At 38.6% G+C, this 141,549-nt stretch overlaps 2 protein-coding genes across 8 annotated transcripts; both read left to right on the top strand.

Moving 5' to 3' along the window:
- The first annotated feature begins 24,052 nt into the window (after positions 1-24,052).
- LOC121521291 lies at positions 24,053-61,500 on the top strand. 6 transcript variants are annotated; one of them, XM_041805152.1, is made up of 20 exons: positions 24,053-24,150; positions 24,234-24,317; positions 40,551-40,613; positions 40,970-41,038; positions 41,719-41,765; positions 41,933-42,049; positions 48,210-48,347; positions 48,560-48,643; positions 48,830-48,951; positions 49,088-49,145; positions 49,232-49,384; positions 57,628-57,690; positions 57,878-57,999; positions 58,150-58,207; positions 58,289-58,438; positions 59,015-59,068; positions 59,210-59,278; positions 60,053-60,100; positions 60,333-60,512; positions 60,676-61,499. In XM_041805152.1, the coding sequence occupies exons 8-20, from the start codon at positions 48,583-48,585 to the stop codon at positions 60,948-60,950; spliced, it is 1,413 nt and encodes a 470-aa protein (XP_041661086.1). In that variant the 5' UTR covers positions 24,053-24,150; positions 24,234-24,317; positions 40,551-40,613; positions 40,970-41,038; positions 41,719-41,765; positions 41,933-42,049; positions 48,210-48,347; positions 48,560-48,582; the 3' UTR covers positions 60,951-61,499. The 6 variants fall into 6 exon arrangements, with proteins under 6 accessions (XP_041661086.1, XP_041661085.1, XP_041661088.1 ...); XM_041805151.1 differs by having other exon boundaries at positions 40,970-41,765; XM_041805154.1 differs by lacking the exons at positions 24,053-24,150; positions 24,234-24,317; positions 40,551-40,613; ... (1 more) ...; positions 41,719-41,765; positions 41,933-42,049 and having other exon boundaries at positions 48,126-48,347.
- Positions 61,501-63,245: 1,745 nt separating this feature from the next.
- LOC121521353 (A-kinase anchor protein 7-like) lies at positions 63,246-140,754 on the top strand. Of its 2 annotated transcripts, XM_041805296.1 has the most exons (11): positions 63,246-63,838; positions 63,926-64,109; positions 65,127-65,282; positions 65,583-65,737; positions 66,735-66,871; positions 70,495-70,655; positions 76,979-77,091; positions 78,710-78,756; positions 79,127-79,227; positions 127,797-127,832; positions 138,828-140,754. In XM_041805296.1, exons 1-11 carry the CDS (start codon positions 63,665-63,667, stop codon positions 139,046-139,048), a joined length of 1,485 nt encoding a protein of 494 aa, XP_041661230.1. In that variant the 5' UTR covers positions 63,246-63,664; the 3' UTR covers positions 139,049-140,754. The 2 variants fall into 2 exon arrangements, with proteins under 2 accessions (XP_041661230.1, XP_041661231.1); XM_041805297.1 differs by lacking the exon at positions 127,797-127,832.
- The last annotated feature ends 795 nt before the right edge of the window (positions 140,755-141,549 follow it).

Raw genomic sequence — 141,549 nt, 5'->3', positions numbered from 1 at the left:
TCTTTTACACTCCAGTTTGCAACACTCATTTGCATGCCTACAATTCAGGTTACACACAGATTTTAAAATACGTTGTAAAAACCTGTTCCCCGGGTTAGCCTGTCCTGGTCAAACATGTATCTCCACACTTAAACCCCCCTTGGCCATAAACCCTCAGATCAAAGATCCTTTTGTTATATCTCACTTGACTGCCCTTGAAACTTCCCCAAGAGGGAACACCTGGTCAGACATTGTTTTCATTACTCTCAAGATAAGACAAAGGTTTAGGTTGGGTAAATACAAGGTTACAAGGTTAACACACAATATTCCATTGCGCACAATATGTCAGTGTCCATCACTGGGACATTGTAGCTCGAGTTCAGTACAACAGACAACAATGGAGACATCCAGTCTATTTTAGTATATAGCCATTGGTCATTAGAGACCAACAGAACGCAAAGTGAAAGGTACAGCTTGTATCAAACAGCAATATTTCTGTAATCTTGTTATCTGCTAAAGTGGAGAGCTAATCAAACAAATAAAGAAAAATGCATCCTTTTGCAGACACTTTGATGTCTGCAATCAGGAAGGGATAATAACAGCAGAGAAAGGTTAAGTTATCAAATCTCTCATTTAAATAATTTCTTAGACAAATACATCTGCATCTGCTGTTTCATATTTGATGATCTTTTCAGTCTGCAGCTATAAAAGTGAAACACCAGAATAGTTTACTAAATGTAAATTGGAAGCATTAATGTTTGATTAGAATGAGTCGACTTGCAATCAGTGTTGTGGGAGCACGTTTCTGGCATAATAAAGTTGTCATGAAATGAAAATGGCATTATGATGAAATCATAACTTTATTACAGCTCTAATGGGTTTTAACCACATTGTAGTGATGGTTGTTCAGGGAGTTGATTCAGTACATCCGATAACTTTGTACATCTACATCTATTCTGACTCTGCTTAGCAGAATATCTTAATGGAACATGCTTCATGATGTCACAATGGAAAAAACAACCACACGCGTTTCTATTTCCTTGTCAGACAAAAGGACTGAAAATCATCATAAAAGTAGACATAGCTTTCAGTAACTTGACTGGCATAAAGGCCCGGAGGGCAAAAAGACATTAAGGAAGTGGTGTACTGTTGACCACTATGTGGAGCTGCACCATAGAGCTTTTTAACTTTCAATTTCTTCAAGACAACACTTACATCCCATGCCAACTGCATAAGAACTGACATATTATTTCAACTGTAAGTTTAATTTGCTTGTGACCCTTGAACAGCACTCTTAACACTTTTTCAAAATACCTCACCAGAACTTCAACAAAGTAATTCTAACATATCAGACTACCTCAGGGAGAATCTTTCCCCTCATGCCACCAACAGGATGAAAGTCTACTAAAGTACAGACAGCTTTGTGTCTTTTTGATATAGCAGGGATATTCATTCTGTCTTTTTGAAAGTCCAGAAAGGATTCATCATGAAAGCATGGATGAGTGCTATTTAGCTGGCAGTTTTGAACAGGGCCGTGGCTGATATAACTTAAAGTTAATCTCAATGCCATCTCTCTGTCTGTTAATACTTTCATCTAAAGTTAGTTTGAGACAATGTTTTCAATGTGGCATCCACTGTGGATTTGACTCAACAGCTCCTTTCAGTAACCAAATGGCTGACATCACTCAAGCTTTGTCCAATATTTCCTTTAGTCTATGCTGTGAGCACACATATATTATATAGACAAAAGTATTTAGCTGCCTAACCAATACACCAACAGGGACTGTAATGACATTGTATTCAAATACATGTACTTTATTACAGAGTTGGCCCCCCTTTAGCAGCTTTCATTAACGCCAGCGGAAGTTCAGAACTCTTCAGCTACGGAATCTGCAGAGCGTTGGCAACTTTTATGCACCGTGCGCCTTTGCAGTCATTGGCACTGCTCTGTGGTTTTACATGGTCTTCTGCTTTGTGGTTGACTTGCTGTTGTTCCTAAACTCTTCCACTTTCTAATATCTCTAACAGTTGAATGTGGAGTATCCTGCAGGGCTGAAGTTTCATGAGCTGTCCTATTGCATTCATCACAGCACCTCGCTTGAGGTCACTAAGCTCTTCAGAACAACCCATTTTGTATCATGTATGTTTGCAAACAGAGACTGCATGGCTACTTCAAGCCCTGCATAAACCACTGCTACAGCTGATATCTATATATATTTTTTTTTACCCAAATATTAAATGAGCAGAAGATGTGGTGAAAAGGGCCCAGTAAGTGCTAAAAATGGTTTAAACAGGCAAAAATTGGTGAAATTGACAAAAATGTTAAAGTGGCAACAAAGGAAAAAATGTTCAGCAAATGTGCAGGGTCAGAAAGTGTCAAAAAATGGTTAAAAGAGGCTAAATTGGCAAAAGGCAAAAACGGACAACAAAAACAGGTGAATCTGGTGAAGAATGGATAATTAAAGGTAGTCAGGGTCGGAAAAGGCAATGAAAAGCCGTTAAAAATAACAAAGGGGGTTAAAAGAGGCAAAAGCTATGGTTGAATGCAAAAAATTGTTATAAGATGCCGAAACTGTAAATGAAAAAAAATAAAGAGTGAAAAGCAAAAAGCAATGGGCCAAAGATTGGCCAACATTTGTTGAAAAGGTGTTAAAAAGTGGTGAAAAGAGGTTTACCATATTTCTGAGCAATGAAATTGATATTTTTAACATTAGGACTCAAAAAAACCTTGACAGTCTTTGCAGCTCCAAAATTAGTAAACTGTTAAAGAGGATGCCAGCATCAATGCTACTGATCAGACACATATATTTATACATCAATAAATCACAACTTGGGAGGGCCTATTTACTTTTTCAGTGGCCTAGCAAGTTCTGTGTGCAGGCCTTTGTCTGTCTACTGCACTCATGCTTGGTACACTTCCTTGGCCATGGCACAATTGTAAGAGGTGGGCTTCAGCACAGCATGGTTGCACAAGCAATTTACAATCAACGTAAACCAATGCACTGCCTTGCATATCAGGCATATTAGAGAAACCCAGGACAATTAGAGGGCCATACCTTACCTAAACAACAATAACAATACGCCTTAAAGTTAATTAAGTTGCAATCATGTTCTCTTTATTATTTCTTTTTTTGATGACTCTAAACTGTACTTCTTAGCCTGGTTTGGCTTGCTGTAAAGTGAGTGCATGCTGGCAAGGGCCTGGAAAGGGGGAACAATCAATATTCGGCACGTTACAGAGCACCTGGTCTTAATGTGAGTGTGCCCTTACTACTCACAACAGCAGTTAGCACTGTTTTGAACCGGTATTGATTTTTTTTCATTTAATTCTGTTCAAAAGGCAGCTAAGCACATTTCCCCAAAAGTAGAGGCATTTCTTTAAAATGAATAAGAACTACAAAAGAAAAAACTCCCCATTTTTTCAATCATAATTAAGAAAAATTTCAACTCCCATCAATTTTTTTCCAGAAATACATCAGCTTTCAGTGTGTCCTTGGTATAAGCAAGCAGAAATTTACACATCAGCAAAAAAATAAGGTAAAATACACTCACCGATCATTTCATTAAGCACATCTGTTCAACTGCTCATTAAAGAAAATATCTAACCAGCCAATATCATGGCAGCAAGAAATGCATTTAGGTGTTTAGTGTTTTGAAAAATTGGTTTGAAGAAGAGAAAATATCCATTATCAGTTCTCTGGGCCAAAATGCCAGTGGTTCAGAGAAAACCAGACAGCTTCCAGCAGGTAGAAAGGCAACAAAACTCAAATAACTACTCGTTAGAACAGAGGTATTTAAAAGAACACAAAATATGTTGCACCGTGAAGACCATATTTGGTGCCACTACTGTAAGCCTAGAACAGGAAAATGAGGCTGCAGTTCACATGGGCTCACCAAAATTGAACAATGGAAGACTGTAACAATGTTTCCTGGCATGAGGAGTCTTGATTTCTGATGCCACATTCGAATGGCATTGTCAGACTTCTGCATAAACAACATAAAGCCTGCAAGACCACCAACCATGGCACATTCAAAGTCATTTACATCACCTCTCTTCCCTGTTCTGATGCTCAGTTAGAACTCCAGCTGATCTTCTGGGCCATGTCGACATGTCTAAATGCATTGACTATTATGTGATCAACTGATTAGATATTTGCATTAACAGGTGTACCTAATAAAGTGATCGCTGTGTGTATGTGTTGTAGTTTGTTTTGCCATTTAGAAAATGTAAATAGTATTCAATTTCATCAACATGATAATGTGATGGCGTACGAGTGGTTGAATAATTGACAAAAAGAATACCAACACACAAAACCATAGAAACACACCCCCTCACACATACACCTACCTTTAGATTCCCGGCAGTAAAACCCATGAATAATGGATCTTAGTTTTCCCTGGCCTGAGGGAGAAGCTTTTAAACATAATTTGTTGCTTTAATTTATTTACACAACCTGGAAACCCTGGCCCTCGGGTTAGGTGCATTATACAGGACTCTGCCACATTAGTAGGGGGTTATATAGCATCATTCTTCTACAGCTACATGCATATACCAGGTATGGCACATTTATTTTTATGTGTCTTCCATAATAATTCAGTCCACAGTATAATGTGTCTCTTACAAATAACCTCTTTAACATTTTAGTGGTAAAAAGTTTAAAAATGGTGTTGTGCAACTTTACAAAAGCCTTCCAAAATGTTTTATTGGCCTATCTCACCAGTCCAGCCCCATCTCACCAGTTTGAATGGATACTGGTGACTATAGATATTAAGACAGACTCATGTTAACCCTATAAAATCAGTATGTCTTAATATACTGGGATCCTTTTAAACCATCTAAATAACATGCATGAAGAGCATTAATTCAACTTTTCTAAACCATCAAATGATTTACTGTTGATAAAGGAAATATACATTTTCGTTAGCTTTGTGCACCTGATGATTTCTCAGCAAATCACACAGCAGTTGAGCCTGAAGAGACTTTACGCTTCAGTAGGTGTGTACAAGTACGACTGCAGCTTTAGTTGATACTGTAATCTGGCAAAAGGCACTTTAAAAGAATTTAGTTTGATTTTTTCCCCCTAAGAAATCCTTCTGTTTCATGAGATTATTGTATCAGGAACAGCAGCTGCTCTTGTCTTTAAAGTTAAAATACCGCTATTGTTAAATGTTGTGTAACATTTTCAGTAATGACTGTATGAAAAAAGAAGATTAAAAATGAAGACAGCCTGCCTGGAAACCCAGTCAGGGAATAATGTGAGAGATCATTTTTACTTGTTTGGAATATGTCACAAAACTGTGATGGGTGCTGGCTTATGACTGGAAAATGAACATATACTTCCTCTTCTACTTCTTATGGGTTGCCAGATTTAGCTCCTAATCCCTCCAGATCAGAAATCTGCAGCTGATGAGGGTTCATCCTATGCTAAGATATACCATGAATGTGTTTCCAATCCTTACATGTGAATACAAGAAGTGAACAATTCAACATTCCAGACCTGTCATCAAATCTCTGTCTATATCTTTTATCTGTGTTCCCTCTTTCCTCTTTTCCAACTGCAGCACAACGATTTCCCTCTGGATAAATAAAATTATATCATGTATCCTCTTATCTTATCTTCTGAAATCTACTATCCTGACCTCTCTAAAAATCCGAAACAGATTTTGAGATCAGCAGTGATCACCAACCTTTGATCAAACTCCCCACATGATGAGTTTCGGATGCCAAAAGCCCTGAGTGTTTACAGACGGTGTTTACAGAGCTTTGGTTAGTCTCCCATGGTCCTGCTGAGAAATAATCACAAAAAGCTGTTTATGGTACATGCATCTTTTTCCCATTATTAATCATTTGTAAACAGGACTAAGCTCCTTGCAAGTTATAGCACAACAAAATTAAACCTCTAGCTATCTGGGGGGGGGGGGGGGGGGTTCTGATCATATTTTAATTTTGATGAAAATGTGAATACAACTTGGGATCTTTGTGCTGTTGCTGTGAAGACTTGATCAAGACCCTTATTTCTGTTTAAATTTTAAGGCGTTGATTAAAAGTGTATCTGCAGCTGAAATGACTGATAAACCTACTGAATACATCTGTGATCAGTCTACAAAACAAAATCAAACCCAAAAGATACAGAAAAAAGTCTAATGTGCTTCTTCAAAGACCCCAAAGAGTCAGGTGTCAAATATGAGTAATTCAAGCTGTGTAGTAAACGAAGTAAAACACTACAACAACACCGATCTCCATCAGCACACAACACCAGGCTAAATGAGCAGTTAGCAACAACAGCTAGGCTCACCAGGCTAGTCTGTCATCCCAACAGGCGCTGAATGATGCTGTCAAGTAAAACTTTCCTTTGATTTCTAAACAGAATCAGAAGATCAAAAGTAGTACTTTCTGATTTATTTTTAAAGACTTGAGCCGAACAGCAGCACTGATAACAAAGACCTTAATCAACTGTGGTCAAAAATAGTTATAGTAAAGTGAAACCAGAATATTATATGAAAAGTATGATAAACAAAAGTAAGAGAGACAACAGAGAAGGCCATCATAAGCTTTAAAAAGTTCAATATTACTGTGTTTGCATTAATGGATAGCTAAATGCTTATAAACAGGCATGTCTAATTGACATGATCTGAATTTTAGGCTATGTTCACTGCAGGCCTTAATGCTCAATTCTGATCTTTTCTCAGATCTGATTTTTTTGTTTACCTGTTCACACTGCAGTCAACTTCCAAAAGATCAGATATGTATCTGATTTAGAACCACATACACAAGTGGCCTGAATCTGATTCAAAAAGGTAAAAATGTATCGTATCATGGCCTCTGTATTGTAACACTTTTCATATCGTGAGGCTGTGGAAAATACCTAGCCCTATTAAATACGTGCATCACAGAAATAGGTTGTTTATGAGGCATGGTCTTCGTTACAAACCTGTGACAACATCTAACCACACTATAGAGCAGGGGCTCTAAAACTTTTTATCCCACGACTCCCAAAATAAAGGTGCCAGAGTCCAGGGAGCCCCACTGAACCTGAGGGTGGTTGAAGCATAATAGAACTCAGCAGTGTACATTCAAGAAAAGTCATGCGCAGACTTACATTTTAAAGTGTAAGTGAACCCCCCAGCTCAGAGCTAACCCCGCCCACTTTCAAGGTTTCAAAAAATGCAAAGAAAGTGAGCAGTTTGGTACTGAGTGGAGGGCGAGGAAAATGGGAAAAATGAGGAAAATTGTTTGTTTAAAGAATGGGGTTTTCCAGATGAAGTGGGGGTGACATTGACTCCCCTAGCCAGAAAGTGACAGAGTCGGCTGCCAAACCTCATAAATTTACTGTTGTTCAGAAAGCACCAACCATGGAAGTCACAAGCGTAGAACATCCGGTTCTTTCAAAATAAAACACAATGTACAGACTCCCGATCGTAAATCATTACTATATCAACATAAAGTCTCATCCTGCAGCGAGAGCAAAGGGTCACTGAGAGGTCAGTGGGTCACAGAGCTACAACGGCACCATTGACAAGGAAAAGTTAACTTTTGGGGATATTCAGCCAAAGAATTTTGCATAAAACCACAGATCCTTAAAACAAACACTAACCTTTTAACTTCCTAATGTACTCGTTCGTTCTGTTGTGGCAGAAACAGTAATATCATGAACTTATACCGGTAAGGATGATAAATTAACCCCAAAACGTAAAATAGTCCGCTGCAGACATACTATTCCTGCGTGAACTCACAGTTCTCCTGTGATCTCTTCTGTGGGCGAGGTCGCTCTCTTTTGGTTGGAGCAAGCCCGCAGCGTTTCGGTGCACAGCGCACACACTGTATATGGAAATCAGAGGTTAGAGGTGGAGAATTTTCCCCTCCAGAGCTCCTGAAGCAGGCCTTTTGGTCATATACAGTAGTGTGTGCAGAAGTGGATATACTTTTAATTCATACGTATACTCTTTAGAAGTCGGTAAACTCTTCATTTTAAAGTGGCTACACTCTGTATACCCGTGTATAATCTGCACTACACCACTGGTTGTATGGTGTGATGTCCCCTTCTGTGCCGTTGATCATTCTGGTTCTACTGTCTCCCACAAAAACATCTCTTCAGAAACCAACAGGTGATGTCATTGAGATTATGTACATATTTGGGTCTATGTTTAACTGCTTCCGCACCTGATGCTAAACTAACCAGCTGCCTGCTTTAACACTTCTTCTTCTTTGAGGTGGCTGAAGATGCATTTTAGGTGAGGGAGGCGTGGCATGAGGACGTCATTATCAGGATGTACAAAGCATCTAACAATGAGCATATTCATTTTCTTGTATATGTGTTAGAAAGGGCCTATAAATCACCACAAGAAAGAACCTTCTAAACAAACACAGCATAGTGAATAAACAGCTATTTATCAAGGCACAAAGTAAAACAGATACTGCAGTCATGCTGCAAGAAGAGTAGAGAAAATATGCTTTTACATTTAGTAAAACTTCAGTTCTGTGGTGTACCGTATAAACCTGAACATCTTTTTGATGTTATAGCAAATGTTTCTACTTTTGTATCAGATTAATTTTTGCTCTGGTCTCATATTTTAAAAGTCACATCAGTGCTGCGTAGCTTTGTATTTCTCTGAAACAGAATGATGAGACAGATATTGTCAAGCTATTAAGCCTTATATTAACAAACAAATTCCATTCAGCTCCTCTTACAACCTGTTGTTGTGGGCCGTTTGTCGCTGAAATGAGAAGGATATTAAATTTGCTGGTGAGGTTTGTCAACCTGAGAGAGCTCCTCTGTCACCGCAGCTCTGAAAGGTAATCTGTTTCTCCATGCTGCTGTTGTGATCAAAGGAACCACACTCCCCTGACTAACAACACACACACACACACACACATGCAAGGACAAGGCGAAGCTCAAGGAAACACCTTGACACACGTGTGCAAACGTTAACGCGCAAAAGTAGAAGCCGCTCTCTCACAAACACTGCGACTTACACTCACACACAAAGCCAATCTCAGTGCCGCTTGATGTTGTGTTTTCTTTAAGAAGCTTGCCTCCTGCTGCTAAGATGGCAGTGGGGGGACAGGCTCACGCGCTCGCACACGCACAGTCAAACACACAAACACGCTAACACTCAAAGCAGCTGCACAGCAGAATCCAACAAGAGAGTAAATGATCAGTCGAAGCTCCCACGCCATTTGAGACTGCAGCGAGAGAGAGAAACATTATTTTCTTGTCTAACATTTTAGATGCTTCTGTAACAGTCTCACATTTATTACACCAGCACAAGGCTTTGAAATTCAGGAGTACCATGATTGCAACTCTAATGCTGCTTTTAATTTCCTCTTGAAATAAATGAAGCTCATGCTGAGGCTCTATCACTGTTTCAAACTGTACACAGCTGAAAGATTTAACAAGATGTTTGAAGGCAGAGGGACTTTAGTCTTCTGATCACAGCTAAGCTACAGAGATCATTCCAGATAAAGTAGAATGTGGTCAGATTTGGTGTGGCAGGAGAAAAGTAAGGTTGGAAGTGTTGCTGCAGGTTTGCAGCCTCCACCATCCACTGTATCAGACCCACACCCCCACCCCTCCCTCCTTCACAAGGGACTCTACCCAACCCTCCTTTCATGCTGTAGTCATCTCGCCTGGGCTGCTGCAACATCCCTCCTGGCTCGACTCCCAAAGCACTCTTTAGCCCTTACATCCAACACACACGAGCGTGCTGCAGTCCCTGCACTGGCTCCACGAGGCTGTTTGTATCGAATACAAACCTCCACCGCTCAAACCTGCAGGGCCACAGTCTAGTTGCACACGTCAGCCTGTGATCTGCATTCTGTCGTTAGCTGCCACTTAGCAATACTCTCCCTGCAGCAAGCTGGTTATCGCTCTCTCCCTCTCCCCCTTTCTTCCATCCCTCTCCCTCCTCTGTAAAGTTGGAATGACTTCACTCTAGTCAGATCAGCAAAGTCACTCCCTATTTTCAATCACAACCCAAATATGTCTCTTCTATATACACTTCTCCTCTGATTTACATCTTCCCACAGCCACCTCCCCTCTTAGCTTTTTCACATTTGCATCAGATTGTGTTGGTCTGCAATCATTCAAATGACTATTTAACATTTATTCCTCTTAAAATCTCCTTCGACATCCTTTCCTGGTGACTTTAATCAAGAGTAAGTGGGGGTTTTATTGTGAGAGAATGCGTGCTGCATGGTGAGTGAGCACCAAAGTGAACAGGAATCAGCATTAGAGACAGAAAGTTATTCTGAACACAGAAATGGAAGTAAGTATGATAAATGCTGGACTACAGACTACAGTCTCATACAATTCCTGCCTCATCATCATGAAGTTAATACTGAAGATAGTTCTGTAGATGATTTGTTAGTGTAAGCAAGCTTTAACTTTGCAAATCTGGTCTAAACTCGTTTCACATTACACACCAAGGTCACTGTCCACGGGCCATACATCCCAGTTTAACTAGGACATTCCCATTCTCACGCTGTACATCCCAACAAGAACATTTAAAACCCTAAAATTTCCTGAATTTGGAGCAGCCCTGTCCCAATTTTTAACAGTTGAAACACCAAAGCTAACGCCTGTACCATTTTGTAACTGTCTGTATATAGAGGTTGGTGATGTCACACTCCAGTCCATCTTGACTTGTGGAGCACGCTGCCATAATGTGTGGCCACAGCTTTAGCCCCGCTAAGCAGTATTATCATCCTACTGGTGTACATACTCTTTTAAATAACTAAAAAAGGTATGTGCTGGATCAGCAGCATTAGTGCATCCTGGCTAACAGTTACCTATGTTGGAGCCAAAGCATTATTGGATTCTGGAACTGTTTATTCCTGCTGGTTTGTAACCCTTTTCAACACCCTTTCTGACCATTTTTACCACTTTCAGCCTATTTTGCAACTTTTTTAGCCGTATTTAACCAATTTTTTGCCTGCCTTCACCAATTTTTGCCACTCTGAACCCAATTTTTGTCCATTTTTGCCCAGCTTTGACACAATTATCCATTTTTTGCTGCTTTATGACATTGACAGAACAAAATAACTTTCTCCACTTTCACCCATTTTGGCCACTTTTTACCTCTGCATTTTTTGCCCATATCTTGCTTCATCTTTTTTTCAGCTTTGCCCTTTTTTCCACCTTTAACCCATTTTTTTGCCACCTGTTTTTGCCATTATTTGCCATTTTTGGCCATTTTTCCCTCTTTTAACCCTTTTTGCTTATTTTCTCTTATTCTTGTAATTTTCTTCAGCCACTTTTAACCAATTTTTGCCACATTTCCCACCTATCATTTACTTCATCATTTTTCCTCTTTTACATTTTTGTAGCTGGTTGCCATTTTCCATTTTCAGCCATTTTTTTGCCACTTCCTTTTGCCTTCATTTGCAAATTTTTGCTACTTTTTGCACATTTGACCACTTTTAACTTTTTTCTCCCATTTTTGCAATTATTTGCCATTTTTAACCCATTTTTGTCGTGCTTTGCCAATTTTCACGCATTTCTTGCTACATCTTTTTGCCTCTTTTAAAACGTGTTTGCTTTTGCCCTTTTTCAGCTTTTAACCTTTTGCCGCTTCTTTTTGCCTCCCTCACCTTTAATTAATGTTTTCTTCTTTTCCCCATTTTTTCCATTTTTGCCACTATTCCTCTGTTTTTCTTTTTCACAGTTGTTCAGTCTTTTCATTGAAGTTGTCTCAATTTCTTCTTCTTTATTTTTTGACATCCTGAAATTTGTACTTTTTATTGGCCTTGCCATCAAGCCTGACTTTACTTTGCTAATGGTTGAGTTTAATATGAGTGGTAATCAGGGTCAAAAATAAAATATGGTCATCACAGTTAATCTTCACAATGGACCATGGTTTTGCTGATCTGCAAGTGCCCCCCTATTTGACTGGGCCAGACATAAGCTCTCTCCTTTGTTCCCTTATGTCCTCACCCTATCTCAGAGACTTAGCCCAGACACTCCACTGAGGAATCTAATTTTGACTGCTTGTAAGTGTGATCTTATTCTTCTTGTCTTAGCCATAAGTAAGGGTTGGAATGAAGATCGATAGGTAAATTGAAAGTTTTGCCTCCCAGTTCAGCTCCCTCTTCACCACAACATGCCCATGTTCGAATTTTTTATTTTATTTTTTATTTTTTATTATTATTTTCCCACTGAAAGTATTTTAAATATTTCTTTCAATATTTATTTATTGTTGCATTTCCTCTCCTGACCACAAATTAACATTGTGTTGCATTGTGGGTAGGGTGGCTCTATTGATTCATTTTTGGCCCTTCACTGAAAAAAATTTGGGCATCCCTGGTCTAGTACAATGTCTGCAAGAACGTCAATGCTGCCTCAATCTGCCTGTCAATCTTACGGTCCGTTCTACCCTCACTCATGAACAAGACCTCAAGATACTTGAACTCCTTCACTTGGGGCAAAGACTCACTCCCCACCAGAAGACAGCAATCCACCTTTATGCGGCATAGAACCATAGCCTCGGCCTTGGAGGTGCTGACCCTCATCCTGAGTCCAGACTATTTTTTTACTCAGCTTAAAACTGTCCCAATGCCTGCTGGAGGTCTCCAGCTGAAAAAAAGCAGAGATGAAATTTGAGGTCAGCAAACCACGACTGTGCCTAGAGATCCTGTCAGTGAAAATCACTAAAAGAATCAGAGATAAGGTGTAACCTTTGCCTGCCACAGTATAGCTAATGAAATTTTTTCAAACAAAATAATTGTTTTGAATAAGACTAATGATTAAATGTAAGAACTTTTTATTTACTAAAACTGGACTGTTTTTAATGTCGAATAAAACTAGACGTATTTTCAAGACTGAAAATGACTAAAATGTGATAAAAACTGATGAAAATTTTAATCTAAAGACTAAGACTAGATTTTAAATAGCTCCCAAAATTAACACTGAAATTACTCCTGTAGTGTTTTCTTTTGTTATTCATTCATTACATGCAATTTACATTCCTCTAGCATTAAAAAGTCTTTTTAGCTGTGCCATTTTTAGGCTTCCATGTGGTCTCTCTCTTTTTCAAAATTCTCTCATTTTATGAGCAGATAGGAAACCAACTTTTTATGCCACAGCAACCTTCTGATACATTGGTATATTGCTCATGGTTGCTGCTGGTTTCTGATTCTGCTGGAGTAGTGTGCATTTTATTAAAGATGGGCACAGAAAATTAATGCATAGATATGTGGAAATAGACAGCATCTAAAATTGTTGCAAATAGTGTTATTGGTTGATCTGATTTTTGGTTCATACTCCCCCCCTTTCCTTGAGGTTTCTGGGACCCCCCTTGAGTCCCATGGGGGTCAGGACCCCCACTTTGGGAAACACTGCATTAGACAACTCGCTTCACACTGTCAAAGGGAGCCCTTAGTCTTTTATTTAAATAAGAACCCATGTAAGGAGTCAGTAGTCCCTTACAGTGCCATCATCATGCTCACTAAAGTCGCATGAATGAACATGTTAGCATGTTGCTTCTAGCTAAAGTATAATTTTCTCAATTAGTTTGGATGACAGTATATGGATTGAGTTTTTGCAGAATGAATCCGTGTTTAACATAATTAAAAAGTATTACTGTATGTGCATAACCATGGCAACAAGAGAAAAAAAGTCAGAAAGAACAGCTCCTTGTTTTTTGTGCTGATGCCGATTTCCACTCCTCCCTTCAGCCCCACTAAAGAAAGCACGGGTGGGAGCAGGGCTGAGGGTGGTGGCTGCTGTTTAATCAAAAAAAGTGTCACATTAATTCAGACAAATTCAAGCAATCTAGTTTTCTAATAAAGCTGTCATATTTGCATCCGGTGACTTACACTCACCATCGTTTTAGATTAATTCCCGTCACAACCTTTTGATTTATGAATGCATAATAACTGAGGGTAATGCCTGTGACTGTGAGCCGAGCCAGTGTGTGTGCTTATGTGAGTGTTTGAATTTGAAGCTCTGACTTTTAATCTAACATGTTGCTTTTGCCCAGATGACAGAAAATCACATTTTGCAATAATTGAGCGTGTTAAGAGGGAGGGATCAGACTCCTGGTGTGAAGGAGCGTGAGTTGCATCATTGGCATCTCTGTTCTCATCTTCTCTTATCTCATTGCCATTCACTTCAAAGGGCCAAATATATGAGAAACATCTCTTCTCCCTCTCCTGTTATCCTTTCTTTGTGGAAAAAAACATCCAAAGGTCAACATCTGCTTTTTCCAGCGTGTTTAAAGAGGAAGTGTTGCTCATAATAACTGTAGCACAGTTCTATTTGTTGTTTTGGATGATCTGCTGCAAATTTGCAAGCGTAATATCTGCACAATGTCTGTTGTTTAAAAGGCCTACTTTTGGTGTTCTTTTGCATTTTATTGAGGGTTACTGTGAAGGCTGCCAAAAGGCCGGGGTAAATGGGAAAGCTAGGTACCAGAAATGGGAGCCCATGAAAGTTAATCGGTGATAAACATCTTTTTTATTTACCTGAAATATAACCACTGTAATCAAAGCAACAAAAAACTAATTTTATTTGTCCATGCCATAGTACAATAAGACCCTTTTCAAAATGGAAAAAAAGGATTAAAAGAGGCAAAAAGTGGCAGAAATGGGCGAAAAAATGTTGGACAGCAGTTCATAGTGGCAAAAAATGGGCCGCTGAAATGAGATGTGGTTGAAAAAAATGGAATGAAGTAGTTAAAAGTGGCAAAAATGGGGAAGCAGAGGCAAAGGGTAAACAGGGCAAAATTTTTTCAAAAATGGGTTAGGAAAGGAGAAAAAGAGGGAAAAAGTGATATAAATGTAAAAAAAAAAGGTGAAAACTGGTTAAAAGGGGGGAAAATGGTTTAGAAGAAGCAAAGATGGTCAAATAGTTACAAAACAGTTTTAAGCTAGCGTACAAAGCGATAAATGGGAGACTAAAATAATGAAAAGGTATTTTTAAAAGTAGAAAAAGAAGTTAAAAGCAGCAAAAATGGGAAATAAGTGGCAAAAATAGGTTAAAAAAGCAAAAATGGGATAAGATACACAAAATGGTTAAGAAAGGCAATAAAGAAGCAGATGCAGAAAATTGTAAAAAGTGATAAAAAGTGCAAAAATTGGGTTCTAAGTAGTTAAAAAGGGCAAATACTGACAAAAAAAGGTTCAAAGTAGCAAAAATGGGCAGCTGAAATAAGGAAATGTGGTTATGGTTGGAAAAGGAGGTAAAAAGTGGCAAAAATGGGCAAGCTGCAACAAAAATTTGGTTACAAAGGGCAAATGGTTTGAAGGTTGCAAAGATGGGTTCAGAAAGGAAAAAAAAGAGGAAAAAAGGGCAAAAAAGGAGTAACTGGTTAGAAGTGTCAAAAATAAGATAAGTGGCAAAAATGAGCACTCGGTTGCAAAAATAGTTTTAAAAAAGTAAAAATAGGATGAAAGGCACAAAAATGGTTAAGAAAGGCAAAAAATATGCAAATAGCAGCAGAAATGGGTGAAAATGGTGGAAAGCAGTTAGATTTGTACAAAGTGTTTTTTGTAGTGGTTAAAAAAGGGCAAATAGAAGTTAAAAAAATAGGCTCAAAGTGTTGAAAATTGGCAAAAAATGGCTAAAATACTAAAAAGGGGTAAGCGTGTGTGTGTGGGGGGGTATATAGTGAAAAGTGGAAAAATGGGCAAGAAGTAGCAAAAATAGGTTACAAAAGGCTTAAACTGGTTAAAAGAACAAAAAGTGTGGAAATGGACAGAAAGAGTGGTTACAATGAGTTTAAATGGCATGAAGGAATAGTTTGAACATCAGAACCAGGTAATAGCTTGGTAAAAGCTTTAGCTCCAAAATAAAGTAACTGTTAGCCAGAATGTGAGCAATAATTCCACTTATTCAACACACCTGCACTGACATCATCAATAAATTACAACTGGGAAGGGTCCGTTCACTTTGTTGTTTAGGGGCCCAACGAATCCTTTAGGCAGGCCTGGTTACTGTAGAATCACAGAGTTTTAATACAGTAAAATGTGTTTTTTTTTCCAGAAATGTCTTCATCTCCTGTTTCTTTTACTGCCTTGTAACTCAGTTTAACTTCCCTGCAGAAACTTAATCAGGTAAACATTTGTCTTCTCCACTTTGTCGTCTCTATTGTGTTGCCAAAAGACTGGAGGTGCTGCTTGTAGAAAGATCTGTCTAAAAAAACCCATCCACACCTGTTACTTTATTTGCTCTGATGTTACTGTATTCACCGCACTGCTGCTGTTACTGAAGAGCAAACAGCTGGCTTCACATTTATCCAGTTATCATTACTCCATCCAAAACAAACAAGAGCCTGATATTTCTGATAATACTGTTCAATTCTATAAGCTCTTATACAAACATTTCTGCCAGTGTCAATTTGCTTTGTTTTCACCTTGGATGGATGGAGCAGGCAGAGGATAAATGGTGTCTGACTGGCTGTTTGCAGAGCTCAGCTTTAAATGCAGGGAGATTGTACATTTGATGTCTTTAACCCCTCAGGAAATGTTTTGTGCCATAGTGATTTGTTTTGAGGATTATGCCATGGAGCTTGTGTAAATGGGAATGTATTTGTTGGAGGCAAAAAGTTTGAATCAAACATCTATAATTGAACAGACTCAACACAGAAATCAGCTGCTTATCTTTAAACCACAAATAAGGACTTGTGACAACATCTCATCTGTTTTAAACTCTGACTGCAGGCCTCCAGGATGGTTTCAAAGTCATTCTAAGAACCCATTAAATGTTTTGTTCACTCCAAGGTGTCACATTTATTATTGACCTTTGAGTTCCATTCATTTTGTTTACGTGGGTTGACATTATTAGGCCGAAGGTTTTATTGAAGTTTTTATTATGCAGCACTAGCTTTGTTCAAGCAGAGGGCAACGGGTTCACAGAGACCTTTCAAAGAGGCAGGTGCTCCAAGTTATTAAAGGGGTTCATGGATGCAACTACAACACTGTATCAGTTAATCAATAAGTCAAAGCAATAATTCCACACTACACTGATGTATTAGTAGTTCAGGTTATATAAAACTGATTAATAACAGTCATTTTAAACCAAAAAAAAAAAAAATCGGATTGTTTTGCAGTCAGTTTGCTTTGCATAAAAAAGTGGTAAATATAATATTTTTCCCCAAAATAGCTGGGTTTAACCTAGGATGTGTGCGGTTTGCCAGCTAAACAGTTAAATTCAGGTATCAAATTAGCCGGTACACAATTTTTTTAATGAAACTGATTAATGGTTCTACATTTTTTGAAATAAAATTCAGATGTTTCTACTGTCAGTTTGCTTTAGGTAAACAAAAAGTTACCAATATCTTTTTCTCCCCAAAAGTGCTGGGTTTGATCTAGGGATGTGCGCGGTTAGACAGCTAAATTCAGATATAAAATTATTTCGTACAAAATTTAAAGAAAACAGTTCAGCCATTAAAAAAGAAAAAGATCACATTTTTCTACCATCTCTTTGCTTACATTAAAAGTAAAAATAATTTTTAAATAGCTGGGTTTGATCTAGGCATGAGCGTAGTAAGCTGGCTAAATTCAGATATCAAATTAGCTGCCGCAATTTTAATATTTGACTAGACTAATTACATCTTGCTTTTTATAAACATGGGCCTGAAATCCCAGTCAAATGCTCTAAACCTGTAATGAAGCCTCCTGCCACTAGCAGCCGCTAGCTTTCCCCTGGCACTGGGCTGGATGTAAATATGAGAAGCTTAGCAGTTAGCATGTCATAGAAACAGCAAGGTATGGTAGTTTTTATTTAATCTAGAAAATGAATATAAAGTGCTATGTAGGCTGTTGAGGGTTATATTCACATTTAACTACTCAACTGAAGTGATGCGTTACCACAGTAAGCATAGTATTAATCTGCAAAGAGGAATGAAGGCTGGTGGAGCTAACAGCTAACTTTAGCCATGTTTTACTCAGCATACCGGTCTCACATCATGTATGTACTGACAAAATGACCCTGTGATGAAACTGACTGTTCTGTAGTATTGTCTCCTCATAAGTATAGTCAGTTAAACACCATTTGAACGGGCGTTTACGTATCCAAACAGGAAATAGTTTGAACATGACTGAGTGACTGGCGGTGCAGAATGGAGCGCCTCATCTTGGATCTTTCTCCCTCATAACATTTTTGTCCTGTTCTTTCCTCATTGTCTTTCCTTTGTCAACGAATGGGAGAAAATTAGGAAATCTGAAAAGCTCATGTGGTAAGTGGATCCTCATTTGAAGTTACAAATTCCAACAAAGTTGGAGGTCATGCATCATGTGTTGTGCTACATAAAGCTTAAGGTGCATGTTTAGCCATTTTAAAGTATAGCTGTTCATGCTGCGTGTGTAAATTAACACTATTGTTGAATTAAAGGTTTGACTAATAGCTGCAGACACTTACCTGCAGGGTCAGGAATTCCCTTTGATGTACAGAAATTCCTTACCCTTCTGTGTTAAAGCTGCATGCAGCATGCCTCAGATTATCCAAGTTTTTTTTTTTTTTTTTTTAATAAAACATCATTATATACATTGTTATTTTGCTTTCCTTGTTGGGGCAAAACTGTCTTTATGTTTGCTCCTTCAAAATAAAATTATCAAAACAGAAAAAAGGAAAAGGGGCTGAAGAGATGCTAGTTCACTCTCCAATCACAGTGTAGGTACAGTGCTTAACAAATTTATTAGACCACCACCCAAAGTAAGGTTTATGCCACAGCTGCCCTAAATTAACAGCATTTGCAATTACCAAAATCATTTTTTATGTTTCTGCAATGGTTAATACACCAATATGTAGAAGCTCTTTAACCCAAATGATATCTTTAATGCTTAAATTACAATAATTATTGTTATCCATGAATTTTCAAATTTACTTATTTACAAAAAAACTGGAAAAAGTAGTAAAGCACATTATTATTTCTTGATTAATATGTCAAATTATAGTTATTTACTTGCATTCCTGACCAGAAAAATGAGTTTTAGAGGTTGAATGTTATGCTTGATTAATTTCTGACTTCTCAGAGAAGCCCAGTGAGCTGGTTCAAATTTGGGTCTAAAAAGGTGAATTCAGTTTGAAATTCCTCATTCTTGTTCAAAATGGTAAAATATGAGAGCCGACTGAAAATCAAAGAGTCTGCATTAAAGCACTCCATGTTGCTGGATGGTCTCTGAGACAAATATAACAGGTGGTCTGATAAATTTGTTAAGCACTGTACCCTTGAGCAAAGTAACCCCCCATGCTCAGGCACCCTTCATGTCACTCTGACATCTCCCCTTTAGCATATGTTCCTTTTTGTGCATGTTTGTGTTTTTTCTGGCCTATCTGTCAGTGAAATGTTCAATGACAGTAAACATTTAATTTCCCCCAGGGATTAATACAGCGAGCCTATAAAAATATATATAAAATACATTTTTTAAAGGGAAGTATCTGTTCCACAGGCACTGGTACCTGAATAAGGAGTGCACCAGGATTTTTTCTCTCTCCACTTTCACATGTTAATGTGATGAGTTGGTAATGATGCCTAAAATAGACATTCAGTCATACAGATCATTTCTAAATCTCTTCTTATGACTTGGTTTTTGCCATCAGACAAGACGCTATATTTAGGGGACACTGAACACTCCACATCACCACAAACACATTCCTGCTATAAAACATGGTGGTGGCAGTATCATGCTGTGGGGATGCTTCTCAGCAGTCAGTCAGGTAGAGGGTAAAATGAAAGCAGCAAAATACAGGTAAATCCTGAAGGGCAATCTTATTCAGTCTGCAAGGGAACTACAGCTTGGGAGAAGATACATTTTACAGCAAGACAATGAATTGAAGCATACAGCGAAAGCTACACAGAAATGGTTCGAAGACAACAAGGTGAATGTCCTGGAGTGGCTGAGTCAAAGCCCAGACCTCAATCCAATACCTGAACCCCGTCCAACCTGACAGAGCTTGAGCAGTTTGATGAATAAGAATGAAGTATAATTGCACTGTCCAGATGTGCAATACTGCTTGAGACCTATCCACACAGATTCTGTGCTGTGATTGCAGCCAAAGGTGTGTCTACTAAATACTGACTTGACGGATCTGTCTGTTGGTATTCCATGAGGTCTGGGCCAAGGGGGTAAAAAGATTTATACTGAGTCCTTTTATATGAGATACTATTGAATGAAATGTATGCAGTTTTTTATCTTATCTACTTCAGATGTGGTGCAAACAGACCAGGTTTGGCTTGTTTATGTTTTTATAATTTGTTGACTTGCTGCCTTATATGAAGCACTTTTTACCACTTACTGTAATGCGCTACATATTTGAAGTTGTTTTCCCTACACTGTTAGATTCTAGCAGCTCGATATTTTCTGATAATTTTATTGTGAAGCACTTGGGCTTTGAAAAGCTCTCTACATGAACCTTTGTTCACTAACTCAGAATCAAGTTTGTCTGGTATAACCTTGAAAGTCATAAAGAAGATCAGGAAGTAGGACTGAGGCATCTGTTTGGCCCCATGTTTAAATCTGCCGATGCACTGCAGAGTTGGCATGGTCTAAAAGATAGACTGGAGGCCAAATCAGCCTCTGAAAGTACCCTTATAAGATTCTTGTATTTGCTGACATGTACAGACGGACTTCTGAGGCCTGATTACCATCTTCTGGCTGAAGTTTGCCACTGCTCCTAAAAACTGAACTATTATTAAACCCATTTTTATTTATTCACTCACTGAAGCTGAAAAAACTCCAAATATATAACACTCCACATTTCAAATCAAGCTTTAATCTCACTATTGACATAATTAACATCTGTGTTTTATTCAAAGATGCCACTGAGGAGGCCTCAAGGACTGAAGCACATATCAAAACCACCTCAAAGCTGCATTTTCACTATCTCCAACAGTTTCTGCATGTCATTACACAGAGAGCTCATGTTGCACACTCAGATCAGCACTAAACTGTTTTATATTCTGCTACCATCACACATGAAGAAGATGACACAGAGCCACCAGCAGCTGTCTCGTCCCCTGCAGAAAGTCACACAGAAGCCTGACACCAAAGAAGAGAGAAAACTTCACCTGTACTGACAGAGTCTGCCAACAAGGATACTAGACAAACTGGTGAATGACACCAGACACATCACACCAACTCACCAGCTTTTCAGTTTCAATGCATTTATGAACTTTTTATTTTTTTGTTTAACATTGAAGAAAAAGCTTTTCTTGAACTTGTAAAATTGAGATTGATGCCTGTCTCTAATGCTGGGACTGCCATTCAATACTGCAGTCAAGCAAGGGAGAGGCAGATGTAATGCATGTAATATCATGCCATAAATACTCCTCATAGTACCCAGAACTCAAACAGCATAAAAACAAAGCAAAGCAAAAGTCTTGTTTCATCTGCCTTCGCAGTAAGCAAGAGGGTTCCATATTTGTACCAGAAGTAAAGCACAGGACATGTAAACAATGTAAAGTACTGTGAAACTTCATGTATTTGACCTACCACCAGGTAGCTGCTTGTTATACTTGTCAGCAAGGTCAACTAGGACCAGATCCAAGGCTGATTAGGAGGAAGGGACTCGCCACCACAGACTTGGACATTCTTGAATCAGCAAATCACCACAGAAATGGCTGGACCCGACAAACCCATCGAACGGACCCTCCGCAGTTATGATTTATTTATGATATCAATGTATGTAGCATTGGTGTTTGCATCCTGGCTAACAGTGAGATCATTTTAGAGCTGAAACGTGTTATTGAGTTCTGACATTAAAATTATTTATCTATGACACTTTAATAACCCCCTTTCTGTCCTTGCCACTTAAGTTGCCATTTTTCATCAATTTGGGCACTTTTTACCCATTTTTGCACTTTTTAACCCCCTTCCATCCCCTCCCTCCCACTTTTCCCCCTTGTACCTTTTTTTTTTTTTTTTACTCTTATTTACTCTTTCTGCCTATATTTTTGCCTCTTTTAATTCATTTTAACCATTTTTAACCCATTTCACCATATTTTAATCATATCACTCCATTTTTTCTATCTTTGGCAACTTATAAGCCATTTTTGCCCATTTCCACCTGTTGACCAATTTTGCATTATCATTAACCATTTTTCAACTCTTTAAAGATGGGTTTCTTTCCATTTCAACTGCATTTCACTGTTTGTAACACCCATTTTTTGGCCACTTTCCCCCTTTTTTGCCTCTATGAAACACATTTCTGACACTTTTAACTCATTTTAATTCTGTTTTAAGAAAGGAATGTACATTTTGAAGATGGCTTCATACCATGTGTCATGACTATCTCATCCCTTAGATAAATTTTGACGTTGCTTTCTGATGACACTGATAATTGTGAATAATAAAATGTTGGCTTCCATATTAGTTTACATTTTTAAATACAACTGGTTACTGGTTATACATCAGGCTAGAATGGCTGGTCATGTTTTCGTGTGTTTACTTTGTCCAGCCTTAAAGATGTTGCAGTGGATGGAGCTAAATTATACCAAAGTGTCTTTTTCTCATTCCCTTAAATGTACCTGTTGATGATTTCAGCTCTGAAAATACCACTTTTTCATATACCATAGTGTTTAAAACAACGATGTCTCAAATGCACAAATAAAAAAGTGATTTTAGATTTTTCTGTGTATGAATAAAAATAATCATCTTTCATCCATTGATAGCTGAGTTTCAATTGGGATCATTGAAGCAGCAGAGAAGTGCTCGTTCCTGTAAGTCATTCTGTGTGTAGTGTAGACGGGGGTTCCCACATTCATGCAGTCATGTAATCTTGATTTGTGTGATAAAAACCTTCATCTCTGGCATCCAAAATGTTTAAACACTTCAACTGAAAAAAAGAAAAAAATATCCAAAACAGTAATGTTTAAACACATCAGTGAGTTTATTAAAGTAAATGAAGTAAGTCATATGATGACACAGGGTTAGTTCAGCAGGCTTATGTGCACTGTGGTGCTATAAGCTGTACAGCACTGCTCCCTGCTGGACATTCTCTGTGTATACAGTATAAAAACCTGTGGAGCTGATTATTATACCACATTCAAGCTGTTAAGCAGATGGAAAAAATACTCAGTGACAAAGCACTACTCCAGTTAGCAGTTGCCTGAATGTAAAATGGATTTAGCTGAGTTAATCTAGAAGAAAACTGAAAGTTTGTAAGATATCTCAGCGAAATGATGACGGAGAAAGAGCAATAGTGAGAAATGTTGAAATGACAAAATATATCTTTTTTTTTAAAAGAGCAAATTAAATACATACATGACCACAACAATACAAAAACAAAACACAAATCTAAAAGACATACAAAAATACAATAGAACAAAAAGGACAGTTTCTAAAGATAACAAAATAATTTTCATGCATTGACATCAGATAACAGCCAGTGCTGGGTAGTCTAACATATCAGTGGTGTAATGACAGAATTTATTCTTATCGTATAATTATAATACCAAAATAATAACAACAACTATAATAACAATTAATATAATTATTATTATGATTACAATAATAATAATGTTATTATTACCATTATTAGTAATAGTAGTAGTAGAAGTAGTATTGTACTGAATATTTTACAGTTTTCACTGATCAACATTTCTATATAATAAATATGTGTATATATACATACTATATATATATATATAAATATATTCTGATGCATTTTCCTGGAGAAATGTTTGCCTATTACAGTTTTTGGTTGTCTGGGTTTCTAAACTACATATTCGAAATCATTGCAAGTTTAAGGTGTCTTTTTTAATGCCATGTTTATGGATAGGAAAGATGAATGTCTTTAATATGTAAGGATGTATGACTGAAGTTATCTTTCAAATTTAAAACCTTATTTTTTGTAAGGTATATACACGGTTATTTTGAAATTCTTATTTCAAAAAAATGTTTTGTTGGAATATCTTTTTATTTCGCATCCTGAATATCAGTTTTTTATTAGTATCGTGATTTGATAGGCCGTTATTTGATCTTCAATGCGTTATGTAGAAGAAAAAGCCGAGCCGGTGGGGGGAGGGGGAGTTAAAAGGGGCGGGGCTGCTGTAACTGTCAATCCCCTCCTCTACCAATCATCGTTTGAGGAGTTGCTGACGTCACGACATGAGGACATCTTTAAATCCTGTAAGTTTCACTTTCTGTTGACAGAGGGGAGAGTTTGCTGAAGATAGCTGTGTCATTCTAGCTACACTGAATAATATAAGTCTTTCGATCCTCACAGTTCAACGGTTCGTGTTTTGTCTCTAACTCTGTTTATCCGCATTAATATTGTATTTATGTAGTAAATGTGCTCTCTCTCCATGTGTCGTAGGCTATTCCACAGCGGTTGAAGTCATGTCAGATCTACTGTCAGATATCAGGAAACACGACGAAAATGCAGCCCGTAAGTTTGAAGGTAAGTGACTGTATTTAGTCGATGAAACAGAGCAAGTCATGGAGAGTTCGGCTGAAGATAGGGCTTCATACGGTGGCCCTGAAGGCCAAAAGGAAATAAATATTTCAAAAGCGCTAAATATATTTCACAAAACACAAAAAAATTTCACAATACACAAATACATTTCACAAAACACAAAAACATTTCACAATACACAAAAACATTTCACAGTACACGAAAACATTTCACAAAACACAAAAACATTTCACAATACACAAAAACATTTCACCGATCGCAAAATACATTTCACGAAACCGGAAAGGGTAGGACCATGGTACTTGTTTGTGATTGGCTAAACCCAAGTCTGTCCGGCATCAGTCATTTATCATTTCCTGTTTACACTTCTTACCGCAATAGCTGAGCCAACGCGAAATTTGAAGTGTCTACCGGCATGGGAGAGGAACTTGAGTTGATAGTGGAATACTTCAACAAGGGAAATACATATAGTGTGATTCTTGATATGCTCTCCTCGTATCATGACATACACATTTCAGTAGGAACCCTAAAATCGCGCTGAAAGTGTCGTGCCAAAAGAAGTACCCCCGGTAGGATTTGTATCCCCCTGCCGCCTTTGCCGAAGGAGTTGACTATTGACTATCAGGCGTAGATTTCGCCTCAGTGAATAAAAATGACAATAAAAGAATGTATAAAGCAGAAGATTAGTTTTGATCATCTGTTTTATTCATCATTGTCGTGTTTTTGTCGGTAATATCTTTTAAAATAAGATCTTTTAAGTAAACGTTTTAATACTGCAGCTTGGTGCACACTCATTACGCTGAACTGAGAACGCATCTTTTTCCTCCTGCATCCTGTCATTGTATTTTGGCGGCGTGTTGGTCATCAAATCTGGGTCCACGCTGCTGTACATGAGTAACAGACATATTTTCTTCATAACTTTTATCAAAAGAATAAAATAACCTTATAAGCTTTTCATGTGGGGAAAGATGTTTTTACTTCTCTGCTGAGCTGTTTTGGCATGTCTAATAGGTCATTTCCACCAAGCGGTCCGCAGTGCAGAACGGCACACTTTTTTTTTTTTGCGTTTCCATAGAGCAAAAGTTGGAAAGGGTCCCAAAAAACCGACCCGTACCATCCCACTTTTCGGCATCCTTCCGTAGGGGTGCCAATCTTACCTACCTGTACCAAAAAGGTGGAGCTACACACACAACAATAGGGGCTGCACTGATGTCATGTCAGCACGTGACTCAGCTGCTTGCCTCCGGGCTTCAAAACACGGAGGTCTGCGCTGTGAGAAGCCAGCGAAAATGGGAGAAAAACAGACTGTTATCTGCCTAAATGGGAAATATTTGGACTTAACAGAGATCCAAACTGTTTTCCTGGTGTATGGATATTGATATTTGGCCGCAAATCAAGTTTCCTGACATTTATCTGGACCTGATTTTAAGTACACAAAGCAGAGCCCAAAGGCTCACATCAGCCTGATCCATCCACGATGGATGAGAAACTAAATTTATATTTAAGTTTTGTGAATATGAAGCCTTAGAACAGTTCATTCTCCTCTGTAACTAGTTATGAATCTACTTTTTACGTTAGGTAACCTGTGAAAACATCGCTCTGTGGTTGTTGAACATGTTTGTAAAACTTCAGGCTGCAGACTATTTTACAACAAGATCAGTGAAGCCCTGATTTCTGACTTAATCTGTCTTGATTTTAACACCAGCTGAATTTTCCTTTATTTTTAATGCAGCGAATTCTCACAGTACAGCTCTAAACTTAATTTGTCATATAAACTATTCTAGACTAGATATATTCACATATAAACATAGCGTTACAAGTCAAACCATCTCTGTACGCGTATTCCAGCAGCTGTGGAGCTGTGCTGACAGCGGTCAACATCATCAAAATGTAGTTCTTTTTTTAAAAAGCATTTTCAGCTGAAATAAAGCTGTTTACTGCTTGTTCCCTACTGATTTCTGTCACTCATCCTTTCTATAACTCTGCTGCTGGAACAGCAGACTCGCGCTGCATGTGACTTCACATTCATTGCCTTTACAGCCTGCCCACCAAGTGAGGACATGGGTGTTTGTGGAAACGCAAACTATTTTAGGGTTTAGCGTACCAAACCATACCAAACCGAACTGAATCAAACCGGACCCCTTGATGGAAACACGGTTTAAGTGATAGTTGAGGGGGAAAAGGGAACTTGTGTGAATGCTTGTGGACTAGCCAAACGTAAGCTCAGCCTTAGCCAGACAAACACATCTTTTCATCACAGTTAGCGCTGAGAGCAACACAGAAGCTTTCGCTCTTCTGCCCCCCGCTTTGGCACGACAATGTGATAGTGACAGGGGAAGGATTAGTTGTTGTATACAGCTAATGAGTTGTTGTGTCCCAGCTAACAACTAGCAGGCCTGTCTCTAGCTGGGACTAAGCCGCAGCGGCGCTTCTGTCTGAACCAAACATAGTGTCTAAATCTAAACAAATGCAGAGAGCAACACTGAAAGTTTTTTTGTGACAGAAAAAAATATTCTCTCTCCACTCCCGGTCTGTTTCGGCATTGCAGCAGTGAGCTTGTCCCGTTTACTCCACCGTTAGCTGTTAGCTTGGATGTTGCAGTAGGGCCGCTGTTTACTCCGACCTTGACTGCTGTTCTCAAATCCTCAGAACCACACCGACAGCGTGTCTTGTGCAGAAGAGAGATTTTTTGCCCTGTTCTTGTCGTGTTGTGTCCTCAGGCTGGGACTGAGCTGAGCGGCGCTTTTGTTTGAACCAGACGACACGTCTAAATCCAAACAAGTGCAGAGAGCAACACTCAAGGCTTTCTGTGACAACAAAAGTATACAGAGAGCATCAGCTAAGCCAATGTGTGTCTGTGTTTAACCAATTAGATGTGGTATAACAAAAGCAGGAGGGGAGGGGGCAAGGGCGAAGGAATGAGTTTAACTTTGGGGGGACACATACTGGAAACCTGACCAATCTGTAAATAGTTTGAGCAGAAATATGTCATAAATTAACTACACTGCACAACTTTCACAAAATGCTATGTGATCTTTTACTCTTTCTTCTTTTTTCAAATGTTCCTTGGAAAAATAGTGCTGTGCACACCTATATAAATGCATGTATAATATCTGTATGTATATGTTTTATGATCTTAAGATGTGGGCAAATCAACCAGAAAAACTACTTCTCCCTCTTCTGCTTGAACAGAATGGCTTGAGTCTTTAATCAAAGCATAATGATTATGAGCTGTCAAGGTACAGCTCCTGAGCACAAAGGTGGCCCATTTTAAAACTGAACAGGAAAAAATCCACTTATGTGTCACTATGGAGTAGCATTTCACCATATAAATGTGCAGAACACTAGTGGTGTGTTCTAATGCAGCTGATAACATAATCATAACCTGTCTCTTCCCTGAATATATTACAGTTCTTCTCAGGATAAAATTGTTTATGTTTAAAAAGTATTAATGGGCTAATACATATTTCACTGATCAGTTTCAGACCTCACCTGAGCTTCCTCAGTCTCTCCACCTTTCATTGCTTCAACCTCCTCACTACTCTATGTATTAGAGTATTATTGTATTATTGCACATAATATCTAATATAATGTCATACATGTTGATAAATGGTCGAGTACAATCAGTGGCACCGCCAGGATGACAATTGAATGTATGTGCAATAACCATTCCAGCGCATGAATGACACCTGTAGGACAAGAGCGCACCTACAAACAGGTGCACAGAGAGAGAGAGAGAGTGAGAGAGAGAGAGAGAGAGAGAAAGAAAGAGAGACTGAGAGAGAGAGAGAGAGAGACAGTGACTGAGAGACAGTGACTGAGAGACTAATGCAGTGTTGCCAACTGAGCGACTTTGTCGCAATGTTCAGCGAGTTTTCTAGCAACTTTCTCTGGTGTTACTGGAGACTTTTGGAGACTCCGACGTTAAAGCATGCATCATTGTTGCTCCTCTCCGTGGGCCCCTCCCCATCCCAAAGCACTCACAGGCAGCACAGTCCTTGCAGCAGTCTGTCTCAGCCTCTACAGTCTATGGTCTCAGCTGCAGTCAGAGCAGGAGATGCTCACGCCCCCATGTCACACTGCAAATTAATCGCTCTGTAAAGGTGCTTTAACAGTTTTTTTCTTTTGTCTCTTTTTGGTCAATTTGAAGTTGTTAATGAAGACTTTATACAAAAAATATTTATAAATGTTATGGTTAAACATGTTAATGTTTCTGGGCGCAGGTGACTGAGTGGTTAAGACGTGTGCCCCATGTGCGCGGATGGCCCGGGTTCAAATCCAGCCTGAGGCCCTTTACTGCATGTCTCTCCCCCTGCTCTCATCCCTGTTTCTGATTATCCACTATCCTCCTCTATCAAATAAAGGCACAAAAATGCCCAAAATAAACCTTACAAAACAAAAAAAACAAACACAAAAAATGTTCATGTTTCACTGGAATTTGATGTAGGCTTGTAAGTGGACCATAAGGCTTAAAACTAAACCAAAAGTAAGAAAGTTAAACTTCTAAGAAAAATAGAATAATTAATAGAATAATGAACTAAAAATAAAAATTAAAGTTACTCTGCCAGAGTATCTCTCAAATCGTTTTTTGCCAGTCCCAAGCCCAGATAAAGGAGGAAGGTTGGAATTGTGACATTATAAAAACAAGAATCGAAAGAAGCAAGTTCATTTGTAGTTCTATACATATTAAAGATCTTTTTACTCACTTTTTGTTTCTCTAATGACATTTTCCCTCTCTCCTACAGCGTCCATTATAATTAAATGCCTACCTATGATTATGCAAATTAGGTGATGATGTCATTTAGTGACTTCCAGCAGCTTTAAGGACAGCTAATAGCTACTTTCCATACTGAGGAGTTGGCAACACTGGACTAAAGCTGCAAGTACTGCACCAAAACTCAGATTAACCACATGCAGCCAGGAAACTGCCCCTAAAAACATCAGACAGCTTTAAGAGCAGAAAAGGGAAGAGCAGCTAGAGTTACAAGAGAAATTCCACCACTTATAAGGAGGGGTGTGACAAGACACTTATCTCGCATTCAGGTCTATTCAAAAATGTTTGAATTAAGTACTGAATAGGCTAATACTGCTTCCAAAGAGTATGTTTGTCTAACTTTGATTCAAACTGTACATTTTAATGCTCTTCAAATCAAACCTTTCATTTTAACAGTCTACAAAATCTTTAGTTTACTACACTATGCACTCATCGCTACAATTACAATAATAACTATTTTTAATATTATACTTAATTATATATAATAAAAGCATTTAGATTATTTTAAAAGTATTTTAAGCACTGTTTACAACAGACTGAAATATAAAGAGCTGCATCTGTAAAATCAAACTATTTTTCAACCTCTTTAAGGACATCCATATTTTAAACACTCAAAGTAAATCTTAAAGTCAATAACATGTAATTTAAAGAAATTGATTGTATCCTTTTGTTGTCTTTTTTCTCATATAAGCTTTAACAGTGTTGGACACGATGCACAGATGAGCGTGTGTGTTAATGTGTGTGCGTTGGTGAGTGAGTGTGTGTCTCTGTCTGCTGTCATACAACAAACAGGGCACGTTTAACTGAAGCTTTAACTTTGCTTTTTGGAGCTAACAGTAGACTCTATGGTGCTCAAACAGAGTGTGTTTAGCTAAGTTTATCGCTGCAGTATGCAGACCCTTTGCGCTACTCACATTAAGCTTCTGACTGATGGTAAGCACAGCCAACTGCTGATGGATGTGTGACTGACAGACGGTGAGACGAGAAGGAAACATGATGAAGCCGCGACTCAAAGTTACAAAGTCAAAAATAGCGCACACGAGGGGGTGGATGGACTAGTCATCTTAATGGATACCGGATTAACTCCGTTTCTTCGTTAGCTCTCTCACCAATAGTTTTAAAATTTCCAGGGCATGTTTGTGATCTTTTATAACTTCCAGTTTGGTATTGTTTTCTGTAAGGAGAGCTGCTGCTCCAAGTGTCTGCAATATTGATCTCGCGAGATTGATTTTTCTGCGACAAGAAATCCCGTGGTGTTTTGATCTCGTGAGATCTTGTGGCACGAGATCTCGTCACACCCCTAATTATTAGTAATAAAAAAGCCAGAAGATGGAAAATTCAGAGGTCTGGGCTATGCTACATGTAGGTCCCACATTTTATGAACTTTGCTGTGCATTTTCCGCACAGCAAAGGTGGGACAAATGTGCCTGTGGTTGGGACAAATGCGCCTGTCTCCAATATTTGGGGAGACACGTCCCACCCATCCCCCCGGTTCGTACGCCTCTGGGAGGGGGGATGACGCTGCTCAGGTTTTATCTCCTCACACACACAGAAGGAGCCAGACAGAGAGAGAGGGCAACATGTAGTTTTTTACATTTCAGTAACCACTTACTACACTTTGGCTAAAAGTAATAAACTACTAACAATCATGACAAATTCACTCTGCCAGAGTACACATTTCAGTCAGGCATTTCAACAGGCATCCTAGATAGTTGCGATCAGCCATATACTAGGGTTTTACCTAGTCTTGTTTTCTGTAGGGAGAAATATAAACTTACTTATTGGCAAGATCTGTAAAAAGCAATGGGAAAATATTAATTTTGTTTTTGATTAATCAATTTATAAAATATAAAAAATAAAAAAATTGCCCCCTCAGGGATATTGAAAAAATGTAAACATGTAAACAAATGTAAACATTTTCACTTTCAAGTTATGATTCTACATACGTGTTAGCATCATTGCTACTTGCAAATGTGCATAATCTTTAATAACAATACAGTTTAGCTAGTTTCAAGTTAAAATATAACACAATACTAAACAAACATTTAACAGTATAAAAATTAGCAGCACTGAATATTCCAGTCAAATGCCTTTTGCAAACAACAACACTCATCATGGTCAATATTTAAAACAGTAAACCCAACATTATATGAACATACAAAGCAAATAACAAAGCAAATTAAATAAAATAAATATAGAAAAATATAAGAACAATTTTCACTCAGCAGTGCAATGAATGTAGAAAAATATAAAATAACACAGTGAACTAGTTTACAGTCCTGAGTATTTTTGGAGGTATACAAGATACCAAATAAACAAACTGCCCCCTCAGGGATAATGAAGACACCTTGGAATGTAAACATTATCATTTTCAAGTTATGATGCTACATACCCTGTTAACATCATTGCTTCCTTCAAATGTGCAACACTTGTAAACATTACACATACTAAATCTAGTGCACATTATTCAGGACTTAGGCCTAGGTTTTTTGCCAGAAAGACTAGCCTGTCTACAGCATCTGGCTTTAAAGCTGTCCAGTGGCAGGACACAATATTGCCCCCTGTGCTAGAAGCCCTCTCTGAGGGTGAGCTGGTGGCAGGAATACAGAGGTACCGCCTTGCCAAGAGGCTAACTCTGGGATATGTTGTGGAGTGGGTCTTCCACCATGCCAACGGATTGGTTTCACTGTCTGCATTTGGCGCTTGCAGGTAACTGTTTAGTTCTGCCTCAACAGCCTGCTGGTCAGTTAGACCAGAAGTAGAGACGGAGTAGGGCTTTTTGAAAAAGTTGCCAAGTGTCTTCTTCTGTATTTTCACTGGTGTAGCTGAAGTTGTAGCTTCTGCTGATGTCTGTAGACCTAGACTGTGATGTCTTCCATTCGTCCAACATTTGAGAGACAGCGTTGGCCCTCACAGCCTCTACTTTGTCAACCTGGATGTAGTGGATCTTGAAGCGAGGATCAACGAGGGTTGCCATGCACAGGAGGTCATCAGTAGCAGCATCATCAAATTTTTCATTTAAGTAGCTGGTGACTGAACTCTTGATGGCCTTGGTAAGGTCTGTGTCAGTATCTTCTGGCTTTAAGACCTCTTCGTTGAAGAGCTGAAGGACAGGTTTCAGACAAGAGACACTGGCATATGCTCCTCCAGAAAGGGTGTCAGTAAAGTCAACAAGTGGCCTTGTGGACAGACTCCAAGACATCAGTGTCCTGCCATGAGGGAATCAGGTGCTTGGTTTTTTGATCATCTGATAAAACCTTTGCAGTGGCCTTCTCCTGCTCCAGTACTCTTGCTATCATGGCATGACGGGACCCCCACCTGGTAGGGGATTCTGTGATCAACCTGTGCTTCGGCAGTTTGAGTTCGTCTTGGGCAGCTGCTAGTGCCCTTTTCTTTTTCCATGAGTAAGATAAAGCACTGACCACTTTCTTGGACACACTGATGGCTCTCTCAATCCTCTTGTCCTTCATGCTTCCCTCTGAAGAAAAGTAAAAAATATAAAATTAATTACAAACTCTTAATATAAACACAATATCATTACAGTTTACATAAATTTAGAAAATACATTTAGACTTCAAAATAAAAAATCTACAAAACTCCATAACAATAAAATCAAAATGTTATTTTGAAATATTTTCAAATGTTATTCATGAACTATTATCAAGTTGTCAAGGGACAGCCAAGAACTTGATATAATGTCAGACAGATATAGTTTCAGAAAGAGTAGTGAATTAATAAAATATGGAACCAATATCTGTTATTTTTAAAGTTAAAAATTAACATGGAACAACTTTCTTGTTATTTACTTACCTATAGCTGAGTGCAGCTGGTGACCAAAACACTGCTTTTAACAGCTTTTACTATGTTGGCTCCATTATCTGTTGTGATGCACACCTGTTGGTCTTCGCTAAGGCCCCACGATTCCAGTGCATCCTCCAGCCCCTGACTGATTATTTCGGCAGTGTGGTCCTCTGGAAAATATACCGTCTGCTAGCACATGTTTTGAAGACCCCACTCCTTGTCACTGTAATGTATTGTGAGACTCAAATAAGGCTCAGATGTATATTTGTGGCGGTCCGCCACAAATAAATGAATGTATGGGAAACACTGATATATATACACTGCCTGGACAAAAAAAAAGTTGCCACCTGGATTGAACTAAGCAAATAGGTACGAGCCTCCTATTGGACAATTACTGCATGGGCGATTATCTTTTAGCTGGCAACAAGTTATTTAACCCCAGCTGATGTAATGAGTAACTTCTCATTTCTTAAACAACCATGTCGAAAGACACATCCTTTGGTCGTGGAAAAGATGTTAGTCTGTTTAAGAAGGGTCAAATCATTGGCATGCAAAAAAGGCTTCAGTTTTCTAGGGAGCATAAAGATTGGACTCTGGAGGAATGGAAGAAGGTCATGTGGTCTGATGAGTCCAGATTTACCCTGTTCCAGAGTGATGGGCACATCAGGGTAAGAAGAGAGGCAGGTGAAGTGATGTTCCCATCATGCCTAGTGCCTACTGTACAAGCCTGTGGGGGCAGTGCTATGATCTGGGGTTGCTGCAGTTGGTCAGGTCTAGGTTCAGCAACATTATGTGCCCAAAGAATGAGGTCAGCTGACAACCTGAATATTCTGAATGACCAGGTTATTCCATCAATGGATTTTTTCTTCCCTAATGGCACGGGCATATTCCAAGATGACAATGCCAGGATTCATCGGGCTCAAATTGTGAAAGAGTGGTTCAGGGAGCATGAGACATCATTTTCACACATGGATTGGCCACCACAGAGTCCAGACCTTAACCCCATTGAGAATCTTTGGGAGGAGAAGGCTTTGCACAGTGGTCAGACTCTCCCATCATCAATACAAAATCTTGGTGAAAAATTAATGCAACACTGGATGGAAATAAATCTTGTGACATGGCAGAAGCTTATTGAAACAATGCCACAGTGAATACGTGCTGTAATCAAAGCTAAAGGCGGTCCAACAAAATATTGGAGCGTGACCTTTTTTTGGTGGCGACTTTTTTTTTTTTTTTTTGGCCAGGCAGTGTGTATATATATATATATATATATATATATATATATATATATATATATATATATATATATGGCCATTCCAGTTAGTGAACCAATCCAGACAGTGAATGTGGAAACTACTGCGTGCAAAGCAGTGGAGTTGCAAAAATCTGCGAGAAATGCTGCACGATGCAAGTGGTACTCAAAACATTTTGCCATGGTTGGCAGGTCTGTTCCTTTTCAGCTTACCTCATTTCTGTTAAACTGCAAACTACAGCTGTTAAAGATGTGTTACTAACAACAGCTTAAAGTGGCGATGAGGTCTTAAAAATCTTTTGAAACGTTTTTAAAAAGTCTTAAAAAGGTATTGAAATTAACCTCGGGATTCCTGCATATACCCTGTTCAAGTGCGCCACACTGATGTCAGTGCACTTCACAGGGTGCGATTGGCCGGGGGGACCTACCCGTTTGGCTACTGATATCTGCCCTCCATGATAAATTTTCAGCCAATGGGGAGACTGAGAGATACGTTTAATACATGCCTCTGCTCCAGCTGTCTATAACTCTGTTACAGTGGTGGTCTAATGTCAGCATTCACTGTACAAATTAAACATTTATGACACAAGACCAAGACTCGAGATTTATGTGCTCATACTACGGTCTGATAGTTCCGCACACGCTGGAGTTCTCACGCTGATGAGAAGTCAGGATGGACCAAGCGCAGATCTAGGATTAAAACTTTTTTCTACACCTACTAATAACAAAAGTTTGACCCTTTCCCCTTCTGACAGACAAATGAATTCTAGACTTTTTAAAAATAAAATGCTGAGGATGTTTGAAACATTTAGCCCATGGTAGAGTCAGTCTTTAATTTATTAACTGGCGTTAGTAAAGCATGCCGTTCTCACTGCCCGATCCAAAAATATGATTATGTTCAGTTTCTTCTCTCTAGAGACTCCCAAATCAATCATCAGAAGATTGTTCTTTAACTTACAAGCATGGAAAAATCTCTTATTTGATGATAACTGTGAATTATCGTTTGTTTATTGATCATGGAAAGCAAGAGGGAGAGGGAGACAGAATGTGAAAAGAGCAGCGTGCAGTGCTGTCAGTCTCCAGTATGATTTTTGCTTTAAAATAATGTAAAGTCAATCAGATCAGTGTAGAGAGACCGAAGAGGGCTCGGAACACTGAGTCATCAGCTTGAGGTGCAGTGGTGGAAAAACAAATCTGCCACGCTGAGCTGCCGTGCCAAGTCAAACCAGGTAGAGCCAAGCTGCGCCAGGGACAAGCCCAAACAGACTGTCTTCTACAGATTTGGTTGATTTTTTATGGGCCCAACCCACATACTCAGCTCTGCTGCTCATCCCACAATTGCTTGTTCCCCACAAATGTGGCACATTTTAAAACAAACAAGCATGCTTTCCAATGGTATAAGGTTTATAGCCAAGAAGCATTGTTACAACAAAGGACAAAAATCTACTTAACACAAATTTCCTTACTTTTAATGCTGTGTTTACAATGATACACTTTTCCTCTTTTTTCAGTCATGTTTTGTTCCATATATGGTACAAACTTCATTATTTTATAAGAAATTTGGGAGAATTAGGGTCACAATTGCTCATTTAAGAGGTAGTGGGTCCTGAGGCAAGACCAGTTAAGAAAACACCAGACTATGGTACCCCCCCCCCATGTTTTTTGATAAATCGATCTGTAGCACCAAAAGACACAGCTTGCCTTACATATTTGCAGTGCTATTGATCACATGAGAAAGCCCCTCAGATCAGAAAAAGTAATACTTAGGTACATGCAATTGTGTCAGTCATGTTCCCTGAGCTACCAGTCATTGTGTGAGGAGTTGCTTTACACCCCAGTCAGAGCTCTGAGGTCTGCCAATCAGCTGCTCATGGATGTGCCCAAAACAAGGCTAAAAGCAAGGGGAGACCGAGCTCTTGCAGTAGCTGCCCCAAAACTGTGGAATAGCCTACCCTTTCATGTAAGATCTGCCCAAACTCTAGAACATTTTAAATCATTGTTAAAAACTCATCTATTCTCATTGGCTTTCAATTCAGGATGAGATTATTTTATTCCAACAGATTTTAGATTTTAGATGTTACTGTTACCTTCACTAGTACTGTTTAATATTCTATTTTTATTGATTTTACTATTTAATAGTGATGTATTCTTGTTTTATGTTTTGCTTTTTTACTGTGAAGCACTTTGGTCAACCGTGGTTGTTTTAAATGTGCTATATAAATAAAATTGAATTGAATTGAATTGAATTAATTTGGTGCCATGCTAGCTTACATTTTAAACATAAAACACTGAACTATTTCAATCTTTGGGTCCTCACTGTTCAACAGTTTGTGTTCTGTCTTTATGTACTATATATATATATTCACACACACACACAGTGCTTAACAAATTTATTAGACCACCCTAACCCTAACCAAAGTAAGGTTGATGCCACAACTGCCCTAAATTAACAGCATTGGTAATTACCAAAATCATTTTTTATGTTTTTGCAATGGTTAATAAACCACTATGTAGAAGCTCTTTAACCCAAATGATATTTTTAATGCTAAAATGTAATTATTATTGTCATCCATGAATTTTCAAATTTACTGATTTACAAAAAAACTGAAAAAAATAGTAAAGCACATTATTATTTCTTGATTAATATGTCAAACTATAGTTATTTACTTGCATTCCTCAACAGAAAAATGAGTTTTAGTGGTTGAATGTTATGCTTGATTAAATTTTGACTTCTCAGAGAGGCCCAGTGAGCCGGCTCAAATTGGGGTGAATTCAGTTTGAAATTCCTCATTCCTGTTCAAAATGGTAAAACGTGGAGAGCTGACTGAAAATGAAAGAGTCAGCATTAAAGCACTTCATGATGCTGGATGGCCTCTGAGACAAATATGACAGGTGGTCTAATAAATTTGTTAAGCACTGTGTATATGTATATATATATGTGTGTGTGTGTGTGTGTATATATATATATGTATATATACATATATATATATATATATGTGTGTATATATATACAGTTGAAACCAGAAGTTTACATACACTATATAAAAAGGCACATAAACTTTTTTTTCTCACCGTCTAACATTAAATCGGATTAAACTTTTCCCTTTTTTTGGTCAATTAGCATTACCAAAATTATTTTTATTTGCTAAATGCCAGAATAATGAGAGAGATCATTTTTTAGACAATTTTTTATTATTTTCTTGAGAGTCAGAAGTTTACATACATTTCATTAGTATTTGGTAGCATTGCTTTTAGACTGTGTGACCTGGGTCAAACGTTTTGGATGTGCTTCCACAAGCTTCTCACAATAGTTTGCAGGAATTTTGGCCCATTCCTCCTCGCAGAATTGGTGTAACTGAGCCAAGTTTGTAGGCCGCCTTGCTGGCACATGCCTTTTCAGCTCTGCCCATAAATAAATGGTATTGAGATCAGGGCTTTGTGATGGCCACTCCAAAACATTGACTTTGTTATCCTTAAGCCACTTTGTAACCAGTTTGGCAGTATGCTTAGGGTCATTGTCCATTTGGAAAACCCACTTGCACCTGAGCTTTAACTTCCTGGCTGATGTCTTGAGATGTTGCTTCAGTATTTCCACATAATGTTCTTTCCTCATGATGCCATCTATTTTGTGAAGAGCACCAGTCCCTCCTGCAGCAAAACAACCCCACAACATGATGCTGCCACCACCCTGTTTCACAGTTGGGATGGTGTTCTCAGGCTTGCAAGCTTCCCCCTTTTTTCTCCAAATGTAACGATGGTCATTATGGCCAAAAAGTTCAATTTTAGTTTCGTCAGACCACAGAACATGTCTCCAAAAATTAAGGTCTTTGTCCCTGTGTGCATTTGCAAACTGTAATCTGGCTTTTTTATGTTTCTTTTGGAGTAATGGCTTCTTCTTGGGAGAGTGGCCTTTCAGCCCATGTCAGTACAGGACTCGTTTGACTGTTGATAATGACACACTCTCACCAGCTTCAGCCAGCATCTTCACAAGGTCTTTTGCTTTTGTTCTTGGGTTGAGATGCACTTTTCGGACCAAAGTTCGTTCATCTCTGGGACGCAGAACCCGTCTCCTTCCTGAGCGGTATGATGGCTGGACATTCCCATGGTGTTTATACTTGCGTATAATTGTTTGAACAGATGAACGTGGCACCTTCAGGCTTCTGGAAATTGCACCCAAGGATGAACCAGACTTGTGCAAGTCCACAATTCTCTTCCTGATATCTTGGCTGATTTCTTTTGATTTTCCCATGATGTTACACAAAGAAGCAGTGTGCTTCAGGTGTGCCTTAAAATACATCCACAGGTGTGCCTCTAATTAACTCAAATGTTGTCAGTAAACCTATCAGAGGCTTCCAAAGACATGACATCATCATCTGGGCTTTCCCAAATTGTTTAAAGGCATAGTAATCTTAGTGTATGTAAACTTCTGACTTTGAAGAAAGTAAAAAAAGTTGTCTAAAAAAAATCCTTTTCTCATTATTCTGGCATTTAGCAAATAGAAATAATTTCGGTAATCCTAATTGACCAAAAACAGGAAAAGTTTAATCTGATTTAATGTTAGACGGTGAGAAAAAAAAGTGTATGTGCCTTTTTATATAGTGAATGTAAACTTCTGGTTTCAACTGTATATTAGGGCTGTCAAAGTTAACATGTTAATATTGCGTTAACTCAAATTACTTGTACCGCCGCTAAATTTTTTGTCGTACAATTAACGCACGCGTGTTCTGTATGACCCTCGACCCATCCCGTAGTTTGCCAGACCAGGAAGTGTCGCTATCGTGATGCAGTACAAGTGAGCAGAAATGGATAAAGGACAGAGACTTTTGAATGACAGGTTCAGCTTTCAGATCATGTCAGATAAGACTGAAGTTATTTTCTCCTACTGTCAACATGAACGGAGTTACAGGAAGTTCGTAGAGTCTTATATAGCCCGCACCACTCGCTAGCCATGCACACCGCTAATGCAGAGAGCCGCCCCCCTCACCATGCTGGATTTGTTTACAATGGAGACACTCAGACAACTCTGCAGGGATGGACTCGCAATCTGGCATACCGGGCATTTCCCGGTGTGCCGACGCACTTTTGTGCCAGTATGATTTATTCATTTATTTAGACTATTATATCTGCCATGAACCGGCACCACAGCTGCGCTATTGACTGTTGACTGGTCCGATCACGTCTCCTAAAGGTCCGCTCTCATCCACACGCAGCTCCTGCTTGAAAGTGAAAGTATTCGTCAAAAAATGAAACTTACTAAAACCATCGACTGGAATTTTGAATAAACGCCAAATTTAAATAACAGTCAATCAAGATGCTGCAAAACTGTCAAAGACTCTGCAGTCCCTATAGGAGATTGTCTGATGCATGGTGAATATACAGCTGGATCTTGAGGATCATAAGCTGAAAGCATTATTAGACTGTGGGTCTCCTTTATTTAAGAGGAAAAAAAGGGTTTTAGATTAAATCTGCAGCTCTTCTATGATCTGAAGAATGACGAGATGGTTAGGTCCTCTTAGTACACCTTAAAAGTTCTCCACTGAGACTTCTTTTACTTTGTGTGTTCATGAGTTTTGAAAAGAGGCTTCACATGTGTGTTTATTGACATCATTCCAGTAAATCTACTGGACTGATGACAGTCATTTCTTACTGTCAGCATTTATTTTACATTTGGACTACATTTTTTAGTTTGAAAGTAAAACTATGATAAATAATAGCAGACATGTTTTAAGTAATTACTTGCTTTTTCTCTTGAGCAAGGCAGATATGTCCAACTTACTCACATCAGAACAGTGAAACACCATTAGATGTGTCTGTGCCTTACTGCTGAGCTCTCAGCAGAGACTTGACTTCTTTATGTCCATGTGTGATGATGAGATCTGTTGTTTGGTGTTCAGCTGCTGAGAACAGAGGAGTTAACTTCTAGAAGTCTAAAGTTTGACTCTACATTGTGGTATTATTCAGTCATGTTACATTAAGATCAGTATCTCCATCTGTTGTGGCTTGAGTTTACCATGTTATGCTCTCAGCATATTTTTGCAGCGTTCAGTATCTTTGAGCTCAGACTAGAGAATTTTCAGGACTTTATCTGTTGTTGTTTTGGGTTGTTGACATGAACAAACATTTGTATAAAGAAAGCATTTTTGTCCACTTGTGTTGATAAGGGTATTTAAATCTTGAGAAATAGCACTGTAAGGTACATTTAGAATAGACAAAAAAGTGTGATTAATTTGTGATTAATCGCGAGTTAACTATGGGATTTGTGAGATTAATCACGATTAAAAATTTTAATCTATTGACAGCCCTAATATATATATGTGTGTGTGTGTGTGTGTATGCTAATGTTTTATTCACATAGTTAATATGCTGTCTCTCTCTCTCTGCTCGTGTCAAGTCAAGTCACATCTACTGCGGGATATCGAGAGACACGACAGAAATGCAGCCCGTGTGTTGGAAAGTAAGTGACTGTATGTAATCGATGAAACATAACTAGTCAAAGAGAGTTGGCTGAGGTTTGGGTTCATAAAGATAACTGTTAAAATGTCATTCTCTTAACACAAAGGGTATTATCATGGTGAATGTTAGACTAGATAAACGTCCTATAATTGTAGTTTAACAATTGTTTAAGACAATTTAAAGTCAGCAGTCTCTAAAATATTTGTCTGGTACGAGGTGAGGCTATCATTTTTACCTCTCACAACATGTTTCATGTCTGTTTTTTGAATAAGGAACTGATAACTTATTTTGACATTGTACTTCCTAGAACTAGAGTCAGTAGGAGTAATTATCCTGTTTTGTGCAACTCTTGAACAGATGCACCGTCTCCTCAGGGTCCTGTGGCAGCATCGACTCGTTCAGCTCGTTACTGTTCAGTTGGACAAAGTAAATATGACTTCCTATGATTTGACTTCAGTTCCATTTATAGATGGTAAAATTAATTGTCTGTTTTGCAGTTTTATATCTTGAGAAACTTAAGTTTTAATTCTCAAAATGTTCTTTTTCTTTGACCCTGAAAGACTTGAAAAATTTGTTTAACTTTAGATGTTGGTGTCCTACATTTTCCTTCTTTCTTCTAAGTATTCGTATGACTCAGTTTGATAAATAAAAACTAACAGCATAATATTAATTATGAGTTTTGGTCCTTTTATTGGCAAAAGACTTCATCAAACTGTCTCATCAGGACATCTTTAAAGATAGTGGTATGTAATAAAAGACTGCGCAATAAAAAGTCAAATTATATTGTTTTTAATTCTCCTGTGATCTGAGATACTGTCATTGTTGTTAACATAACTTTAAAGATTCCTTCTGTTTTTTGTGTCTATATAGAACAACAGTGTCCAGTTTATCTGAAATATTAGATTATTCCATGTAGTTTACACAGTTGTTGTCCTATTTATGTGAGTATATGCTATTTTTAATCTAGTGAGGTACAAATAGGTAGTCTGTGGGAAAACCTTTGGTGCCCATCAGGGCATCTTGGATAAAGTGAAGGAGCAGGTCCTGCTTACTGAGAGCAGATCACCAGATGATCACCAGATCACCATTCTGTTCTGTGTAATCAGCTCAAGTGTGAGATCTGATGTGGATGCAGCCTTGGCTGATGTGAAAGGTAAGGTAAGAGGTTTACAAATGAAAAGAAATACGAACCATCTGATGGTCATACGTGGTCTGTGTATTGGAATCACACCCATAATAAAAAGCTCACTATTTTAGCTTTTAGAAACATTTCTCCATCCTCAACTTCAAAAACCGACTCCTCTCTTTTGTTGTTCACAGATAACAAACCCATCATTCTGGTGTTGATGCACCGCTCACGTGAGCCCACAGTCACAACGTCTGTGAGAACACGGGCCCATGACGGCAACGACGCCAACATCATCTTGCATGTTGAAAGTAATAATAAATAAAAATTCAATGAAAATTAACCAATGCAAATCAGACATTGCTTTTGAACTGTGGTTCAACAGAATTATTTTTAAAAACAAACTCATGAAACAGGCCTGGACAAAAATGATGGTACCCCTAGAGAAGATTGAAAATAATGTGACCATAGGGACATGTTCAACCAAAGTGTGTCCTCTAATTAGCATCACAGGTGTCTACAAACTTGTAATCAGTCAATCGGCCTATTTAAAGGGTGACAAGTAGTCACTGTGCTGTTTGGTGACATGGTGTGTACCACACTAAACATGGACCAGAGGAAGCAAAGGAGAGAGTTGTCTCAGGAGATTAGAAAGAAAATTATAGACAAGCATGTTAAAGGTAAAGGCTATAAGACCATGTCCAAGCAGCTTGATGTTCCTGTGACTACAGTTGCACATATTCAGAAATTTAAGATCCACGGGACTGTAGCCAATCTCCCTGGATGTGGCCGCAGGAGGAAAATTGATGACAAATCGAAGAGACGGATAATACGAATGGTAACAAAAGAGCCCAGAACAACCTCCAAAGACATTAAAGGTGAACTCCAAGGTCAAGGTACATCAGTGTCAGATCGCACCATCCATCGTTGTCTGAGCCAAAGAAGACTTCATGGGAGACGACCAAGGAGGACACCACTGTTGAAAACAAATCATAAAAAAGCAAGACTGGAATTTGCCAAACTGCATGTTGACAAGCCACAAAGCTTCTGGGAGAATGTCCTATGGACAGACGAGACAAAACTGGAACTTGGTGGCAAGGCACATCAGCTCTATGTTCACAGATGCAAAAATGAAGCATACCAAGAAAAGAACACTGTCCCTACTGTAAAACATGGAGGAGGCTCTGTTATGTTCTGGGGCTGCTTTGCTGCATCTGGCACAGGGTGTCTTGAATCTGTGCAGGGTACAATGAAATCTCAAGACTATCAAGGTATTCTAGAGAGAAATGTACAGCCCAGTGTCAGAAAGCTTGGTCTCACTCGCAGGTCATGGGTCTTGCAACCGGATAATGACCCAAAACACAGCTAAAAACACCCAAGAATGGCTAAGAGCAAAACATTGGACTATTCTGAAGTGGCCTTCTATGAACCCTGATCTAAATCCTATTGAACATCTGTGGAAGGAGCTGAAACATGGCGTCTGGAGAAGGCACCCTTCAAACCTGAGACAACTGGAGCAGTTTGCTCATGAGGAGTGGGCCAAAATACCTGCTGAGAGGTGCAGAAGTCTCACTGAAAGTTAGAGAAATTGTTTGATTGCAGTGATTGCCTCAAAAGGTCGTGCAACAAAATATTAAGTTAAGGGTACCATCATTTTTGTCCAGGCCTGTTTCATGAGTTTGTTTTTTAAAATAATTCTGTTGAACCACAATTCAAAAGCAATGTCTGATTTTCATTGGTTAATTTTCATTGAATTTTTATTTATTATCACTTTTGTCAGATTCAAGTTATTTCTGTGACCATTGTGGGTTTTTCTTTCATTAACAAAGGGGTACCAACAATTTTGTCCACGTGTGTATACTCTTGTGTAAGTGTAAACAAAATTATGACGCTTTCACTACGATTCAAAACAAATTACTGGAAAGATACCTACAAAGTAATTCAAATGTTGATCTGCAAGGCCTTCCACAGGCTAAAAAAGGAAGAATAGGGAGTGAGTCTGGTCAAGATAATGATAAGAAGAGTGGTTGGATGAGCTTTTTTCGTACAGGAAAGTGACAACTTTCACCAAGATAAAAAATGAAATAGTGATATGGATTGATTTACACTTTTTTTGTTCAGACAAAAAAAACATAAAACTCAAGATATACAAAAGTAATGATTGCCTAAGAAACTATTTTTTCTTACATTTCTCTAAAATTATGTTGCAGAGAAATATGTATAGAAATTGTGATGATTAATGCACTTTCAGTAACAGCAAGTTTGTGTGAAATCCTAATGTCTGTGGTAAATTGTGTACATTTCTTCCAACTAGTAGTACTGCTTGCCCTGAACTTGAATCACAGTCTCATGCAATTATTCTGTTTTTTGCCATTTTTTCCATCTTTTAATGAACAAATGCCAATATTTCACCACATTGAAATCTATGAAATTAAAAAATAATTTGACAAATGTTAACAAATAATTGTAATGAATAAAATAATAATTCAGCTTTTTTTTGTAACTTTCTGGCTGTTTATACCTTGCATAAGAGTCAGTGTTAAACTGATCTGTCAAACTGACTCAAATCTAATACACATAAATTGATTTTTAATAAAGCTCTGCTAATATCAGATACAAATGTACACATCATGTTCTTTCAATACAGTTTCACTGTTGAGTATGAGAAGTCTAAGAAACGAACAAAACAGTGATATCGACACTTAGAGCAATGTTAAAAAGAAATAAGTGAAGTACATGATGGGCAGAGGGTAAAAAGTTTTTGGACAGTTTCTTTTTTAAGAGAAAATTGGTCAAAATTACACATTTTAAAAATATGAACAGGGAAAATGCAAGTGCGTGTAGTATAAGAACTATCCATACTAATATATTTTATTCTGACAGCCACAAATATATTTTAAAAATGACTTATGCTTTGATAGGCTACTTGCATACACAATGTGAAATAAATACGTCTATTTGATAAGCTTGACAAGCTTTGATAAGCTTTTCCAGTACTACGGCCCTCGTCTATGAAACAGCCTGCCAGAGGACCTCAGGGCCGCAGAGAACGTTGATGTTTTTAAGAGCAGGCTCAAGACACACCTTTTTAGCTTAGCTTTTGATTAATATTTATCTATTTTATTTATATTTATTTATTTTAGGCCTTCAATTTATATTTATGAATTTTATTCTTTTCCTAACTTAATTTTTTAGTTATACTATTTTATATTTTAGTTTTCAGCTTTTATTTGTGTTTTAGTTTTTACTTTTTTTTTATCCTGTTATGATTTTAAGATCTCCAGCGTTTCCTCTGGGGGAGCCCTCTGCACCAGGAGCGGTGGTCGGCTATGGCTGCAGGGGTCTGTCTCGTGGGTTCCTGGTAGCGGTTTGGTGTCTCTGCCTCATCCCTCCTCTGGGTCCTGCGTCAGTGTCCTATGGCTGTGGGTGACTCTCTGCTCCTGGTGCAGATGGCTCCTCTGATGGCGCTTTCTCAACTGGTTCATCTGTACTCAGCCCTTTTGTACTTAGCCTAATGTCCACTATTTTTGTGTGTGTGTGTGTGTGGGGGGGGGTGCATGTTTGTGAAACAGTGTGTGTGAGTGGGTGCACATGTAACTGTGGTGGGGGTGGGTTGATGGGTGTGTGGGTTTGAGGGAATGTTTTTATTTTGTCTAGCACTTTGAGTTACATGTTATGTATGAAAAGGGCTTTATAAATAAAGTTTGATTGATTGATTGATTGATTGATACATTGACATTTGGTAAGCCTCAGTCCACCACAGCACACATGTATTTTACACCATAACAAATCTATACACAGTAGCATTTAAAACAAAACCTTACTTTTAACTGCACCTTTGAATTGCAAAGAAACAATATGTAACTTTATGCTGTCTATGTGGGCTAATGAACATAGAGCTAATGAACACCTAAATCAACAACTGTTTGATGGGTAAAAACCACCATGGAGTTGTTGCAGCTGGAAATCACAGCATCAAAAGGGAATACTTGGACTCTGGCCAAAGGCTGCTACCTTGGATGTTGGAGCTGGTAATGATGTCATGCCCGAGCTGACCATGTTCCAGTTACAACTGGGTAATGTTTTGGTAAAGGTACCAAAGAGACAAGGAAGAAGGGATTTTTATACATTCAAAAGGAGCATCAAAATAGAAAGGCCAATTTAAATCTGGCTAAAAAAATTTGACTCTGTTATGGAGCCCATTGCTCTTTATGGTTGTGAGGTCTGGTGTTCACTCGCCAACCAGACATTACAAAATCTGTATATCCATTCTCTGTGTCACCAAATACATGTAGAGCAGAAGTTGAACAGTATCTTTTCCTAATTTCCTAAATTACAAAAGGGAGAATCTGAATTTTATACTCATCTTAAAGAAAGTGAGCCTGACATAACAAAGCACTGACCTTCAGAGATACTGCTGAGAACTTCCTTCTCAGATAGCTGGTACAGAGACTCTGTTCAACTGCAGAGCTCTCAAACACAAAACCAACCAGCTTAAACCAAATTATTCAACAACAAAAATAAAACTATTTAACTCACTAGTATGACTATATAAAAACAAGGGGAACTGGAATGCTATTTGTCCCTTAATCGGAAATATGCAGTTGCAGAATACGTAAGCACTGTGACGGATCCACAACTGAGGAAATATTTGACCATGTACACAAGTACATCTCAAAAATTAGAATATCATGAAAATGTTCCATATTTTTTGTCACTCTTTTCTGAAAGTGAAACCCATATATTATGTAGACTTGTTACACATAGAGTGAAATATTTCAAGCCTTTATTTCTTGAAATGTTGATGATTATGGCTTACAGATAATGAAAACCCAAAATTCAGTGTCTCAGAAAATTAGAATATTGTGAAACAGGTCAATATTGGAAAGTCATGGTGTCACACCCTAATCAGCTAATTGACTCAAAACACCTGCAAAGGTTTCCTGAGCCTTTAAATGGTCTCTCAGTCTGGGTCAGTAGGCTACACAATCATGGGGAAGACTGCAGACATGACAGATGTCCAGAAGACAGTCACTGACACCCTCCACAAGCCACAAAAGGTCATTGCTAAAGAAGCTGGTTGTTCACAGAGTGCTGTATCCAAGCATATTCATAGAAAGTTGAGTGGAAGGAAAAAGTGTGATAGGAAAAGGTGCACCAGCATAAGGAAGAACCGCAGCCTTGAGAGGATTGTCAAGCAAAATCCATTCAAGAATTTGGGGAGCTTCACAAGGAGTGGACTGAGGCTGGAGTCAGCGCATCAAGAGCCACTACGCACACACCAATCCTAGACATGGGCTACAAATGTGGCATTCCTCATGTCAAACCACTCCTGAACTAGAGACATCAGAAGCGTCTTACCTGGGCTGTGGAGAAAAAGAACTGGACTGTTGCTCAGTGGTCCAAAGTCCTCTTTTCAGATCAAAGTACATTTTGCATGTCATTTAGAAATCCAGATCCAAGAGTCTGGAAGAAGAGTGGAGAGGCACAGAATCTAGGTTGCTTGAAGTCCAGTGTGAAGTTTCTACATACAGTGATGATTTGGGCTGCCATGGCATCTGCTGGTGTTGGTCCACTGTGTTCTCTGAAGTCTACAGTCAACTACCAGGAAATTTTGGAGCACTTCATGCTTCTTTCTGCTGACAAGCTTTATGGAGATGCTGATAACATTTTCCAGCAGGACTTGGCATCTGGTCACCTCCATGCCAAGCCACATTGATGCAGTAATTCATGCAAAAGGAGGCCCAACCAAGTATTGAGTGCATAGAAATGAACAGAATTTTCAGAAGACTGACATTTCTGTTTAAAATATCCTTTTTTATTGATCTTATGTAATATTCTAATTTTCTGAGAAACAGAATTTGTGGTTTTCATTTATGTAAGCCATAATCATCAACATTTCAAGAAATAAAGGCTTGAAATATTTCACTCTATCAGTAACGAGTCATAAAATATGGGTTTCACTTTCTGAAATGAGTGACAAAAAACTTTCCCATGATTTTCTAATTTTTTTCAGATGTACCTGTATGTCCTTTCTTTAGAAAAACAACAAAATCAATACATACATTACCACAAGACAAATACACACACACACACACCCACACCCCCCCCCACACACACACACACAACACACACAAAAATACAATAGAGCAACAAAAGACAGTTTCTAGAGATAATAGAATAATTTTTATGCACTGACTTCAGAAAAAAGCCAGTGTTGGGTGTCCTTTTTTCTTTATTTCATGTTTATGAATAGGAAAGGTGAATAGTTGTTTGATATGTAAGGAAGTATGACTGAAGTTATCTGGCAAAATTAAAACCTTATTTTTTGTAAGGTATATACAAGGTTATTTTAAAGTCTTATTTCAAAACAACAATGCTATGTCTGAATATATTTTCATTTAGCATACTGAATATCAGTTTTCTATTCTTATCGTGATTTGATAGGCCTGTGTGATTTTTAATCTTCAGTGTGTTAGTAGAAGAAGCCTTGCCGGTGGTGGAGTGAAAAGGGGCGGGACTGCTGTAACTGTCATTGATGTTCCCTCCGCTACCAATCATCGTTTGAGGAGTTGCTGACGTCACGACATGAGGCCGTCTTTAAATCCTGTAAGTTTCACTTTCTATTGACAGAGGGGAGAATTTGCTAAAGATTGCTGTGTCATTCTAGCTTGAGGTAAGATTTGAAACGTGGAATACTGAATTATATAAATCTGTCGATCCTCACAGTTAAAAGGTTCGTGTTCTGCCGTGTTTATCTGCACTAATAGTGTATCTATGTAGCCTAGTTAGTATGCTCTCACTCTCTCTATGTGTCGTAGGCTTTTTCACGACTGTTAAAGTCATGTCAGCTCTACTGTCGGTTATCAGGAGACACGACGAATATGCAGCCAGTGTGTTGGAAGGTAAGTGACTGTATTTAGTCGTTGAAACATAGGTAGGCATAGAAAGTTTGGCTAAGGTTTTGAGTTCATACAGATAACTGTTAAAACGTCACTCTCTTAACACTAAGGGTATTATGGCGGATGTCAGGCATGCAGCAGCTCGATTAGGAAAAAAAAGGTGACAAAACGAAACTCTCGTTGCTGCAGAGGCAGGTTTTCGATCTGACTGGGATTTGAAGGTTCTGACCCGAGAAGACCTGAGAGAACTGTTTCAGGAACCAGAACAACTCGAACTAAGAAGAAAGATCTTTGAAATAATAAACACGCATGTGAGTCAATGAAAAGTGTTCATCACCAGAGATAGATAAATGCCCAAATGGACATAAACAACTAGGTCTGAAGGATTTTACAATGTCTAGATCCAAACTAATAAAGATCTGTATCTTTTTTCATATTTTCCTGTAGAAACCAGTAGAAGAGCTCCTTAGAAAAGTGGGAGAATCTATTCCAGGATACTTGAGGGGTAATTATAACCTATTGATCTTTACTTTCACTTTCATATTGACGGCTGCTTTTTTCCATGTTGATGACCTCACTCTCTCTCCACAGATGCTCTTGCAGGCAATCAGGTCTTGGGTGATTACCTCTACACCCTAAAGGATCTGAAGGTCCAGATGAATAAAGTCCTTGAATTCCTTGATGCTCACATCAATTGTCTGGAAAAGATCGTAAACGACACTCCTCAGAGGGAATCTGAAAAAGGTTTTTATTTTTGAAATCTTAATATCAATTAGTACTACACCAGTAAAGTACGCTGTAAACCTCTGTAGGAAGCACAAGGCCAGACCAGGAACACTTAGTGCCTTTGGAAGGTCGGCCAGGCCTTGTTTTTCTCTGAATAGTTTTTCACTCAACACTGATTGCTATCAAACAAAAAAGTGCAAATTAGTAACAGTTAAAAGTAAAAGAATGTGTATAAATTGTTTTCCTTTCATGTTAGTTTTTACATAGACTTGTGAAAAGAGTGTAAAGGGGTTGATAGGCGTTTATTTTACATTTCAGTTTTTTAAGTCAGTATTGTGATCAGGACTACTCTGATGCATTAATTCTCAACTGGTGGGTCGGGACCCAAAAGGGGGTCATTGACAAATGCTGTTTTACGTTGGTTGTGAATGTGTGCCTGGAAAAAAAACTGATTTAAAAACCATGGTTTATGGATGGTCTAAGCAGACAGATAGTGTTACAGTGCTTCTTGGCTGTAAATCTTATACCGTTGGAAAGTTTATTTCCTTTTGTAATGGTGCCACATTTGAAAGGAACATGCATGTTTTTTGGATGAGCAGCAGAGCTGTATGTGGGATGTGTCCATGAAAATTTTGCCAAATCTCTGCCAATGCCAAAGGGTTTATTTTGCTGCTGCTATTGACTCTTGGTTTGAGCTTGTGGCAACCCCAGATGTTGACGTTCAGGTTCCTGATTAGCTCCTGATTGTCAGCACCTGGGAGTGCCAGCCCTGCTACAGTGGTCAGTAGGTGTCTGCTCTAAGAATCAGCATGACTGATCTGGAAAGGGCCTGTGTGATAGGGCAGCTTCAAGCTGGTGGCATTATCTGGAGTGAGCCGTAGTGCTATCTCCAAACTAAAGGCCAAGTTTCATATAACAGGAATGTCAGAGAAATGCTGTGAAGCAGGTGTCCCAAAAAGACCCTTTCCTCACCCTGCCAGCACTTAGGAACCATGTGGGTCTTTTCCACCAAGACTTTTTTTTTTTCGCAGTGAGCCAGACCAAGCTGTGCTGATTTACTTTTAAATTAAAAATTTGGCCAACTAACTTCTGCCTAGCTGCACTCAATTGGCCCTGCTCCTGAGTGAACCAGCCCCACCTTACAGGGTGTCCGCGGGGTCTTAAAAAGTATTAAAAGTTGATAAATCAATTGTGGGAAAATTAAGGCCCTTAAAAAGTGTTAAAAAGTCTTAATCGCGATTTTATGAGGTATTAAATTTTATTGGTATTCAAGCTTTGACTCTAAAAAGTATCCATGAATATTTACTTTCCTCCTCGCGACTATTAAGGCCCGAACATACTCGAGCGTACTGTGAGCAGAGCGGACTCCACGCGGAATGTCCACTCTCATCAGAGCTTCCATAGTGCGCGCTGCCGCGGAGTAGTTTCCTGTGAAATTTCCGTGAAATTCTACATTTCCCACAATCCTTGCTCGTTGTTTACATTTTTCTGTCATGCGTCCTACACTGACGTTGCCTGCTGGCTTTGTAAAGCAATAAAATTAAGAGACGGTGGTATGTATGGCCATTAAATGCCACAAGAGACGAGGAAGGGTAGTATGCCATGTTGGTGAAGGACATGCGAAGTATGTTGTTATGTATGTTACTTGTTGTGACGTGAGGGGAATGTCAATAAATCTGCCTTTAGTTTAATTTATTCTTTCGAGCTTTATTCCTTCAGACCTGCCGACCTGTACGCATTTTGCGTACCAGGTACGCAATTTGACATGAAAATACGCTGGTACGATTTGCCTCTCTAGGCAAAAAGCTGCGGACGTGTGAGTTCTGAGGGAAATGTGCACGTGCCGTACTCATGTCTGACAGCAGATACAGCAGCGTGGTGAAGCAGATTCAACCAATTATGCAGACTAGCGAAGGATAACGAGTCTGCTGAACCTATAGCATTATATCCCCGCTCCCCCTCCTTCCTCCTGCCCTCTGCCTCCCTGCCTGTGCGATGAAAAAGTGAGAGAGATGCATGCATGCCAGGCGCGCAGTTTTACCTGTTGCCACAAAAAACTTCACACCAATCAATCTTAACTTCTTGATTTAAGATTTGAAATTCACGCCCAGTCCTTAAATTTTCCTTTCCTCTCGTCATGCGCAATCCTCTGCGTCTGAAGTGTGAGCGGCCACACTCCGCAGCTGATAGGATGGCGAGAAAGTGACCTACACGAGCTCATACGTCACGGTGTGTTGGCTGTCAGTGAGAGGACAGAGCGCTCAGTTTGCGCTAACTTCTGGTGAAAGATTAATGTATGAAACGATGCATTTTCTCTTCACTAATATTGTAGCTGCTGCTATTTGGTTAACAAGACAATAGGCATCTGAATGTAGCATACAGGCCCGATATGAGACAGACAGACAGACAGCAGTGTCTGACGGAGAGATGAGGGAGAATGACAGGAGCACACTGCATAAACTTTGCATATGTGTTTTGTAAGAGTAAAGAAACGATTTGGTGATTGATTTTTTTATTTGTTTTAATTACATTTAACTCCTGATGTTGTCATTACACCTTTAGAGAGAAAAGAGGGAATTATTCATTTATATCAGCTCTATACACATCAGACCCCAGTGTGGTTGTACAGTATGGACAAAACTCTTAACAGTGTTTAATGAATTTCTAATAATGTTACAAATATTTTCCTATTGAACACAGAAAAAGACTTCAGCTGTTTGTTGGTCCTGCCTAAAGTAAAAAAAAATGATAAAGGGACTACAGCAGCAAACAGCAGCATGAATGGAGCTCATTTGCTCCTCTGTCTGATCCATCTCAAGGTCTGATTTCCAAATCACATTGTTCCTATCATCCTCAAGCACCAACACTCCTATGAAGTTAGTCAGCTTTCAGCAGTTTGCTCTTGTTTTGTGTCTAGATGTGGAGATGAACCATCAGTGTCTCTCTTCTCTGCTGCACCCCAAAATCCTTAACAATGATTGGCAGTTAGCTTTGTTAGACATTAATAAATAAATGCTTAATAAATAAAAAAAAATGTTCTGTGCTACAAGATTGTCAACCTCAGTAGCACCAGTGCTATGTGTGTGTGTGTGTGTGTGTGTGTGTGTGTGTGTGTGTGTGTGTGTGTATATATATATGGGGGGGGGGTATTTTGCTAAATCCTGATACATGATATATATCACGATATTTTGTTATGTCCTCCAAGCAGCTGTATTTAATTCATCCCCAAATGGCACAAGTTTGGTGATTAAAATAGACTGTTCTATTGGATTTTTTTTTTTTATAAAATTGTATGCAGAAATATAAAGTCAAATTTAGCAGTTTTATTTTGAAAGGACTTCATTCAGTCTTTTACTAATAAATCAAAAATACATAAATCCTCAGTCTTTTACAGTGTACGGAAAGTCCTGAAATGTTGTCTGTGTTATGTTTACTAATGCTGATTATAAAATGATTATTTTCCACATAAGGGTGAAGCAAACCTACACAAAACTCACCAATTCTGAATGAAGACCAAAACCCTGCAGTCTAGTCCACTATTCAGGCTCACAGCTGTGAGTCTAGTCCGCTATCTGTGCTGATGAACGCTGGACCAGTTTTTGACAAGTTCATGAGATTAGAGCGTCTTTAGACCTTATTCAAGAAACTGTCCTGTGTGATCATGGGGGGAAAAGCTTGTCTGGAGGCAGGAACATTTTAACCCCTTGTTGCCATTGTTTGGAACTGTTAGGATGAGATAAGTCTCCATTGTTGTGGAGATGTGGATCACATTTGTCCACTGCTGGACCGTCTTCTCTCTGACATGTACGACTCTGGCAGGGAGTTTTCAGCAAAATGTTTGCACCCAGGCAAATCTTGTATTCTGGGTTAAGTGTCTTTATGAGATTTTTAAATCCTGGCTTTTCAACAACACTGGGCTCATATCTTTAGCGACGTCTCGTGTTACTGCTGCCGTTATCTCGGAGTCATCTTGCCGCGTGAGTTTCACCCCTTCCTTTTCAAAGTTGAACAACTGCTCAATGCTGCAGATCCAGCGTTGTTTCTTGCTGTCTCAAAAGTCAGCTAACTCCCCGCCAACTAGCGACACTGCTGTGTTTACCTTCCTCTTTCCTTGCTTCTCGCCGCTGATGCGCATGTGCAGAGGAGTCTTCTGGATGGGCGTAGGAGAGAGAGTGAGCTCTCTGCTGTGAGAGATGCATTCAGGGACAAAACGTCCACATAATTTATACCTGGATATTCGCGATATAGTCATTTTAACGACACGCTACATTCACAGAGCGAGGGCGAACAGGTAGTGCCAGAATCTATTTGTGGTGGGCCTAATTTAAAAAATAAATGAATGTACAGGAAACACTTATATATATATACACTGCGTGGCCAAAAAAAAAGTCGCTACCTGGATTGAACTATGCAAATAGGTACGAGCCTCCTATTGGATAATTACTGGATGGGCGATTATCTTTCAGCTGGCAACAAGTTATTTAACCCCAGCTGATGCAATGAGTAACTTCTCATTTCTTAAACAACCATGTCGAAAGACACATCCTTTGGTCGTGGAAAAGATGTTAGTCTGTTTAAGAAGGGTCAAATCATTGGCATGCAAAAAAGGCTTCAGTTTGCTAGGGAGCATAAAGATTGGACTCTGGAGGAATGGAAGAAGGTCATGAGGTCTGATGAGTCCAGATTTACCCTGTTCCAGAGTGATGGGCACATCAGGGTAAGAAGAGAGGCAGATGAAGTGATGCACCCATCATGCCTAGTGCTTACTGTACAAGCTTGTGGGGGCAGTGCTATGATCTGGGGTTGCTGCAGTTGGTCAGGTCTAGGTTCAGCAACATTATGTGCCCAAAGAATGAGGTCAGCTGACTACCTGAATATACTGAATGACCAGGTTATTCCATCAATGGATTTTTTCTTCCCTAATGGCACGGGCATATTCCAGGATGGCAATGCCAGGATTCATTGGGCTCAAATTGGGAAAGAGTGGTTCAGGGAGCATGAGACATCATTTTCACACATGGATTGGCCACCACAGAGTCCAGACCTTAACCCCATTGAGAATCTTTGGGAGGAGAAGGCTTTGCACAGTGGTCAGACTCTCCCATCATCAATACAAAATCTTGGTGAAAAATTAATGCAACACTGGATGGAAATAAATCTTGTGACATGGCAGAAGCTTATTGAAACAATGCCACAGTGAATGCGTGCTGTAATCAAAGCTATAGGCGGTCCAACAAAATATTAGAGTGTGACCTTTTTTTGGTGGCGACTTTTTTTTTTTGGCCAGGCAGTGTATGTATATATATATATATATATATATATATATATATATGTGTATATACATATATACATATATATATATATATATATATATATATATAAAACCATTCCGGTTAGTGAACCAATCCAGACAGTAAATGGGGAAATTACTGTGTGCAAAGCAGAGGAGTTGCAAAAATCTCTGAGAAATGCCGGACGATCCAAGTGGTACACAGAATATTTTGCCAAGGTTGGCAGGTCTGTTCCTTCTCAGCTTACCTCATTTCTGTTAAACTGCAAACTACAACTATTAAAGATGTGTTACTAACAACAGCTTAAAGTGGCGATGAGGTCTTAAAATTTTTTTGAAAGGTTTTTAAAAAGTCTTTAAAAGGTATTGAAATTAACCTCGGGATTCCTGCATATACCCTGTTCAAGTGCGCCACACTGATGTCAAAGCGCTTCACAGGGTGCGATTGGCCAGGGGGACCTACCCGTTTGGCTACTGATATCTGCCCTCCATGATAAATTTTCAGCCCATGGGGAGACTGAGAGATGCGTTTCATACATGCCTCTGCTCCAGCTGTCTATAACTCTGTTACAGTGGTGGTCTAATGTCAGCATTCACTGTACAAATTAAACATTTATGACACAAGACCAAAACTCAAGATTTATGTGCTCATACTACGGTCTGATAGTTCCGCACAACTGGAGTTCTCATTTAGCCCATGGTAGAGTCAGTCGTTAATTTATTAACTGGCGTTAGTAAAGCATGCCGTTCTCACTGCCCAATCCAAAAATAGGATTATGTTCAGTTTCCTCTCTCTAGAGACCCGCAAATCAATAATCAGAAGACTGTTCTTTAACTTATCTCTAAAAATCTCTTATTTGATGATAACTGTGAATTATCGTTTGTTTATTGATCATGGAAAGCAAGAGGGAGAGGGAGACAGATTGTGAAAAGAGCAGCGTGCAGTGCTGTCAGTCTCCAGTATGATTTTTGCTTTAAAATAATGTAAAGTCAATCAGATCAGTGTAGAGAGACCGAGGAGGGCTCGGAACACTGAGTCATCAGCTTGAGGTGCAGTGGTGGAAAAACAAATCTGCCATGCTGAGCTGCCATGCCAAGTCAAACCAGGTAGAGCCAAGCTGCGCCATGTAGTGGACAAGACCCAATAGACTGTCTTCTACAGATTTGGTTGATTTTTCATGGGCCCAACCCACATTCTCAGCTCTGCTGCTCATACCACAATTGCTTGTTCCCCACAAATGTGGCGCAACTTAAAACAAACAAGCATGCTTTCCAATGGTATAAGGTTTATAGCCAAGAAGCATTGTTACAACAAAGGACAAAAATCTACTTAACACAAATTTCCTTACTTTTAATGCTATGTTTACAATGATACACTTTTCCTCTTTTTTTCAGTCATGTTTTGTTCCATATATGGTACAAACTTCATTATTTTTATAAGAAATTTGGGAGAATTAGGGTCACAATTGCTCCTTTAAGAGGTGGTGGGTCCTGAGGCAAGACCAGTTAAGAAAACACCAGACTACACTGCTATTGATCACATGAGAAAGCCCCTCAGATCAGAAAAAAAATACTTAGGTATAATGCAATTGTGTCAGTCATGTTCCCTGAGCTACCAGTCATTGTGTGAGGAGTTGCTGATGTCAAAACATTAGGATGTCGTTAAATCCTTAAAGTTTCACTTTGCTTTCACAGAAGGTCTTTGTCAATGTTTCGCACCAACATATTTATGTGAACTGCTTTATGTTCACACCCCAGTCAGAGCTCTGAGGTCTGCCAATCAGCTGCTCATGGATGTGCCCAAAACAAGGCTAAAAGCAAGGGGAGACCGAGCTCTTGCAATAGCTGCCCCAAAACTGTGGAATAGCCTACCCTTTCATGTAAGATCTGCCCAAACTCTAGAACATTTTAAATCATTGTTAAAATCTCATCTATTCTCATTGGCTTTCAATTCAGGATGAGATTATTTTATTCCAACAGATTTTAGATTTTAGATGTTACTGTTACCTTCACTAGTACTGTATAAGGTTCTATTTTTATTAATTGTACTTTTTAATAGTGATGTATTCTTGTTTTTGTTTTGCTTTTATACTGTGAAGCACTTTGGTCAATCGTGGTTGTTTTAAATGTGCTATATAAATAAAATTGAATTGAATTGAATTAATTTGGTGCCATGCTAGCTTACATTTTAAACATAAAACACTGAACTATTTCAGTCTTTGGGTCCTCACTGTTCAACAGTTTGTGTTCTGTCTTTATGTACTGTATATATATCTATATATATATAGATATATATATAGATATATACACACACACACAGACACACACACACACACACACACACACACACAGTGCTTAAAAAATTTATTAGACCACCCTAACCAAAGTAAGGTTTATGCCACAGCTGCCCTAAATTAACAGCATTGGTAATTACCAAAATCATTTTTTATGTTTCTGCAATGGTTAATACTCCAATATGTAGAAGCTCTTTAACCCAAATGCTAAAATGTAATTATTATTGTCATCCATGAATTTTCAAATTTACTGATTTACAAAAAAATTGAAAAAATTGTAAAGCACATTATTATTTCTTGATTGATATGTCAAATTATAGTTATTTACTTGCATTCCTAAACAAAAAAATGAGTTTTAGTGGTTGAATGTTATGCTTGATTAATTTTTGACTTCTCAAAGCCCAGTGAGCCAGCTCAAATTGGGGTGAATTCAGTTTGAAATTCCTCATTTCTGTTCAAAATGGTAAAACGTGGAGAGCTGACTGAAAATGAAAGAGTCCGCATTCAAGCACTTCATGATGCTGGATGGTCTCTGAGACAAATATGACAGGTGGTCTAATAAATTTGTTAAGCACTGTGTGTATATATATATATATATATATATATATATATATATATATGCTAACATTTTATTCATGTAGTTAATATGCTTTCTCTCTCTCTCTGCATGTGTCAAGTCAAGTCAGATCTACTGCGGGATATCGAGAGATACGACAGAAATGCAGCCCGTGTGTTGGAAAGTAAGTGACTGTTTTTAGTTGATGAAACATAACTAGTCAAAGAGAGTTTTGGCTGAGGTTTGGGTTCATACAGATAACTGGTAAAATGTCATTCTCTTAACACTAAGGGTAATATCATGGTGAATGTTAGGCCTGCAGCAGCTCAGTCAGAAAACAAAATGTGACAAAACGAAACTCGTTGCTGCAGAGGCAGGTTTTCGATCTGACTGGAAGTTGAAGACTCTGAACCCAGAAGACCTGAGAGACCTGTTTCAGGGATCAGATCAACTCCAACTAAGAGGGAAGATCTTTGAAATAATAAACACACAGGTGAGTCAGTGAAAAGTGTTTATCACCAGAGATAGCTATATGCCAAAATGGACATGAACAACTAGGTCTTAAGGTTTTTAAAATGCCTATACTTCTATGTTTTTTTTTTTTGTTGTTGTTGTTGTTGTTTTTCAAATTTTCCTCCTGAAGCCAGTAAATGAGCTACTAAGAAGAGTGGAAGAACTTATTCAAGGAGATTTCTTGAGGGGTAATTATAGCTTGTTGGCCTTTACTTTCATATTGACAGCTATTTTTTTTCTATGTTGATGACCTCACTCTCTCCCCACAGATGCTCTACCAGACACAGTCTTGACTGATTACCTCTTGGCCCTGACAGATCAGAAGGTCCAGATGAATAATGTCCAGGAATTCTATGATGCTCACATCAATTTTCTGAAGAAGATGAGAAAAGCCACTCCTCAGGGAGAATCTGAGGAAGGTTTTTATCTTAATACCAACTGATACTTCCCCAGTAAAGTACGCTATAAAACCTCTGTAAAAAGCTCAAGGCCAGACCAAGCACACTAGAATAGTCTTACACACAACACCAATTGATAACAAACAAGAAAAGGAACAAATTAGTTGCAGTGAAAAGTAAAAGAATCTGTGTCAATCACGTTTTCATGTTATGTGTCACAAGGACTTTTATAAAAAGCTAATAAGGTTTTGATATGCTTCCAATTATTTATGTCAGTATTGTGATCAGGTATACCCTATGGAAACCCCCACCATCCTTTTTTGGTAAATTGATCAATAGTACCAAAAACAGCTTCCCTTATATATTTTCTGTGCTATTGAACACATAAGAAAACCCTTCAGTTCAGACAAAGTACAAAATACATATGTGTGATTACAAAGCTGCATTTTCACAGCCAAAAAGGGTATTTTTTTCTTTAGTCTTTCAGTACATATTATGTTTTACTAGATAAACATCCTATAGTTGTAGTTTAACAATTGTTTAAGACAATTTAAAGTCAGCAGTCTCTAAAATATTTGTCTGGTACTCATTTCTCAGCAAGCTGTGCTACCAACAATGACCAAATTGGTGGTCATCGATCAACAGTACAAGGTGAGCCTATCATTTTTACCTCTCACAACATGTTTCATGTCTGTTTTTTAAATAAGGAACTGATAACTTATTTTGACATTGTACTTCTGAGAACTAGAGTCAGTCGGTGTATTTATCCTGTTTTGTGCAACTCTTGAACAGATGCACCGTCTTCTCAGGGTCCTATGGCAGCATCGACTTGTTCAGCTCATTACCATTCAGTTGGCCAAAGTAAATATGACTTCCTCTTATTTGACTTTAGTTTCATTTGTAGATGGTGAAATTAGTTGTCTGTTTTGCATGTTTATATCTTGAGAAATTTAAGTTTTAATTCTTAAAATGCTCTGTTTCTTTGACCCTGAAAGACTTGAATAACGTGTTTAACTTTAGATGTTGGTTTACTACATTTTCCTTCTTTCTTCTAAGTATTCGTATGACTCAGTCTGATAAATAAAGGCTGACTGTGATGTGTGGTTGATATTGGACCCAGAATGCAGAGGCAGAGGAAGTTTTAACAGTTTTATTGTACAGTGAGTAATGGGGTGGGGGGGGTCCAGGGGTCCAGGGTAGTGAGAGTCTTTGTGGGGATAGAGTGCTGAGGCTGAGCTGTGAGTGGTGAGGAAGGCACTGAAAAAGGAAGGAGAGACACGTTAGTCAAAATGCAAAAAAGCAAGCACTGGAGATTTACAATCAATTCTCATGAGTGAAGGAGCCGTGAGCTTGAGGTTACCACTGGAGAGTAGTCAGCAAAACTCTGGTACTGGGGAGAGTTTCAAGAGGCCTCTTGTAGAGAGTGCTTGATGAGGAAACTCGCTGCAGGTGTGATCACCTCTCCTCAGTGCCGTGGGGGATGGTCGCAGCCTCAGGGGAAAGCACAGTGAAGTTAGCGGCAGGAAGACCTGAAACCAGAAACTGGAGACCGGAAATGTTCAAAATAAACCATGAATTTCAAAATAAACACCACACTAACAGCATAATAATTATGAGTTTTGGTTCTTTTATTAGCAGAAGACTTCATCGAACTGTCTCATCAGGACATCGTTAAAGACAGTGGTATGTAATAAAAGACTGCGCAATAAAAAGTCAAATTATATTGTTTTTAATGCTCCTGTGGTCTGAGATACTGTCATTGTTGTTAACATAACTTTAAAGATTCCTTCTGTTTTTTTGTGTGTATATAGAACAACAGTGTCCAATTTATCTGAAATATTAGATTATTCCATGTAGTTTACACAGTTGTTGTCCTATTTATGTGTTGATCTGATTATATGCTATTTTGATCTAGTGAGGTACAAAATGGTTGTCTGTGGAAAAACCTTTGGTGCCCATCTGGATATCTTGGAGAAAGTGAAGGAGCAGGTCCTGCTTACTGAGAGCAGCGACGATCACCAGATCACCATTCTGTTCTGTGTAATCAGCTCACGTGTGGGATCTGATGTGGATGCAGCCTTGACTGAAGTGAAAGGTAAGGCGGGTGGTTTAAAAATGAAAAGAAATATGAACCATCTGATGGTTATATGTTGTCTGTCAACTGGATTTATACCCATTCCAAAAGCTCACTTTTGTAGCTTTTAACATTTCTCCAACCTCGCCTTCATAAACCATCTCCTCTCTTTTGTTGTTCACAGATAACAAACCCATCATTCTGGTGTTGATGCACCACTCACGTGAGCCCACAGTCACAACATCTGTGAGAACATGGGCTCATGACGGCAACGACGCCAACATCGTCTTGCATGTTGATGTTTTCTACCATGAGACATCTGGATTAGTGAAGTGTGGACAAAATGATGATGCTGTCTCTTCAATTCAAAAGAAATTACTGGCTATGTATCCAGAAAGTAAACCAGATATAGACACTCCACCAACTAAAAAAGGAAAAAAGAGGTGGCAAGTCTGGTAAAGAAGACAGTGATAAGAGTGGTAGTGGGGTTTTTTTTAGCCTCCTTTCTTAGAAGCAAAAAGTGATGGTTTTCACCAAGAGCAAAACTGAAATTAATATGGATTGATTTACATGCTTTTCTGTAGAGAGAAATATATACATACTGATTAGCAAGATCTGTAAAAAGCAAGTGGAAAATGTGAATGTTGTTTTTGATTAATCAGTTTATGCAAAAATAAGATGTACAAAGGTAATGACTGCCTAAAGAAACTCATTTTTTGCCTCACATTTATCTAAAAATGATGTTGCAGAGATGTACGTGTAGAAGATGTAATGATCAATGCACTGTCAGTAGCAGCAAGTTTGTGGGAAATCGTAATGTCTGTGGTACATTTTATGTACAGTATGTTTCTTCAACTAGGACTACTGCTAGCCCTGAACTTCAATCACAGTCTCATGCCAGTGTTTTTTGCAATTTTTTTTCCAACTCTTAATAAATGCTAATTTTACCACATTGAAATCTATGAAATTGTTTTACAAATAATTTGACAAACGACACCCCTAATATTATATAAACAAAATAATAATCCAGCTGTTTCTGTAACTTTCTGGCAGTTTATATGTTATCTAAGAGTTAATGTTGAACTGATCTGTCAAACTGTCTCAAATCTAATGCATGTTAATTGATTTTTAATGGATCACTGCTAATTTGAGATACAAATGTACATGTCATGTTCTTTAAATACAGTTTCCTTGCTGAATATGAGAAGTGTGAGGGCAAGAAAAAACAATAATATTGACACTTAGATCGATTTTAAAAATATAAGTGAAATACATGATGGACAGAGGGCAAAAAGTTTATTAGACAGTTTATTTTTTCTTTATAAAGAGACAAAATTGAGCAAAATTGCACATATTTAAATAATATGACCAAGGGAAATAAAATACTAATATATTTATTCTGACAGCCACAAATATATTTTAAAAATGACTTTAATCTTTTTATAGGCTACTTACATACCACAAGATAAAATAAACACATTTAAGCTTTAATACATTGACATTTAGTAATACATCCTCTGTGCCACCAAATAATACATGCAGAGCAGAACTTGAACGATATCCTGTTAACATTAAAGTACAAAAGAGAGCATTTGAATTTATACTAATCTAAAAGAAAGTGAGCCTGACACTCTCGATAACAAAGCCCTGGCCTTCAGAGTTACTGCTGAGAGCTTCCTTCTCAGCTGGTACAGAGACTGTGTTCACCTGCAGAGCCCTCAAACACAACACCAATCAGCTTAAACCAAATTATTCAACAACAATAATAAAACTATTTACCTCACTGGCAAGAATCGATAATAAAACAAGGCAAACTGGAATGCTATTTGTCCCTTAATAGGAAATATGCAGTTGCAGAATATGTAAGCACTGACGGATCCACAACTGAGGAAATGTTTGAACATGTATAGACTCAGTAAACGCAACCTCGTCATTTAGAAGGGACACCACAGACAAGGCTGGATTCCTAAAGGAGAAAGACTGTGCACCCACTGCGGCCAGCAGGGGGTGAAAACGGAGCTGCACTTTCTAAACACCTGTTCTATGTACAAGGTCATCAGAGACAAGTTCTTCACATTGTTAACCAGCAAACAAAAACAATTCACCCGCATGAACGATAAACAGAAGCTTCCATATATGCTAGGTAAAATGCAAGTGTGCAAATGATGCGGCACATTACGTGAGCTGTTGTGACCAAAGAATAAAACATATTAATATATATATTTAAATTTTAATTTTTGCATTTTTATCATAAAGTTAATACTTTTGTCTGCCATTATTATCATTAAAACTGCGTGCATTGCTTTGGCAGTGAAAAAGATTTATTTGATCGATTCATTTGCCAATAAATCCATTTGAATTGAAGTGAACTGGAAAGAAGACCAGGGAATTATGTTCGTTTTCAGCTTTTTATGAAAGATATGAAGGCTGTTTAATTGTCATGTTGTAACCAAGAACAACACTTTCTGAAGACACAGAAAGAAGAAGCAGAGTAGTGCAGATGAAGAACTGTTACGTCATAAGCCAGCTTTTCAAAATCAGTTGTTAATTTTTATTAATTGTTGTTTTGTTAATTTGAACGTGAAACTTTCCATTGTAAATTTACAACACACATTTGCTGAATATTTAACGAATCCCTTAAATTAATAAGTAACACTAATGTTTCGTCTCGGAAGATTTTATTCTGAAAGGAAACGCTCTTTTGCTCTGAAAAATAAGACCGGAAGTTTGACTTTGTTTACAAACAGACGTTTCTGTAACTGGTATTTCACACTACCGCGGAGCCAAATGGGCTCTCTTCCTCATTTTGTAGACATTTTCTTTGATGAATGCTGCAGCCCACTACTAAATACCCGCATAACCAACTTAATGCCAACATTTATGGTCCGGTTTGTTCGTCCTATTAGCCGTATAACTTTGTTAGCGACAGTTAGCTAACAGCTAGCTCAGCAGGTGTCCTGTGCAGCATGGCCGTTTGATTCATTCCAACAGGTGTTGGCTGTAGTAAGATGCAATCTGTGAAACGTCCAGTGGTTTGTCATTTCAAACCATGTCAAAGAGTTGACTGTTAATATTGACGTTATTTGCGGCCAGCTTCCGTTAGCATTTATTCATGTTGAGTTAGCCTGTACTTTTAGACACCTAAAGCCAAAGTTTATGTCGTTTTGTGTGTCATGCTCCTCGGTTACGTCCTGTCGAGCCCATTCAGATCGACGTGTGCGAAAATAGTCTGTCTGCAGAGGTGCTGTATCAGTCAACTCTTACACAGGACGAAGAATCAGGCATGTGCCAGTAACTTTAAACAGGGCAGAAAACTTCACAGCTCCTCACACCGGCTTCAGCTCAAGGTATGAATGATCACTGGGGTCTCAGTAAGTGTTACAGTTTAAGATGATCGTGATCGTTAAGATGATTGGATATCTCTTTTTTTATAGGCACAGCCCTATCTGTATCAACTAACCGTGGTCGACATGCAGGCTGCTAATGTGTTGTATGGGAAAGAGACCTCTGCAGTTGCCTCAGGCGATGATGATGAGGAGGACGAAGGTGGTGGTGCAGGTGTAGTTTTACAGGAGCCAGGGACAAAGGATGAAGAGTCAAAGGAGGAGCTGACTCCAGGTCAGTTGGACTCAGTTTGCATGGAGGTGCTGCAAGATAAGACTGACAGTGGAGATGTTAGTGAAGTGTCAAATGACTCCCTGATAAGTAGACAGAAAGATAAAAAAAAGACTTGAAGAACTTTGTTAAAAATACAATTATTTAGTTTCATGTATTTTACCAAATATATTTAGTGCTATCGAAATAACCAGCCCTAATGCTGCATCTGCCATTGGAGATGAGAGTTGAACCTTGACAACTCCTGTCTGATAATAACAGTTCTGTCTGCCATTTAAGTTCAAGAGCCTGTGTAGATGTGGATGCTATTATGTCATTTGTTACCATAAAATCATTGTCATTAATCAGCATCATTAACAAAACGCTATGTATAAGTAGCCTACATATAAAATACTTTTGGTCAAGAAATAAATCTTACTGATGTACTTTAGGCTACTGATGCACCATGTTAGATTTTTGCAGGTATCCAATATGCCAACATTTTTTAATTAATTTTGGCCAATTTTGATAAATATACTTAGATAATAATTAATTGTCAAAAATATCAAATATCTAGAGTCGTCCCTATTCCCCTTATTGTCACTGTTCTCAGTTATCCTCTAATCCTACAGACTGTTAAAGGTGCCTCCTGAAGCTGCAGTTATGTATAAAGCATCAGGCATGTTCAACATAAAGAAGTGAATTTTAGTGGAACAAAAGCGTTTCAAAGCTTAGGTTGTATCCACTTATAGCTTGTTTAGTTTCTAATAAAACTTGAGGGAATTGTGGACAGGCCAGAGGCCCATATTTTTTTGTTAGAAAAGCCTAAAAAAGTGTTTTTTCCTAATATGTCCCCTTTTACAGCTGTTCACCATTTTTATAATGATATTTACAAAAATGCTCCTGAGACACTCACTCCCATTTGTTCCTGAACCATGCCAACCACCTGTATTTACTCCGTGAATACAGGCGCCCTTACCTGCATTTTTGCATCACATTTATACACAGACAACTGCTGTTTAATGACTTTTTTCTTGGCAGCTCTTGCAGGTTTAAATGAGAAGAAAAATAAGAAAACAAGAAAAGGGAAGAGGATTTGGAAGAAGAAAAAGCTCAAGTCAGCTGATACCACAGACAATTTAATGTCTGAGCTTCCATTTTCTCTGACCAGCCCCACCACATGGAAAGAACTTGGATGTATGTGCTTTTACATTTTCATTTAGAATATTTGAGTTGAATATAAAGTAGTTTTTGTGATCCACTGTAGAAATTTTAATGCAGTGGATACTATTAACTTAAATGTTCCTTAAGTTGTTAATGAGTGCCTGATTAATTATTGCTGCATGAAATCTACAAGAAGTGTGTTGTAGATTTCGAACTACATAAATAGTTGCTGGACTTTTGTTTAAAGCTGTGTTATTTGCTCGGTGGGCTGTGAAAAGTTGCATTAAAGGTAGGTGGTTTTCTTTCCTCCATAAAGTATCCTTTTGTCTTTAGTCCCCAGTCCAGACTCAAATGAGAAGAAGCGAAAGAGAAAGAGAGGAGACAGCGGGGGCCGAGTGGACAGTGAAGAGGATGCAGAGAAGAAGAAAAAGAAGAAAGAGAGTCATCGACCAAATTACTTTGTCTCTATCCCCATCACAAACTCAGAGGTAAGGAGGTGAAGTCCTGTTAATTCACTGTGTTAGCGATCTGATTCTCAGTCAATCAACTTATCTGCCAATCAGCTATTATAATTAGCTACCAGATCAATATTCTCTACACCCACTTCACTCTGCAGGCTATTTAAAACAATCTGTGCTTCAACCTCAAAAACATTTTTTTACTAATAAAACTAAGCTTTATGACTGGTTACTGTTTATCTATGCATGTCTAGTAAAAAACACACTATGAAAATAAATATAAATCGTTGGGTGCTTTGTCTTGTGAGAAGGCCTTCAAAAGCCAAAATATGTCTTGCTCTGTAAATGGTTTGTGCTGGTAGGTATAGCAAGTTTGCTGACATGCATACAGTGGTTTTATCTGTGAGAAACAGAGAGAATACAGACCCTGTCTTTTTAATGTAAAATTTTCCATCCTCACCTGAAAATCTGTGATCTTCCTAGTTTGAAAGGGATCCCCCCCCCCCCAAGAGGCAATAAATCCATGTTGAAGCTGCTTCCACTTTTTTGTTTGTCCCAGTGAATGCCCTCTTTGATGGTGTACAGCAGTGTAGAGATTCTGTTTTTACAAACCCTTTGAATCCTCCTTCTGTGAGAAGACTCTAATGTGTCTGTTTAGCCTACTCATACATTTAGTGTTTGACCTTTGACCATGGTCAGTGTGGCTCAATTCATACTGGGAGAAAATTGGAGGAGAGGGAGCACGCAAATTTAATCACCTAACAGGTGATGAAAACTTGGTACTAACTGAACAAAAAGCTCTCCTGAATGAACATTGATTAATTCCACGGTCATCATCTATTGACACTCCATCTGTGATGCTGAACTGCTGAAAATTACCCAGTTTCTTCTATTTTTTTCAGCTTCCCTCTTCTCCTTTTCTCTGCTCATCAATACCGGGCAGGTAATTGGAGAGACAAGAGGGGTGGTGACGAGACAACAAGCAGCCACAGTGAATTCTTTAAAGTAATTATCTTCCCAATGACAGATCAGTGCTGCTGTGATGGAGCTCCAGGAGGTGGTGCTTCAGCAGGAGCCAAGACTGGCAAAAGCCATGATCCCTGTCCCAACACTCCACATCACGCTGTTGGTCACTTATCTGGCCAATCAGGAGCAAGTGGACCTGTGAGTAGCTCCTCATGCTGACATATACTGTATATACACTAAGATTTCAATTTGAAAAAGGCATATAGCCTTAAAATCACATGTATCAAATAGCCATAGAATTTTAGTCATGTATAACACAAAAAGAACATTTGATGTTTTAAAGCTACACATTTCAAGAGAATTTGTATCAAAATCACATTTTTAAATCACATGTCACTAAAATATAAAATTGAGAAGTTCCTTTATATAAATGTTTTTTTGTCAATGTTATCCGATCTGAATCAAAAAACAATCAGGACAGACTGTATTGTCTGATCTGCAGTTTAAGAGAAAAACAATCAGATTTTTACTGTTTGGTTTTATGTGACGCTACACTGTACATCACTGTAGATGACTGATGACTGAACAGGGCTGTGTCTTTTTCTTGTTGCTTTGTGAACGTGCAGACTGTAGCGACTGCTTAAAGACAAGGAAGCAGAGTCCTGTGGTCTATAGGTCTATAAGTCTATAGATATTTTAGGTTTAAGTTCAAATAACAACACTAGAACCATAATTGAGAGAGGATGATCACTGAGGCCAGAATGTATTTAAAGCATTTAATTACCATTAAAATAGTGAAGTCAGTCCATATGGATATAATGATATTATTTCACTAGATTATTTTAAAATGGGTTTTATTATTGTTTTGCCACTGGTTCATCATATGTCTCATTCACTAATATGCAAAATATGGGGCCTGAAACTGGAATAAGCCTCTTCTTGCGTGAAGTTTATGATCTATAAAAAACATAATTGGGGAAGATGAGGATGTGCATGATGAGGGAATGTTTTTAGCACAGAAGGAGGAGAGTTTGAATGCAGCAGCAATGTTGTGTCAGTCTGTCTTTTCTCTCTTTCTTTTGACTTATACCTTCCTGCTGTAGTAATCATTGTAATATATGATGTCCTACCACCCTTTTGCTTGCAAGCATCTCAATTTCTTTGTCAGAAAGCTTATTTTCTTCATTTTTCTTTCAGTTGTTGTCATGATTTACTACTTAAAACCTTTCATCTGCTGACTTTGTTTTAATTCATAAAGTGTTCTCCATTATGTCTGGTTTAATGTGGGTGCGTAGAGGGAGAAATATGTGGCAGATCTACCTGTGCTAAATTCCAGGTGGATTGTGGTTTATAAAGAGAACATTATGTGAAGGTGTGGACTAAATTCCATGTGCTGTTTTATAAGAAGAGGCCCCAGGTACACTTTTAACCTGTGATGCTTGAATGGCTCCATAAATGCCTAATATTTCCTTTCAAACTAGTGTTACTATTTGTATGATTATGAAGTACACATAGAGGAATTCTCATGTTAATTAAATTAAACAGAGAGAGTATATTCCCCCAGGGCTGTTAGTATAAAAATAAAGAGCACATTGCACGTTGTACATGCAGTAGTACTGCGGAATTATGTCAAAGGAAGATGCTAATATGTAACGGTGTTCTGAGCAGGACCAATGTATGTTCTGTAAAATACAAAGAAGAAATACATGTGATGAATGAGCTCAGATGTTTCATGTTAGAGTTATGGAAACTTCCTGTAAAATTGGCTTGATATTGGAATCTGCAGTAGTGCATCCTTTATTAAGACATGTCAGTGTTGTGGACATTTTTAGAGGTTTTTCTATCAAATTCTGAGTTTAGTATATTCAAATAAGTCAATAGGAATTAAAAAGAAGTGACCCAGTGGTGTCACTTATTGTTGCCAGTAGGTGGCACTACTGAGAAATGACAAACTAGCCTTTGAATGTGTCAAGGGATGGGCCTTGCTCATATATGTTAAATTTGAACTAAATCAGATGTTTCTTATGGCAACTTTCTGTGAAAGTGGCAAAAAATAAAAATGCCAGTAAGGTAACTACTTATCAAACATGTCAGTGGACAATAATGTGGACAATAATTGAATACTGTTGTTAAAAAATCTGAGCTTGATAGGTTCAGGACATTAGAGGAATAAACAAATGACCCATTGGTGTCATTCCTATTGCCAATGGGGGGGCTATGATGAGATGACTGTATGTGGGGGTGTTCAGTGGGATATAACTGTCTTGCCAGAAACTGTAGAAGATCAAAGAATACTGTATACAAAAGTTACAGCAGGTTAATGCCATTTGGCACCATCAAAAAGGCCTTATTTTGAAATGAAGGGGAAGCTGGAGGACTTCTTGATGGGATTTAGGCATTAGTCAAAAAATCTTTTTTGTTGGTCTGATGATCTACTAGAGACTTAAAATAATAAGCCTAGGTTAAATGGTGTGTAAGGGCTGGATGTTTAAAGTTAGCAGAAGTAGGTGTTGTGACAAAGTGATGATATTGATGCATAAATGTACTTAGGATCAAGGTGTGCTGGACCATACAATACAGATGGGTACAGTTTCTCTGCATTATCTTGCAAATTTTAGGTAAAAAAAGGGCTGTAAAACAATGTTAGCTCAAATGTACACAATATCAACATTTTTGAGGTGCCTTGGTGAGTTTGGTAAAGTTTGACATATGCTATGTAGAGTGACTTTTAATCAAAATAGATGGCACACTTCAGAAAATATCTTAAAAAGGGTTTACAACTTTGGGCACCGTTTATGGCACTGCCCTATGGGGAAAACTCATGGTTTGCACAACTTTGGATGTCTGTCTTGTACAAAAAATTTGGAACAAACGATGAAATTTGTAGGTGGAGATACTTCAGATGTCACACCAAAAATGCCAAAAAATTGGCAAAATTTGACCTTGAAATATTTGTAATGCATTTCATGTACATTTTAGAGAATGATACCAAAGCTTTGTTTTTACCTATCATAATACATATGTGTATCAATTTTCATGCATGTAGCTCTTATCCAGTCCCTATCTCACCTGTGCAATAAATTTGCATGATTCCACCAAAATACAAACATTTCCAGTTTCTGGGGGGGACAATTTCTGGAAGGTTTTGGGACTTTTAAGGCATGTTAAGGCCCCCAAAACAAGCTGTGAAGTGTCAGAAAAAATATTTTTTAAGAATGTCTACCGTGTAGCAGATGCCAGTTGCCACAACAGATCCAATAGGGTCTTACCTCTGAGGTCGGTGCTTTGGCCCTAATAAGTGCTCTTAAAATGCCCTTAAAAAGCAGTTTAAAGCAATGGCTGAATAAAAGATGCAATAAAGAAAAATAATCACAAAAATAAAGCGCTATGGATAAAACTCAAAAATTACAAGAAGGCCTTTTGATAAAAAAAAAAAACATCCTGCCAGAAGAGACTTGATTAAACCAAGCATTGATTTTTTTTTAATATATTAAAAAGCAGTTTACACACATTGAATATAAAGTAAGAAGATGCATTGACCTGACTGTCAGAGTCAGACATTTCATCAGGAAGTGAATGACCGGTGGTGTTTCGTGTTACAACACAGTGCAGCTCAGGAATGTGTTAGCCATGTTATGTGATGATGCTGATGCTTAATCTACATCAAGCAGAAGATTGTGTCATTAGTAATCACTTGATTCTCTTGTTACGTAACATGAGAGGGAGGAAGAGAGAGGATTATGTCTTGAATCGATGTGTGTGTGTGTGTGTGTGTGTGAGAGAGAGAGATGTGGTATACTCATCTGTACATTTCCTATCAGGGCGGCCTCCGTGCTGACTCAGGCTGAGCTGTCATTGGCAGAGCTGCTGGGTGGGCGGGATCTGGTGCTGCCCTTCTCAGGGATCAGTCATTTCAAGAAGGAGGTGGTTTTTGTTGATCTGGCCCCCGGACAGCACAGAGACACGCTGGACAGTGTGGCAGGTCAGTGATGGAGCTTTTTAAATCTCTTCTTCTTCTGTCCTCTATCCACACTTCTGCCTGTATTAAATATAAAATATGAAGTCCGTTAATGCTCATAATGTATAGTTTCTCATGCTGTAGGATGTACAGTTTTTAGAGGATGTGAATGTGATGGACTACCTGCTCTTTCCAATCCCTTTGGGGGCATGTCTGAACATGGGTCTCCAGCTAGGGAGCCTTGAAGCTTGTTAGTATTTTTCTGAAGTGCATTTACAGAAAGAAGGGTTCTGATAGAAGGTAAGGGGTATATTGTGGTGGGTTATTAATGATAAGCTAACCACAAAAAGCCTCTGATTACTGTTCAAAGTTTGTGGGAGGTTTTAGCTGATGAACAGGGAAGTTCTCAAAATAAGAGCAAAAAATAACCAGTTTACAGTAAATGTGCCAAAAGCTGCTCATGACAGCCAAGTGTTTATGACATGATGACCCAGCAATAGGGCCCTGCAGTAAGAGCAATGGTGAGTAAACATCTGTTTTGAATGAATTTAAAAGCACTGAGGCAGTCATGCTGATGAATTTAAGTAGTCCTTGAATTTTGAAGTTTAATGACAAATTGATTGTTCGTTAGGGTAAAACGAAAAAAAAAAAATGAACAGAACAAATCCTGCATCTCTACATGAACCTAATCAGTGACAGTATCCTCATTGCATCCTGCTGGTAGTCCATTTGAACCTAAGATAATCATAACAAGCCTTTTACTGCATAATAACTGAACTTAACCTCATTGTTTTGTTTTAAAAAGAACAATTTTGTTTGACAACATTAACCTCAAAAAATAACCTCAATTTTTTTTTCTCTTATTTTATAATTGTAACAATTAATGGAACCCACATGTTCCACCCAGTGCTTTGGACGCTAATATCCAAATATAAATACATTGTAGACAGCATGCAACGTATATTTAGCAAGGTGAACTGAAGACAATTCTGCAAGTCAGGATGTGTGAGGAATCGGCACCTCACTTCATTGCTCTCTAGCGCCACTTTAATACAAACAACATCCTGTTCATGTATTTTCAGTTGTCAATGTTTGCAAGATATTATCTCCACACCTAATCCGTAATATATCCAACCTGTACATAACTGTTTGTAAATCCTATTTATAATTTTTAAGTTTTATATTCCATATTTTTGTATTTCTGTATTTATTAGTGCTCTTGTAATACTACTTTTATTTGTCCCCTGTTTCTATTGTGTTTCTGTCGCCAGTGGCCTGCTTTGTCTAAGATACTTTTTGCTGCTGTAAATTGGAATTTCCCCTTGTGTGACTAATAAAGGGATATCTTATCTTATCTTATCTTATCTTGTTTTATTTATCTTATCTTAGACTATCCCTTACCACTATGAAACAATCAGAAAATAACTTCTTATAAATAACCCTTCATCATTGCCTCTTTTACAAACACCAACTTCTGAAAAGAATTTCAAATTTTGATTTATCTGACCACAGAAAAGGTTTCCGTTTTGCCTCAGTCTAAATGGGCTAAATGAGCTTTGCCTCATCTTAAATAAGCTTTGGCCCAGAGAAGATGACAGAGTTTCTGGACTGTGTTCACATATGGCTTCTTCTTTGCCTGAGACAGCTTTAACTTGCTTTTGTGTTCCTGAGCCCATGCAGTGATTTCCAGTACAATATCATGCCTGTTTTAATGCTAGTCCTGCCTAAGGGCCTGAAGATCCCAAGCATCTTATATTGACCTTCAGGCTTTTCCCTCTCTCACAGAAATTTCTCCTGATTCTCTGAATCTTTGGAGGATATACTTTGGATTGGGATGGTGGGGTATTCAAAGTCTCCAAAATTTTACGTGGAGGAACATGTTTCTGTCTCAAACCTTTTAGATGCAGTTTTTTACATATTGGTGAACCTCTGCCTATCTTTGCCCCTGAGAGACTCTGCCTCTCTAAAATGCTTTTATACCCTGTCATGATATTGACCTGTTGTCATTTAACCTAATTGATCATGAAACGCTCATTTAGCTGTTTTTCATCAGAACCACTTTCTCTTCCCACCTTCTGTTGCAGCGTCCCTACTTTTTTGAGGTGTGTGTCTGCCATCAAATTCAAAATGACCAAACATTTTTTCCATAAAATGGTCAAATGTCTAACATTAAACATCTGATGATGTATTGTCAGATTTATGAGATTTGTAAATCATTTCTTATGTTTTGTCCACATTTTACACAGCACCCCAACTTGTTTGAGATTGGGTTGTAAGAACTGAATGCTTTTTTTTTTTTTTTTTGAATCTTTGATATTTGGAGTCTTAATTGGAAAAAAGTGATTTGAATGTGTTGCTATTTATGTTTGGCATTTTTAAGCACATCATATAAGAAAATTATTTAATTATGAAACTAGTCCTTTAATCAATTGAGAATGGAAATAATTGGTACTTACAGTGTATGAACATGTTTTTAAAGGTTTCTCCATGCACAGTGTCTTCTTTGTGTTGTCTACCTCAGTTTTTCCCTCTTCCTCTGCGCTGTCTGTGTTAGGGCTTTATGGAAAGGCATTTGCGTGTATGTTTTTTTCGATTTTGCCTTTGGCAGCAATATTAAGCCAACATTTCTAAGAGGATTCTCACTCTGTTGCCCCTGTGACACCAACACACACAAGCACGCACTTGCTCGTACACAAAGACAAAATTAATAAGCTCATATTTGTTTAATACTGTCTGTTTCCTCACTAAAATATCAGAAACATGTAGTAATTTCAGAGTACACACGTGCATTTCTGTGGACTTTCATTAGATATGCATAATTTTTGCAGATGATTTTAAGTTTAAAATGTGATCCATCTCTGAGTCTTGTTGGAGAGGATTACTAGTGTCCAAAATAACAAAATATATTCATTAAATTATTTAGATAAACGGTATTAGGGGAGAATGTTGGATTTTGCCTGCCTTTAGAGCCTTGACCTGCTTATCCCATGTTTTTAACTTCCTAGGTCCAAGCAGAAACTTAATTTTACATTTTAGTAAGATCATATCTTTCCAAAAATAGGGAAGACAATAATTGGAAGTCTTTCAGGAAAATAGCCAATTAGCCCATTTTGTGTTTAATTTATTTTCTGTCAGGTTTTGTTTTGCTCATTCTGATTCATTAGATTTTATATTGAACATTCAATTCAACTTAAAATTCAACTGAATTTATATGGGGACGTGGTAATGAGGTTATCTTACCAAATAAAGGGGAGAAAGCATGCCAGTGGTGGAGGGTGATTTTTCTTAATCAATGGCAAAATTCAGCATCAGAATGATTATAGGTGGGTTTACCTTATTCCAGTAAATATAAAAACTAAAAGCTGATATTACAGATAACAGAATCTCTTCATTGTGATGCAGCCAGACAAAAACATGAGTGACTGATTGTGCCACAGCACAAGAAGTGTCTTGGAAAACCGTTTTGCTCAATTGCTTGTGTTTAACCTTTAAATTGGATTGCCAAATTAAAGCATTTACTGCCTCAAGTGAAGTATGACCTCAGTTAATTCTAAATCAGCAGAACACAACAGCGGTGTTGTGCAGCCTTAACAGCTGTGTGAACATTTAAACAGAGGTAGCAGTTCAACCGGTGTTAAACATGCAGCTCACACTCAAGAAGGCTAGAATGTACATGTCAAGTTACTGATGACTGCTTTGAGTAAAAAAATCCTCAAAAACATGTGTCTTAATGCTTCTGTAATGCAATCCAAAATGCCCAGGCATCATGGGCGTTCATTTCATAACAGTGGCTTTTATATAAGTGTTTGCACTAAGTCTTGAAAGTTTAATTTTCTTTGTTTAAAAATCACTACTCTTGAAAAACACTCTGAAAAAAATATTAAGGATTGTCTGGCTTTCAGTTATTTATTTTTGATTTATTGTTTGTTTGCACAAGAGATAAACAGTAACTGTAAATATAACTTTCACAAGGAAACAGCGAAAATTTGTGCAGGTGAAGTACGGAAACCCAAGGTGGACTTATAATTAAACCTAGATTAGATGTAGATTAAAAACATCCTTTTGTAATATTTTTTTGTTTTCTTTGGAATGGCATGTATTGGACTTTGAATGCCTCACAGAGAACAGGGCTTGGGTTAGGGTGTCTTGCAAATTACTTAAAAGCCAGGTCCTGAAATTACAGATCTGAAACTTCTGCCTGCAAGCCTGCAGATACACCCTTCTTGTAGAGCACAGGAACAGAGATTTAGTGCCATCTTTTGTCCAAGGTTCAGAATAATTGGAAGGCCTCAGCTGTGGGTGAAATACCACTGGCAGGAAGGCAAGCCCCAAGTGGGCTGGCCCAGCAGAGGCTGGTGGGAGTTTGACTGTTGATGTGCTGCTGTCAGTGTGTTAGGGGTGGCAGTTGAGGCGCATCATATGATCTGATAGTGTGGTGCCAGTGTGTTTAGGGTTTATATCCTGCTACTCATCTGTATCTATGGCAGTTTTTGGCATATTTTAACCCCAATGTGCCCCTAGAGGCTTGCCCAGTAATGGTCTACAGCATCTATATTCAGACAAAAATATGTGAGTGCTGCATTTCAAAAAACAAAAGTCAGCGTTCAATATTCATCTTTATCTAGGAATGTGTTTTATTAGATGGTACTTGATATTTAAGCGTAATGTGACGGTAAGCCTGGGCAATATGGCCTAAAAATCATGTCATGGTATTTTTCTTGCCTTTGACGATAACGGTATTATATCACGGTATTACAAAATTAAAAAGAGATAATGCTCTTTAATCCAAAATCAAGTGTTATTAACCCCCTTCTCCCCTTAAAATAAGCCTTTGATGGCATACTCAATTTATCTCCAAGTATAAGAACACAGGAAACATGTTTTATATTTTTTTAAGTCTCTATAGGTTTACTTCTGTCCAACTGCACTCCAAGTTTCGCATTTCTTCTCTAACCTGATGAGGTGTGTTAAGCTGCTAATGATTTGAACATGTTTCCTAGTGAAGGTGTTCACAATATAAGCGTTTCAGAAAAATAACAGCCGCGGACTTTAATTTTGAAGAGCTTGACAGAGGCATTGTGTTTATCATTGAGATAGCTTAGCTTTGGCTGCTGTACCGAAGAATACGTCTAGTTTACAGCAGCTTTTTTGTCCTCGTTTAACATCGCAGCCTGGTTCTTTGGCTCACTGACTCACGGACTTAGAAAAGAAAGTCATAGGTTAAAATAGACTTTTAAACGGTTGTTTATGCCATTGTAAGAGGAAGAGCTGCAGTGCTGGGCTCTGAGACAAGCTAAAGCAGCACTTAGCTTGTGTTAAAGCCCCAGGCAGGCTGACAGAGACAGCACACTGACTTAGTTGCGGTACAGCCGTCAGACTCTGAGAGGAAAAAACATGTGTTTTTGCCTGCTAACTCACACTGTGGCAGATACGATGACATCATTAACAAACGTTATCGCAATTGGTTGGTAGAGTCCAAATCTCTACCGTAGGCCAAATTTATATCATTTGTACCGTCTACCGCATATACCGCGCACCCCTATATGACGGCATTTGAAATGCATTTTTAATGTCAATAATTGCTGTTTATCATGTTTCTTTGATTAAGGGAAGGCCAAAACTATAATTGCAATTAAAATAATTTTCATTTTTCTGCCTACTACCTGAGATGGTATTCCTTTGCCCTAACCCCAATATAAAAGAATAAGAAAAAATCATCACATTAATTCAGATATAAAAATATTTTCTAAGTACCTGGAATTAGAAACATTTTTAAATGTATTTCACTTATATTTCATTAAAACTGTTTCCCCATTTATAAGTTCAAGCTCTGAAGTAAAGGACATCAGGGGCCTTGGAGTAGTATTTTTTCAATTGGAAATGCTAAATAAAGATGGAGCAGGAAGTCAGACTGTGCTGTCCTTTGTCTGCTCCCTCCAACACCATTATTGATTATGTACTAACCTTTCCCTCCCTGGAGAGCTCCTCTTCTAAAAATACTACTGGTTTTCATCTAAACATCAGTGGCTGAGTTGCTGTGTACATTTTTGTGTGTGTGTGTGCCTGTCCTAGCAGGCTGTCTGTGTGTTTGTGACCTTGTCTATCTCTGCCCTTGCTGAGCTATATGGGAGTAAAAAAAGCTTTTTTACCTCCATCATCTTATGAACATTCTCGAACATTTGTGTTGATGATATTTGTGTCCTTTGTCCAGGTGCTGTCAGTAAAGTGGATCTGTGCATGCTACTTTGGTGTTTTTGGAACATATTCTCAGTGTTGTGTGTTTGCTTCGTCATCGTGATCTGTGTCACATCTCTATTTAGTGAATTCTTTGTGTCTGTGGGTTGCAGAGTTGTTGCGGTGTCGTTTTGTGGAGCAGGGTCTGCTGCAGGAGGACAGCCGTGGGTTTGTGCCCCACCTCACCATTATGAAGCTGTCCAGAGCACCAAAACTACGATCACAGGTATACACACATATGATAACAAACACACTCACATATGTGGATTCTTGTGTGTGAAAGGTTTCTAAAACTACAAATAATAAAAAAAAACCATTATCAACCCAACAAAGGGATAGTTTTATATTTTTGAAGTGGGGTTGTGTGAGCTGCTGTCATTTACAGTAGCCACAGGAGATGCTTGACATGGAGAGATTACAGTCCCCTTTATGATGTTTTTTTTTTTTTTTTTTTTTTTTTTTTTCTTTTGGCTTGTTTTTTTATGTTAAGTAAATTATGTGGTAAATGTCCCTGCCTGCTTCTGGGCTGATTCTCTCTGGTCTCTTCTCAAAGGAGCCACACTGACTGGCATCTCCTGTAGCTATTATAAATATTCCCTCTAGCTGCTGTAGTTACTGAAACGTAGCATTGTTTTTCCTTAACTGTTACATGTACATTTAATTTGGAATGTGATTAAAATATTAAGCTATTTTAACATGTATTTAGATTATTATATTAATATTCCAGAAACTTCAAATTAAAATCACTTTGGTTGGGGATTCTGAATGCACTGTTGACATGAACTTTAAATAAAGTAATCCTATTATAAGTGTATACATACATTCAGAGCTATGCAAAACCTTTCGGCAGGCCCAGATTAAGAATACAGAGGCCCCTGGGCACAAAACCTTGGAGGGCCCCTGAGGGCCCTCAGTCTAGTTTTTAGTAAGCATGTGAGAATCACCGACTCCACCTATGGTACAAATACGATTGCAGCAAGCATCCTCTACCCATCTCCTTGCAGTGCCACAGAGATTTACGTCTCCTCCTTTAGCAAGTCTGTGACTTTAGATGACTTTATCTCAAAATTAATCTACATCATGTACTGCAATTATTCCTTTTCTGCTGTTCTTTCAAATGCAACTGAAAGCTCATCATTACAAACTTTCCCTCTAGTCAGTAGACAGATCTGATATTCCACAATTTCAGTAGCTACATGGTTGATAAGATTGAATTAATAAATGAAACTTAGCTTTTAGTGTAATTCCAGCAAAGTCCTGTTTGGTATTTCTCTCTCCAGTTAGGCTTTTATATTAAGAGAGTCCCATCGAGCTTGTAACTTCTTGTAACAAGTGACTTTTGACTGCCAAACAGCTGCACAGGTGCTCCCCTGTCACCAGCTCTCTTTAAAATTCCCTTTACTTTCCTCTCAGTGGCTGTAAAATGTGTCTCTCAGTAGCTGGATGCTGTTTTTTAATCTTCCAGCCAAAAGGGCTTTTATTAATGACAGAAATGACACACTGAAGCAAACTGAGTTGAAATCAACCTACAGTTTATAAACCATTATGGATGGAGATTAATGCAAAGAGGTGATCCAGGATTAAGAGGAAAGGGATGCTTCTGATATGGATTAAGATATAAATAAAAGGTTAAACGAGGGGTTGGGGGTTAAGGAGAAGTGAGCAGTAGGAAGGATAAGATGATCTTCCTGTCTCTTCCCTCCTATCCTTCCTGGCGTCTGCAGGACGACATTCTTGTATTACCTCAGTCTGAATGTGTCTCTGTTTGAAGTATTGCTGCTCATTTCCTTAAAAGTGGAATAAGCATGTCATCAGCAGCACTTTCCTTTTGTTGTCTCTGTCAGGGTATAAAGAGTGTCGACCCGGCTCTCTACTCCAACTACACTAACAAGTAGGTGCTTGATTTTTTTTTAATGTAAAAATTATTCTGAAAACATAACACGCTTGTCATTTTACAAGTGTTTAGTTGTCTGCACTGAGTGGATATTTAATGTGCTTTGTCTCCATACTGCCTGTAAACCACATAAACATGGTGTTATCGGTAATGTGTAGTAGCAGGAAAAACTTCTGCTCAAATCCTTTCTAACTCATGACTGCTTTGTGACTCACTGGTGTTATAAAAATAGTTTGAAACCCTTCATTTTATGTTGTTGCACATATGACTGAAGTCAACCTTCAGTATCTGCTGGAGGCATCAACATTCCCTTCCCTGTCTCACCCGTCCTCACTGTCCCTTCATCCTTTTTCACTGTCACGCTCAGGTTTTTTGGAGACCAGACAGTTGAGCGGGTGGATCTTTGTTCCATGTTGAAGAAGAAGCAGCAAAGCGGGTATTACCACACTGAGACTTCACTACAACTCAGTAAGTACACAAAAATGCACACAATCAAAGCAGTGTCAAAACAATCAAGAACACAGTGACAGCGAAGGCATTGACAGCACTTTCAAAATTTTAATACTTGTACTGCACCTCAGTCCATGCATTAACAGGAGATGCATAGCAGAGGATGTCTATTAGGGTCTGTGGAGGGTGTGTGAAAACCCACGTTACAGGTACACAAAGGAAGACATTGAGAGAATGTCAGCCAATTCAGTGGCTATCAAGCTTAATATATTTTTAAAAAAGGTGATATATTACTGCCACAATTAACTTTTAAGTTTTATTAATGTCACTATAACCTGCATAAGAGGTGAGACTACACTCTGTTTATAGCAATAAATTAACAAGGATCTGGATACCAAGTAGTTATCAATAATGCTTTATGTGGATGCACCTCAATGCGCACTAAAAATGGTTTGAAAGCTCAGGCTGCATAAGGAGGTAGTCTGGGATACCTTCATCTGGATAGGATTGGTTGTGTAGAGTTAACACATACTGACACGCATTAAAGACCAATCTGTCAGCTGGCATGATCTGCTGTACTCTGCTAGTAAACAAAAAGCACGGCTTTGTTTATGACCATCGAAGTGATGGAAATTATGTCTACTTTAGAGATCCAGATCATTTGGCTCAGCTCAGTTATAAGAGCCAAACACTTTACGTTTGGTACCACTGGACATTTCTGTCTTTAAAACAACAACAAAAATGAAAGAAAGGGGAACTGTTTCTCAAACAGGAGACAGCTCTCTTCGCCCAGCTTTTAAAACCAGCTTGTTAGTGAATGATGCATCACAACTCCCTTGTGACTTGTCTTTGAGTTGTCAATTCAATCTTACCAGTATTTGACAAGCCATCTAAATGTATCTTTTTATTCATAGGGACAATGCAGTTTAACACAGTTTCAGTACAGAGCATGAAGCTGATGTACTGCACAGAGTTTATAGCTATTGCTTATTTCAAACTCTTGTCCCTAGTTGGGCTTTTGCGTAAACACAGTGTATCAAATGTACAAAATTCAGAAAACAACACAGTGCTTTACGGTATAAAGATACAATACATACATCTGCCACAGTAAATCCTTACATAAATTCTATAAACAAGTGCAAAGTGGAACTTTAAAACACAACAATCTAAAAATGAGTATACTCACTTTTAGCCAGCACCTTTGTAAAAGACATTAAATCTGTTATTACTTTTTCTTCATTTGCCCGCTAGCATCTTTACACATAGCTGCTTTGCCCCCATTCATTATTGTCACCAGAAGCTTCACAGCACTCAGCAAGCGGGGATGCCAAGCCATGGTGAGAGTGAAAGAAATGGTGTATGGGGCTATCATTTGTATATGAGGACGGCATGTGAGTCTTGATATCGGGTCGTCCAAAGACATACTGTCAGTGCATGGTATGGATGAAGTACTTTAGTGCAGTTACTCGGTATTCCAATGCCAAAAATGATCGTTAATGAAAATGTAATCAGGGCCTGACAAAGCAAAAATGTTAAAGTTTTATCAACAGACCTCTTATCTATTTAATTTTAAAAACTTCAGTGCAGACAATGGCTCATGCTCCCCTGAGATCTTTGGTACCCTCTGGGGGACTGGACCATAGGTGAGGAACTAATGCTCTAATCACTATCTTGGCCAGATAAAAATTTTATTAAATGCCAAGTTAAATTGCGCCATGTGCTTCCAGTATATTTAAAATGCAACTGTGGACTTCTGCTCAGTTGTCTGGGGACAAATAGACTATAATTAATCTGCTCTCTGATCAGTATTAGAAGGCTTATGTTTTTTGCTTTGATTAACAATTATAATACCTTTCTAAAAATGATTTTATGGAGTTTGCCTTCATTAGACAGAACTTCTGAAAATGACAGAAAAAGAGGGGAAGGAAGAGTTTGACTTGGCATGCATGAAATGTTTCCTAAACAAGAGTTGATCTAGCCACCAGTGATCGTATGACCGGGCACCTACTCTTCCAGCTGAAATAAACCATTTTGCATGAACGCTTTCTTTTGACAGCCTTTGACTGTCTATCTAGTTACTGAGTGCAATATTACACCACCAGAGGGCGTTTCAATACTCAGATTAGTTTTAGTGTCTCTGGCTGTGATTTACAATTATGTGGTGGCAGTATATTTTGAGGGTGATATATGGCTGCTCTTATTGTTTCTTTTTACCTTTATGTCCACAAACCAGAAACTTCAACCTGATTTTGAAGGATTTTGCATGGCAAAGATTGGCATCACTATTAGTCATACTTATCTACAATGGACAAACATTTTATTTATAGATGCTTAGTGGAAGCAAAAACAAGGGAAAACTGGTCCAGTGAAACGCCACTCGAATACTCAAGAGCTGATTTCCATTTTGGACACTGGTGCCCAGTTTAGACATAACCACCCTGCCAATTCTTTTTATGAGCTGGCAGCGTTGTTGAAAGGAAGCTTTTAAAGACTGCTGATTGAATGCAATGCTGGGCCTAAAGAGGACCAAGAAATTGAATAAAATGTGTAAAAGTTCATTTGACTGGAACATATTTATCTACATTAGAGAAATGGTGGTGGGGGGGTTAATCAGAACCTTTTAAAAGATTTAAACAGACAGTGATGCAAGGGGAGCAAACATTATGGATTTCCCAGTCCACACTTAAACTGAATTATTGAGTTAAACTCACACATGTAGGTCAAATGCAGCAAAAATAAGATAAAATGTGTCTAAATTTAATGAACAGATTTTAGTACTCCCTCGTCTCTGCTCCAGTGGCTTGTTAGCAGTGTCTCTCATTTTGTAGCCCCACATGAACTCCAGATGGCACTGTTTGACACTGTGGCCCTTGGGTAGAGTCCAGACTGTCACTCTTAATGTGCTCTTTGTGTCGGTCATGGTGGTTTGTGCTGGTTCTTGCAGCATGTTAGGAGTGGAAAGAAATGTGTCTTTATAAGAAATAAGAGCAATAAAAAATAAAGATAATTTTATGCATTGTTTGTTTGTCTACAAATAAGCTGATTTAACTGAATCAGAGTATAAGCAGCTGCTCTGTGTAACACAGCATCTCATCCACTGAAGATGAAACAAGCGTGGCATTTGGTGATTGTGGTAAACCATAATTGATCAACATTGATGATGAAAAATACGTTTGTTTTCCCCGGCTGAAAGTGTTTGAAAGGGATTTAACAATTTTGCTTCTAATTATATGTAATCATAGTAATCAATCACAACAGCTCAGAGAAGTTTTGCAGGTAGAGAACAGAACAAGTAATTAAAACTTTTCAGCTCCTAATGAGAAGGCAAATCACATTTGAAATGGCTGACCATTTGCATGGTGCCATTATTTTGGGGGCTTTCCAGGTTTATACCAGAGCTCAAAACATCCATTACAAATTGAACGTAATGACATAAAATCAGGGATTCAGTCCTCCTTTAAAATGCCTCACTTTAGGATTTCTGCTTGGTGTAGGCAAATCAGTCTGATTTGCCTACACCAAGCTGATTTTTTGCTAGAAAAAATGGACCAGTTTTCTGCTCTTATGTATAAGAATTGAGTCAGTAGTGTTCAGTATTCCAAATATTCTATAAAGTTAAGACATAAGCTATAGAAAAGACTTCTGAAGCAGCATTCTCATAACTAATCAAAGAAACAATGCATGAACAGTTTTTTATTAGTGCAGTCAAGATAGAAAAGTAATCTGCCTACTTACAGGCTTCATTATTGATTAATCTCAATTAGTCACATGTATGGATAATATGAGAGGGATTACACTGCAAGTATGTTCATGATAATAGTAAAGGGCATGCTTCTTATTGCATCAGAGCTGTTTACACGCGTTTGAAACAGTGGGGTAGATTTATATTACATGAAAAAGATTGCACATCAATAAATGCATAATGTAGATCTCCTCTAACCCCGCCTCCCCAAAACACTCATTCGATAGTATAGTCCGATAGTATAGTCCAATAGTATGAGTGAACCCCAGGATGGGAACCAATGATATAGAAAAACCTTGTCACCTTTCTTTACAGGTACAGGAGAAGAAGAGACTGAGGGCAGATTGTCCATCTATTTCTCAATTTCAGGTGGTATTGATCATAGGGATGGATAGAATAAAAATGAAGTGCACAGAGAATTTTTAACATTTTTCATGAAATTTACTTATGAAGCTATTATGGATGGTTGTGCAATGAGTGTGATTAATCAGCATACACTGTTGAAATCTCATTTTCTGTAATTAGTATATCAAAATTAATTGAAATTTTGACTTTTTTTTCCTGAAAAAGTGCACCTGTGAATTGAGATCTTTATGACATTTACATTAAAGTCCCTGTAAAGTGAAATCAAGAATTTGTGTCTTAACACACTAGGTATGTCAGAATAAGGTTGCTGTAAACATATGAAAACACTGAGATCTACATGTGACTGACTTTTGGATTCAGACTGTTAAAAATTTTTTCACCTCCTTCCTGGCTTGGTTTTATTTGAGCAGTGAAAATATAAGGACCTGCCACAACACCATTCCCTATGGGGAATAACCCCGCCCCCTAACGCTACAACAATATAAAATAACCAAGCAGTTCATCTCAATACAGTCTGATGTTAGCTGATGTCACTGCCTTTATTCAAAGTTAACAGCCAGCCACATGCTGTGTTTTTTCTCTGTGAGGTAAATTTCTAAAATCTATCAGCCACGGTGGCCAACAGGTCATGAAATTATCATAATGGAGAGATTTGTGCCAGACAACATAAATTCAATCCCAAACTTTGGTCTCTCTGCTTTGGCACAGAGCCAGGCAGCTGCACTCTGGCCGTAGTTCACCGTAAGGTCAGGGAACAACTCAAAAGTAGTGTTTAATATCGCCATGTGTCTAAAAACGTCCTTATTTTAACCACTTAAGAGTTTCCCTCTTCCTCCTCCATGGACTCGCCCTAATGTGTCCCTCACATGAATTAGTGAGTGTTCTGTGAGCGTGTTGAAAGGAGCACGATTTGTTTTCTTATTGCTCCTGTTTTACACATAAGTGGAGGATTTACAGTAACGCACGTAACAAGCTTTTTATTTTACAGTGACTGTAATGCATTTAATAAGTCAGCAGCAGTAACGCGTTACACTTTTGCATTACTGACAAATGTAATGACATTACTTAAACACAGTACTTCGTGCCACGTAACACCCAACACTGGTCATAATAGCTTGAATTTATAAAGCAGTGATCATTAGTGTATCTCTTCAGTGGAACACACACAAATGCAAACATGCATATAGACTGTATATGTGCCAGACTGACAGGAACTCTCTGAGCCCCTTTTGCCTTGTAAGTACTCTAATTGGAGTATCTGCATGAGTGTGTGTGTGTGTGTGTGATCAGCGTGAGTGAAACTAGGCTGTCACAATGTTTTGTGGATCACTGAGCTGTGTGAGAGACAAAGATACAAAGCGCCAAAGAGCAAAAGTGTGTAGAGGGGGAGTGACAGAAACAGCACAGGGACATTTACCGCACAATTTTTGACACTCAAAGGTTTGTGCAGTTATCAGTTTTTTTCACAAGTTAAAGTAGCAGAAGATTTTTCAGCATTTCAAAAAACACACCTTAGCTAATGTTTATTTATGCAATGGTAATGCTTTTGAAATAGCCAGGATGTTTATTACAAGAAGTTAAAGTAAATTTCCACATTTTACATTAAGAAGGAAAAGGTTGTTTGGTGTTCCAAGAGCAGATTTATGTTATATCTTAGTTTAAATTTGAGGTTTTCCTCAACTTTATCTTTGAGCTCTTTAGTTGATGTGAAATAAGAAAATATAGTCCAAAACGTTAGCATGTTATGAAATAAATGAAGGGCAAACTGGGTTGTAATTACTACATGGGACATACTGGGCTCTCTGTCACAAACACAAAGACTGCAGTGTCACACATCTCCTTTTCCTACCCTCAGTACGTTTACATGCACAGTTAAGTCGAGCTATAGTTAAAGCTTTAGGCAATGTAATTGGATTGTCCCAAGAATATCACTGTATTGATGGGTGCATGTCAAACTTCACTGTGCTAGGTGATGATATACCCCCTTCTAGCTAGTAAATGTGAACTTTCTTCCTGTTTTTGATCTAAGTGCAATTTATGATTTTGTTTAGTTGGCTAAAGTAAAAAAATACATTCTCTTACCCAACTGGTTTACAGAATGTGGCTTAGGTTAGTGGCTCTAGCAACCCCGGCCTTTGTTTATCTTTGCAGGATAACGTCCACAATCCTGTGCTAAATGTTTTTACTCATTGCTTTGGTTATTAGTAAGTATGACCTGACACAGCATTTGAACAATCATAATCTAATTTTCTAGATCAAAATGCTAAATCACACTGTTTTCATGCTGTTTGTATATTATTAAAGAGCATTGTGGCATCAAGGCAGTAGTCATGTGGTGGTCATGTGTTACAGTTTCAGCAGAGAGTTTGACTTGATTTTTGCTTGAAATGATACAAAAAAATTTACAATTACATTATCCTTATGAGACCCCTGTTGTTGCACAGAACAAGAAGAGACACAAGTTATTAGAAGATGAATAAGTTTTGAATAACAAACTGTAGTCACTTTTTTTCTTGCAGCCAGCTGTTTTTTCATTCCAATGATGCTATCCATGCCTTCATAGCCCTTACAGAAGCTTTTCTAGCGAGCATGGAACTTGGGTGACTTTCAAGGGTCTTTAAAGATTAAATCAACACCAGTAACACCAATATTGAATGCCTTTTAATCCACTTTTTAATCAATTTCTGATCGTTTCTGCTGCTCATGGCTAATGCTGAACACCATTAAATACCTTAAAATGGTGCTGTTTGTTGTCACATCATGCTTTTTCACACTGTGCAGGTCTTAAACTGTGGAGCATCTACAGAGCACCACTTCTGCACTATAAATCAATCTCCAACCACATTATCTAGGATTGTTAAGCCGAGCGTACACTGTGCAATTTACCTGCGATTCAGCCACAAATTTGGAGTCGTGCAACTCTCAGTCGGATCAGGTTTTTGTTTCTTATGCTGTGTACAGGGGCATACGACGACCGACCACAGCCCGTCATACGACTGCACGACCTGCTCCCGACTGGTCGTGAGGATTTCTGGCATGTTTGATATTTTGGTTGTACGACGCCAGACACTTCACAGCGAGAGCAGAAACACAAACAGAATAAACAACTTTGGGGATTGTTTTCCTTTGTAAACGGTCAGACAACATCCTAAATTACCATGACAACGGCTGGAATCATTTTCTGATGCACCCTCGCCTTGATAAAGTAAATAAACGAGCAGGAAATATTCCTATCCGCGGACCTGCACCTGACACAGAGGAAATGCTGTTTGTGTGTGACACAGAGAGAGATAGTGGAAGAGGGAGAGAGAGCGAGAGAAAGTGGGAGAGATAGAGGGGTGAGAGAGAGAATTTGACTGGAAACACTTCACCCTCAGACCCTGAGACTTTTTAAAAAGGAAACTCCGCAGGTTTCTGTCACAGTCCGTCCCGACTTCAGTCACACAGTGTAAGCACTCAGGTCGTGCACGATCATCGGATCGTACAGTGTGAGCACATAACTCATGCACGATGGTCGTGTATCGTAAACGATTCAGTCGCGTAGTGTGAGATGACATTCTGCCACAACCGTCATACGGTTGGCTTGAAATTGCACAGTGTATACCCGGCTTAAGTCCAACTTCAAGAACTTACTTAAGCACATTTTCAGTTTGATGTTAATATGCATTTTTTAAAGTTGGATTAACACAACAACTTTTTCTAATTGCAAGAAGCACACTGACTAATTAACAACTTCATGGGTAACAGGAAATAGCTGATCTTTAAAGCTAGATATAAAACTATTATTATATATGCAGACTGAGCATGTCAGCGAAACTAGTGAGGACAACTTCTGAAGCCTAGACATTTTTTGCATAAGACATTTTGGCTGCATCCAAGTCATTAATTAATGTAAAAAACTGAGATCTAAGAGGTCAGAGACATAGATTTATGGAGTATAAAACCACACTCTTGACTGCACTCAAAAATGGTTAGGTGAAATTGCTCTCCCCACAGGAAAGCAATTACTGAGGCAGCACTCAGCAGTCTTATTACTCAGTGTAGACAAAGATGCAGTGGAGAAAAAGAACTGACTCTTAACCTAACTGTTCAGCATTTCAGCTGAGAGATTGTTTTAATCAGAATGACTTAAATTAGCCTGCTGCTCTATTGCATACTGTTATTTCCCAGCCTTAATACCCAGATTGCTCATGGATCATTTAATGAAAATACATTAGGATTGTTTTCATCATTCTGTCATAATGCATGTAACAGTTTGTCAAAAGTAAAGAAAGGGTTTCATCTACTAATCTGATGATACAGCTCAGTTTTTCATTGCTTCCATGATACCTGTCTAGATTATACCGGCAAAAATTCTGTCTTGTTGGACTGATTCCTGCCAGTTTATTGTCTCCTAACATCCCTGTTCCTCACAGTTCAGTGTGCTTTTTCTGGTCTTGCATAGTGGTCACCGTCTGATTGTGTGAGTATATGTTAATCCCATAATCCACTGTACAAGATAATCCACCGCAAAGCCTACAATATACAGCCCAGTAGGATTGGTTAGTGTGTTAGAAAAGACCAGAATGCCAGAAAATATAAACAGTGACTGAGATTGAAAGGACAAAACAGAAGATTTTATCAGATATATGCAAGTTATAATCTTCAAAATCTCAGTAACCTGGGATTTAGCAACAAGCTGTCTGTTGATTACTGTCATGAAGCCTTGACTCAAGTATTTTGCCTGTCCTTTTTTTTTTTTGTGACTGCATATAAGCAAATTTGGACCAGAAGTTACAACACAAAGCTGCATCTCTATAGCAGATTTCAGGGACTCTGTCCAAAACAATGACAGGTATTTAAAAGACATTTTGGAATAAAGAATAAAAGGAGACAAATCTCTAAAGCTTTTGTATAAATTGATTAATAAAATTGTTATTTTGTTATTTTACAAGGAAATGCCAAGAAACTTAAGAGACCTGGCAAGGTTGCAGCTGTACAATATCACAACATACATTATGAAACAATTCAAACAGCATAATCTGAGAAAATGACAATTAGATATCAACTTCTGAATATACAGTGGCCTCTCAAGATTTACAACCACATGCCTCAGCCCTCACATTTTTTATATTCCTCTTAAATTTGTCCAGCAATTTTAGTGACTAATTTAAACTTGTTTCTCAAAGATTATTACATGTTTAAAGTGTAATTTAAGAAAAGATATTTTTCCTAGATAAAAGAAAAGTTGGGCTATATTGCAGAGCATCAAATTAGAGGATAGAAACTGATAACCCCAAAAAAACAACGTTACAAAAGACAGAAGTTTCCCCAGTTACACTTTGTAAATTAAAAAAAAAAATTACCTGTGTTCTTTTCTTACATGTTAATGTTGTCTAATACACAAGATCATAAGGAATGCACTGATGAGTGAAGGACTGGCATTAGGGATGAAACAAAACATACATTTAATTGCCCCCATAATAACAGATAGATATCAACCACAGTTTTTTTTTTCTTGACTCTGAAGGTTAGGCAGGACATTTCAAAAATGTAAGTCAGTTTTCTTATGAATAGGTTGGTTATTTACACTAAATGTAAGCCTGGTGTCTATCCAAATACTTTAATACTTGCAGGTCAGCATTTCAAAGGGGAGGTTTGCCATCGGAAGTTAAGCTATTGACATCCTTTTGCTTTTGTAAATAAGATGTAGATGAAATTTTTAAAAATCATGTTAAATAAGTGACCGTATAAATATTCACCCCTGCCACAAAACACCTCCAAGTGATTTGAAAAGAGGGATGTCTGAGTTGACTTGCTTAGTCTGCTTCCTGTGTGACCCAGCCCTGTATGAGAGGAAGAAAATGAATGGATGGTTGGATCTAACTGGTTAGTTTAATGGGTAGATAACTGTGAGTGTCATTGATGTAACAGTGTTAAGAAATGTTACGTTCATAGGTAATTTACCTAACAGAAACCTGAAGGCAGAGAAGTGAACTGGGCCTAGTATGGAGACTTGTGGAACTCCATTGGATTGTCTGGCTGCAGAGTAGGATATTTCTGTTCCTTCCAGGGGTTGGGGGAATATCTTGGTCTTGTGTTGCTTTGTGATCGACTGTTATTACCAGCTAATACCAATAGTGTCTGCTTGTTTTTTGGTGCTGCAGGAGTGTTGTACAGTGGGGGGTTGTCGAGCCTTTTTCTCTGAAAACAGCTGCATGTGAAACCTTCTCTGAGAGAGGTTACTATGGCTGAAAAGGAGAATGTTTTGGCCCGGACTACTAAACAAAGCTGAAATTCCTTACATTATTAACTGGAAAATAACTATGGGCAACCCATTACATTGTATCATTGGCTTTATATATTGTTTGATTATTTTAAGCTATAAAACTGGATTGTAAACCCTTAAGTATTGTAAGATTGTGTTGTCCAGAACATCATGGTTCTTAATAGGATTAAGATTTGGCATGTGTGTTTCTCTTTTTGCTTTTGTTTGGAAAGATGGTGAAAGATTTACAACCCAGAACAAAACACACTGAAGTGTCCTTTAATTCTTTTTCTGTACTCTGCTGTGGAATGACATGTCAGTGTAAGCAAAAGATTGGAGTTGATTAACGATGTGAGTGTTTGTGAAATGGAAAAATAAAAGGTCCGTGCTGAAGTGAAAAGACTGTTTGTTACTCCTCATGCTATTTGAGTTGGATCTTGTATGGGGAAAAACTGAGTAATGTCATTTTAGGTACCCTGAATTTATGCTCCTTAAAAAGTCTATTACGGGCAAGTGGGTAGCTAAAAGGGACGACTAAAAAGATACATTTTACTGGTTGGGCATCTAAATACACTCTCAGATGGTCAGTGTAGTATTTCCGTTGATGTGCAAAGTTAAGAAAATACTCTCTTAGAAGTCAGGTAGATAAGACTTTATGGTATTACAATACGGTCGTGACATGCATACCGTAAATATTCAGTATTAAGAAGCCCACAGACAAAACACAACCATTAAACAGCGTACAAAGGGAAAAAAGTAAGGTGTTTTTTTGCTCCCTGACCTTTTGGTATTTCTCACCCACGTCTGTACAAATTGTGCTGCTGTACTTGTCCTTTGAAACATGTCTTTGGCAGTGGTATTTTTTTTCCAGTGGCAGCAATTAGCTGATTTGCATGCAAGTGGGCTAATTACTCTCTTGAGAAGCACTGAATCAGGAATCCACGGCATTTGAAACGTCAATGCTGAGCGCGTTAGTTTCTGTCGAGACATTCAGTGAATGTAGTGTGAAGACGATCAAGTCTTGTTTTAGATGGAATAATTTGCTTGGAGTGATATCAAACGGGAGGGTAGAAAATGGGCTTTTAATGTAAACACTGATGTTTAAATGCTCTTCATTTCAACAGTGAAACAGGATTTTGAAAGTATTTTAGTTGAAGCATGAGCTTCCATGGATGGTTTTATGATCTTTTTTGTTTTCATTTGTGTTGTAGAAGAGGACACAGCTCAGTGTAGATCTATAGTGATACAAAGTAATTACTTTTATGAGTGAAAAGGAAAAAAATAACATTTTCCACTAATGAAATAATAGAGTTTAATCTATCATTTTATTAACATCTGTCAGATTAGCTTATAAAAAGATAACATTCGTATCTTTCGAATGTTAGAGTGGGGTAAATGTTAACTGTCTCTTCAGACTTATTTGTATTTTCTTCCCCCAACTCTATTTACTTCTTTTACATGGACGTCTTCAGCTGTAAACTTCAAAGATCAGTTCCTAAAAACAGAGGGATATAGAAGTCTTTGATGAATGGGGACAACACTAGTTAAATCCTTTAAGCAGAGAATATTTAAGCTGAAAGGAAATAAATCTATTCAAAGATGTGTCCCTCATGGAAGGACATTCACATCACGTTGTGCTCTGTATCCTGTAAGTGATTGTATTAAACAGATCCTCATCACCTTTTCCCTCTCTCTCTCTCTCCAGTTCTTTAGATTGAGACAGTGTCTGGTGGCTTGATTAGATGTTCATTGCAATAATAACTCTCACCCGTTAAACTGGTCAGCTTGATGCAGAGCATCCTGCTTTTTCCTGCATACAAGTCACAATAATTAGAGTGTTATTCCAAGCAGAAAATGTACTCTTTCTTTTTTAGTCAGAGTTTATTTTGATTAGCATTTAAAGTCAAACCCCATCTAAATACATAAAGATTTTTGGATAAACTAATACCTTGACTCATTCAAACATATTAAAAAGATCTCAATTGAAAGCAGACAATTTTACTATTTTCAAATACTTTTATAGTCAGAGAAAGAATTATCATTAACAAAATGCTGTGCTGGGCTGCACAGGGGTTAGTGTTGTTGCCTGTTGCCTGCCTGTTCTCCCCATGCATGTGTGGGTTCGCTCCTCGTCTGGTGTCCTCCCACCACCAAAGACGTGCTCATTGGGTTAACTGGTGACTCTAAAGGCTGGCTGACAATACATGATTTTTTTGGTCATTCACCACAGCACCATGTCAGACTATGCAACAAAAATCTTGTTCTGTCTTGACCGACAACCTGGCCACACTACAATACTGATCCTGACTGCTCACCATCTGCTGACGTCACCACTGTCTCTGTGACTGAGTGCGAGTTCACAGGTTGTTAGGGGTGCAGGTCAAAGAGTGTCTGTCATTCTACAACAGAAGCACTCTATGTGATTGAATCTTGTATGTAATATAATTATTTTATTTTAAATCATGGAGTACATTTTTTCATTTGACTGAGAAAATACAAGAAAGCGGATTCTGCTTTTATGTTTCACTATCAGTTGTTATGTTAATATGAATCATTTATTTTAAATGATAGATCTAAATTCGTGTGATTCCGTCGTTTGAGCTATTTATTCTGAAAACTTGCACAATCTTTGTCTACCGTATTGAATGACGTAGCCGACTTGCCTCTGGCAACATAGCAGCGACATCGGAGTCCGGCCAGCCAGCCAGTCTCCCGTCGCATATGATGTCTGTGCTCAGTGATACCATAAATCAAATTATTTCAATTAATGTTGTGTAATCGCTGTGCTTGTTAGTCTGAAAACTCATATATTTTTTGTGTACCTGTATTTTCTTCTATTTTCTCATGTGGCGGACCTGCCTATATTAATATGGTGGCGATGCATGAAGAAAAAAGCGAAGAAGACATTCAGTTCAAGCGACTTCTGGTATTAGAAGACGAGATGTGGTGGCGCTCATCCGACTTCCAGTATGGGGTGGAGGTCCTTGGCTGCATCCAGGTCCCTCTCAAAATGTGACTAAAACTCATAAGCATTTTTGTTTTAAAACTAAATGGAAAGTAGCTGCCAGAATTAGTTTGTTTTGTTATGACTTCATAATTTGAACAGAGAAACATTCATGGATTCATGTGTATGTAACCTTATCCCAGCATTTCAAGTAGCACATCTAATGCTGTTGCTGCCAACAACATTCTGACCAAAAGATGACCCTGCCAGTTCCTTTCAAATATTGATAAACAAGAAAACAGTGAAGTCTTTGCATAGCATGCTGGTACATTATCTCAAGCTTCTGTCTCAATCTACATTGAGTAAAGCAAACAAAAAAGACCTCGCAACTTATTGCTTACTTTAGTGGATACAAAGAGGAATGAAGAGTGTTTGGAGTGAGATCGAAGAGACAAAGTGAGGATGAAAAGAGGAAAGACAGAGAAGTAAGACAAAGGACAAATAGAACAGCAGGGAGTGAGTAGAGAGAAGGATGGAAGGACAAGGGAGAAAGATCGAAGAGAATGAAGGAAGGAAGATTTAACAAGAATGATAAATGAGTCTAAGGAGACAAAGGAGAGACAGAGGAGAAGAGGCCAGCAGAGACAGTAGAATTAAAGAGATAGTGAGGATGAGACAAGCTGATAGACCGACCAGACAGCCAGAGAAGGAAATTGAGAGTCTGAGTAGAGATGACATTAAACAGACCAGCAGATTCCAGTTTGATATTAAAGGGGGAGGGCCAGAAAGGCCAGCGTAGGTCAGGCAAATAAGGAGTCAGGCAGCATGATGCAAGGAGCAAGAGAAATAACAGTAGAGTGCTGCGACAGACGGAGGAAGATTGTATAAGGGTTTAGCGAGGGAGAAATGTCCCCTAGGTCATTTCTGTCAGGTCTAATGAGAATCAACAGGAGCACAGTTACATGTTTGTCTCCTAATGCCTCCCTTTCTGGCTGTCTTAATGTTTAATCCAGGGTGGAGCCCTTTAAATGTTCATTTAAATGGATTTGGTGAAACATTTTACTAAAAGGTTAGTAAAAACTCATTAGTAAAGAGTACAAAAAAGATTTTTTTTTTGTATGAGCATATCATATTGCATATTGGGTCTCAGGCGGATTGCCTGTGCTTAGTTTTGTTTTTTGTTTTTTTTCCCTTTATAACATTATTAGAAATTTAATATACATCGTTAGAGTTGTGGTCCATATGGTACTGTCACACTAAGTTCTGATGTTTATAGAGCTGATGTAAATGAACAGGTCACTCTTTTCTCTCTAACACAGTGTTATCATAACACCAGAAACATTAGGGTTAATTGGTAATTAAAACAAAAATATCTAGCACCAAATTGTGTCTTTACCCTTACAATACACATGAAGTTTATGCAGTGTGGGGCTGTATTGATGTACTCCGTGCTCCTGTCACTGTCGGTCTCTTATCAGGCCGGTATGTTACATTTAGACGCATATTAGCATGTTGACCATACAGCAGCAGCTACGATATTAGTGAGGGGAAAATGTATTGTTTTATATATTAGAAGTATATAGAAGTAAGCTATCAGATAATCATTTTTAACATCATCTGGCCTACGTGCCTTGATAAAAAAAAATTGGGATTAAAGCGGCGTTTCTCTTAAACACAATGACCACCTGTTCTATGTATGCCCTGAGCCTGACCAGTCTGTACAGGCTGCTCACTCTCTCACCATTGTATCAGCTGCGGAGTGTGGCCGTTCCAGATGTGGAGGATTACGTATGAGAGGAAATAACATTCTGCTTAAATTGTAAATTTGCCAGAAATATGAAATAAATGTTCTGGGCATGAATTTCAAATCTCAGATCAATTTGGAGTGAAGTTTTTGTGGCAACAAGTTTAACCTAGAGTCACATCTGCATGCCTGGCATGCACACACCTCTCTCACTTTGTCATTGCACCTGTGCGATGAAGAGTGACAACCTCTCAGCACAGACCAGTTTTCTTGTAGGATTTGCGACATACATGTCGCACTGTACAGCCCTGCATTAGGATAATTTTCATAGGCTTGTGCAAAATATTCATTAAACTTATCCTTTCTTAGGTACCTTTCTCTCACCCTTTTCTCTCCCTTTACTCTGCTCGGTCATCTCAGCCATTACTCTTGAGCGAGTGAGCTGCAGTAGAGCCAGACAGGAAGTTGAGACTCCGGTGTTTGATTTTCAAAATTAAGTTACTTGCATAGCAGTGTGACATTTCATTATTACAATTTTAAACTCTTATTAGGGTGCATAAATGTGCGCAAATATACACTATATGTTAATATGGATCCATTTATACAATATAATTTACATTTTTGACATCTGAAAAAGGATCATAATTCTGAAGGCATGGTGGCTTTTATTTTGGCGTGGCAGTGCGCCTTGATCAATTACATGTAGCGGAAACCCTGAGCTATGTAGATAACATAGCTAAAGCTCAAGCTCTTGAAGTTCATCAATATCTATATTAACAAAACTACCTCAGTTGCAACAGTTGTTGTTGCTGTGGGTGGCAAAACCACTGATTAAGATTTAGGAGGGATTGACATGCAGGGCCAGGTAGGTTTGGATGTTTTTTACTTTAATCAATGAAATCATCATATAGGAACTGCATTCTATGTTTACTCAGACTATCTTTTGTCTTGTGTTAGAATTTGTTTGATGATCTGAAACATTCAAGTATGACAGATGTATAAAAATAAGAAGACTGGAAGTTGGGCAAATACTTTTTCATAGCACAGTTGTTTACTGCTCACTTTGCTTGGAGTGATTTACTGAAAGAGCTGAAGCTTAATGAACTGGTCTCACTGAAAGCTTTTAAGAGGATTGATAGGAGGAAGTGTTGATCACCACTGAGTGAGAATTTATAACAGAGGACTAGGAGCCAGAATGACTTTTGCATAAGAAAAATTTATTTGGTTCATACAGTACGTCAATTGGCTTCTGCATGTTTGGCTTAGACAACAGCATGTGAGGAGAAAAACATGTAGTAGTAGTGTATGTCAACTTTTCCAGCCATATTCCATTGCACATAAAGAGGCAATATACTGAAATAGGGACTAGTCAGTGGATAACAGTTTCCTTATCAACACATCTGAAATCATCAGCTTTCTAAGTTGGCATGTCTGATAATTTGTGCTGGCTCTCTGCCAGATCTTACTGTCTGTTTACATCTCCTTTCACTAATTTTACTCTGTGAGCTTCTATGATCATTTTACCAGTAAACAGCTACTTGTGACTTTGCTCAAGCAACAACTCTGCTTAGGAAAGGGTTCATATATACGCTGAAATTGTAGGCTACTTGATAGAGGACAAAAAAATGCAAGGTTAGAAACATCCTAACAAGAATTTTGAATGACTTGGAGGCCGATACAGCTGACTAGATATTCTGACTGATGTTTTCATGACTGTGGGCAACTTTCCAATAATAATGGCCAAAGTCTTTTTTTTTTTTTTTTTGCCTCAGTCAGCTCTTCATGATGCTGGCCACCTCTGGTAAAATCACCAACATCCTCCGTTGAACAGATCATGTGATCTTACCACTTTAGTTTAATGGCCTGAGTTAAGAGTGTGATTTAGGCCATTTTATAAGCTTTTCAAGATGGCAGGTACTTCAAAAAGAAACAAATTATACCTAGCTAGTGAAGTTATTGCTAAGGTGCAAGACTTACTCCCTATTGGCAAGCTTTACTATATTATAGGCTATGCTATAAATGTTGCAGTTCATTAGTGTTTTCAGTCAGCAAAATAGCTCCATGAAGGTAGCAGTTAGTGATGTTAGCAAAGAGTGGAGAGGCTCCTGAGTCCCTGGGTGCTCCACTAACATTTTTAAATCTTTGTGTCTTACCCTTCCCCATTCTCTGTCACAGTAGTGACTAACCCTAACAGTAGTGGAATCGCGGTGCGGTTCAAAACAACTGGGCCTAACATGAAAGCGCCCTAAAAGACATGGGTTGTGGCTTTGTCTCTCTCATAGCAGCAATAGTTCAGTCTCTCCTATCTGTTAGCCTCATGATGCTCAAGTTCCGAAAAGTATCCAATGATGGGAACGCTCTAGTACTGCAAAGTCTGTCACAATAAAAGCCTCAAATGCTTATCATCATTGAAGACTTTTATTTTGAAGAGCAACATCAGGAGATGGAGTGTTTTTAGCAGCAACTTAACAACAAAGACATCTCATAGAGGAGAGACAAAACTCAGAAAATGAGATACAAGGAATTCGTGAAGCAATAAATACAGGACGGGAAAATGAAACTGAGAGTTTTTAGCTCTAAACAGCCTGTATATAAATGTGATTTTTTTCTCTGGTGCCTTTAGAAGAGAGTTGTAACATAGCAGCATAGTAGACAGATGATCCCTCCAGTGAGGTTTTTTAAAATTTGAGATTTTTTTTTATCACTTTACAAGGACTTTAATCTATCATTATTTTGTATCTTTTGTCATGGTTTTTACTGTATGGTTGCTCATTGTTGTGGGAAACCTTGGCCAAAAAAAAAAAAATAGACTTTTAATCTCAGTGAAATCTCCTTGGTTAGATAATGGGTTAAAGCAATGAAAAATAAATTAAGTGTGGGTTCCCCTCACATTATATTTGCTAACTGAGGCTGAATGACAGTTTGTGTCACAGGGGCTGAGTAGGGGCATTATTCACAATGGTATTTTCAATTAACTACCTTCATTAAAAAGAGAAAGTAGAGTCACACCTGTGAATACAACAGAAAAAAGCACAGTCATAAACTCTGTCATTGATTCAGGGAAGCGTTAACAACCAGAGCAGCCTCAGCGAGCAAATAAAAACACCACTGAGACAGCCATATTAAACCCAATAACCACCTTAATGGTTTGTTTGTGTGCTGGTTATGGAGTGAACATTGATAGAGAGCGTTTATGTGAGAAACTAGAGTTTCCACTTTGTGTGTGAGTCAAACAGGGCATTTATTTGTTCATTTAAAAAACTGGCTTTTTAATATTTTTTCCACCTAAAGCTACAGCTCTGATGAAAACATGAACAGTGTTCTACTTGCGTGGGCAATGTGACGGTAGGCATGTGAGCCAATTCATAAATAAACTGACAATATCACCCTTCAGAGCTCCCAAAATAGCATCAAGGGAACCTCCATATTGCCTACTACATTGTTTTCTCCCTAAGCCTTGCTTGTTTTACTTGAATCCCCCCCTGAAATGTGTGATGCATGCATCTTTTTTTTAGTATGTAACTCCAATTAAGTGTCCTAGGATTAGATTGGTAAAAAATTCTGCCAAGTTACAGGCTTCTAAATAACAGCAGAATCCTATCTGGAAAATTTGCACCTCCTTGATAGTCTTCAGTTGGTGAGAGCTGATTTTTTAAAGACGGACAGAAGATGGAAAAAATTGCAATTTTAATTAAACAGGGGTTTAATGTTTGTTTAATCATTTAATAGATTGATTTGATTTTATTAATTTGTCATGCAGCCAGTATTCCCAGCCCAAACAGGCTGACAGGAGATCTTCACTAAGGCTAAGGACAAAAATTAGAAAGAAACAAATTGATTACAGTAATGATTAAAGAAAATAATCTGTCCTGATGGTTTTTATAGCTTGTGGAGACAAAAGTATCCAACTTTAAGCATTAGGTTAAACAATTGTTCCATCTTTTCAACATCAGTGCACCAAAGCCTTTTAGAGTTTTAAGCAAATATTCGTCTGCTAAAGCTTTTCTTAAATGGTCATTACAGTCCCTGTAAAGTGTAATCCAAATGTGTGTCTTAACACGTAAGATATGTTGGAATCAGGTTTCTGTAAACATGTGAAAACACTGAGATCTACGTGTGACTGCATGTTGGATTTAGACTATTAGAAAGTTGTTCACATCTTCCTGACTTGTTTTCATTTGGGCAGGGCAAATATAGGGAAGTCACTGGACTCCATGGGGAATTTCTAATTATTTTGTATATACATTGTGTAAACCAGCTTCCTCAAAACAAACTTAAGCATAACCAGCATAAAACAAAAAACTACAAATGCAGCAGTACTCTTAGCATCAATATACTCCAACCCCCAAGTTCCCCACCCCCTCCTCAATATCTAAAACAGCTTTAACAACAAATGTAAATAATCTCACTGACAAGCATCACAAGCTTCCTGGTTCATCTATTGCAGTTACAGTTTTATTGCCATTCTTCTCTGTGCCAGTTGGATAATGGTATGTTTTACATCTAACTCAATGCTTCATATTTTCTACCACCACTATTCTGTTTGATTCATGATTGGCTATCATTCCTTTCCATGTGATAATCCACAGTGCATGCTCTGCAGTTCATGCTATTTTCCCCACACAACAACATCTCTGATCGCAAACACTCAACATGTTTATCAGTTTCAAATTAGTATGGTTTCGATTGTCTTCTAAGCAGATCAAGGATCTTAAAGTAAGTCTTAAACACTTCAGACCACAGGAATCTCTTGCTATGTAATCTGTAGAGCCATCAGAAAATTGTGCCTCTACTGATTTTGGTCAGAAGGGGGTACCCTTAATGGGCTTGATTATCTTGGATTTTGTAGCCTGGTTAGGCTCTGTATGCTGTAGGGAATGGTGCAACCAAATGCAATTAATGGTGCAGGATTTGATAGGCATGATATTGGTATGATCTGAACAGTTCTGCCAACATTTACCACCAATATATAATCTGTAAATATTGTCCAATATTGGCTATAAATATCATCAGTATGTTTGAATAAGTTTGTAGTTTTAGGAAGGACCAGCAGGCCTACATCAGCTACTTAACCTCATTTCTTAAACTTTAGAATGTGCTCTAAGGACTGAAGTTTGTTTCTTTGTTCATCCTTAAACTTGAAAATGTGTTTTAAAGACTGAAGTTTTAGCTGTGAACGACGTTTATGTATCAGTAGCAATATCTCTGTCCGCTGAAACAAATTTGTAAATATTAGAACCCTAACTGCAATGACAAAAAAATGTATTCATCTTAGAAACTGACAAATTAAGAGATTTCACAGTCATATAAATGCAGTCATATAAAGCAGATATTAACCACATGTACAAGGTACTGTCTGGCTACACCTGTTTATTGTCACCAATAACACATGCTTAACACTATTCATAACACACAGGTTTTGTTTTTGTTTGTTGTGTGGGTGTTTTCATGTCACCAGCTAATTATTGGAATTATAATGAACAGTAAGCGATATCACACTAGCAGACTGAAGACCCTGTTATCTGCAGCATTCAGTTGTTGTCCTCTCTGTGTGCATAACCTGTCTTGTGACCATGTGCTGAGGCACCATGAGTCAACCTTTAGCCAAACAAAGTGAACACTGTTATGGTCTTCTTTGTCTCCACTTTCCTTCTTCTTAAAGCAAAACACAATACATAAAAAAACAAATTACAGATTGTGCAATGCTGTGTGGATGAATAAATTCTAATCGATTCCTTGGAATCTACAAGTGAACGGTATATATAGCTTCCGTGGTGTGATTTATAAGCTTTATTATGACAATAATCCACTTTATGGCTGCGTTCAGGAGGGTAAATCTATAAGATTATGTCTGTTTGCATGCAACGTTCATATGTTCATACCCATCTTGGAGCTGTGTAACTGACGCTAATTGCGATTCGTCCTCGTCAGTGTCACTTAAGCCCTACAAATAGCACTCATCACAGCTGCATGTCCACGAGTGTGTGTTTGTGTGTGTTTTTATAAAGAAGCAGCTGTTGTTTGAATGCTGCCGTTGGACACAACGCACAACTGTCTGCTAACACAGCTGAGCTCAGTGCATCCGCAACACAATGCATGCAGTGTGCTTGTGTGTCCGTGTTTATTTCACTCTTCACACTCAAAATCCTGCTTATCCCTCATTTGTAATCCTCCATTAACCATGCAGAGTAGTGCAGTGGGTTTAACTAGGCTTCTTCTTCAGGGTTGTGCACATACAAAATGCATCCCTGCTGGTGAAGAGTCATTGTTTTAACTCGAGGAGGCTGAAGACTTACTGAGGCTTGTATTAACACCTGCAGGTTGACCTACCTGCAAAGTTCGACACTGGATAAAAGTATCACCTTATTTTCAGGAATATTTAACCCCTTTTCCACCTTCTAACCAAGTCTGCTGTGGTCTTAATTAAACATGTCATGCTTTGATCAAATATAATATGGATCAAGCGTCAAATCAGGTTCTCATCTGCCCCTCTCTTCCTGGGGGTGTGCCACTAAGCATACAGCTGTGTGCCTCCATGGCTGTGGGTGGAGATCTATGGGTGGACATACCAGGTGAGGATGTGGTATTAATATAACAACTCACTGTGATGTCACAATGTGCACAGATTCTGAATATACCTTCAGATTTCATGTTTTCATGGGATCCGGTTGCTAAGTGATTAGGGCTGCAAGATTTTGGCCAAAAGGATAAGCCTGATTATATTTATCGATATTGAGATCACTGCTTATTTTCAATTTTGAAAACCTCATATCCTGCTACAAAACTATTTCTAGGCCTGGACAGAGACAATAATTCTGCAGGGGAGTTTTGGCCCTTAACATTTGCCCTGAAATTTTGTCGCAGTAGCCCCTAAATGCAACAACTGTTGCTAACATAGTTAAAGCTAATGTAAAGAAGTAGATAATGTACCTATGTAGCTTATATTGATGCTTTGTGAGTTTAGCTAAGTTATCTATGTAGCTCCGTTATCTATTGCTAAGTTAGCTTTAGCCACATGAACTTTAGAAAACGTGGCTAAGGCTAACTTAGCCAAGAACATTATAGGGATGAGTATCGAAACCCAGTACCGACACAACCGATACTGACTGTGCCGAATTACAAGACAGATTCTAGTGCTGTATGAACCCCATCATTACAAAGGAAAGGCACCAAATACACTGTGTGAAGAAGTTACACCCGTCTTCCTTACTTATATGTTCTATTGGCATCTTATTTCTCAATCATTTATGATACCGAGACAGCTTTCAATCAGCACACAGCTTCAAAAACACTTTTTTTTCATCTTGAGAGTATCTATTCAGGCACTGTTTAAGCACTGGCACCTTTTAAAAAAAACTACAGATTCAGCAGCAGTAATGGAAAAAAACCCAAATGCTACTCAACCCTATGCAGATATTGTCTATATGTAGCTGCTAGCTGAGCTACATTGCTTGTTAGTTATGTGGCTCTGTTATCTAGATAGCTTACGCAGTTAAGTTATATAAGCTAAGCTAGCTGTATTGAGAAGTTTTTATGGAGGACAAAATTGTTTCCTATGGCAGACTATTTACTATGCTTTATTAAACATTTTTCAAATCAGGCTTTGCAGGTCAGGTTTTTGACTTCTAACTTTACCTTTACCTTTACTTTAACCTTTACCTTAACCCTTGCCTTAACCCTAAACAAAAATTTTATCCAATTTTATTTTAAATATTTTAGTATGTATTTCTGTTCAGAGATATATGGCATCTTAGATGAATAGTCGTGAGAGTGGCTGTCAGAAATGAACGGGCTGCAGCCAGACTGTCTGAAACATTTTAACTTGCTATGACGTCTTTTTGAAGTATTTTAGTTAGTATTGATGATTAAACTGAGAGATTTCACAAGATGAATGTTCTGTGTGGTGCTTTTTATTTCCTAACTACTGCATTTTGCACATTATAAATGGAAGACCGCATAGAGTTTTCTATGGGCAGAGCATGTTTTTTTGTATAAATAATAACCAACAATTGTGTTCTTTGATCGTTGAAAGGTCAAAATTGTGAGTGTGAATAAAATTAAATTAATTGTGCAGCTGTACTAGTAATTATGTCCATGTTCCCCATATGTAGAGCCTTAAGCTGGGTTAAGGTTCAAGGTTCCTCACTCCCTCTCTCAAAATACACACATAGGTATAAAATAGGGGTAAAACACTAATAAGTGACTTTTTCATGATATGTTGCCTTTAATGTTTCACTGTAATGTGGGTTGTTTCTCAAGAGGTTTAGCTGCTACAGGCTTTTCACTGTTCTTTGTAGATTGAGCATGTACTATATAATAAGCATAATGATATATAAAGCAGAAATGATTACTTTGCATGTTCTCTAACACAAGGAGGCTAAAGTGCCTCATTCACCTGTTTCCTTTTAGCTCCCATTTCAAAAATGGGGCTTTTCATGGAGGCTTGCATATTCACAGCAAATGCTTAGTAAAAACAAAACTGCCTAGAAAACAGCTAGAATAAATGATCTGAATTATGTATTACAAGTTAATTAAATGATTTGATTCTTAAAAACATATTAAATATGCATCCCATGCTTCCCTCCTCTCATTGATGCTGCAGCACAGTGAAAACCACTGGTAAATTAAGATGTTTGATCTTTTGTTCCCCCTCTTTTATGAGGAGACATGCTGTACATCAGTGCATAAGATAGACCTGCAGCATGTGGAGGCTTTACCCAAGCTCATGGACACATTTATGTCTTTGAGGGAAATTTTTAACTGAAACAAAGCAAGCACAGGTGCCGACTGTCCTGTCAGGCTGAGCAGCACAGGAAGCTTAATCCTCTGATGGCTGCAGTCTCTGAGTTAACTGTAGGCACTGCAGCTGCACAGTTACACTATAATAGGTTTTGAGATGTGGTTAAAGCTCTGCTGTATTCATTTATTATGAGGCATAATAGAAAGCAGCATTTGATAATTGGTCCAGATAATATTTATAATAACTATGAAGTACTGAAGTATGAAGTGTACCGTGCCTAAGTGTTTGCTCTTCTCATCCCCAGTATGACATAATTGCTTCCTCCTTATAATAAACTAAAACGTTTAAAGGCCATGTCTGTGAAGACTTACTGGATGAGGTTTGTTGTCTGTTTAATGTTCTGAAATTGCTCTGAATAGCTATAAATACTTACTGGAGATAAAATAACACAGAAAGTATTAGGTCATAAATAAACCGATTTTCCAAAGCAGCCCAGACTTCAACTGACTTTCAGCACCTCTAATGGAATTTCTCAACCTTTCCATATCTGTTTATTTTCTATAACACGTACTTACTCTTCATATGTGTTGTTTTAAGAAGTGAGAAAAGTATCAGGATAAACAAAGAGGCAGAAAAGATGGTAGAGATCTGCACATGGCCAGTGAAGTGCAGAAGACTATTGCTTGTCGACCAATTGAAAGAATCAGTAACTTTACATGTAGTCAGAAAAGAAGATTTAGGCTGAAGTGTTAGACTTACCAAAACTGGACATTTAAAAGACATCCACATACTATAGTTGAACTGAAATTGTACTAGATCAAATTAATTGTGGATTTAAACCCCTAGATAATGCAGCTTGGATTGACTTACTCTTCTGTGTCAGCTCCAAAGTGGTTGATGTATGCTCTGGTACTGAGCTGTGGCCTAGAAGTTGAACAGCCCAAAATGCACAGTAGAGAGGGGAGAGAACACAAGACAGTAGTGTTTACATGGTGAGTGCTAGAACAAGAATCAATTTCAAGACAAGACACAGTTTGTATTGTATCCGCTAAAGGATTTATTTGCCATTCAATGTCCACTAGCTGTTTTCTTACCTGTTTATTGACTGTTCAGTTTGTAATAGGTCAATCAGAGGAAGGTGTAATAGTAACAGGCTGAAAAGGGAAGCATAGCATTTCAAGGAAAATTAGGCACACTTCAATCAACAAATGAATTCCCCTAACTCAAATGCTTTTATACTGGGATTATGATAGTAATCCAATCAAAAGGCCCTATGGAGCTATAACTGAAGCTCAACAAAACTGTGCTTTTAAACGTACTCATGGAGTTCTCTTTGGGATGAGGCTACTCTCTACACAGAAGCTGATATTTCATTGTGCTTTTCATGACCTATCAATGGAATAGGAAATATTTCAGACAAACACGCTTGGGGTTCTGGCTCTGGCTCTGGTTTGGTTCTGGAGTCTCAGAACCATGGTGCTTTCAAGTGAACCGGCCCATATTCACACCAGTTTAAGAGGAACCAAAGTGGGAGGACATGATGGACATGTATCACCACACTAGGTCATAGACTGTAGAAAGAATTGGACAAACCCTGTGTGACGTCAGCCATCTGCTTACAATAGGCGGACTCGTGAGCCGCAGGTGCTTCCCTATTGAAATTGCAGTCTCAGCCGAACTTTGGATCAATCTAACGCTCCGCCCACTAAGCTCCACTTCCTGTCAGCTAGCTAGCTAGCATTCTGGTTGACAGAAACGTAGCTCCTGCCTGTCAAGCAATCTGTAAATCAAATGAGACGCGCCAATCAGTCCGCAGCAGGTTTTCCCTAAATATAATCTAAACCATTGTGGTACAAAAATATTCACCCCCCTTACAGTGAGAGCACATGAAGACATTAGCTAATGAGACACATTTTGTTTTTTTTTAACCAGGCTGTAAACCAGCTTATTTCTAGTGTAAAAAACAGCTTTTTAACAGGTGATTCAACGGGACTTCTGGTGTTCTTGAAGCTAGCCTCAAGTGGACACTCGCTGTACTGCAAATTTTTGCACTTCGGCTTAATTTTTCAGGACCAGAAGTTGCTACTTGGTCTAGGTCCACTTTTGTCTAAGTCTTTTCTGCCGTCTGGTGTTCAGGTGAACCCAACCTTCGCTATATCTTCCGCAAGTTCAGCATATAACTTGCCCCTCCTTGTACTACTCTCCAGCTTCACCTGGAATTGTGTCAATGCCTAACCTGGCACGCCAGATGGATGTGTAAAACACATCCATCTGGTTAACCTTCCATAGACGGCATTTGGGAAAGGGCAGAGCCTTTGAAAAAAATCTCAGAGGGTGATTGGATGAATGTTCTGTTTGTCACATCTTTATGGGCCAATCAGAGCAACAAAACGTAACGTAGCTGTTACCAAGGTTCGCCACTACCGAGAAACTAAACTCCATAGGGAACTGCATAAGGTGAATCATAGCGACTGTAGACATGTCAGTACACGACTTTTGTTGTTTTTGAAAAGAAAACAACTCAATGCTGTTCTTTGTTATTCTTTTAACAAAGACATTTCATCAAGTTTTGATAAAACTTACACAATAGCAGCAAATAAAATGTGCCAAAAATAATCAGTTAGCATTGATTAACTTAATCTATTTAACATCCAAAGCAGAAAAATACGTTTGAAGTTTTTAAAGCTGTGGCGTTGCTGCTGCAGCAGGATGCAATGCGTTACTAGACTTAATGATTTTTGTCATTGATCTACACTCAGAAAGAAGGATTTAAGTACTTTTAAACTCACGTTGTTGTGGATCACAGTACAGTCAGTGGTGCACATTCAACAGTTTGCCTTTACAGAGGACCGCAATGCCATCAGCGCTGTGCCAGGACTTATGCCATGCCATGGCGCACGGGTGTCTATGCGCCGATATGTATGTGCGTGTTCGTCGTTTGCCAAATTGGCCCGACACTATTAACACAAATTCTGTCATCACCTCTGAAGCATCTTCACACAGAGACACAGTGGTGCTACTGTTGGAATGGACACAGACTCCCAAGGCATTTTTTAAAATAAACGCGCGCTTTTTAAGCAGTACTGTCTTCATGACGATAATTAAGCAATAACGTGGTTATTTATTAATACCCCGGCATATGATATAACAGCTCATTTCTAGCTGGAAGTGACTTTAAGTTGAAGCCTTTGTTTCACACCTTACAGGTAAGCAGAGATACGTCAGGATGAAATCATCCTTCATCTCCCTTTTTCCTCTCTCTCACTTTCTTTCTCTCCTAGTCTCCGTGCGTATCTATATGACATCTTTACCCTATTGTACGAGGATAAATTAAAATAAAAATCCACAACTGTTACCATACAGTATCTTTGAGTGGGAAGCAATGTCCCGTGTACTTCTAAACATATAAAGATCGGCCTTAATTATTTATATCCGCATTGTACAGCCTGGTGAGCTCTGTCACCACAAGTTTAGTTAATAGGAAGTTTATAAAAAGTTACGGACTACTTTAGAGCTTTAAATAACTTACAAATACTGCTAAACTTTATCTACATTTCTCAGAAAGGGCTTAAGAAAAGATCAGATGTTTTTAAAATCTGTTGATGGGGTAATATGCTGGACTTTGCTGCTGCAGCACACAGCACCTGTGGTTATTAATACCCTAAAGGTTAAAGAGGGGGTATTATGCCTTTTTTCAAGGCTTTACCCCATCTCTCTGTTACCCACGTTGTAGCTTTACATGGTTTACAGCTCAAAAAACTCCTCATGTTTCTCACACTGGCGTCCTGAAAAACCCTTATTTTAACCTCCGTCTGAAACACTTAGTTTTCACTGCTGTCTCTCTAACTGTTTGTAGCACCTTTTGCATGCGAGTTCAATAAGCCTGTTGTTCAGCATCCACTCTGTGGATAAGGTAACCTGTTCCATTCACCTGTGAACGGGAGGTGATACTGCGGATGACTCGCTTTTGTTGTTGTCATTGTTAGTAGCAGAGTTGCTTCCTCTCGCAGCTAATGCTTGCTCCTTACTCGGTCCATATTTAACTGAATGAGGGACACTGTCAGCGGTCTACTTCACTGTTGACACTGCCTGCCTATTTTTCTCACACTGCCATCTGATCCACATCAAACTTCTGAACTCTTCCAGCCTTTTCATACCTACCGGTGACTTGAACCAAAGCCATATTTGGCCAACAAGTGGTACCAAACACCATAAAATTCTTGTACCTTACCATTTAAAATAATAACTTCCTCAAAATACTGAAAATTACTGAGTGGCATCGTAATAGTGACGTGTCTGTAAAAGGTGGACAGCTGCATCCCACCCTTGTTTACAGGGTTGCAGTTGCTTTAACTAAACCATGCCCATAGCTACTGCCTCTTTCTCCTAAAATGAAGCTGATTGGTCCAACCATTCTCTGAAAGGCAACAAGCAAAATTATCAGGCTAATGACTGACATGGAATCTGGCTAATCCATGAGCTTTGCAAAATTAAATCAAGCTCACCATAAAGCTTAACTACTGAACCCTCCAAATCCTTCAAAGCCATAATCAGAATACCCCATAAATTGTCTGCATTATCAGATTTGAAATGATAAGACTTATAATCAGTTTAAGGATTAAGATGGAGGAGTTTTAGTCTTTATTTTCTGGCTTAAGCAGAAGCTCATGAAGTCAAAAACCCCAGTCTCTTGGTTGAACCTGTATTTACTTTGTATGCAAGCTAGTTAAAGAAACCTGAGCTCGTTCTAGGAGGGTTTCATTAAAAAAATAACAGCCTGAACTGGCCTGACACTATTAGGCCAGGCTCATGGCTCAGGATGTAAATACCAGCCTGGGGGATGTATTATTCTTTACATTTAATTGCAGGATATTTTAAATGAATGCAAATCAATGCAAGATATTCAGGTTAATATCAGTGATAGAATCCTTACCCATCTTCTACATTCTGTTGACCCTTCCCACAGGATTACCATCCATCATCCCGACTGTCACCTGAGGCATAATCCACACTTAACCTTGACACAGACTTGTTTTCAACAATGAATTCTAAAGTGCTTTTACCATTCTTTTAGGGATTTTAATGGCACCAAAAAATACAAAAGGCAGTATTTTATAAATAACACAGATATACACAGTTGCTGGTAGCAGCTGCTGGCTATTCTACAGCTATTATTCAAGCTACAGTGACAGGGGGAGGTGGAGCCTGGACCCCCTCCCCCTGCCACACAAACACACGCATGTACAAACACACTAGTGTCTGCTGTCTCCTCACATAAACCGCTCTTTTTCTCTCTTCCACACTCTTGCAAGCATGCTAACTCCATCTTTTTCTTGGAAATTCATTTACTGAAGCTTGCAACACATGTGCTCTGTCCCTTTTCTCACAAAAATAACAGACAAACTCTTAACTATCAAACAAATCCCTCCTCCGCTTTCCCCACTCCACACACGTATAAATACACTCTTTTTGTCTTTCAGCTCCCACTCACTCTCTAGCTCTTCTCCCATTCTCTCTCTGTCTGCCTCCTTCTCCCACTCTCCCTCTCCCTGTCTCTCTCTCTCCTCTCTCTCTCTCTCTCTCTCCCCCTCTCGCTCCAACACACGCACACACCCCTCCTCCCTGTGTCAGTACAAAGTAGAGCGAGAGCAAGGAGCCACTCGTCCTTTTTTTATTGTCTTCTGACTTGCTCGGTCGTCCTTAGGGGTAAAAGGGAGAGGATTTTTTTTGTGTTACCTCATCCTCACTGGGGTCCTTCAAGGCGGAGTGACACCAACGAGGGAGGCAGGGAGATAACGTATGGGAGAGGCAGGATTCTCGCTTCACTTGCCGCTCTTTGAATAAGAAGAGAAAAAAGAGGGGTAACATCAGGGAGCGGGGAACAGGAGGAGAGGGAAGGAAGGAGGCGCCATGGGTCAACTGTGCTGCTTCCCGTTCTCTCAGGCAGAGGAGAAAATCAGTGAGTGTCTCCTGCTTCATGCGTGGGTGTGCGGGATGTTGGAGAAACCAATTGGATTGATGTACTCAGTGGTGCTGCTGTCTATTCAGAGGCACTGTATGCATGCAGAGTAGGGATATACTGTACACCGTGTCAGTGTGTGTGTGGCTTTGTGTCAGCTGTCTGTGTGTCAGCTCAGCAACATCCCTGATCGTCTGTGACCTACAGATGGGCGAGGAGTGCTTGTGTGACTGTGCAGCTGCCTTTGTGTGCAGCCTTATGTTGTATTTGTGGATTCATTTATAGGATAACACTCATATTCCATGTGTAAACTGTAATTCATCTCTTCCTTGTTCAGCCGCTCAGTGTGGCTGATGATTTATGAGCTCTTCCAACAAGATGAAATTGTTGCCTTGTTAGGAGTTCCTCATGGGTGTCCCTGCAGTCTTTATACTGCAAATATCAACTGTCAGACCCAAACTTAAACTGCGATCTTTCACCATGTACAACAGGATCAGGTGATGTCTGCAGATATTGAATACTGAAAGTGAACTTTTGTAGTTTTTTTGTGCTCAGACAATGGTTATGTGTGTATGCTTCACAGCAAAACTCATCACGAAAATCCTTGAGGTCTAACAAACCATGTTATTTGCATTTCAATGCTATTGTAAACACTATCGTCTCATGCATTGGTGCTCGCTTGCATTTTTCTTTTTAATGCATTGCTAAGTAATGCTGTGAGTTGTATGCACATTTGAATCCTTGAAAATAAACTCATAGCTCTAGTAATGGTCAATCAGTTGAATCAGTTTGAATTATTTCCGTTGTTTAATTCCATATGAAAAGCCCTAAACACAAATGTTCCCAAATACACGGTTTATAAGTGTTTATTCATGATTTTAGTTAGTATTTGCAAATCTTGTTTTAACAGCCTCATCCCCCCCCCCCAAGGGGGTTTTGGACCCCAGTTTGGGAACTCGGGTACTAGTAGACACCTATCTGTCTTGCGTGGTTGGTTTTTGTGTGTGCAAGCTGAGGGATTTACCTCTAAATATCTTGAAATTGAAATTGGTGTGCCTCAGGGCTCAATCTTGGGATAGCTGTTATTTACACTGTTTCTCAGTAGTACTGGTCATAGTGTTCCCAATACAAGTTTTCATATATATGTGGAAGACACTGCCCTACTGAACATCTGGCTCTCTGTCGTTTAAAAGAATCCTTTGATATTGTACAGGACACTCTGCATAAGTCATAATCCTGAAAAAAACAAACATATGATGTTTTCATAGAGAAAAAGGAGCTGAACCTGCCTTCTGTTACTACATCTAAAGGTGATTTGATTGTGTGTGTACCTTCTGATAAGCATTCTTTGATTTTTAAGCTTCATACTGAACAACTCATGAAGAAGTTAAAGCTGTGACTGGATTTTAATTTCAGAAATATGTCTTGTTTTCTTTTGATGCAAAGAAAGGACTTGTTTCTGCTTCTTTAATGCTGCTGATTGATTATGGTGATGTTCTGTACATGCATGTCTCTTCCCAATGCCTTATATATTTGGATAATGTATACCAATGGGCACTGAGGTTTATAACAAATTTAAAGTCCTTAATTCATCATTGTATTCCATATTTTTGGGTTGGTTGGCCTTAATTGACCACACAAAAGCAAAATCATTGGCATATGCTTATTTATAAGGCTCTACTAAATCTGCTTCCATCACACTGGTGTGATTTCATTCAGGTTTAAGTGCTGTAAATTACAGAGTTCAGTCTTTGACTCAGTCACAAAACTTTTGCTATGTGTTCCCAAAGTCCATCTTGAAATGGGTAAAAGGAGTTTCAGGTATGCTGCTCCTGCAGCCTGGAATTCGCTAAAGGAGACCTTATGTCTTGAAGAGCTGGTCTCTTTAAATCTTTTTAAGGGTGAATTGAAGGAAGATGTATCTGGTTGTAGATGTTTTGACTGATGACTTTCCACTCTGTGATTCTGGATTTGTTTTTTTTCTCTGATTGTAATGGCTCTGTTTTTTTTATGTCTGCGTCTTTGTTAATTGTGCTGCTGTCCATCTTGGCCAGAAGAAGGAAAAAAAATGGTTGACAAATATTTTTTCGGTGGCTGTAAATATACATGGGTGGCCCACCCAAGTATGGTCCATGTGTGGGAAACACTGTTATGTTTGGATTGATTAAGCTGCACATTTGAACCCACCCAAATGAGTTATTATGTCTAAAGGACATGTTATTGTAGGATATTTGGTGAGTAAATTTCCTAACCCCATTGGCAAATAGTTGTACTTTGTCTTGAAACAAGATTTTTATCTGGACTTGTCAAGTTAATGTGGCTTGAAATTAACCTGGCAGGCCAGATGGATTTGTTTCACACATCCATCTGGATAACCACTCATACACAGAGTTTGGCAAAGGGCAGAGCCTTTGAAAAAAAACTCGGAGTCCAATCAAAGCAACAAAACACATGACATAGCCGCTATTGAGTTGCGCCCTTACAGAGGACTAAACTCCATAGGGAACTGCATAAGGCGAACCATGGCGACTGTAGACATGTCAGTACACAACTTATGTCATTTTTGAAAAGTCATTCTATAACTTGGCCCAAATGGTTCAGACAGGGAGTTTTGCAGGATGGATTCGCCAGTGAGAAACACGGAAATGGGTGTATCCATCTTCTATGCCAGGTTAGCTTAAAATAAGTGTACTTCAAAATTTTGACTAGGAGTTGACAAACAGGCTTTGGTTTGAGTTTGCAGTGCATTATTTATGCAAGAATCTATGTTTAAAATGTTAATTGAAGCTAAATTGTTGTCAGAAAACCACACCGAGTACAGCAGATAGCTCCTCCTCATGGCCCAACACATGGACTTTTCTGCAGCATTTCTGCATTTTCACACAGAATATGATAATAGAGAATAATGTAGCTTTACCTGAAGTAACATTATGTCATGCTGCAAATGCACACTGGGCTTCATTCTGAGGTTGGTAGTTTATAATAATAAGTGTATCAGTGCTTAAAAACTGCCATTTGAAGGCAAAATACTTAGGATGCTGTTAAATTTTGCATAACAATGTGTGGTGTAAACAGAATGATGGGTGAAGTCTCTCCATGCCAGCTGGAGGTAGTTAGAAGCAATGTTCTGGGGCAAATAATTTCAAATCGAATTAAACCCAAATGCTAATTGTGTCTAGATGACTTAGCTGAAGTAAAGTAAAAACTGAAAGCAGAGAAAACTAACAGTTTCTTTAACACTGGATCATACTGCCAGCTGGAAAAGAATGATACACTCAATAGTGAGTTGGTTTGTAGAGTGTGGCTAATGTTAGCAGTGCTGGTAACATTAGCCTTCAGTCTTCCTTGTAGGTTAACACCAGTATTCCTGTGCCCTAATTCAACCTTTTTTGTGGATTTAGATATCTGTATTGGTGCTGCACAATTTGGTAATAATGTGCTTTTGCGATTATACTTGACAATATTGCAGTTTGCATTGCAATTATGATGTAATACATAAATGGTATCATAAGTCTGCCTGCTTGGTCCCCCCCAAAAAATTCAAGTGACACTTAATACAAAAATAATTGCTGTTGCAGTTGAACAGTCTGACATTGCTATTGTTCCAGCAATAATCTGTGTTAAAAGAATATGAAACTATAATTGATTTTTGAAAGTTCAACTGTTGGACATCAGCTGTCCTCTTTTTTCCTGAAAACCCTGTAATGGTTTGTGCTCTCAAGTATTCAGTTTTCACACCAGCCATACATCTCCCCATTATTGGACAATGACAAGTTTTTAAAGTAGCTTAAGTGAAGAATATGTAAAAGAAAATAATGTTCATACAAACCTGTTTAATGCGGTATTAAAGTGGGCACAGATTCAGTAGGTGAATGTAAAACAACCCTTGAGTGCCAAATTCAGCACATTTTTCTGCACCATGAGGCTCAAACTTTGCAGCTTAGTGACAATGACTTTAACACATTTTTGAGTGGAAGTGGGACTTAAACTTCTCCTCGTGGATTATCACGCCACTCTGCTTTGACCACGTGGCAGAGATTAGCCTGGTAACTCCACATCTTTACAACCACAACATTCCCTGAATGACTGTGGTCTGATCATTAATCTTATCTCACACGTGTTGTTACGGAAAATCTGTGGTCAGTCAAGGCAAATTAAACGGGATGAATAAATCTGATGGATTTTGAAAACAGGAGGAATTTTCCACAAAATGACAGCGATAGCAACAGTGGAAAGTGGCTGCTTCAGCTCATGTCAAATGAAATGAGGTCTAGTGGATAATTACTGATGGATGTGGCATGATTACAGATTAGAGGGAATTTTTCTTGCATTGTTAAAGCTGCATATTTTTTTCACTTTTGGGTGTATTTTATTTGGTTTAAGTCCTTTCAATGGAGTGTAACTCTTGGTTTAAAGTTAATTAAAAATCAAATCAGGTTAGAAGTCGAGAGAAGTGAGCATCTTTTTATCATCACTGTAGCTAACCTGTTGGGTTAAAAATTAACCAGTGACACAGTCATAAAATGATTTAATGATTTGTGTCTTTTCCAGCATATTTATGTGCAGTATATGCTGTAAATTTCTCTCACGCCAATCATCCAGTCATAAATGCAGACTTTGACACTGCTTTAAAGGCTGATTCTGAAAAAAGCTGGTGGTGAGTGCGTGGGAGCACATGTGCTCTTTTATAGCTCCGTTCTGATAAAGACAGAAATATTAAACTGAGCTGGCTGAGCACATCACTGAGTGAACTGTATGCACTATTTTCTTCCTCCTCCTCCCTGTTTCTCTTCCTCCCTCCTGTGTTTTTTCGCTCTCTGTGTCCCTCTCTCCTGCTCTCTCTCTCTCTCTCTCCCCCTTGCTTGCAGCTGCATTGCTATAAACAGTCGAGCCACTGTGCCCTAGATCTGAGCCGAGCGAGAGATGGAGGGAGAACAGTGGGGGAAAGAGGGATGCAGGGAGAGAAGACTAATGAGGGGAAAAGGGAGGAAGCAGGAATGGGCTTAAAGAGAAACGATATTCAGAAAAAGAATGAGGAGAGAGAGAAGGGGGAGTGTGTGTAGGTCAGATGCTTCCCCTGTGATGTGGCGACAGTTGCCCTCGTGAGCACAGCAAGACGTGTGGGTGTGTATCTCTGTGTGTCTCTGTGTGAATTCAACCATGACCAATATGACAAGGTGTCACACAGTGGTGTTTGCAGTCACTGCAGGTGAAACACGCACAGACATAAACGCACAGACACAACCTCGCAGAAGAGAACCAGATATGACGTACCATGACTTGATACTTGTAAGATTTGGAGACCATCATAGTCGCTATTGTCTAGTTCAAGAAACGCATTAGAAGACATTTGTTTTTGTATTCTAAAAATAATTTTTCGCTTGCAGTTTCTTGGGCCCTCTGGACATCCACAGCACAACCAGGGGCTTGGGGCAACCCTACCACCTGCCCAGCCTGTACCCTAGGCCATGCCTACTTGCCACATACACTCCTTTCTGCAGCCATAGTTTTTCCTCAAACATGCCTAAAACGTAGGCACAATACTATATAGCCATCGGGTCTAAGCCACAGTGTACTGCCATGTCAGGGTGCTTGCTATTTTCTTGACTGGTTGTGGTTGTGTTTTATTCCGTCTCTCTAAAGTTCAATGCATATGATGGCAGACACATTCTGTTGCCCCAAAACTTATCAAGGTAGAAGTCCCCACCTCTCCTGTTGAAGAAAGACCTTTATATGAAGGAGCACTATCGAGAAATGTAGTGTATTTTATTTTACAGCAACTTCACAACTCAAACGTCTCATATAAACTTAGGGTAGGCACCTTACTTCACATCAGACATACACTAAGAAAATGAACATTTGTGCAAGCACATGATGAGAAAATGAAACATGCGTTTTGTATCACAGAGTATCTGCTTATGACATGAATATGATTCTGGATCTAGTGGCTCAAACAGGTAGAGCTTGGCAGATCCAGTGGAGCAGATGAGCCCTCAAATAACAAGTTGTACTCTTTTTTTAATATTAAGAGGATGATGTTATCTTTGAGGGGGCATGGTTTCTGCATATCCACAGGACACGCCGACAGCATATTAGAGCAGATATTGCCCCGTTTTTCTTGACCTTGAAACTCAGTTTAGTAGACTTTTTAAAGACTTTTTTTTTATCTTGGAAAAACAACTTTTGCCTTGTGGTACAAGTTGCAGCCATCTGCAGTTCACAAAGTTCTCAAATAAAAAGGGTCCCTTTAAGTTATGACTACAGTCCCAAAATCCAGAGCTACTGAATTTAAATCAGGACAAAACATGAAAACAAGGTTACATTTATGAGGCTGAACCCAGAGTCTATTTCCATTTTTGCTGGAATAAACATCTGTAACTGTTAATGTATTACAGAAAGACAGCTGCTGACTGGTTTTGCTTGGAGGGACTCATTAATTTATATAAGCATTGATTTGAATCTTTTCCTTTAACCAACAATCAGCTTAATTAATAACCACATTAGCATTCAATCTGCATTGACATCAAATATGTTTCTTGCCAAGTTAATTAAACATGCATAGAGCTTTGAGATTTCCTGCAGGGAAACATTAGGTGACAACCAGGACTTGATATGTTAAGATTTCTTCTCATTTAACCATCATGAGTGTTTAGTCCGCCTCTCCTATTGTCATCGACTCCTCCTATAACCTTATAGGTTTGAAATAGACTGTGCAGATGTAAAGTCGTGGGCCAATGCCTGTGGATTGTCACCATCTTCTATTAAATCACCGTGGAACCAAACAGCACCAGACCTTTTGAAGCACTGGTTCAGTGTGCTCTTGACCTTTCTTCACACTTTTGCCATGATGTATTTTACCTTTGTAATGAGTCAGGGAAAGGCAGCTTTACCTCTCGCCGAGTGACACAGCTTGAAGGGATAAGCCTGAATGAAGGGTGTCTCGGCCTCTGCATGAGCTGTTCACCTGCATTAACGGAGCAGCAGCAGAGCAGAAATGACCTTGGCCAGATGGGGCGAGTGTTTCCTTTTTAGCTGTCATCGAGGTTTGTGCAGCGGTGGTACCTTAAAAGAAGAAGAATCTTGAAAATGTAGCAACCTGTGTGTAAGAGGTTAAAAAAACAGTGTGAGAACGGAAAGAAAAAGAGTGCTGGCAAAGGCAGCAGGGACCACATGTGAGGAGGAGAGAGAGAATAGAACAGGGAGGAGGAGGAGGGAGCAGAGCGAGAGGAAGAGATGCATGCAGAGCTTCTTAATTCATCCTTTTTTCCTTCCATTCATTTTTCACTGCCAACTTTTCAGCTTTCATTCTAGTGTCTCTCTGTGTTAACCCTTTTGTGCGTACTACCCTGCAGTCTGTTTTACTGAGAAATACATAAAGTCATGATTTTTAGAGCATGAACAGAGGATGTAAATATTTCAGAGGTCTCTGTGCATATGTAAAAATGTGACTCAGACAGCAGAATGCAGGTCAGCGGGCTGTCAGCCCAAAGCAGCTCTTAATACAAGAGGAAGGAGGCACAGCCGGTAAAGGGGAGTACTTTTAATGTGGGGACATGTGGAAATAGTTGTGTTTATGTGAAATCACTTAGAAATGTTCTCTACGTCAGTGCTTTGTCGTCCCAATTATTGATGTCACTGTCATCTTACCTGATCCCAGCCAGTGTTTAGCAAAACTATTCAAGCTATTAAGTTTTCCCACACAGCTTGTGCTCTTTATAAATGCATCCAGCAGTAAGGCATAATTATGTATCAAAGTAATACAAAAGAGCCTCTATCGGAGAGAAGCATGTGATTCCTTGTGTTGCTTTGATTTTCTGATAGGATAAAGTACCGAGCCACCCACTGAAACCACAACATATCACATTTAGTCACAGTGGGCTGTGCACAGCTGAGCTGATAGGGCAAAGTCATGCCTTGTTTTGCTTTTGAAGGTTAGCTTACATACCATGCTGTGATCCAGGAAAGAAAACTAAACAAGTCAGCGTTCTGTTTTATAGCCTTTTGTCTGTTTTCACAAGGAATGGGTTCTCGATTAGAGCTACAGTTGAGCTGCGTTCACAGGCAGCAAGTCTGTCCAGCAGCACTGCTAAAATGTTTGCATTTACTTTGATATCCCCGAGCAAAATATTGACAGATCCTGCTGTTTTTCATTTAAAAAAAAGAAATCCTTAAAGTATCATCTCTCAGCCTTTCTAGCAGTCTGCCTCCAGGGAATGACATATTCCCTGAATGATGTTGTTTCTTTGGTTTGGATTTAAACATCTCAGCTTGTTGTCAATATGTCCAGACAATCATGTTCTCCCATGGCTGAATCCTATCGACTTTGAAAATGAAGCTTAAATAAATATCTTGATCAACTATTTGACAGATTGCAACGGATGGCCGTAAACCTGGATCAAACAGTATTTGTGACTTAACCCCAATGTCGACCAGCCCCCACACCCACCCCCAGGTTTATTTATTTGTTCATTATTATTATTTTTTTGTATTTGTTGACAGAAAAGGACAGTGGATGGAGTTGGAAACAGGGACAGAAGAGCGAGGAATAATATGTGTGAATGGAACCACAGGCCAGACGCAAACCCGGGTTGCCCATGTACATGGGGCACAATCTATCTGCTATGGGCCATCTGTGCCTCAAGTTACAAGCAACTTAAAGTTAGGCCCTCTGCATCCCTGCTCTTTTAAAGTTATTTCCAAAAGTAACTTTTACACCTAGAACGGAGCAGGTGCAAGTTCAAAAAGTCAGACTTAACCATTGTAAAATGCACAAAATGCACAACAGTTGTCATTCAACATATGGCGACACATCTTGATTCAAGATTTATCCACGAAAATGGCATGAAGTTGAAAGATACAGTCATGTGTGATTGGTCTAAAAATCTGGAAGTCCACTCAGGCACTGAGCTGATTAAAAAGATGCAATTTAGAGGGCAAGCTCTGTGAAAATTGGATAACTTTGACTCAATGAGATGTGTCAGGCAGGTGCTGGTTGCTGAGAGTGTGCGCCAACTAGTGTTGTAGTGCTCGAGAACAGTCTGGGTCTTGATACCAGTCTTGTCTTGACCATGCTTTAAATGTCTTGGTCTTGTCTTGGACTGGCGAGACTTCTGACTTTCTATTAAGACCAGTCGCAACCACCAGTGAGGTGCTATTCTTGAACATCATTAATGTGATGATAAGGAGAAGTCTTTGCTACAACTGTCTCTGTCTACAACAGTCTTTGAAAATGTTTTGTATGTTTTTGCTGTCAAATTTATTTGAAAGCAAACTATAATTTAAGAGAGAATGCTCTTTTACTTCTCATATTTGTGATAATTTTTATTGCCCTGGTCTTGTCCTGTTCTCAACTCGGTTTTCAGCCCCAAAAGACTTGGTCTTGGTGAACTCTGGTCTCGGATAGTGTAGTTTTGACTACAGCACTGATGCCAGCTTTTTTTAAAACATTCCCTCTCACTGGAATGCATGATATTATCTGTGTGATATGGATACTGGTAATATAAGCTAAGAAAGTTAATTACTAGTGTCAGTGTATATGAACATTTCTGCTGATATTTGTAACTGACATATTGGCTGTAAATATCAGCCCTATGTACAAAGAAGTTTGTGGAGTTTCAGGAAGGACCGTTATATCTGAGCCATCTGAAGTCTTTTTCTTTTTTTTCATCCTCATTTCTTCAATTTTTTTCATCCTTAAACTTCAAACTGCATTTTAGGAACCTGAAGTTTTAGGTCATCTATGTATCAGTATCAATATTGGTATCAGCTAAAATGACATGGAAACATTACATTGGATATCTGCAAAAATCCAATAGCCTTCATCCTTACTAGAAAACAAGGTTATTAAAGAAACCTTGTGTGCTAGTTTAAAGAGTCTTTTAAATTCAAGACAGCAGGTCAGGCGCAAAGGGCATTTTAAACACCATGAGAGACATTTTGATATTTTTCTGACAAGAGCATGCTGGGCTATAACACGTGTTTTTGGCTCTACAAAGAAATCATGATTTCTTTTCTTTTAGTTTGTTATCTAAATCTTCTGTCAGTTGTTTGATAGATGGACTTTCTGCAAATGCTCTCATGAGCATGCATGAGAAGACAGTCTGCAGCGATAACTGTTCTTTGTTATGTTGTGTTTAAGTTTGACCCTAGTAGTCAGTCGTAGGTAAGTCAGCATAGGCAGTAAGATGGATTTCATGTATGCCACAGCTGTTGCACTTGGCTGCTAAGGAAGCATCGTGATGCTTTCCATAACTTCCAATGTAGCACCCCATGAAGTAGTTTAATTTTACTTTGAATTTGTTGAATAAAAAAATCCCATCTATTTTCATGATATTGATGCATGCATTCATAATCCTCTGAGGATGCAAAGTAATCATTTTTAATTCTGACTTTTTCCCCACTTACACCATCAAGTCACTTTTTTTTTACTTTGATTCCTGCAAAACTAATTACACAAGTAATGTCATTGGCATGACAGCATACTCTTGTTAGAATTAAGCTCCACAGCTGTGGCTCAGCCTTCTGTAAGCACAAAAAATAATGACCTCTTTCCTTATAAAGTGAAAAAAGTGCTTTTTAGTTAGCATTAAAAAATCACTCAAGGGACAATCCTGGACAGGCACTTTAAAATCAATATACAGTACTGTGCAGAATTTTTAGGCATATAGAGTGCTAATGGTTCTTCATAGGTCCTGATGTTCCACAACCCTGGGCTGCAGAGAGGAGGGAGGGTGGCCAGAGTCAGTGTTGACACATTTGACATGTACGTGTGTCACCCAGCAGCCAAGGTCGAGCTTAACAGCATTTCTTTTGTCCAGGCCTTTCCACCTCTGGTAATACACCCAGCAACCACCAACAGTTTTCAGGTACTTAGAACATACACACGACAACCAGGGGGTTGTGGCAACCCTCCTACACGCCCTAACAGTACCCTAGGCTATGTTTAAGCACCACATCTACCCATAACTCTGCCCTAAAGCTGTGGTTTTTGTTTTGTTTTCATCACATTATTTTCCCATGCCCTTGGTAATGTACAAAGACATCCAGAGCATGACCTGGGTTGTGTCAATCCTCCTTCCTGCCTGATGGGGCCCTCAGGTGGGCGTACTCACCATTATACGCCTTACTTCAGCTTCAAGTTTTGGCCCAAACATGCCTTCAACTTCTGCACAGTACTGTTTGTATATGACACATTCCTGTGCAACTATCTAGAGATGTTCACTGGCTGATTCTGTTCAGGTCAGTAGTCAGCAGCTGAAACAGTTAATTATCTAGTTTTTCTGTCATATATAACTCAAGAATTGAGGCAACATCAGATCTTTACTTAATGCTATTTCACAAGCCTCAGTACCCTCTCAAGTCCCTAATCATCCACATCATATTACTTTGAAGGCATAAGAGTGAGAAAAAGCAGTGATCGTATTTACCCTCTCAATGGAGAAATTCATCAGCCACAAAATAGTCAATTAGTGCACTGGTGGAGAGGAGGAGACTCCCACATTTCTGGGCAGGCCATTGTTCTGGCACAATGGAGAGATTGTCAAAAAATGTAATTATTGTTCTCTGATGCAGAATTGAAAACATGCTGGCAAATTAGGCCACATTCTAGGAAAGGTGGGGGAAAAAATCAGCCATTCTCCAGCTCTGCCATGTACTCCAGATCTAGATGACGTTGTTTCCTCTGGTAATGTAATTTATTATGATTAAAATCATGAACAGCTTTTCTCTGTTAGTCCCTAACCTGAATATGACGCATGTGGAATACAATTGCAGTGATTGCTGATGTGTTTAACAGGGCTGTAGTCAGTATCGTGTCAGAGTCTCTGGTATTTCCTCAGGAAACCACTCTACCATCAGAGCTCTGTAGCCTCTCTATAACCCCCTGTGAATGTCTTTTACTTCTTTTTGTTATTCCTAATTCGTCCTCTTCCTCAAACCTCCCTGTCTGTCCTCGAATGCACCTCTCTTTTTCTGTCACGTGCCTTCCCGTTTATCCGATTTGAACTTCTACTGAAGCTGTTTTCATGTTAAGACAGAAACATTACAGTAATCTTCCTGCTTGTATTTGTCCTTTTGCTTTGTCTTATGCATTATCTTCATTGTGATTATTTATCAGTCTTTTTTAAAACTGTATGCACATGTGAAGAGAGAAGCTCTCCTTATACAGGGCTGAACATTATAAAGTGCTTCTCCATCATGGAAAGTATTGAAAGCGGCCGGCTAAAAAATTTGGCAGACCTTAGCAGAATGTCAGCTCTGATTCAACCAGGACGTGGACTCGGTTAGTTATTTTGAGGACGTTGCCTCTGCAGAATGAGATAAATAAGTGTGTTTAGGAGTTTGAAGTTATGGTGTTATAAGGTTCTTACATGACATGAAATAAATAAGAGCAGAGCAGTGCCCAGAGGGAGGGAGCAAAGCCAAGCAAAGCAGAGCAGGGAAGTTACAATGTGCATGAAGTTTTAACAGAGCTCGCAGTAAATTTTGTGTGGTGTGTACAAACTCATTGTTTGGTAACAGTACAGTCACAATCCAATTTCCTATTTTAACCTTTACCCCAGCTGAATGACTACAAATCTGATTGCAGAGAGATTAATCAAGGGTGTGAAAAGGAAACAAAAGTAGAATGAGGAAAAAAACAAGTCTGCAGCCAAGCATAAAGCTATAACATACTGAGTTAAATGCAAACGACAATGAATGAACTAGCGCTGAGAATTATTATTATTATTAACATGTAAAAAATGCTTAAGACTTAAAAATATAAACAGGACTCAAATTGTGTATGCATTTGTGTACTTCTGCATGTGCTCTGACATGTCAGTCACTTTGCACCCTTACTGTGACAAACAAGCTGAGTACAAAATCTAACTCATCTGTGACTGTCATCCACAAAATATCTGCTTACTTGACTTGAGTTCAGTTTGTGGAAATGAAAATAAACTACTGTAAATTTGCTTATGCAACCTGCTTCACATGAGGAGGAAATTACACTCCAGTCTTTGCACACAGACATTTAATCCCTTCTGCCACAATGGCAAACACCAACTGTGTAGTCATAGAGCACTGCTTTAGAGATTCAGAAGACAGGCACTGGTGGACTCAAGTAACAACTTCAAGTACAGCAGAGCACAAATTAAAACAAAGCCTCAGAGATTACTGCTCTGCCAGCAGAGTTTTACTCAAATGTCAGAAGAGTTATAAGCTCACACTTTTATTCTGAGTTGGATAAGTGGGGCAAAAAAGAAATCAGTGTTATGATTTATGAAGTGATGTCAAAAAATCTAATAGCAGTGCTATCCTTGATTGTCATTTACTGTGACCTGTTTTGGGGTAATTATTCAAAAACAGTAATCCGTTACACATTACTAGTTATTTTCTAAAATTATAATTAAAATCTTGCAGTATAAGGCGTAAGGATACATGAGTGATGCCAACACAAATGGTGGTGTACTCCATGCAAAGTTAGTCGGCAGTCGACCATGTCAAATCATGTTACTAAAGTCAACAAAAAATAGTCACTGCCTCCTGATCATTCTACAAAAGACTACAATTAGCACAAATCCTTTTAATATGGAGGAAGGAAACAAGATCTTCCTTTTTAGGCTCTTTAATACTAAAAAGTTGAGAGCAGAATTTGGATCAAAATTATAAAAATCAGACCAAAATAGCATCTCACAGAAAGATTTGTCAAGAACAAGGCCACAGGTAACATTTCCTCCACTGTATATACTGCCACAAGCCTGTTTATCTCAGCTTTTGTGGTTACCTGTTGCTGTTGTTGAAAGTCCAGCTTTGGCTGCTTGGTACATGTCGTCTCATGTAGTGATCTTGGGCCTCACTTGAACTCTGGGGGTCTCTAGCTTCTCGCTTTGTGTTAGTCTGCTGGCTTAGCAGGTATTTGGAAAGATTTGATGCAGAGTTCACAGCAGTGGAAAGTTGTTTCAGGCCTGGGCACAGTTTACACAGTTTTCACTTCAACGTCACATTCTTGTCCTTTTGTTTGAAAAATTCAAAGTAGTGTTGATATCACCATGCATCTAAACAAGTCCTTATTTGAACAGCAATGCTGTTTCTCCGTGAACAGGCTTTAAGAGGGATGCTTGATTTGTTTCCCCTGTGCTCCTGTTTTATAGGTAGTTGAGGATTTACAGCAATGCCAGTAACAAGATTTTTATCTTACTGTGAAACTATTGTGATTACTAAGCTAACAGCAGTAATGCATTACACTACTATGCTACAGACAAATGTAATGTGATTACAGTATCAAATAACTGCACCGGTTGATTGGGCTATACTTGTGCTTCAAATGTATAGTTTAACCTCAGCTAAGGTGTGTTGTCTTGATTAAGTTTAAATGTGCAAATCTCATTTTGACAAACAGACAAAGCTTTACAGCTCCTGAGATCTTTAAACCTCAGGTTAGAAACTAGTGGTTTACATTCATCACTATCAATCCTTTGTGTCATGCTCACAAAAACAGTGTTACTTAGAGAAAATTCAAGTCAAACATGTTGTATTCCAAAGCTCTCTTTAGATTGCAATCCTGCAACGGGGCCATAAGGAAGCTTTGCTTTCATTACACTCCATACTTCTACATTGATTGTGCTGTGACGTAGTATCGGTGTTGCAGTCTGTAATTTTAGATTGCACTATGGTGTTGCAGAAGCATGAGAGGCACGACGTGAAGAATCAGCAATGCACTGCCATCTCTACCATATTACAGTGATCCTGTCTAACGCCTATGTTACTACAGCGGATGCTTGCACATTGGTGGGGTGCCTATAGACCTTTTGCATCTGATGTCACATGGTCTGTTCCTTCCGGCTCCAATCCCCACCTAGACAGCAGAAGGAGAGTGTTACTCTGTGGATGCTCATGCTAAATAAGTAATCCTGTCGACAAATACCCCACAGTAATCTGTGTAGTGCACACTTTTATACGGAAAGTTAAAAAGCTTGAAATATCAGTACTGGATTCCTGCAAATCCTTTTATAAAGCTTAGAACAGCTTAGGATTTCCATAGCAATGTCTTTTTTGCAACATAAGCAATGCATGTGTTAATGCTAATGTTAGCAATCAGTATTATGCTGCATAGCTATCAAAGCGTTTACATGCTTTAAGATGACTGCCTGTGTATAGAGACATACCTCTGGCAGTCCAGTCTTCACAAGTGTCTCTGTTAGGTGAAATGCTTCATTTGACAGAGTCACTGACATTTATATTAGGTAGTCTTATTCTGGTTTGCTACTTGCCCTTACATTTATAGCGTCCAAATTCATCTAGAACAGAAATATTGACTAAAATGCATGCTGCTGTCATATGTAGTGAGAAGAGGCAGGTCTGCATAAGTCTTATTAATGGCATTATAAAACTGGCTTTAGTTGGCACATTAGAATTTGCTGTTTAGCATGTGGCAGAATGTGGAGCTATAACAGGAGGGAAGCCACTAGTTTAGAAGGTTTTTAATCAAAATATAAGTCAAATTAGTTCCACTATTCTATGTGCTCTCTCATCTTTGTAGCATTATCAAGGGAATAGCTGGCCAATTAAGCAGTAAGGAAATTTATCTCTGCCAGGACCATCTACCAAACATTTAACTGTGCTGAAAACTATAAAAGCAGTGAAAAAGGCACTTGGCATGGTATTCCTCTTGGCCAGAGGACAAGATATCCTGTGCTAATCTCATCTCCACTAAAGGTTTTAAAACAGTCTTCTAATTGGCTTGGTTTGCAGCATATGGGCTAAGAGTTTTAGTTTGGCTGCATTTTAATAAACTACAAAGTGAGAGGCAGATGCTGGGTTTTATATAATTCATACTAATAAAGTAGGGAATTCATCTTCATTTTTGAATCATTTATTGAAATCACTAGTTCTTTATACATTTTAATGCTCTTCAGCTTGCCAACAATGGTTCATTTGTTTCCCTCCTCTTAGTTTATGTATACAGTCATAGCTTTCTGTCCACAGAGAATGAGGCATGAAAGGTGAAACTCAAAACCAGACTTCAGACTCACCAATCAATAAATACAGGAAAGATGATCCTGAAAGAGAGCCCCGGCGAGGCAAATAAGATAGTGAAATAGACAAAAAGGTTGAGGGAAAGTAAGAAGTCGAACAGATGTAAGAGAAGACGAGGATACTCGGAGACAACGACAAAGTGAAACCTGATGGAAGTCAGTACAATCTCCTATGTTGTTAAAAAGTGAAAAGCCTGTCTGGTTCTCATCCCATCACCATGACAACGCTTCTGGCAAATAGGGGAAAGAGAGAGAGAGAGAGAGGCTGGAAAGGACAGACACATAAAAAAGGTGGAGAAGATGTTTGAGGCAGAGGGTGAGGATTTAGGCTTTGAGGAATTGTGGATCTGCTGTGAGAGTGTTTGAGTGTATGATAGTGTTTAAACTTGTGTACTGGAGTGTGAGACAGTTATCCTCTGGTCTGCCTGCCTTGTAGCGTTGAAATCAGTCCATCCACGGTAAGAACGGTTTATCTGTGTGTGTAACAGGTACAAAGGGCAGCTTTATTGCCTTCATTTCACCATGATTAGACAGGCTGATATCTCACACAGCAGACACATCTGCTTATGTACACAGAGGAGAACAGCTCTGCCAAGCTGAGGTGTGTTTATGTCGGGTCAAACTTACAAGTTGATACATTCTGGATATTTATGATTATAATGGCTGCAGGAATGAGACACTGGAGACAGAAAAAGGGGAGTTGGAGGCTGTAAAAAGTAATGGACAAAGTCTGAGTGACGTCAGCCCTGTTGTTACTGAAGGGGGGTTTTGAAGCCAGTTTACTGCCATGGCCATATTGAAAACATGTCAAACAAACTGTGGGGTGGCTTACAAACCAAAATGGACAAGGTATGAGAAAAATTCATACCTAGAACAGTTTGTGCCCATGATAAACTACTACTACTCCAACCGAAATCTATTTTTTTAATCAAGCTATAATTTGTGCTGCAAAAGTTGGCATTTAAACATGATATTTCTGTGAAATCATTGTGCTTCTGCAGTCAGCCTCAAGTGGACACTCAAGGAACTGCAGTTTTTTGCTCCTCTGCATTTGTGCCATTTTTCATCCATTGATCTTGCTGTTAGGCTGGACGTCATATATCCTCATTTTTTTTAAATAAAGTAATGTAGATGCAGCTTGCTGGTGGTAGATTCTTTAGTAACGGCACCTTTAGTTGAATGTTTCAGATGATCAACATCTTGAATGTCAAAAGCATTTCAACTTGAGTGGCAATTTTTTTTACACATTCTGTCATTGCCTCAAAGTCAGGGATGAGAGAGTGGGGGAGAGACTTGCAGGTGCAGGAAAGTAGCCACAGGCTTGACCAGATCCGGAGTCGCACACATATGTGGGCTGCGACCCAGCCACTAGGCTATCTGCGCCCCTGCCTGAATTTTTTTAATCACATGCTTTATTGTACCTTTCAGCACAATTTGGTGAAGCTCCTTAATGTCTCATTTCACTTTAAAAGACTCAGACAGCTCAGTGGATAAGTAAAATCTGCATCTTGTGTTAGCAAAATTTTCACATTTTGTGTAATCTTCTTTTCCTTTTTGATCTGTAACAAGTTATTTTTTCTTTGGTTAAGTTCATGTCATAATGTTTGATCTACCGAAAGCATGTTGTCCTCTTTCAAAATAAAAGCAGGTCTTCATCCAAACAGAAAAACAGTAACCATAAGACTACACAAATCCAAAATGGAAAAACAAGTTTGAATGCTGAATATTTGAGTTTCAATATTCAACAAAAAAGGAGATAAATCCTAACTACAGAAATTCTGCGATTAATAGCAATGAAAACAGTTTTTAATTGTTAGACAGACCTACTTTTTTGCAATGTCCAGACTTCTGTAATGAATAAATTATGATCATTTTGTTTGTTTTTATCTTGCACTCAGACTGCCTTTTCCCACTTAGACAAGATATTTGCATGTTGCCAAAGTAAATGTAAACATGTTTTAGTTGAATTGACTCTAATTGCAACGTTCTGCTACAGTTAACACTGGTAAGTGTAAAAGGTGATATCATTAGCTAACATTATGAGGCTGAGGTTGGCCATAACATTAGCAGCAGTTAGCTAACTTATGGTAAATTTACCATACAGTATGTTACTTTACTGCCTCAGCACCATGCAAAAAAGTTTGTTGCTAGGTAATGTTAAACTTGATGTTAGTGACATTATGTATAAGGTTATATGTCTTATATTTCATTTTGCAGCAAACTTTGTTAACATTATATCGCCTTACCTTAGAACAAATGCAAGCATCGTTGTTGATCTTTTTCAAGTTTAGCTGGCTGTGCTCAGCCACACAGCTTAAACCAAAGGAGACACTTTGCTGTGTTTCAGTGAGTTTTAGGGAATGGTAGAGTCTGTAGCATCTTAGAATACCTCATATCAGTGTTGTCTGTACCCCATGCTCATAATATGACTAGTTTTCCAAGTTGTAACTGTATGAATTTTAATAAAACCACAGGAAAATCAGCATTGCTGATGCTTTCTATGGAGATCTATGAGTAGTGCATGGTGTACGTAGCTGCAAGAAATGTGACTGGCTTGTGGCACTGAAGGGCCAAGCTTTACATCAGGTAAACACCTGGATATAGTTTTGATTGCAGATGGATTGCCCTAGACTTCAGCACTTTCTAATTTAGCCCATTCTTTCAATACTCATCTTTAAAATCTCTAAACCTCTTTGTTAAAATACAGTGAAGCTGTTATAATTGAACTGCTTATCTGAGTGTATGAAATTCACAAGATGGTCAAAATCTCTTATTTTATTTTAAATGTGTGCACATGTTCAATGTTTAATGTTTGTGCTTGTGTTTCAGATTTGGTTAAGACCCCACCTCATGCCAAACGTTCAAGTATGTCCTCCTCCTTGTGTCATAAGTCAATCAGAATATGAAAAAGATTCTTAATGAGACTAATCTAAACGTGATTACGAAATAGAACACTGTTGATTATTGAATCCCTCAGAATCAAAACAAAGAACAGACAGATTGAGAATGATTAAACTGATGATGATTGATTTGATTTCATTTAGAAACCTCTGTGCAACACTGATTATGTTGATGCCTATGGATCTTTTGGAGTATTTATCTCTGCGATCACCTGGGCCCAGTTGTTAAAAAACGATCTGGGTAAGAAAATCCAGATTCCAGTGCTCCGTATGGGATGACACACTATATGGTTTAACCATAGGGGGCACCAAAATCCACACAAAATTCAAGTTCCTCACAGTGGCTTTTATAAAGTATTTGAACCTGTTATTGTGGATTATTTTGTGAGGGTGATTATTTACAGCTCTAATATTTAACATGATATACAGACATTACAGAAACATTAGAAAAACAGCAAACTGCAAATATTAAAATGAATGTCTACTGCTTACACTGCAAAAACGTTCTGCCAATATAAATAATTTAATACATTCATGAAATCCAGCTGGATGCACCTTTCTGCTTAGATCAGGATAATCCCAATTTCCCAGCATAATCCCAAAGTAATAATGTAATTTTTCACCACTATTTAGACCCAGATTTTCCAGCTGATGGGTGTATCAATAATATTTTATGGTCAAAAACATGTTTTTCATATATGATCACATTTTGTTGGGTAGAACTTCTGCCGCCATTCAACTAATAGTGCTTCTGATGTTCCCTCATCTGTTCAAATTTACTTTGACTAAATGATCTGAGCAAACAGAGCCTTCTCCGGATTAAGCAAGCAGGACAGGAAGTGATTATAGAGACTGTCCTTTAAATCCTCTGCTTGGGTTAAATAGCTTTCTGTTAGCTATCATCATCCCACACTTCAGCGGGGGAGTCTCAGATTCAAGTCTAAAGCCAAGAAGGTTATCATACAAAGAGTTTTCTAGGCTGTTTTGTTAAATAAAGATCATAGTGATCAAAGCAAGAGAAGGAAAATAAAGTGCAAGCCAAGAATCTCCAATATGAAACAGAAATCGAGTGTTCTTCAGTTGCTGATCCCTCCTCTCATCTCTGTGTAGGGAGGCAGATGCAAGGATTTTTTTTCAGAGATCATAACAGTATCACAATATTGGCCTCCTTAAATGAAACTGTATCCACAAGCTTGTGTGTGCTGACAAAAGTGCTTTGAAGACAAAAGTGAGATTCTGATATTTGTTCTTCACTTGTTGCAATATTTGCACACCAGGATGTTACAGGCAGTCCTCTGTTTATACTGGAAAACTTTTCATCCAACACATGACAAGTGATGTGTAAATAAGACTGACAGAGCTGATGCCTGTAGCGGCTGTAGAACAAGTAACAGCTTCATTATGCACACACTGTTGTCAAACTTTGTGTAGTATACATTTTAAAATGTAGGACTTCTACTGTGGCAGTCGGTACCAGTAGAGTAGCTTTTAGTGCAAATCTTTTTTTGCCTTTATGATAACAAAGTGCTACTTGGCCAATCAAATCCCTCACTCAGACCAGGAACTGTGAGTGCACACAGAGACAGCTGACTATACAGAAACACATAAAGGAGTTTCAAACCACAGCAGGAGACATGAAGTGAAACAGGAAAAGTAAACATGGTGTGCTCTAAATTTAGGAAAGAAGACAGTGACAAAACACTTTAATTAAGGAGTGAGCAGACCGTTACGTGTCAGTCCTCCCTACAGGCAGTCTAAAACCACACTCCGTGCATGTTTAAATAACCTTACATTCAATAAATGCCATGATTTCTAGAATATCTGAGACAAACTACAAATCTTTAGAGCAATTACACCAACCTGCATCTGAGAGAAAATTGATTAACCAAGAGCCCATTAAGATTGATCCCTCAGAATCCTGACAAAATCTTTACTGACCAACACACCAGCATGTTTCCTTATTCACATCATTAACTATTCCAGACCTTTAGAAGATTTCCTCAAACCCAACTTTGTTGAATATTGTACAAAGGCCCCAGGCCAATGCTCCAAGCCAAGTGAAGCTTTTGTAACAAGTAACAGCAGATGGCAGGAGTTATGGTGCATTTGCAATAACTTTATAGGGCAGATGGTAAATGGTTCCAAGATTTTTGCTCTATATTGTGTTTATGACCAATTTATCTTCTCAGACAGAAATAATTTAGTATAAAAGTATGAAAATCTATACCCTAATACAAGCCTACCTCATATAAAGGCCTGGTACCCTCCAGGGTGAAGTAAGTGAAGGCCCTAGTTTTTATTTGAGCATATTCAGTACTGTGCAGAACTTTTGGGCATGTTTGGGCCATAAAATGAGACTGAAATAAGGCTTGCAATGGCGAGTATCCCCAACTAAGGGCACCATCAGTTAGGAAGGAGGATTGACACAACCCAAGCCGTGCTCTGGATGTCTTTGCATATCTCAGGAGCAAGGGAAAATAAGCTGTTGAAAAAATAAGAAAGTTGACACCTTTAGGGCTGAGTCAGTAGTAGGGTTACCACATGCCCCTGGTCATGCTGTGGATGTCCCAATGGGCCAAAAAACGACTGTTGAGTTGAGGATGACATCCCCCATCCCCCACCCCCCACCCCCACCCTCTCCAGCCCTGGGTTCATACTCTTTTTTTACTTTTACCTCAGTAAAGGAGTTGAATCAAGACTTCTACTTTTACCAGAGTAATTACAGAATGTGAGTGCTTTTGCCACCTCTGCCTAAAACTTACAACTATATGGGATGTTAATAATTAATATTAATACACATTGTTAATTAATTCTGATACATTTCTTCTTCTTGTTAGCTCTGATACTTTGGTAGCATCTAAAATAATCTAGCCACACTGAAATTTCCCTCCTTGTCTGAGCTGCTGTTCTTTAGATATTATAACATATTGTGGCATCAGATCCATCTGTGGTGACTGTTGCTGTGTTTGCTAAAGCTTGAAGTCTCATGCCGTCATCATGCAGGGCCCCTTAAATGGTCTGGCCACACAGAAGACCCCATTTAACTCCCAAATTAATGTCTAATCAGATCTCAGTCAGGCATTAATGCACTATATAAAACGTGACCATGTGTTTGTGCGCTCATCATCTTCAAAGGTCAACGACTGAAACCCCGCCTCTTCCTGCTTGTTTATGCTGCTGAGCAAACACTGCAGAAGATGGAAAGTCATTCTCAAAGGCAGTGATTCTTGTCCACTCATATCTGATCCGTATACTGACATTATATTAAAATCAAGGTAAGCCATAGATAAAGTGGACACTGCAGCAAAGGTTGTGGTTTAGATGTCATAATTAAAATTACCCAGCAAGATGTGCAAGGTTCAGTCAACTCAGCTTGGGCAGAAATGTCCACCATCCCAGGACTTCCACATAAAAGCGCTATAAAAAGTTAGCTATGGAATACATCGATCTGCAGTCCTGAGGGTAAAAATACCTCATGGAGCAGCGGTCAGAGGTGTGAGTCACTCAAACTGACTGGCAGGATGCTGGTAATCAAATATCCTCTCAATACATCTGCAGCATAGCCTCTCAGAGAGCTCTGTGAGTTAGCTGTACAATAAGAGAGCACCATGTTTTAGTCCTTATCAATTTAGCTGAATAAATGAATAAGTCTGAAGCTTATGTGAGCACACAGCAACAATAATTGGATAAGCAAGAGAGATACGTACGCCGGCTGGTCTGACGAATCCTGCTCTCTGTTTGTCAAGCTGTTAGCAGCAGGCTGAACTTTTGGCATAGATAACACAAAGCCATGCATACATGATGCATGTGGCAGTACAAGCTGTTCCAGTGGCTGTATAGGGGATGTCAACCCATCAAACACACTGAGGATAACAGAGCAGTATACAGCACGTGTGTATTAAAAATCAGTTATAAACCGCTGACACATATGCAGTAATCTTCATGGGCTGAGACACCTGCAGTCTCTACCCCTGAATAACTATCCAGGAGGTGATAAAGGTTTTTCATATTCCACTGAATCCACAATTGCTTTGCAAGTGCTACACAGTACCTGTTTATAACGTGTCATCCCTCCTGAATCCATAATAGTCCCAAATAGTAGACATAGTCACAACACAGTCTTTATAAATCACATTTATTCATTTCTTTCTCTAGCTGACATCTCCATCAAACATCCATCTCAGTGTTAAGACTGGTCTAGTTAAATATCATTTGTATATTGGGTTCATAACTTAAAATATTGTGTCAGTACATATAACTTTATTTCGTATTTTCTATAATTTGTTTTTTTTTTGAAAGAATGATTTAAATGATGAATGAAGTGGCATTCCTCAAGAAATCATTTTGCAGTGCTGGTTAAAATTTCATCGAAATGATGGAAAAATCTCAATCTAAACAAGTTTATTCTTCCATTTGGAATAATCCTCAAGTCCGAAACATACATTTAACTGGGATAGTTGGCAGAAGAGGTGTGATTTGTGTGATTAAGGATTTATATAGAGATGGAAACTTTGGGGCATACCAGGAGCTAATGGACCATTTTAAATTGAGTGGGAAAGGAGAATTTTGGAAGTACTTCCAGTTGAGGATAAGGAGTGTTCTCAAAAATTAAAGTTTAGAGGAACCTAATCTGATAAAGACGGTTTTTGGTATGCCAGATGTAATATACAAGGCCTCATTGTTTTATGAAAATATCATAAATCTAAGGGGGGAAAAGTGCGAGAGCCTGAGATTAATCTGGCAAAAAGTTGTAGGAAAGGCTATTAGTGAGAATGCATGGTAAGCCATAATATCCAATATTGGCTAGGCTTCAAGAGATACAAGGAGTAAATTTATTCACTATAAAATTATACATAGGTACTATTATACTCCCTCAAAGTTATTTAGGATGGGTCTGATACAAGAGAGAAATTTTGTTAAATGTAAGGAGGAACACGGCACATCCGTACACACTATTTGGGAGTGTCCTGTAGTTCTTCCTTTTTGGAAGGAGGTGCTGGGAAAACTTGAAAAGATGATAGAAAAGCCCCTACCAGTAACCCCTCAATTGTGTCTTCTGGGAGATGAATCAGTTCTACCACTAGGGGTCACAAAAGCACAGTGTGGGTTACTGTTAAATGGCTTCGCGGTTGCAGCAAGAATAGTGTTAAAAAACTGGAAAATCTCAAAAACGCCAGAACTTGTGGAATGGATCAGCCTAATGACAGAAATTGCCTCCTTTGAAAAGCTATTGGCTAAAATTAATGATAAAAAAGGAAGTTTGATGAAGTTTGGAACAAATTTCTTCCTTCCTCAAGGTCTCAGCCTGTGGGACAGGTACAGTTGAATAGGTACCTGTGATGTCTATACATATACTTTTTCTTTTTTTTTCTCATTTTTTGTGGGTTTCTGTTTTGTTTTATATTAATTTATGTATTTATTTTTGCCTTACTTGATTTCTTATTATTTTGAGCGTGTATCAGAAAATTGGAAAACAATGTGAGCACTCTGTGTATGTAAATTTAATGATGGAAAAATTAATAAAAACTTAAAAAAAAAAAAAAAAATCCATCGAGGCAAAGAAGTCATTTTAAACCTCAAACAAAAATCGTGTATACACATGCACTGTGATGTTAACAAGAAGGTGTACAGGCATTGTAAAGAAAACTGCTCATGCACAGACTGTGCAGTTCTAAATATTTAGACTGAGAGACCCCTGGGTCCTGACAGAGTTGATTGACAGCTGGCAGGAAAGAGAGTAAGGAGAAAGCTCAGTGGCGAACAGTAGAGTGACAGATTTGCACGCAGGCAGTTGTGAGATTGAATCCAGCTCCACTTGTGCTTGCATTTTTTCTTCCACTGGTGACTTTGAAAAACTGCAGTTCTGGCTAGTAGAATCATTTTAGCCGCCATGATCATGACATGTATTTAGAAAAAAGCAGTGTGGGAATGTGTTGTGAATCTTGTGACAGAAGCGCATATATTTCATCACAGTCTTTAGAGAATTAGTGTAAAATTCACCTTGAGTAAGATTCAGATGTCTTTGCAGCAAACAATTTAACCAGTCAATTTTTCTCTGTGCAACAACAAGTCCTAACCAGTTATCTTGAGACACTTTACAAAGAGGGCAGGCCCTGACTGTACTATTTGATAGGTTCTTTAGAAATACCAAAGATTAATCCACTATGAGCTCAGCCCAAAGAAACATTTAGCTGAGTTACAAACTTCCTTTAACCAGGCAGATACCTCAAGCAGAAACAGACTCATGTTAAACTGCCATCTGCTGAAACTGTGCTGGGTTTGTTATGGGATGAGTGAAATGCAGAAAGAGAGAGGAGGGGATATAGAAAAGGAGATGAAGAAGATGCTGGAAGAGGAAAGAGAGAGATTCAGGGAGAGAGAAGAGTGAGATGTGGGAAAAAGAAACATATAGGGAAATTAAAACAAGGACAATCAAGAAAGAGAGAAGAGGGAAATGCAGGAAAAGGATAACAGGGTGATGTGGGTAGATAAAGAAGAGGGAGTTACAGAAAGAGAGGTTGTGGGGAGAAAGGAGAGGTATAAGTTGATAAAGTAGAGAGAAATGCAGATAAAGAGAAGAGGTAAATGCAGATTAAGAGATGAGGTTAAATGCAGATAATGAGATGAGGTAGATGCAGATAAAGAGAAGAGGTAGATGCAGGAAGAGAGAAGATTGAGATTCAGGAAAGAAGGAAGAGGAGTATGTAGAGGAAACTTAAAGAGGGGTGTGTCAAGGCAGAGTAGAGGAAGATGAAGAGGGAGATTAAGAAAGAGCAAAGCAATTAAGCAAGTAATGATAATGAAGAAGAAATGTTTATCCTGGACATAAATCCAAATGGTTCCAAGGCTGTTATTAATAGTTGTAGTTGAACAGCAAATTTTGATGCCATTTAAACAATCTGAAGATTTTCACTGGAGTTTTCTTTGTCTGTCAGACCCACTAGTTGATCTGTGCAGTAGTTTTTAACTCATGAAAGCACAGAGGAACACTAATCTCTTTTGTGGGGCCAGATGTCCGTATCAGAAGTGTTTCTGTTTCAGTAGTCTAGTTACAGTAGTATCGTCACAGAGTGATTCAGCTGGCAGTAGCTGTGTGCAGGAAAACAGTCTGTATGGAGAGCAAAAGGGTGGAACACAACTTGCTCCGACAATCTGTTCTTAAAATCATGTCATCTCTGAATTCAGCTCTCATGTCTGAAGTTGCTAATCAGTGGCAATAGCACCAAACTTAAAGAGCAAGGTGTGGCCAGAGGCACTTGATCCCTAACCACTGGGGACACAGGGACCCCCAAAATTCAGCTGGATGCTTTTTTATCATCATAAGGTGGCATATGGTTACCTACCAGTCTATGAATCAGTCATTTTTAGCATACCAAAAAACATGAAAAATAACAAGTAGAAAAGTCGAAGCAAGAAATGAACTACAGAATAGGAAAACAATAACATTTCTACTATCTTTACACACAGTCTCACTCCTACCATGCTGTATATTTCTATCATAACTAATGGAGCATTTCTGCTGTTAAATCTAAACAAACCTATGGGTCCTGTGGGAATCTGAGATGGAGAACATTAGCTCAGGGATTTCACTGCTGGCCTTTGTAATCAAATGTTTTGAAACCACTGCTCTACTCTGTGTCAGTGTGTCGGACTGGAGGCCCCAGCAGTTCTCTGTTGAACTCTTTTCTGAATGGCCTCGTGCAGACCGTCCATCTCCAAGCCTGTCTGCCTAATTCTCTTTCTTCATGAATTATTGACTTCCTGCCCATCTTACCATTTGTCACGGCTGGCTTTATGTCTCTTTTTCTCCTCCTCTGTCTCTCTCACTCTCTCTTTTCATCTGTAGCAAAGACAGCACCAACAGAGCTTTTCTTTGCAGTTTATTTCATTTTTATATCGCTTCAGGAGGTAGATCAAACTTAAAATGCATGTTAGACCCCCTGGGAGATAATTGGAGATTTCTTGTGGCCATATGAAGTTTGACACATCTTACTTATTTTGTCACATTGAATTTATTCTTGCTCCCTCAATTAAAAAGGCAAGATCAGATCAGTTATTTTCTGTTATGTTGTCTGTTTTATTTTGACAAAATTGAGCAGGATAATTGATAAATATGAACAATTCTACCAGATAAATGATACTTGAACACCATGACTGAATGCAGCCAGCAGTTGTCATGTCATTCCTGTCACATGCAGTGGTGTATACCACCACCTAGTGGTATAACCTAGTACTTAGGATTAAATGACAACAGGATCAAAGCACCTACAGAAACTTAAAGGGGACATATTTTACCCTTTTAAGACAAGTTCATAGTGGTCTCGGAGGTCCCCAAAACATGTCTGTGAAGTCTGTTGCTGAAAAAAAAACTCCAGTATTGTTTTTTTTTTTTTTTAATGTCTTAAAACCCCTCTGTTTCTGCCCTGCTCAGAATGAGCTGTTTCTGTGTCTGTGGCTTTAGACTTTACTGAGCTGTCTGACTCCGCCCCTGACCACACCCCTCTCAGGAAATGGATGTGGCTTAATGGATGTGGCTCTCCTAATCTTCCTCTCAGCTGCCCGCAGAGAGGAAGATCAGGAAAGGAGGGCAGAACTTCTTCCAAGCTGGGAGGGCCAATCAAACCGAGGGGCGGTGCCAACTCCCCTTATGACATTGTGAGGGGAAAATATGACTTCTTGTTTTAGCACACATTTTCTGAAAGGTGGAGGGGGGGGTCTGGACAGGGCACAATATTGTTAGAAAAGCCTGAAAAAGTGATTTTTGGTTAAGTGTGTGCACTTTTCAATTTTATGGTTATCCACACTCTCCCATCCCACCTGTATTTCCTTCAGCTGTTTACATTACTTTAATTTTTTTATACACACAACTTTAGCTCTGATTTTTCAGTGTCTTTTGGGGCCCTATGGAAAAAGTCACAAGATTTCATAAACTTCACAGATTGAGCTGAGAGTTATAGAGAGCAACAACAGGCTTCAGAATTAAAGTCAGGTTTTGTTGTTTTTTTCTGCCCATCTTTTTCCCTCTCTATGCATGTGCATTAGTTGAATTATTATTTAGTTAGTACATTCCAGGCTCTCACTTTCTTGTTACAGCGTTTTAATAAAATGGCTTCAGTATCATAAAGTATTACAGAAGAACACATAATAATAAACAGATAAAATTTAATTCAAAACCTATTATCACCACAAACAGGGACTGAGGCAGAGACTGATAAAGAGATAAGAGTTTGTAATAATACAGCCAGCATTCAACCACTCATGAAAGCATCCTTTACTCCTTAAAAATGTCTGTACCATCTCTGGGGATGGCACAGTTTGACTTTCTTGCCAAATATTAACCTTTACAGAAGTAAAGACAATTTCAGGACAAAAAGATGCATAAACATTTTCTACAACATAGTGTTCAGTGCTCCAAATTTCCTGGGAGAGGATCCACTTTTATTCTAACAGCTTTGCCTTTTTTACCATGTAACTCTTGCTGTACTGAATGTGTCTAAACAGGACACATTTTTGCTAATAAAGGCTTGAATGTAAGAATTGTACTGTCTTTGGTTATACATTTATTAAAACTACTCATATCTAAAGGAACAGAACTTTTGTTGGGTACCCATTTGATTTCCATGAGATCCACTGATTTATCTGACCACAGAACAGTTTTCCATTTTGCCTCAGTCCATTTCAAACGAGGTTTGGCTAGAGACGATTCACGAATTTCAGGATCATGTTCACCAATGGCTTCTTCTTTGCATCATACAGCTTTGACTTGCATCTGGCGATGGCAAGGCAAACTGTGTTGACAGACAGTGATTTGTGGAAGTGCTCCTGAGCCCATGCAGTGATTTCCAGTACAGAACCATGCCTGTTTTTAGTGCAGTGCCACCCGAGGGCCCAAAGATCACAAGCATGTAATATTGACCATCAGCCTTGTCCTTTGCACACAGAGATTTCTCTAGGTTATCTGAATCTTTTGATGATATTATGGACTGTAGATGGTGGGATATTTAAAGTCTTCTCAATTTTTAGCTGAGGAACATTTTTCTGAAATTGTTCGACAATTTTCAGACACAGTTTCTTCAGATTGTTGAACCTCTTCCCATTTTGAAGAGACTCTCCCTCTCTAAAATGTTCCTTATTACCAGCTTTATTAGTACCAAAATGCCCCTCCAGTTGTTTTTTATTAGTATCACTTACTTTTCCAGCCTTTTGTTGCCCCATCTCTACTCTTTTAAGATGTGTTGCTGCCATTAAATTCAAAATTAACAAGTATTTTCATGAAATGGAGAAAAAAAAACTTGTTGAAATTTGGGTTGTATAACTCCTCTTCTTTTTCTTAAAGGGCTTTCATAGACGATCTTCACAGGAATGATATATGCAGTGCCTACAAGTGAAAATAAAAGAGTGCCATTAGACGGGGCCCTTATAGGGGGGCTTCCAACTGTCATTTCAAAATTTCACATTTTTAGCCGCTGCTGTGCTTTAAGGTTTAAGGTTTGCTGTGCTTTAAGCTCCCTGCTGTCATGAGCTTTATTTTCTGCTACCGATCATGTTACCTCTCTAATGATTCCTGATAGACATCATTAGTAACCGTCCACTTGCTTTAATTATCGCCACGTTAGGCTGATAAATCGTCCTCCCAGGAGTTACTAGAGACAAAAATTAGCTTAATTACAGGGAAAGCCTGACTAATATTTCTCTGAGGATGGGAACAAGACTGCCAATTAATGCTAATGATTTTTTTATGATTTTGAAAGTGGACAGCATTATTAATAACCGTTTGCTTACAGTTGGCAATATCATCTTAATTGGGTTGAAAGTAGTTGATGTTTTTTGTCTAACCTTATGCTCTATGGTAACACATTGTTTGCCATGATAAGGGAGTGGATGTTTGTCTTGCATGTGTAGGATAATGTTGTTAATGGACATTCTGATATCATAATATTTTTTTTCTTGTTCTACCTAGGTGGGCGTCGCCGGTCTGAGCCCGACGAGGCAGAGCTCCTTAGGGTCAGCAGGCGATTGGTGGAGGATGCCGTCAATCGCGCCTTACAACAGTACAAGCAGGAAACACTCCAAAACGGGGACGGGCCTAACGCCACGGCACTGCAGCCCCCTGAAAATACCGAGGAAACTGACACAAAGACGGACACTACAGCTAACTCCACCACGGACAACAGGAAGTGACATCATTGGACTAAGGTGCAAGGACTTGGAAAAGCAGCGGCCCAGAAAACATCAGCCAGGCCTGGCATACCTGGAGGCTCAGTAAGCCCTGAGCACAAAAAGCCTGAACCAGCCAACCAGTCGGCCCAGTTTGCCGACCTGCCAACCCAGCTAGCCAGTCATGCTAGCTTCCTGCCCAACCAAGCGAGCTGGAAACCGTGCTAGTTAAATGTAGCTTGAGTTCAGTGCTATGTGACTGACCCAGCGAGCTAAACCTCACAAACTATGTTGTCCTACATCTGGCAGCAAGGCTGTCATCCCTCCATGTTTAACTCAGCTGTGGGTCCAAATCAAACTAAGCACTCCTTCAGGGGTGCATAAATAAGGTTCCCTTTGAAGCTGCCCTTCATTTTGACATTTTAGTTGAAAATTTCTCTGGTTTGGCCCATGATGATTTCTCAACCTCTCATCTTGTGGAGTCTTTTTGTGACTGCTTCTTTAAATTCGGATTAGAACTGGTGCTGAACTTGGTGGAAATTTAATTTTCTTTCTTAGCTTTTTGGGCTCACAACACTTAAAGTTCAATTCAAGGAAGGATGCCAGCCTACCTACCTATATTTTATATAAAATGATTGGGCCACAGCTATACTTGAAGTATATTATTATTTACTAATAGTGTCATGTGGAGGCAGCACTGAGACAATCATTTAAATCATTTAATAAGCTTGATTTGCAAACAAAAACCAAGTGACTCCAGCTTTTCAAAACCTCATCTGGGCCCTTTTTGGGTCCACACACTTTAGGAGCAAAAAGCTGGTAAAACACCTACTAAACTACACTTGTAGCTCAAAAGAAGTTAGGAGATACGTTATTAGAGAATAAATGCGGACAGCACTGAATTCATACACTATAAGTTGCCAGGAATGCATTTTTACTTTGTTGATGCCAAAACTGAGTGACAGGCTTTTTTTTCAAGAACCAGGCTCTCAATTAAAAGATGAACTTTATGAATCCCTGGAGGGAAAATTTCGTTAACCACTCAGCTTCCTGCCTCATCATATATGTTTATTCATTTCTTGCTTGTATTTTTATAATTTATCATCATTTTCTTCCTGTGCGTTTGAAGCAGCACAATACACAATGTTTTTCTTTTTTTATCAGATCATAAATTGTTGTTGTTAGAGTCTGGACTAGAGCCCACCTGTGTGTTTGAGGCTCAGTGAAATATTGGAAGCATTAATGCTGATTAGAGGGGCTTTTTTTGTATTGCTGTACTTGTAAGAGGAGTTACTTCGAGAATGATGTCAGAGAGATTTACTTCAATGATCCCTGCTGTCAGCTGAAAACCCTGCAGGTTTTAAATTTCATTGTCTTCCTTCCATTCTTTGTTTATTTTATTTTTTTGTTAAAACCTGAAAATGAAATTGGCTTTCCTTGCTCGGCTTTTTCCCACAGCTCTCAGTTCCCCTTTAGAAACTCGATGGACTCATATGAAGCATGGAAAGATCATTGACTTTGTGGCGGTGGGGTTTTCAACACGATAAAGATTATAAAATACTAATCATAAGGATGATTGCTTTCAGTTCTGACCTTGAATCATTGTTATTAGCCTTTTTAACATTTACGTATGATTTGTTAAAAACAACTATTGTTATGAAAAAAAGGAGCTGCCAGCTTCCCCTCAGGAGTGAAAAAGCACAAAATTTGAATAAATCATTCTGATTGTCTTTGGTTTCACTTTTTAAAGATTAGACACATCTCAACATGCTGTTAAATCAAGCAGCCTTTCTTCATAAGATCCTAAAGTCACTGATACAAATTAATGTTTTGTTTCTCATACACTTAAGGTGACAAAGGACAAAGAGTAGGTGCTTGGTAATTGTTTGTTTTTCCTGTGAGAAGTCTGTAAAAAAAAATGTTAACCTGAAGTTAAAAGTTGGTCTTTCAAGTTAAATGTCACCTTCAAACTCAATTTATATATTACTTTTTAGACAGGGCTGTCCAAACTGTGTCCTGAGGGCCATACGTGGTCCTTTTTTTTTAGTAGGTATCCTTTTTTTTGGCCTTTTTGCCTTCAATGGACAGGACAACTGAAGAGAGAGTGGGGTAAGACATGCACCAAGTATGCTCCAGTGGCATGTTGCTCCAGCTATGTGCTAGCTCTGTCTTCAGTTATGGTGTAACGCTAAAGTTAAAGCTGAAACAAGTTAAGATGTTATTTAAGTTGTGTCAGTTTTCTTTTGATCCACAGAAACGTCACTAATAGAGCGTTACATCCAAACTAACCAAAATATTGTCGTAAAATATGACATTTTCTCTAAGCCAATCAATGAAAGCATTTCTAACTCTGTGTTTGTTATGCTGTTAAGCCTTAAACAGCTCTGAAAGTGTAGTAAAGATTTGACAAAGCATTTTGCTTGTTGATCACATCGGTGATTTACAAAGCCTATGGCCTAAACTCAGAGCCGGTTTAAAATAACACTGACATTAGGTGGTGAAATCTCACATAACATGCGATAATA

Source organism: Cheilinus undulatus, linkage group 14, assembly GCF_018320785.1.
Source record: "Cheilinus undulatus linkage group 14, ASM1832078v1, whole genome shotgun sequence".
In the NCBI taxonomy this organism is placed as follows: Eukaryota; Metazoa; Chordata; class Actinopteri; order Labriformes; family Labridae; genus Cheilinus; species Cheilinus undulatus.
Note: the sequence above shows the minus strand (reverse complement) of the source record. Positions and strands in the feature narration are given on the sequence as shown.

What these genes read in the sequence shown, in the direction of transcription:
- LOC121521291 (XM_041805152.1), top strand. Translation starts at nt 48,583, where the DNA reads ATGTCAGCTCTACTGTCGGTTATCAGGAGACACGACGAATATGCAGCC. An exon ending in TGCAGCCCGTGTGTTGGAAA is followed by an intron (nt 57,691 to 57,877) that starts GTAAGTGACTGT and finishes TCGTTGCTGCAG; the next exon opens with AGGCAGGTTTTCGATCTGAC. An exon ending in TTGAAATAATAAACACACAG is followed by an intron (nt 58,000 to 58,149) that starts GTGAGTCAGTGA and finishes TTCCTCCTGAAG; the next exon opens with CCAGTAAATGAGCTACTAAG.
- LOC121521353 (XM_041805296.1), top strand. Translation starts at nt 63,665, where the DNA reads ATGCTCCTCGGTTACGTCCTGTCGAGCCCATTCAGATCGACGTGTGCG. An exon ending in AAAGGAGGAGCTGACTCCAG is followed by an intron (nt 64,110 to 65,126) that starts GTCAGTTGGACT and finishes TTTTCTTGGCAG; the next exon opens with CTCTTGCAGGTTTAAATGAG. An exon ending in ACCTCATGCCAAACGTTCAA is followed by an intron (nt 127,833 to 138,827) that starts GTATGTCCTCCT and finishes TGTTCTACCTAG; the next exon opens with GTGGGCGTCGCCGGTCTGAG.